The sequence below is a fragment of the Lepisosteus oculatus genome, chromosome 21 (genome assembly GCF_040954835.1).
Source record: "Lepisosteus oculatus isolate fLepOcu1 chromosome 21, fLepOcu1.hap2, whole genome shotgun sequence".
NCBI lineage: Eukaryota > Metazoa > Chordata > Actinopteri > Semionotiformes > Lepisosteidae > Lepisosteus > Lepisosteus oculatus.
The window spans coordinates 12,048,812-12,192,990 of record NC_090716.1 but is presented as its reverse complement, the minus strand read 5'-3'; the positions used below and the strand labels follow the sequence as shown (position 1 = coordinate 12,192,990).

The 144,179-nt window shown below is 37.7% G+C and overlaps 8 protein-coding genes and 1 long non-coding RNA gene across 21 annotated transcripts; 4 read left to right on the top strand and 5 right to left on the bottom strand.

Annotated features, from left to right (window-relative positions):
- Window positions 1–7,604: 7,604 nt before the first annotated feature.
- On the bottom strand, window positions 7,605–14,256 carry LOC107075806 (uncharacterized). Its single transcript, XR_001477326.2, has 3 exons — window positions 14,173–14,256; window positions 13,806–13,917; window positions 7,605–12,143 (listed from the first exon to the last, which is right to left on the bottom strand). It is a non-coding gene; the product is annotated as an uncharacterized lncRNA (long non-coding RNA).
- LOC107075805 (myogenic factor 6-like) lies at window positions 12,655–14,277 on the top strand. Its single transcript, XM_015338346.2, has 3 exons — window positions 12,655–13,166; window positions 13,840–13,934; window positions 14,191–14,277. The coding sequence occupies exons 1-2, from the start codon at window positions 12,726–12,728 to the stop codon at window positions 13,885–13,887; spliced, it is 489 nt and encodes a 162-aa protein (XP_015193832.2). The 5' UTR covers window positions 12,655–12,725; the 3' UTR covers window positions 13,888–13,934; window positions 14,191–14,277.
- Window positions 14,278–15,509: 1,232 nt separating this feature from the next.
- Window positions 15,510–20,491, top strand: LOC102690645 (ferritin, heavy subunit). The gene is made up of 3 exons (XM_006642576.3): window positions 15,510–15,979; window positions 17,860–18,006; window positions 18,897–20,491. The coding sequence occupies exons 1-3, from the start codon at window positions 15,812–15,814 to the stop codon at window positions 19,182–19,184; spliced, it is 603 nt and encodes a 200-aa protein (XP_006642639.2). The 5' UTR covers window positions 15,510–15,811; the 3' UTR covers window positions 19,185–20,491.
- Window positions 20,492–24,891: 4,400 nt separating this feature from the next.
- Window positions 24,892–27,308, top strand: myod1 (myogenic differentiation 1). The gene is made up of 3 exons (XM_015338344.2): window positions 24,892–25,839; window positions 25,976–26,054; window positions 26,352–27,308. Exons 1-3 carry the CDS (start codon window positions 25,330–25,332, stop codon window positions 26,588–26,590), a joined length of 828 nt encoding a protein of 275 aa, XP_015193830.1. The 5' UTR covers window positions 24,892–25,329; the 3' UTR covers window positions 26,591–27,308.
- A 7,733-nt stretch (window positions 27,309–35,041) lies between these two features.
- Window positions 35,042–52,092, bottom strand: LOC102685487 (troponin T, fast skeletal muscle isoforms-like). Of its 9 annotated transcripts, none has more exons than XM_069181519.1 (15): window positions 51,986–52,092; window positions 49,254–49,293; window positions 48,572–48,585; window positions 45,815–45,847; window positions 43,967–43,984; window positions 43,569–43,589; window positions 42,921–42,939; window positions 42,399–42,444; window positions 42,121–42,237; window positions 40,885–40,962; window positions 40,385–40,498; window positions 39,928–40,037; window positions 39,504–39,594; window positions 38,764–38,804; window positions 35,042–35,358 (listed from the first exon to the last, which is right to left on the bottom strand). In XM_069181519.1, exons 2-15 carry the CDS (start codon window positions 49,271–49,273, stop codon window positions 35,322–35,324), a joined length of 759 nt encoding a protein of 252 aa, XP_069037620.1. In that variant the 5' UTR covers window positions 49,274–49,293; window positions 51,986–52,092; the 3' UTR covers window positions 35,042–35,321. The 9 variants fall into 9 exon arrangements, with proteins under 9 accessions (XP_069037620.1, XP_069037619.1, XP_069037622.1 ...); XM_069181518.1 differs by lacking the exon at window positions 38,764–38,804 and adding an exon at window positions 37,611–37,651; XM_069181521.1 differs by lacking the exons at window positions 38,764–38,804; window positions 43,569–43,589 and adding an exon at window positions 37,611–37,651.
- A 976-nt stretch (window positions 52,093–53,068) lies between these two features.
- On the top strand, window positions 53,069–63,221 carry prr33 (proline rich 33). Of its 2 annotated transcripts, XM_015338230.2 has the most exons (3): window positions 53,070–53,281; window positions 53,750–53,796; window positions 59,786–63,221. In XM_015338230.2, the coding sequence occupies exon 3, from the start codon at window positions 59,795–59,797 to the stop codon at window positions 62,708–62,710; it is 2,916 nt and encodes a 971-aa protein (XP_015193716.2). In that variant the 5' UTR covers window positions 53,070–53,281; window positions 53,750–53,796; window positions 59,786–59,794; the 3' UTR covers window positions 62,711–63,221. The 2 variants fall into 2 exon arrangements, with proteins under 2 accessions (XP_015193717.2, XP_015193716.2); XM_015338231.2 differs by lacking the exon at window positions 53,750–53,796 and having other exon boundaries at window positions 53,069–53,281.
- Window positions 57,560–103,130, bottom strand: lsp1a (lymphocyte specific protein 1 a). Of its 3 annotated transcripts, XM_069181800.1 has the most exons (15): window positions 102,749–103,129; window positions 101,517–101,587; window positions 92,125–92,265; window positions 87,309–87,669; window positions 86,550–86,692; window positions 82,665–82,917; window positions 81,964–82,104; window positions 79,907–79,948; window positions 78,547–78,590; window positions 75,437–75,518; window positions 73,592–73,729; window positions 72,624–72,722; window positions 70,786–70,878; window positions 70,323–70,431; window positions 57,560–58,580 (listed from the first exon to the last, which is right to left on the bottom strand). In XM_069181800.1, the coding sequence occupies exons 3-15, from the start codon at window positions 92,169–92,171 to the stop codon at window positions 58,555–58,557; spliced, it is 1,578 nt and encodes a 525-aa protein (XP_069037901.1). In that variant the 5' UTR covers window positions 92,172–92,265; window positions 101,517–101,587; window positions 102,749–103,129; the 3' UTR covers window positions 57,560–58,554. The 3 variants fall into 3 exon arrangements, with proteins under 3 accessions (XP_069037901.1, XP_015193718.2, XP_015193719.2); XM_015338232.2 differs by lacking the exon at window positions 101,517–101,587; XM_015338233.2 differs by lacking the exons at window positions 79,907–79,948; window positions 101,517–101,587 and having other exon boundaries at window positions 102,749–103,130.
- Window positions 103,131–126,194: 23,064 nt separating this feature from the next.
- Window positions 126,195–131,527, bottom strand: LOC102685697 (troponin I, fast skeletal muscle). Of its 2 annotated transcripts, XM_015338031.2 has the most exons (7): window positions 131,452–131,527; window positions 130,410–130,442; window positions 129,628–129,664; window positions 128,210–128,338; window positions 127,701–127,790; window positions 127,113–127,286; window positions 126,195–126,608 (listed from the first exon to the last, which is right to left on the bottom strand). In XM_015338031.2, the coding sequence occupies exons 2-7, from the start codon at window positions 130,415–130,417 to the stop codon at window positions 126,516–126,518; spliced, it is 531 nt and encodes a 176-aa protein (XP_015193517.1). In that variant the 5' UTR covers window positions 130,418–130,442; window positions 131,452–131,527; the 3' UTR covers window positions 126,195–126,515. The 2 variants fall into 2 exon arrangements, with proteins under 2 accessions (XP_015193517.1, XP_015193518.1); XM_015338032.2 differs by lacking the exon at window positions 131,452–131,527 and having other exon boundaries at window positions 130,410–130,464.
- Window positions 131,528–132,732: 1,205 nt separating this feature from the next.
- Window positions 132,733–142,442, bottom strand: LOC107075764 (uncharacterized). Its single transcript, XM_015338052.2, has 5 exons — window positions 142,368–142,442; window positions 141,098–141,196; window positions 140,147–140,230; window positions 137,057–137,241; window positions 132,733–136,171 (listed from the first exon to the last, which is right to left on the bottom strand). Exons 2-5 carry the CDS (start codon window positions 141,183–141,185, stop codon window positions 135,323–135,325), a joined length of 1,206 nt encoding a protein of 401 aa, XP_015193538.1. The 5' UTR covers window positions 141,186–141,196; window positions 142,368–142,442; the 3' UTR covers window positions 132,733–135,322.
- Window positions 142,443–144,179: the final 1,737 nt, after the last annotated feature.

Here is a 144,179-nt window from a genome sequence, read left to right as displayed (position 1 = left end):
AAAAATCAAAGGTATAATGTTGGAGGCTCTGTTAGCTATTTCATATTTACATGCCAAGAACTTATTTTAAGGTCTCAGAATTTACATTTCATTTCTTGGGTTATCCTATAGTATTTTTCCACTGGTTTGGTTGTATACAGTACATAATTGTGACCTGTTACAAAAACCTAAAAGCAAAATAACTAGAAAAAGGACTAAAATGCTGATTTTCCAAAAAGGTAAATATTTCATTTTCAAGGACCTTTTTCTCATAGTGTATTAAGAAATCACGCTCAGTCTCAATCCTTTCAAATACAAACATTTGGTATGTGAATACCAAAAAGAACAAACGACTAATTCCAAAAGATTTTTCTTAACCAAATCTCTGGAAAGAAGGGTGGATGACAGACACCGAAATGAATCACTATTTTGTTTCCTTAATTCTATAGTCTGTCAATCTGAATTTAACTGGTTATAATGTATGTAGATAGGCACTATGAAACTACTGTTATATTGGATAAAAATACTGTGCTGAGCAGGGTGTCCAAGACAGACCAAAAGAAGAACAAAACTACATTGTTAGCCATACTGTATTTATTTATTCGTTCCCTGACATACTCTGTATGCTGGTTCCTAGAAGGCATTTACAGTAGGTGTCTGGAGCTACTATATGCCCTGTCTGCATGTCATAATGTAAGTTAACAGTGTTGTTTCTAGCACGTGAACCTCCAAACTCTATTGTCTGTGAACTTTAGGATATTCATGTACAGAAAGAAATGGACCAAGATAGGATTTCAAAATACTGTAGGTACAATCCACCTGTGATCTTGAAATGGCTCGTGAGGTCATCTTGAAAACATTTATGTATGTCAGGGTCCAAATGTCCTCACAGAAGCATTTCAAAAAGAACAATAAAATGCAGCAATCCAAAGACCTCTAGTGGAAGAGTGACCGATACTTTACGAATATTCCTATTTAATTTGAACGCTTTCAAGAGATGCAAATGAAACAATCTTATTTCGAAGCCTAAAGAAACCATTAAAATACAAGCTAAAACACACACCATAGAACAAACGTCTGCACAAAAGCAAGACCAAACAAACCATTTGCAGTTGTTAATTTTCAGAATAAAATCTAATTTAGTACAAATTCCAGCTTTTAGGACAAAGATACATCAAAACAGAGGTGATGCTTAGTCTGTAACAGCTTTTTTTTCTGTTATCCATAACAGCATCTGTAAAAAAAAAGTTCTTAAAGGAAGTTTTTACAAGTTGTTACGAATTTCAGACAGCCGACTCAGTCATCCTGAATCCCACATGGGAAATGTTAAAGCCAGTAAATGTTTAGTACTCAATGAAAAATTAAAAATATGCATTTTTTCCACCTTCAATTCTTTTTTTTTTCTTTTCTTGTAAATGAATCAGCTATTTGATAAGGAATGCATGTCTCTTTACTGCCTGATGCATTTTAAGTGCATACCGTTAGCGAAAGTAACCCAATCCAGCAGTGTTTTACAGGAATCCCAGGAGCTGGAATTAACAGTGTAACTGTATAGCGCTTGCTATAAACACGGGAGCAGTCACTTTACTACCAATGGCAAGTGCATTCCGCTGATTTTGTCACAGCCACGCTTGAAACGGCAATTAAGAAATTTTGGAGAATTTTACAAACTAGTAACCAGCACAATAAAAAAGGAAATTGTAAAACCAGCAACCGAAAGCCGTCTTAAGCAAGATCCTTTTGTGTTTGATTTCTCAAAGACCTTGATTACAGCACTGCAAAATGTGGTTTTCGAGAGTGACACAGCTGAAAATGCTATTTCTAACATTTAATTTAATCTATTTGTGATGAGGAAAACTTACAAAAACTAGAGGAATTTATATAAGACATTAAGGCACTTAAACACAGTCATAATGAACATTGTTTACTTTTTTTTCTGAAGTAGAGGAGTCTTTCAAGCACCTGCGTAGAAGCAACTCCACACTAAATAAAAAATATCCACCTACCCGTCCATTATCAGAAATTTGCTTATCCCCATTAAGGTATGTGATACCTTTCAATGTAGGGCAACATCCCGAAAGAGACACCAACAAATCGCAGGAAACAGACATACAAGAAAAATTTTTTTTCACTTAATACACTTTTTGTACAGGACCGTTTAGAAAGCATCCAGACATCTAATTCAAACATCATTACTTATGGTGACAGGTATGATCTGTACCATCCTGTGAAGAGGTTTCACTTTTCTTCTTAATCCCCCTCCACAACAACACATTTCCCCCCACTGTGATACTGTACATGCCTTGGCAGAGAGAGACAGGCCTGTTGTGCGCCCATTGTTTCCGTCCATTTGTGAACCCCATATGAACTTTGAAATGCTGATCCTGGAGTGAACGCATTCAGAGATGCAAAGAGCTAAAACATGCTAGACAGTCCAGTAGTAAAAGACCAGTATTCTATCTGGCAGGGAATGCAAAATAGTGCAAAACACTCAATGAAGTGTTGCTGCAAAAGGAAAGGGTGCTTGCAAGCAATAGAATGAGACATTTAAAAAACACAAGACATAAAAGGATTTTATCATTTTTGAGCTAGCTAGCATTTTGGGCTTCATATTTGGGCTGGGAAAAAGATGTCGGGACATATTGAGTTATACATATCCCCAGCAGCTCTCTGAAGATGCTCATTATTGACTACAATGCTGAGAGTATCAAATGTTTTGGTAGGAAAGATGATGAGTGATGACAATGGTTTCAGAATTCGAAATGGTGGTTCCGTGCTCAATATCAGCAACTGCTTCCATATCACTAGATTGCAGTAAATTTGTGTCGTTCAGCTAGAAAAAATAAATGTATTGCATGTGTTTACTGTTGATCTTCTGACTGGATTTTCTGTTAAATCCTGCATCACTTGTAATGTTCTCAAAACAAATTAATCTGTCCAAATGAATGGTACAGACAACTTTAGAAATGGTTACCATATGAAGGCTCAAAGACACCCAACCATACAGTATACTCTAGCTATACAACTTCACCCTTTTCAAATCTTTACAGTCTTCTTGGTCTCCTTTTGATGGCTTTATTTAACTGCTCCATCCTCAAACACAGCAGTTGTGTAAAATGGCATACTGTATTTCTTATCTTCAGGTAACAGCTACCCTGTACTACCAGGTAGTATTCATAATGCATTGAATGAATATTTAGTGCAGTTTGGATACTATTTTTTAAATACAATTCTGGATGCAAAATGTCACTCATCTCACAAATTTCAAACAATCTAAGTACAACTTAAAATCAACCGAGCTGTAGTACTCCGTTTTAAACTGGAGAACACAGAGTATTAAAAATGGTTGTTTAAGTTTAGTTTTTAAAAGACTGAATTATTTTATTAATAATTTAGGAAAAAAGTAAATGTTATGCAATACATATACTTGTAATGCACAGACTCTAAACTAAGAAAATGCTAATTAAACAATAATGTGACATATTGTTCTTCATTTGTGTTCATACCATTTGTTCGTTATGCTTTTGAGTATATAAACTGTAGTGTTGGACTCAGCAATTTGATGATTCATCCTAATAACTCCCCAAAAAATAGGAACACAATTTAAAGCTTCTACTGTACATAATGAAAGATAATGTAAAAAATAAAAATCCCTTCAAATCAAAGCAAACAGCAACGTGTTCAGCAGTTCTAAAGACTTGTACAGTACTTGCTATATAACAATGTGAATACTAAAACTAGCTTTTTGTGATAGGATATGTAATTGGTACTTTGACATTCAGCTCTGGAAAGTTCGCTTTGAGCACGAAAGAGAGAGTGAATCAGATCACTGTTACTAGACTGAATGGATGCAGTCAGGGTGGTGACGATGCATCAGTAGGACTTCACTGGTTGTTGATATTTGTCAACATGTAAAACAAGATGCTGCCGCCTTTTGCCATTTGTAGGAAGAGTAACAATTGGACCACCCACCACAAAAGTACGAAAAAGAAAGGAGCTCTTTCTACCACCCAAGAAAGATAGAGGCTGTGGCTACCTGCCACCCCTGGCTTTGGCCACCTGAGCTATATTTGGCCACTGTGTTCCCTTCACACCTGCTGATCCTGTCTGCTCCTGGGGACAGACTGCTCTTTCTCCCAGTCTGTTAATGTCCTGTTGTCATTTGTTATGTTGGTGGGTGTTCCATATGCCTTGGCCTGGGATATTTTCACTGGTGGCAGGGGAAGATCAAAGGCAAGCACCCAAAAAGTACAGACAACTACTTACCATCAGCTGTGTCATTTCAAAATGAAGGCTAATGCACCTTCTCATCCACCAGAAAAAAAACATGGTTTGTAAGACTAAACCTTAGTAGGTGTTACATCTTCTGGTAAGCCAATATAAATCTGTATACAATACATCTTAAAACATACATGCAATTCAAGTTCCTTAATGTCTCTGTGTTACACAAAACAATTTGAAAAATGGCACACAATCAAATACTAAAATGCCTGAATTAATGCTAAGCAATCCTTACAGTTTAACAAAAAAGCAGATACATTGAGGGGAAAAGGTAAGGTTTGATTGATACAGCTCACAACTGCTTTCAGTAAACCTCATGGCTGAAAGTAAAGCCTACTAAGTAATTTCCTTAAGATAATTCCCTTAACAAGCTTTATAGATTAGTGCAGACACAAAGCAACAAATGGCAATTGATGAATAGAGATCAGTGCACAATACAATGCATAGCATGAACTGGCAGCCCTAAATGATTTAAATATAAATGATATAAATATGCACACACTGTTAACTCTTTGAAAGTCCCACCAGTAGAAAAGTCTATGAATTCTGAATCTGGGAATAGGAAGGAAAGTTTTTCAGCACACAAAGACAGACCGCAGAACTGAGCTGTAACACTGGCCAGAGTTCATCTCCCAAAGAGTATACAATATATCACTAATGGCCTACAATATATAATAACTTGATTTTTCATGTAACAAATTCAGGCCATAAAGAGTTAAGAAAGTCTGATATTTTTTTTCCAGTTGGAGACGCTGCTTCCACTGAAGAGTGTGGAGAAAGGGGGCATGGCATTCAAGACCACACAGAAAGTATGATCATTCTCTGCTTAACATCATTTAATCTGTAGAGTAATGGGTAGTATAACTCTAACAACAGCAGTCCAACTAGGTAGCGTCGCCAGCATGCGTAGGCTGCAAAAGAACGAGTAAAGGTTTATTCCATGCTGAAAAGAGTAGAAAAGAAACACTATGTTTCGGCTGTGGAGCCTTCTTCGGTTGTGACAGCATGAAATAAACATTTGTAGCTCTCACAATGATTTCTTGATTTATTTCCAAAGCTGACATTGGTTCTACGTGAGAGGTGACATACCGTAGCCATACAAGGTTCAACGAACGCAATGACTTTTTCAGAAAGACCTCATCCACATCTATAAAAGAGGCATGTTTTAAGTTTAGATGTGCATGTAACCTTAGCACAGATCATGTAAGAAAGTGCATTTGAAGACAATGGGTGCCAAAGTGTAATGAAGTTATAAAGGAAAGGACTGAGATGTGGAGAGGTACAGTGTTGAAGCTATTGGTCTAGAGAAAGAAAAGTATCAGAATTAATGGCATTATTATATAGCATATTAAAATTAATATTCTGAATATTCATTACATTTAAATGTAAGAAAAGAAAATTAATTAAAATGAATTACTTCGACTTCATGAACCAAATTACTATCATGTATAAGTTTAAATAACACATTAATTAAGGGACTACATAGCTATGGTCTCTATAGGTTTTGCATAGCCATTTTTCCTCTACCTACCTTTAATCTTCAATTACTGCATTCTTATAAAGCTATTAATGCCTTAGAGTGGAAAGAAGAGACACAAGAGCAATTACGTGCACAAACCAGAACCCCACATTGAAAGCAAAATAAACTTGAGACATATTTAGTGCTAATGGCACTCTGTGTGCTGTGTCTGGGTGGCCTTTTTTCGGCTGTTCCCATGTTGTTGTAGGACTCCTCTTCAAAGTAGGTGTTTACACGGGAGGCAATGAGGGGCAGTGGTGGCCTGTGTCCTCTCGGCTGCAGGGCCTTGTCACAGAGGAATGCCCTCCTCTGATCTATGGCTCAGCGTTAGTTATTCAGGTGGAGCACATGAAGATGGGGTGGGCTGGATCACAGCAATACAGTGCACCCACATTTCTCTAAAACAACCACCACTGCTGAGAGTGCGCTGTCTAAGGAGTGTTTGGTTTCATCCATGCATCTCATAGAATTACATTGGCCTTTAAATTATTTTATGCTCCCAAGGAAGTCTCCTCTGCCTCCTTAGAGTTTTACTGGGGTCTGATATTCCAATTTGTTCAATCCTATAAAATGCAGTCTACCACGCATATATGTATAGATTGTTATTCTAGTCCACTTTCCATGTGATTTTCTTGAGGTTTGTGCTCTGTTTTTTTCTTGTCTAAGGATTTGTGCTGCCTTGTAAACCTAAAACTTTTACCAGACAATATTCTGGTATACTCACTACATTAGTTCTCTGTTTAAAAACGTCAATACCCCCTCCCACACACACACAACCGTTCTCCCCCTAAAATCATAAAAAACATTGTGTACCTCATAAAACAAAGCCTCACTTAAAAGTATTTAAGAGAACGTCACTCTCACACCTCCTAATAATTCATCATAAGAAAATCACGTCTTCTTTTTTAATAATTCTGAACATGTAATTTACTAATCAAAGCAGATAAGTATTGCAGATGAATTGCAATCAGAATCAGTTTAAAAAGGACAAAATAGCTCAATATTCATTGCTAGCATATGTCAGACTTCTTTAAGTACAGACAGAATTCTACATTTCTGTTTACGTAGAGAACATAGATCTTGCATAATGTTTAGATCTAAATAAAGTTCTACATGTACAGTATTAAACTATTTTTCACATAACACGTCTCTATTTTTCCTTCCTACTTGAAAATACAGCTTTGTTTTTCAACTTACACCAGGTACATCTTGACAAGGAGTTTGAGAACTGGATGTCTTCTGTCCTCACCTTTTAACAAGATTTTCTTTTATTCTGATACACCAAACCCACACATGTCTGCCGCTGACCCCAGCCTGATGCTGTTGAACTTGGCTGGGCCCTGAAGGTGATTGCTCGCCAGATGCTTTACCCTAAGCCATTCCAAAGCCAAGGGCAGAAAGGAATTCCCAGGAGCCTCCAGGCAATTTCAGGCACAACTAGATTCCAAACAATCCCCGTCTGCACGTACGACTTACTGTGCACTGGAGGTTTAGTGGCACTAGTGACCCCTACAACAAAAACTTCATGGTCAAAACAACACTAAACAAAATCAGTGAAAATCACTCGCTGATTTCATGCTGCTGATTTGCTCGCCATTATTGTTAGAATTTCAAACGAGTCTAAAATATTAGACATACTGTCAGCCTTAATAGTGATGCACAGCAGCATTTCAAAACCCATCTGAGGAAATGTGCTCTTCTTCAAAGGACTATATGGGTTCAAATATATTTATAACATTGTGAGATGATTACTTTTGTTGTGTTTGCAGCTAAGGAAATGATACATGAAGCAAAACAAGTTAATGCTGTAATTTTATTCCAAAAAGACAAATCTCACTTACATTGTGAGAAGGTAAATCTTTGATTCGTCTCAAAGTGCATTATGTCACTTATACATTTCTAATTATTTCTGGGACACACAGGTTTCAGTTATAAATTAAAATAATCCATTAGGAAACTCTTCTTCAATCACAGGTTAAACCAAGATACCAATGTAAGCATTTCAACACAACACAAGGCCCATTACCATGTATATGTAAAGTTGTTACTGTAGGTAAAATACTGTAAATTTAAAATGGATAAGCTCTTAAAGCTGCTGAAACGGATTAAAAAAACATTTCCTTTTTTTATTACATAAACTGAATTCCCAGATTTGAAACAGAGAGGAGCAAATTGATCTTTGAAGTTAAATTGTTCTTTAATTTTTGAAGCATTCTGTTTATTTGTCATGCTTTCACAAGGAGAGTGCGGCCTGTTTGGCTTTCAGCACAAAACCCTGACTAAAACTTCTGAGGAAACCCTCAGATTCCACATTCCAAAGAAAGCCAATCAAGCAAAGCAGAACCCAGCAGCAAAATTTTATTGATATGCATTTAACGAAACTAGAAAAAAGAATAAAATCCCATTTAGCTCTGATAATGAATTCTCTTTTCTCATTTTGAGTACAATTAGCAAGGCACTGAGCTGAGTTCAGGTCTGCTGATGACATTACAGAATATCACCATTAAACAGCTGTTGGCCTCGGTAACAGCAAAGCCCTATTGATCTCTTTCCCAGCTGCACTTTCAACCACAGGCAGCCTTCTCAACATTGTCATTAAAAAGGATCTGCTGATGAATGAGAACTTTAATAATTTGGCGAGTACCCAGAAAAGATTGTTTTTCTCCGCCTCCCTTTCAATTAAACAACCAAAAATACACTTTCTGAATGGGCGATAATGCATTTTCTCTTCAAAAACACTAGGAAGATAGGGAAGGTACTGAAAACTTTATTCCGACACGAAATGTTCCTTTTTTTACCCTATAAATCACTTCCACTAGCTTGGGTTCTAGTTTCAGTTTTCAAAGAATCTATGCTTTTAGCCTAATTTAGGTTTGTCAAACAGTACTGAGTGGAGTGGACTTCAACACTTGGGAGTTAGATGGCTTGAATGAAAGGCTGAGAGCTGCAGAGGGAAACAGATGTGCATGCTTTAATCTCTTACAATATGCTGAAATACCACACCTTTCATTGTTGCATTGCAGGGATACGATTTAAAACAGAGGTTACAGCCCTACAAACTTTTGCTTAAGTAACAGTACACAATAGTTTATGTTTCCGTGCAGTATACAATCATCCACACACGCATTGGCCTTCCTCACTAAGACTACAGACAACCCTGACCACAGAGAAACCATTTAAATTATAAACATAAAAACATAAGAAAGAGTACAAATGAGAGGTGGCCATGTAGCCACATTTGGAAGTTAGCGGCTCATCGAGTCATTTCTTGGAGGAAGCCAGGGTATTGTGGGCAGATTCCCACATCTCCCATTGCCAAGGAACTGGTGCCAAAATCCCATCAGAGTCCAACAAACTGACAGGTATGGGAGCTTTGAAAGCATGTTTTCTCCAAAAGCATTTTTTAAAGCGATCAAAAATGTTCCAAGGGTGATGTAGTTAGGCAAAAAAGATTTTTCTCATTCAAATATATTTTATTTAATTCACTTAAATACAGTTTGAAGAATTAGTTAAAAATGTAAAGCAGATTTTTTTTGCTGAAGAAAATAAGTGTCTCCTATGTTATTTCTTATCATGCACTGATGCAAAAATTTTAATCTAGTCTAGACAATCATACGTCCAATCTTGTTTTAATTTATTTCCACCAATCTGTTGCCAATTTAATCACCAGATAGGCTTTTCTATAGTAAATACTGAGTAAGGCTGTCTGTTTGCCTAATGAACCTTTCACTTTTGTCGTTTCTGTATGGAAGATGGACACTGACATATGTTACTGGACTCCCATTTTTATACAATGGTGATTATCTAAGGTAGTAAAACATAGTGTCACAATCCTTCTTATCAACATTCACATTATCAGTAATATATAAATCGCTACATGCATAAAACACAATACCTTTATTATATTTAGATACATATGGCGGCACTAGACAGGAATTAAAATTACTGTGGAGCATTCCAAGACTGGCATACCGAGCATTAACAAAGGGCTAAAAACTGAATTATCTCTGCGGGAAGAGCTTAACGGTTTCAAAAAATAGCCACATGGCTGTAATGATTTACCACAATTAGATCCTTATTTTAGCACATAAGAGACACTGGTTATTGAAATTGCTATGGCAAGTTGTTATGGGACTCACCCACCTAACACCTCATTATCAAATATTTGTTTTGCATTATAAAGAAAAATAAATCTAACAAATGCAATCTCAAAATATTTCATCCCTATTGTCTAAAAATAGAAGAGTAAACAACAAAGATAAAAATCAGCATGTGTCCTGTGCCCCTGGAGCTGCCAGTTCAAATCTAGGCCGTATCACTGCCCAACACGTGGGGAGGTCCTGTCAGAATAGTTCTCAAATGGCCAATGGCCAAGCAACGCAGGACTTGGATGAGGCGGACTTGAGTGACTGTTCATATCTAGATCCCAGCAAGTCTTAGTCAGAAGAGAAATGTCAGTAACAAGCACATGACCTGACATAGTATACCAGTGTTTCCTAGACCCAAGCATGTCAATGTATTGGAACTCCAACTAACTTTTCTAACCACTTCTTCCAATTTGGGGTTGCAGAGGAGCAACCCAGCAAGCAACAGGCACAAGATGGCCAGTCACGTGTTGCTGTAAAATTTAAAATTGAGGTACTAATGCAAATAGTCAAATACAGCATATGTGTTTTACGTCTCTCTGTACTTCTTATTTAATTATTCAGTTCAGGATGTATTAATACAATAACAATACTTCAGTATACCTCACACTAATCACTTCCATTTGTAAGATAATGGAAATCAGGAGCTCATGTCCATGCATATTTGTCAATAAATTGTGTTGCTTCTATAAACCTACAAAGACTCAGTTCAGACATTAACTTTTGAACAGACACGGTGATACAAATCTGCATAACTAAGTATGCAGAAGACTTAAAGCCAGTGTTTATCCCAATGAAGGCGACTGTCACTGCAACACTGAGCAGTTCAAACTAAAAGCTGGGATTTTCAGTCAGAACAGTTAAGTGGCTCTTGGATGGCTTGCAATTGGCTGTTTCATTAGTAATCCCTTTTGCTCCTCAGGCACAAGGCATGTTAAAACTCTCATGTCCACTGCTCTGATCCCCCATTGTCCACGCTAAGGGGCTGTAACTGAAGCTCTAATCAGTGTGTAATGTAATCTCTGCCCAGCCTGTGTCACAGCACAATGCTGGTGTTGTAGTGGCTAGGGTTAAGGCAGTTTGCTGTCGTTACGCTCTGAAGCAGGTGTGAAGAATGACATCCCATGTCCACCAAGGTTGCCACTTTGCCAGTAGGTCTCTCCTCCACACGTCATGTGCAGAGCTCTTACACATCCGTTCAAGATTTCTCTCTCAGAAAGGTACAGCTAAGAGCTGCGACTAATGAATGAGTTTTTTTTACTTCTAACTACATTTGAAATTTTCAGAACTCATCAAATAAACCCATATGAATGATCTTTGAGGAACAACACATGATGGATTGCCATTTCTGAGTTACAGGACTATGCAAAGGGGGTGTTACAAATCCAAATCCATGTCCCTGCAGATCACATGACTGAGCGGTTCAGTGAAATGTCTGAACTACATGAGGACCCCAGGCCATGAGCTGTTTGGCTGAAAAGGTGATTTTGTTTGGGTCATCGGACTCCATTGTTTTGTCTGCTCCTTTTGCATTAAAAGGCCTGCACACTGCTTTGCTCCAGGCAGGTTTTGTTTATATCCGTTTAATAAAGGAACACTTCCTGCTTCTAGCTGTGATCAAAGCCAAATAAGCAATTAAGCATTAAGCCTTAATTGAAGAAGAATTTAAGTCATTAACCTACCACATCAATTTAATAGTGCAATGTTACATGTCTGTGGTTACTTCCTACAGTGATCTCAAGAAATGAAAAAAACACATCTATTGAAAATACAAATTAGTTACTGTTCTCTGAAACGTTTTAGCACAGACATTTAAAGAGGACCAAATTATCAGGGGGTTTAACTGGCACACTCAACCACAGACTATATGGACAGAATGGAATTTTGGGAGTAAAAAATAAAATATAATAGACCGTGATGTTCACAATTACGTCTTTGCTGTGCTCATTATGTTACACGATCCCAAGCTTGCTCGTCAAACTTTACTATCTGTACTAAGTACAGAGACCTGACAAAAAGAGGTAACTTCTACCTGTTAAAATCCCTGAAGAAGACCTATGGTCCCTCCCCATGTTGTGATTGTAAACACTCTGAAACACTCTGAAAATGATCTGGGACATTTGTGTTCTGACTCCACTCCGATGGGATGGGGCTATGTTGGCGGCCTCTGCCGTGGCATCTTCCATGGACTCTCCAGGACCAACGTCACAAACAGGTTGCTAGGAAACCAGAAAGAAACATAATACAGCAACACAGAAGTTCAAAGAGCACACCATTTTTTCACAGGGTGCTTCAAAATCCATGGTAAGAACATGATAAGCAGCATCCGATGAACATATTCACGTCCCCTGAGCAACACTTGCCACAATGAAAGACGTAAGAAACCCCCAACAAAGAATTTATTAAAGGACACCACAAAGTCCATAGGAACGCAAATCCCCAACAGTTGTTCAGTAGTAGATTCCTCTGTAGCTGTGGACTTATGTTGTACAGTGAGCTGGATGCCCATCCAGTAGATGGAAATGTGCCAATAAAAACCAGTTTGAAGTAAAAGGACACTTGTATTGAGTTTCACAAGCTTCTATATATAAAGCTGTGAGTTCAATTTTGCCACTGCTTTTGTAAAGGCATTTAAGATCGAAATCTTTTCCACAACAGTAACAAAGATGGGGGGTGGGGGTGGGGGGGGGAGGCAGAGCCACACATAAAAAAAAACAGCAATGAAGTAGAAGCACCGTCTCCCAAAAGATCTCTGCACAGTGACAGCTGGTTCCAGAACCTGCATTTCACTGGAGGGGAAAATGCAGCATCCCCATTTTGTCTGCGCTAATGAGCGGCATGTAACGACCAGCAAAGACAGTGGGGATGACGAGGCAGAACCCCAGGTCTGCTCTAGAATGAACAGTCCAACAGAAGAACACATTGGCCCCTCTCCCCGGCCCGGACTCTCAGAGAGGCAGTGCGTGGTGTGGGCCTGCGGGGTCTATAAGAGAAGGCCCTCCCAGACAGACCGCAGGAGGGCTGCCACTCTGAGGGAGAGGAAGAGGCTGAAAAGGGTCAACGAGGCTTTCGAAGCTCTGAAGCAAAAGACGGTGCCAAACCCCAAACGGAGGCTGTCCAAGGTGGAGATTCTTCGCCACGCCATACAGCACATAATGAGGCTACAGTCTCTCCTGGGAGCTGCGAGGGAACAGGGAGCTGTGCCCGGCAGCAGAATAGCCACCTGCCACTGCGGCCCTCAAGTAGGGAATCTCTTTATTATTGTTTTTCTTCCAGCTATCCCAAACAGACAAGAAAATATGATGACCTTGCAGTTTTCATTTCGGACACTTTCTAAACTCCCCCCCAGATGTAATGCACTCTCTCTTTTTGACAGCTAGCCCTGTTTTCAGAAAAAAAAAACATCTAAACAAACTTAAAATCCAAAAATAAGTACATCAATTATAAAGATTGTATATCTTATACAACTTAGCATATCTTAATGCGACAAGTAAAGGAATTCACATATATACTCAGTTAAATCTGTACTATCCCTAAAATGCAATGGTAAAAAGTACTTCAATGAATGATGATGCACTACAACTGATTTACTGTAGATAACTGCTATATATTTTTTTCTTTTGGTTTTCCTGATATAAAGCTTTGCATTTGATGCTTCAGATTTTGGTATGTTCCTATGCTCTTTGTTAGCTTATGCTGCAGTTTAAACAATTCTACTATGTAGATTTGCTGTGATTTATGATTATATACCACAGCAGGACTTAAAATGATCATTTGTATTTATTTATGAGATACACTATTGCTTAGACTAAACAGTTTACTAGGCTTAATTTCCTATACTAAATATGACAATTCAGCCTGCAAAGCTAGCTGGTCCAAACCTCTCTCCTCTTTTCTGTTTTCGTTTTCTATGAGCCTGAGTGCTGTGCTGACCAGTCCCACCACCACAGTGTTCCATACTAGAGTCAAGACAAGACGCTACATCTGCTCACTCTGAGGACAAAGACAAGGTGCAGAAGGGAAAGACATATGATCTCCTATTCAGTGCTTTTCTAACTGTCCGAGTGTCTTTTTCTAGATGATGTTCATGTAAGATTCAGAATTTGTCATATGCTGAGAAAAAAAAAACGTTTGCTACAAGACTAGCCTGATGATACATTTTCATTCACTATGCAGAAACTCCAAAAGCACTAAGAGACGTATGTGCAGTTTGCTGGTAATGTTGTCGGGCAAGTGTCTGGACCTGACCTTTTTGCTCGTCCGCAGGACTGGCCGTCCTCCAGTGTGTTATCCACAGAGGAAAGCAGGAAGACGGGGGGAAGGCTCTGGACAAGTGGCACGTGGCAAAAGAGCACCGTCTTTCACACTCAGGACTTCACAATACACACCAGGCAATAATAACGTAACACGTGTCTATTGGAGCTGGAAAAACAGATGCTTATCGCTGGGAAATACTTCAGTTACCGCATGGTTCAATCAAAGTTGAGCACCGCTTTGCTCATCTCAGATGTAAAATGGTTTACTTCTATGATCCAGAGGGAAAAAATGAACGTGCGGTTTCAATATTACAAATGAGTACTGAATCATTCCCCCAAAACACTCATATGACCAAAGAACTGTTCTGTTTGGCAACTGCACTCTGATGTAACTGCAATGTCTGTTGTTGTTTTTTTTTTCTCATCAATTCTCAATCAGTTTAAACTTTGTTTTCTCAATGTATTCAATTCAAAGCACAGATCTTCACACAGATATAGTGTAATTACAACTTGGTCAATGAATATGTTGTTCTAAGTTACTGTATAATGTGTTAAATGTGTACATTAGTAAAGTCATATACTGTATACCAAATATTTGCATAATAAATGAATACTATGATCTCTTCACATTCTCTCTGAACAGATCGCCTTTACAATAGTACCAAGCTATTAAAGTTGTCATTTCCCTCGGAGATAGAAAATATTATTTCTTATCAATATACGTTTTGCTGTCAGTGACTTTTTCTACCTTATATAGTCGTCCTTACAAAAGTTGCAGAAACCTTATGTCAGTTTGTAATACTTGAGTAAATTTAACTTGTGCTGGAAACCTAAAGCCCATACTTTGCCACTTGTAGGTATGTATGGTTGTTTAAAATAAATAATTTAACGATAACGATTCATGTTATTTTTTCCAAGGTAATTGGGGGGGAAAAACAAGTTTGTATGTGTGCTAATGTATGCTTTTCACTCATTGCACGAGTTAAGATCATCTACTATCAGGACATTTACGATGCAGATTGAAAAAGTCACCAGTATTATAGTTTTATAGTACAGGATATTCGGCCCCGATAAATATTATATGTGGAAGCTCTCGTCCTAAAATGAATGACCTTACAGTGAGTGTGAAAAGTGTTTTTTTTTCTAGGTAAAAAAGCGGCGAGGTACGTGCACATACGCGGACAAAGTGCATAAACAGTGTTTAAAAAGATTACTGCACAGGGGGTGCGCTTTTGGTGACGTCTATAATTCAGGTGTGCAGTAACACGTTATGTGTCAGTACGCCACAATCAACAGTCACAACTGCATTACAAACGTCCAGTTTTATCATAACTTTTTGATCGTTGATGTGTAACCTAATTTGGAAAGTTCAAAACCTGTAGCTCAAATGCACCGGATGAACAAAGTAGCTGAACGGGAAGAGAACTGGATTATATACGCCTTCTTGTAGAGTCTAAATTTAACTGCGGAGCAGGCAGTTGCTCCACTTTTTTTCTTTCACAACCTATAAAATTACCGGGATTGCTACATGACAACATTCCGCCAAATACTCGGTCGTCATGCTCCAGTGAAATCATCTGCAGTAGATTCCGTTTTCCGCGATTTTATTTTTAAGCGACAGTTTTGATAAAATGTCGGAACCTGCAGGCAAACGGCTCAAACTAACCTTGCCTGTCTGCACGGCCCACCGGACGCTCACCGGGACCCGGGTGAAGCACAACTTTCCCTTGGTAGTTGAGGAAAGTTTGTGCGGCGTTATAACGGTGCTGATGGCGGTTGCTTATCGACTTCAAGCCCTGGTAAGGCGAAACAAGCTGGTCTTCGTGAACGATACTGTATGTATTTTATTCTGAGAGCCTCTCTCTGTTCCTTATCAAAAAGAGGTATTGAGGTTTGAGTTATTACACATTTACCAATTAGACTACAAAGCCAATGCATTTATCACTTCATCTATAACAGTACTGCGCTCTGCTTATAAACTATAAATATACCCTTATAAATGTATTGTAAGTAACCTTTTTTAAGTTGTTCGTATATTTTAATACATTTTTTTAAATGTTTCATACAGTTCAAAAACATGATGAAAAAAGCAATCCAGAAAAAAAAGTACAGGTGTTTTAATCTCACTGGGAAGAACTCTGAGATATTAGAAGTGATGTTTTATTGGGATGCCACAGTTTTAAGTATTGTATTAATTAAGTATGATTAATTTGCGGTAAATCACAATGTTTTGTGTAAACTTTCTGGGAGTCACGCTCCCAAAACTTTTACAATGAAGTATGATTTGTAATTGCACTAAAAAGGGCACGATAGCCCATCATAAATTTACAAATAACAACTAACTTTTGCACAGCCCTTCACTTCCAAGAAAGACCCACAGTCTAGAGAACGTGTGTTGCAGGATAGTAGCATATCTATGCAGCAGACGTTGTTACAGGAAATAGAGAACTGTTACAAAATTAAAACCTACCCCCCAAAAAAACACAGTAACAATACTAACAGGGTTTTGGGCTTAATATTCAAAGACAAAAGGGTAAGAGCACTGGAATGAACTTGGCCACAATCATCCACTTCACCAGAGAATATGTTATCTTTTAGAAAACTGTGGCATCCCAATACAACATCACTTCTAATATCTCAGAGTTTTTCCCAGTCTCAGATGAATCACCATTCATCATACTGCTCACAAGGGCTTCCTTCAGACTGAGATGAGAACTTTTTTCACTTCTGTTTCACACTCATACCTTATGCTGCACTTAATCTAATACTGGGTTATTAAATGAAACTTTTAGCGAATGTTCCTTCCATCTTCCAGCAGCTGGTATTTCAGTCCGTTAGTTCTAGTATCGAATCGAGGGCTTTTCATCCAACATGCAAGATTTATTCCAGTTTTCTTTGCTTTGAGTTAATTCTAGATTTTGATAAACACTTTTTAAACAAATAATTTATCTTCAAAAACACAACTGTTGGGTCAGCATATACATATGCTGGATTTTCAGATGTAAACGTTAGGAATTTTGGTAAACTTGGTGTTTAATTGCTAAAATGTTCCAGGGGCAGGTCTTCCCTGTTGCACTTAAAAAAAAAAAAGTGTGTTCACTACAAGTGTCAAATAAGCAGTGTTCTGCTGAAAATGTTCAGAGATGTACCCATCCTTATGCAATAAAAATGAAGGCATAGACTACATTACAGACGGTATTATGTTTATACTAAAATAAATGGAATATAGCATAAACCATGGAGAACAATTACAAATTATCAACAAGTTCCATTTAGATTGAAGGACCCTGGCTGTCCAGCAATAAGTATATTGAGAATATCTAAATAAATATATTATTTTTTAAAATAAATAAATATAAAGAGTTATTGCATTTTGTTTTTGATCATATTGTATAGCTTTGTAGAAATATTTGTGGGTTATGTGCATGAAATCACTACAGAAGTTACTGTCTTATTAAATGTCCAAATAAAAAGTTGAATTTAGCATATTTATAGGATGTTTATTGTTTCAGAATAGAGAAAGCTGACATTATCAATATCACACCTGTAGAACATTGCGTTTCCTTTCTTCTCTTTTCAGCAGGAATAAACCGGCTGCCTGTTCCTTTGCAGCCTACACATGCTGACACAGCCACCTACTTGAAACACGATCAATATCGCTGTTTTTTGTTTCTGACAGGCGAAACTGTTTGAACGGGATGATATTGCTTTACCAAGAATAGCAGCATTTTTCCACCAGGAAGCTGAGCAGGAGCAGAAGGAAGCAGAGTCTCTGCTTGAATACCTGCGAGAGCGAGGAGGACAGTACTGCAATAAAGACATCCAGGTACGGGCCTGGCCCTTACAGCTGCTGTACCATAGCATGGTCAGGATTCCTCATACACAGCCAGGTCAACTGGTGCAGTTTTAAATATGTACTTGCATAAAATGAACGATAAAAACGTTAATATGCAAGTGTTTTAAAAAAACAGAACATATACAGCACTTTGAACTGCAGTGTTTGAGCTCATCTTTGATTAAATAAATCACTCAAGTCAAAGGAAGAGAAAAAAGGGGGTAAATATGAACTTTTCAGGGGTTATAGCGGTAATACTTGTCAGAGTTGACATTACATCTGAGTTCTGGAGAACTGGGGAGATGAATGCATGTACAGAAGGACGGTTACTTTAATTGTACCGCCAGATGTACAGTAAGTTCTTGCTGTAGCACTGTGTATTGTCTGTTTCCCCTGCTGTTAGAATTCATGTTAAATTGATCCTGAGGTAAAGCAAGAGTCCGTCATCAGCAATTTGAGACACCTTGTTATCCTTTAAAGACTTAAGATCTGAGAATAATGTGCTCTGTCCTTGTTGTCAGAACACTTTGAAGTATTCGACTGCAAAAGAACATTCAGATGACACACTATAGCCGAATAACTTTGAGATCGCTTTCAAGGGCACTACATATAAGTTTATTACATAGGTTTTATATTCACTGCATAGAGCCAGTTTCTCTATTTTAGAATGTAATCTTGTTTATGACTATTGTGCAGAATGATTTAGAAATAGCAGGAAGGAGAGAATACATTTAAATGCCTGTTCCCTAATTAGAATATATAAAGCCAAAAACAAAATCTTGTTCACTGAACTGTGCTCAGTATAATAAAACATCCCCTCGAGAGCTCCCAGTTAATGCGACATGAATCTCTAAACTGGCGCTCTGCATTGTCTCTGGCAGAAACCGGGGTGCGAGGCAGTGGGCAGCGTTCTGCAGGCCCTGGAACTGATGCTGGCACAGTGGAAGGAGGTGGCCAGAATCCTGACGGAGCTCTGTCAGCAGAGCAAGCAAAATGGAGACCCTCACACAGCCAGCGTGGTCAAGAAGCGTTTTGTCACACCAGCCATTGGCAAGATCGAAGTGGTGGGCGCCCTCCTGACTAATGCCAGGAGGGTGGGCTGTAAGGATGAAACAGGTTTCGGGGAGTACCTGATTGACCAGCTCCAGAAAGAGCTGACAAATCTCTGAACTCTCCAAACTCTTGCTCGCCTAAAACCCCTTTCCTAACAATTCTGTTTGCCTTCAGTCTTTTGTTTCTAGTTTGTGAACATCTTAGTTTAGACTATAAACAGTTAGTTTAGAACATCTTTACTTTGTAGGGCAACAACCTTTAAGCCATGTCAGTATCCTAGGGCAGGGTTTCTCAACGATGGGCTGCCTTCAGCCATTAACAGGTGTGGAACATTGTGAGGTGCAAATTATGTTTCTCAAGTCTGATGAAGATTAAAGAAACGGAATATCTGAGAGCAGCTGAGCAGGAATTGTACCGATGTACTTCTAGACCAGCTCTGATTGAACACTGAGATGTGCTTGGGTCAGTGACACGTATGTGCATGCAGGTTAGGGGGCAGTGTGCCACAAACGCGTTATCTTTTTGCAAGTGTGCTATGGGACGGAAAAGGTTGAGAAACACTGCCCAAGGCCACTGCATGTTCACCAGCACTTCGACAGTCGACACTGTTCCCATTGGGAAAGGTAAGAAGTGTGCACGTTCAGCACAACTGGAGTTCAACAGTGTGTTTTTAATCCTGTGTTAAGCGGTTCCTGCAAATTGGTTCAACCTTCAATGTCAGCTTTTCTAAAATAACTCTTGGCTTTTCCTTTGTGAAAACCAATTGATTTTATTGAGTTGATATTTCAGTATAAGCTTTTGAAAAAAAAAAAACAAGTGTTCGTATTCTTTTCCGACATGGAAGGGAACCTGACCAAAGAAACCCTTTCAGGGGACATTCCTGGCTCCTTTTAAGAAATATTTTTGTACGTATTACTTAAGAAATCTTTTAATAAAAGTCTAGATACTCAGGTCAATGAGCTACCAATACCAATTGTAACAACTGAGTAAATGTTCTCTGACTTGTAACACTCATATAGGTTTTCTGCTCTGAAAACTACAGTTTACAGCACATGTTGTGTGTGGGTTGTGGTGCGTGAGAGGTGGAAGGGAAAACTTTTCATTTCTTTCCTGTTTCAAGCATTTTTGTCATTTTCTGCCTTTGATGCAAACATTATCACTCACATTTTTGAGCAAAAAGCAAACATTTAAATTATTTTTGTTATTGATCGGGGAAGAATTCCTCATTTTACAGGGCTGGATTAAACTATTGTAAGTTAAAACACTATAATGTTTGATCTGCAAATAAGCAGGTTTCCTACCTCTGAGCACGATACAATGGTACAGTTGTGTTTGGAACAGGAAAACAGTTGGTCATCTTTTCAAGTCTTGTTTGTCTTTCACTTTTTAAAAAAAATAAAAAGGATATGAAAGTACTTTAAAACCTGGTGTGGTTGTAGGATCTTGCTTTAACCTTTATTTATTTCCATACTATCATTCACATACTTACAGTCCTATGTGTGTATGAAGCTTCTTGTATCTTGATGCTACTAACTAGAGTAAAGGAGATGGAGATTTACTATAAGTACACGGCTGAAGAGGAGTTGGAGACATAAAGCAACGTATATTACCAGCACAAACATTTAAGTTTAGTTTTGGATAAAAGCATTTCATACCCATGAAAGAAGTGAATAGTATTTTATCTGGGATAAATCTGAAAGTACAGTAGTAGCTTCAGAATACTGAATTGTTGCACTTTAATGAGAGATTAAGAAAATGATGTTCAAGTTTTTAAACAGATTTTCAGAGATTTGAAAACATCTGTCTAAATTTCACATGGTACCCCCTATCCCAAGAACACTGATCATCCCCCTCGGCTCATCCTGGGCAGCTAGGACAATGGGCTTCTTGGTAAAAAACAAGGTTTATCACAATATGGTGATTTTAGACCAGAACCTTTGTGCCAAAACTGTGAAGTGGAAAACGTCGGACTCTTTCTTAATCATCCACCCACTTCCTTAGCCATCAGGGTCACGGGGAGCTGGAGTCTATCCCGGCAAGCAACGGGCATGTCCCGATCATATTACACACAAAATTAGCATATTGATGTTAGGGACAAACTTTACAATTCCCATAGGATGGCAAATTGAATTTAATTAGGCTGTTAGTAGGTCAATAGGCTGTGAGTGTGAAAACTGCCACTTAAGGTGAATACTTTGTTACACCTGGTAGAATAGCTACTTTTAGTGAAAAATATCTAGCCTATATCTACAGGTACAGCCTGTAAAATCATACTTTCTTTTCAGAAAGAGTTTAAGTACTTCTAAAACAGGGAGCAGGAAGCGCTCCTTTAGACAAAGGGGTGTGGGGGTATGGAACAAACTACCCAGCTATGTTGATGGAGCCGATACTCCGTCTTATTTTGAGAGAAGGGTGAATGAAATTCTTGGATCAACAACTAACTTATAGCCCAACAAATACGTCATTTTTAGTTCTAACTGAAAACTGAAAAGCAATCCTAAAACAGATTAATTTCTGTTGATTTTTTTGTATGTAGGATTATGACGGACAGATAGAAAAGGATGACCAAGACTAAAAATATTGCATAGGTTCAACCGCGTGAAAGAAAGCTTGGGTCTTTGATGAAGCAATGGTGATTAAATGCAGTAGCTAGTATTACATCTATTTAAATATGTAAAAAAAAAAACAATCAGAGACTGGATACAACTGTGAAATGTTAGTCTTTCTAAATGCTTTTATGTTACAAAGCGTATTCAGAACAGAAGACAGCTTTATGGGTTTTATTCGCTCACTGACAATGCGATATAAACATTAACAGAACATGAGCATACTGTATGGCTTCTATTGCCGTAGACGTAAAGATATTGACTAGGTACACTGTCGTGTTTTACTGAAGTCAGATGTGATTTTCCTTAAATCTTGCATTCAACACAATTATAGTGATAAAAAAGTATCAAATAATCCGAATGCTCCTTAATCCAGGCTCTGTTAATGACATCGAGCGAGTGGGTTATTGCTTTTTAGTAAAACCATATAAATGGTTGCGAGAATCTCGCAACAGCTTTTATTCATTCGCATTTTAAAAATATTCATTTTGGGGTGTAATAATATTATAATAAAACTGCTTTATTCATAGAGGTGGTACTGATAAATTTATTGTTAATGAGCTTGTTTGTATCTTTTGTTTAAAAGTCCTTATTTCCTCTGCAGAACCGATTACACTGAATTCTAACTGTTATTACTACTAATAATTACAATTTCAAAGCGCTAAACTATTAAAGAGGGGTTAATTAAAAAAATAATACTACAATAAGTGTTATCAAGTGCTTTAAGTACTACTTGATGCCAAACAATGGGACTTGAGACTGCACTACAGTATACAGCAAACTACCCCTCTTTCCTGTCCTCTGTTCACTGCGATATCCGTTTGTATACCGGTTCCGCGCGTTTAAGTCGGAAGACGTTGTTGACTGCCCCTACCTAGACAGTTCTCCTTGTTTTCTAATTAAATTTCCCACCTCTTATTAATTAATAATAATTCCTTACACTTACGTTCCCAGAAATGGGCGAACACGAACACTAATAAACAGATCTAATTGCACATTTGTAGATGACCAGGTGCCTTTTGTTTAAAATAACACCCGACACGCATTAATATGATTGTCCCAGGAAATATTAAGCAGCGACGTTTTGATTAAAATTCCTTCAAGCGGTTATTCGTTACACGACATTAAACGCTCACCGGCTTCAGATAAATTTAAACCTTTTCAAAATGTTACTGAATTGTGTTTGTATTGTGGAATCGCTGTAAAGTTTTAAAGTTGTGATAAAGAACTTTGTAGATCATGTATTTTTTTCTTCAATTGTAGATTGGATAATTATTGGGTTATTAATGCTAAACAACTACTTACTGTAACTAAGCTGTTCCGTATTTAACCCGAATATTAGGAACCCCGTCTTTCGTCCTGAAATAAAAATGCCCACAATGAAAAGAAATCCTTACTCATATATAAACTGTTAGACTTTGTCTTATTATGATTGCTCTTTTATTATTATTATTTTATGATTGCTCTATTATTTCAATAAAATCGTTTAACATTTTTTCTAGACGTAATATGTAAAGAAATGAACCCAAAAATGTATAGAATTGTACGACTTCAAGGTGTGTATTTCCTAAGGAAATTAATACAACGAAAAAATACATTGTTCTACATACATTGGTACATTCGTTAAGATGTGGCGATACACCCGAGATCTTGCATTGTTTTAGGATTCTGTAAATTGCCTGCCTGGCTTTTAAACCTGTACATAACAAAGGGAACCCTGACAGAATCAGGAAAAGAAACTTAAACCCAATTTAACTCATGGATTTGTACCCTGAATGGTGTATGAGCTAATTGGCTAACCACGATTTACATTCTAATGTTTGATGATACAGTATTCTACAATAAAGCTACCTTTAACGAAATATAAAGCACATATTCCTTTTTAGGGTGATTTTTTGTTGGTTTAATCACGGAACCTTGCACTTTCTTACAGGCCAACAAAAAAAAATCGGATCGTGGTAAAATTTAAAATGAAAATAGGACCTTTGAAATAACGTAGGTTTCTCTCGCTGTTTTTCAATGAGACAGTGTATGGTGCTAAAACAAGTAAACTTTGGGGACGAATGTACTTTTCCAGATACTTTTTTTTTAATACGTATATACAAATACTATAAGGTAGGCTTGAGATGTGCGTTAAGTGGGAACGATCTATTCGCTTTACCTCGACTCTTTACTGCCATCTAGTGGCGCATGATAAAACTCACTACCTGAGAGCAGAAGGGTGCTGTCATCGGAAACTTCAGGGCTACGGTTGTTGTATCTGGTGATGCGGCATCTTTCTTCACAATAAAACATAATACAGAAATAACTTCGTTAAAATGAATTAAAATAATTCAGCTTTTAATAAAAATATAATATAATATGGTTTAAATATCCAACTATTTATGGAATGTTATTATGAAATTTAAAACCTCAAGAACCGTTCAGGAACGACACGCTTATTAGAATTAAATCTAAAGAGTTATAAATAAGAAGGCACCGTGAAAAATGTATGATCAATCTTGTAAAAAATACGGTTTCGATTTAAAAGGAAGTAATGTAGTCGTTTAGCATATTTTATAACCCAAGGGTGCTTGTGGTAATGAGAACACTTTCTAAAAAACTTTTCGAATAAAACATTTGAGTTAAAACATTCACGATTAAACCAGTCAGCAAGTTGATACTGTATATAACCTATTTGACGATAAATGAGAGAGTGAGATCAACATTTCAAATAAGTGAAAAACTACCCCCTTCTGAGAAAACTAGCTGTTAAAGGCTGAAATTAGAATAAAAAAGAAAACCATCTAAAACGATAAAGGACAACATCGAAACGTCCATGTTTTCCAGTATCAAAATAAACCCGTTAGTGAGATAAACCCGGTCTGACAATAAGAAAGAAAAGCTGTTCAGTGATTTGCTTCAAATAATAATAAAAATTATCCCTGAGCATTTCTAAGGTTAGTTTGTGAACTTTTAAACTTGATAATGTAGAAAAATATTTTTTTGAAAGACCCTTCAATAAAAAGGCGTAATGGCCAGTTTAACAAGTATACAGAAGCTTATGCGAGTCGCAAAATAATTCGTGTATCCAAACACATCAGCGGTCTATTCTGCTTTATGTATTATTTTCTCGGGGGTGAGTTGAATAGATGGTTAACAAAAATGCGCTCCCTAAAACATGATAAAAATGATGTTTTTATTACTAAAATTCAAAAGTTGTGCGTGATCCCCTTATCACCCGCGGTGTTTTCTCTTTCCTGAACATTCTCCAGGATGACACCGGAGAGGAGAGGGGAACAGCGAACTCCTCCCAAGAGGCTCGCCCGTGCCCTGCCTCTCTCCGTGCTCATTGGTCACTGCAGAGAGGTGTCCGAAAGCCAAGATACGCCCAAGAGCTGCAAGTCCTCATAAATAGAGCAAAAAACACATGCTCAGCAACAGGTACCCAAAGGGTGCTTTAAGCAGGCAGTCCTGGAGACAAGCACTCACCATCCTTGGTTTTAACGTCACGTCAAGTTCTACATTTAAGACGCGTTCGGGGTTTTTGTTTTTGTAACATTTGAAGAACTGAAGTTAAACTTTACTCCTAGAAGAGAAAGGCAAAAGCCAAAGTAAACTTTTTCGTTGTTGTTTTTTTGTTTTGTTTTCTGGAGGCAGAAATCAGCCCTTCACCATGGAGTTATCGGATATCACTTTTCCCATCACCAGCGCTGACGACTTCTACGATGACCCGTGCTTTAACACCAGCGACATGCACTTTTTCGAAGACCTGGACCCCAGGCTGGTTCACGTGGGCTTGCTGAAGGCGGACGACCACCATCACAACGAAGACGAACACATTCGGGCTCCCAGCGGGCACCACCAGGCGGGCCGATGCCTGCTCTGGGCTTGCAAAGCCTGCAAGAGGAAGACCACCAACGCCGACCGCCGGAAAGCGGCCACGATGAGGGAGAGGAGGCGGCTGAGCAAAGTGAACGAGGCGTTCGAGACCCTGAAGAGGTGCACATCCACAAACCCCAACCAGAGGCTACCCAAGGTTGAAATTCTCAGAAACGCCATTAGCTACATTGAGTCCCTACAATCCCTACTCCGAGGTCAGGATGAAAACTACTACCCAGTACTGGAGCACTATAGCGGGGACTCCGACGCGTCCAGCCCCCGGTCCAACTGCTCGGATGGAATGGTGAGATGATTTTAATGATTTTAACATAGTGAGATTTGCCATCGTAACTTAGTGGCGCGTTGGTTTGACTGTAAACTTCATGCGATTCATGTGCGTTGTACCGCAAGCCGAACATTTCGAAATGTCTTTCTTCCAGATGGATTTCGGCGGCCCAACATGCACTTCGAGGAGAAGAAACAGTTATGACAGCGCTTACTTTTCCGAAACTCCAAATGGTAAGTGTCAGGCTAGACCCATCCGGCTGCAGCTGTTTGTTTTTCCTTTAGAAGGACGGGATAGCAGGCTTGGGAATCATACAGTATCGTCTGACATTAGTTGAGATGTTTTATTGTGGCCTTCTAGCAAGTGTAACGGGAATGCTGGTCTCAAGAATGACCATGTCAGCATATAGGTATACACATATGTAAAGCACGAACTTAGTCAGAAGGATGTTTATGCATGAGTACATTTCAGATCCCGTGAAATCAGTTCCGTTAGCAGCACAACGTCACAATTATTTCTTATATCTTCAGATTCCAGGACTAGTAAGAACTCGGTCATTTCCAGCTTGGATTGTCTGTCCAGCATCGTGGAGCGCATTTCAACAGACACCTCGACGTGCCCGGCGCTGCCCGCGCAGGACGGGGGCGAAGGCAGCCCCTCGTCACCCCGAGAGGGATCCATCTTGAGTGAAGCCGGGGCGCCCGTCCAGTCCCCCACCAACTGCACTCAGCTGGCCCACGACCCCAACCCCATCTACCAAGTGTTATAAATGCGCCGGGTTTCTCCCGAAATGACTGACGAACAAACTATACATTCTTTAACGAACGATTATTCCTCTAAAGACGGTGGACAAAGTTACCACGTTTCTGACTAAACCGGGGAATGGTTGCCATTCTCTTCCTATTAATAGAAAGGTGTTCCAATGCCTTAAAGGCGACATATCCCTTTTCATGCCATTTCAGTATTGATTGATTTACAGTATTATATCAGATGCACTGTCAAAGACTAACAAGAAAATGTGAATACTTACGTCAGAAAACTCTGGCGAAGAGAAATGTATTTGTGTCAACAAACAGTATTTATAGAACAGCATGTTTTTCCTAAAGGAGATTTGGGTCATGTGGTACAGATCCGTATCAGGGCTGATATGATAAGCGGTGTCATTTATTAATGCCATTATAAAGCGGTACCGCTCTAGATCATTTCATCTCGGAAACAAAGTCATCTCCGCAAAGTATTTCCACTTTATATAAAAAAAAACAAACAAAAAGCCAAAACGAAACTCATCTGGAGAATGTGGACCATTTTTGTAATGTATACTTGTAAATAAGAGCTGCTTTGCTTAAAATGTTTAAATATTTAATGTTGCTTGTTTATAGAGTCGCTTGGTTTGTTGTGTCAAATCTTTAACTTTATATTTATATATCTTAAAATCTGGGTGAATGTCACAGTTTAAATAAAGAAACCAACACGAATATTTATATATAAATGACGTGGTCTGTTTTATCTTTTTTACCTTGTGAATTCTTTGTTGACAAAATCACAATTTAGGCTAATAATAATAATTTAGGCAGTATAAAGATGAAGAACGAATTGAAGGTAATTGTTAGTAGGGAACAAACGACAGTATATTCGTTATTTGTTGCAAATGCTTTTACATATATTGCTTTTACATTATTCTAATTGAAATAATATCTAAACGTTTAGATTGGGGATACTCTGTCATGTACATAAAACATCAGAAGTAATATCAATTTTATTTTAAAGACACTGTACTGCTAACTGTGTGTTTATATGATTATATAAGTAAGATTTTACACGCCATTCTTTTAATAGGTCGCCTGTTATTTTGGTGAACATGCACAACAAGATTTTTCATTTTTTGCGAGAAGACAATTTTTAATCTTCACATCCGGTTTACAAGAATAAGTGATCTTTAAGCTATGTGTCCGTTGAACTCCGTAGGATTTATCAACGATTCGTTTGTACGTAGCAAAAACTTATACTGTCTGAATATCTTGAGCAAATAACTTTAAAAAACCAGGTATATAGAAAGCACAAAATATTCAAATTCTTTCGATTTTAGCTTAAATACGAATAAACTCCATTTATGATAAAAAAATAGCTTAATAGGTAACCTTCTTTGGAAAAGAGCAGTCATCAATGGCAAGAATATTCCCTCGAAATCGGTACATTTTGAGAGGGGTGATGGCAACAGTTCTGTCGAAAATCAACTGTTCAAATCTGAAGGCAGAACTATTTTGGAGAAAAAAAACTACTGAACGTTATCAAGAGAACTCGTGTAGAGTCGTATGCAGTTCATATTCTAATCATTGTAATATAATTTAAATATTAAAATTAAATATTCCACATCATTTTAATCCTGTACACTAATTATACAACAGAATTGTGACATTCGAAGCGTTCGTGAACAAACTGAGAAACAAAAACTATTTTGATCGGACACAAGGGTTAAACCGGTCTTCTCTGTAAGTTGATCTCATTTCAAGTTGCACATATTAAAAGCACTAACTGAAATACAGTTCTGTGCCGATTTCCTGTGGTGTAGAATATGTTTGCATTTATTCAATAAATAACGTTTATTTAATTCTAAAATACTGAAACGGATAAAATTATACATTTATTTAAACAATTATGTTTATGTATTAAGTTTTCCCTTACAAGGTTTATTTGCGCCTATACATTTTAATATTTTAGAAATACCTTTAGGTTTTATAGAATTGACACAAAAATAAATACATCAAATTCAATAATCTGTTCATTTATATAAATACTTTACTATATTATTAATATTTTAGCTGACGCCCTTATCCAGGGGGGAAACAGCACAATCGCAGCAAAATACTTGATCAACTACCATTACTGTAACGCACCGTAAAGTGAAAAGAAGGATTTAATGTCTATAGGGCATAAAAGGCAAGGAATCGAATATAAAACCTTCACTAAAACGCTGTATACACCCATTGGAAACACACTGTAAAACGATAAACTTTAATATCTGTTTCGCGGAATGCTCTGTTAGCAGTGAGAGGGTGCTATTTTAAACGGCGCCATTAAAAGATCTATAATTAGAACAGAATGCACTACATGCTTTCGCAACTTCATTACAGCACTATATTCATATAGTGAGATATTCATCACTATACGAAAGAAAAGCCGACCACGGAGGAAGAAAGGGAGCACAAGGTTCATCAAATAATATAGTTTTGCATACATACATTCATCAAAACGATGGTAATGCATATCAATTTATATCATTTCTATATATGCAACTAAGTAATAGGGTAGTCTAACCGAAGCGGTTCAAGTGGGTAGCAAGGTAGTTCAAGTCGGTCAGACTAGGGTCTAACCGAAGCTGTTTCACATCTTTGCAATATAATAATAATAATAATAATAATAATAATAATAATAATAATTGCTTACACTTATATAGTGCTTTTCTGGACACTCCACTCAAAGCGCTTTACAGGTAATGGGGACTCCCCTCCACCACCACCAGTGTGCAGCCCCACCTGGATGATGCGACGGCAGCCATAGTGCGCCAGAACGCTCCCCACACATCAGCCTTCAGTGGGGAGGAGAGCAGAGTAATGAAGCCAATTCATAGAGGGGGATTATTAGGAGGCCATGATTGGTAAGGGCCAACGGGAAATTTTGCCAGGACGCCGGGGTTACACCCCTACTCTTTTCGAGAAACGCCCTGGGATTGTTAATGACCACAGAGAGTCAGGACCTCGGTTTTACGTCTCATCCGAAGGACGGCGCCTGTTTACAGTATAGTGTCCCCGTCACTATACTGGGGCATTAGCCCACATGGACCGCAGGGTGAGCGCCCCCTGCTGGCCCCACTAACGCCTCTTCCAGCAGCAAACTTAGTTTTTCCCAGGAGGTCTCTCATCCAGGTACTGACCAGGCTCACACCAGTTGTGAGTTGCAGGGTGATATATAACCTCAGCGTTTCTGTGTGAATTTGTATGGGCAACTCAGACAAATTAAGTGTTCAGTGAAGAACTGCTCTTATCTGATACAAAGTAGAATATTGCATACCGTTGTAGGACTGACAGTAGATGAGGTTTTGCAGTCGTAGGGAATGTTGACACCGATATTGGTGAGGGACAGCGCCGCCTCGTGTCAGAACAAGAGATTGCCATTCCAACTGTTTTACTTGGAACCGGAGCATGAAGTGTATTAACAAGATTTCTAGAATAGTTCCTATTGCAGGGAAGGTGATCGGCAAGCCAGAGAAACACCGGGGGGACATTTCTGATAGTGCGGTGCATAGGTGCATACACCACAATCTGGGCTTGAGCCAAAATGCTGGGTTCCTACAGAAGCCTTCTAGGGACACTACGACATCGCTTTAATAAATGTTCCTTGAACATTATTAGAAGTATGTTGTTTCTAAACCTTTCGGCATACCCAGCCTGTTGATGTATCACAACAGAGAAAGTCAGTGCTGCAGTCCCATTATAAAAACATTGCTTTGCTCCTCTGTACTCATTTTAAAAATAGTGATGTTCCCCAGCAGGCTATGAGGGTTGTGTCTGGAGTTTAACATATGCCTGTTGGTGCCCATATTGGCAGTCACCAAAAGGGCTACATGGATCAAATACTGTCCTCTCATGTGAACTTTCTCATGCTCTTGTAACACATCACCTGCATGAATAATAAGTACAAAGGTGGGAAACTGAATGATAAGTGTTCACAGATGGAAAATCTGATTTATTGGTGCAGCATTAAGATACTGCAAAGAACTATAGACCCCACAGCTTGCCAACATATTTCTAAATTCCATGCTGAATAGAGAAGGAAAGAAACACAACGTTTTGGCTGTGGAGCCCTCTTTAGGTGTGTGACCTGAGAAGGCTGACACAACTGAAGAAGGCTCCACAGCCGAAACGTTGTTTCTTTTCAACTCTTTTCAGCATGGAATAAACCTTTACTTGCTCCCTTGCAGCCTACGTATGCTGACGCAGCGACCTACTCGAACTATTTCTAAATTCTTTCATTCACATTCCATTCCTGTGACTCTCAAATACTCATAAGGAGTAAATTAACTAACTGCGATTACTCATATGGCCTTGTGGGGAAAAAAGGAAACGTGTTACTCATTGGGGATTCTGAAAACGTCCTCGATTTCTTCCACATGTTTTCAGGTGGAGCAAAGAAAAAAAAACAACCTGCACCGTCAGTCTGACCACGCCCACATTTTTCCCTTTAATGTAGATTAAATTATATAATTATGTAGTCTAAGCCTCGCAGGGGGAAGGGGTAAAACGTACTTTTGTTGAGAGAAAAATAGCATTTTTTCCATGGGTTTTCTTTTCCAACGCTTTGGAAACTTAACGTGTGCTCCTTTTACATCGAAGAAGAGCTCTATTGTAGCAGTAAAGGCACTGCTGTATTGGCAGAATGTATACTTCTTTATCTTAATCTTTCTTTTTCAAACACTTCATGAACTTTAAAAAAATCAAGCGTGTGCATTTAACCAAACCGAAAATAGCCTGCCTAGAATTGTAGTTTTTAAGTTATTTTCCAGAGTATGTTGTGTGATTATGTTCTTATAATCATGGTAAAATTACTCTTGCATCTAAAATTTCTCAATTGAAATGGTGTTTAAATTCTAAATTCTGCTGTTTTGTGTTTTCAGTTTAGTGTTTGGGCAGGACATGATTCGCAGTAAATAATGGGAGTATAGACGTAAGTATAAACATTTTTTATTCATTTCTTCACATGTATCTTATTGAAATGTATTCTGCGTTTAAATAAATATTCGTCTAAATACATCTGTTCTTGCGTTTCCAGTTTGGTGTCTTCCGACAGGCCATGCTTGGCTCAAGTATAAACCTTTTATTCGTTACGTATATCATATTGAAGTACAATATATACTGAACCCCCAAAAACTGTTGGAAAATGTGATCCACATTGTCAAAAAAAAAAAGAAAAGAGTCAAACTAGGCGATACTAGATTTCTCCACGGCAGAAATGGTTTTGACTCGACAACACTGTAGGCGTGCAGTTTATAGAAATCATTTTCGGCTAAAACTGCGATCAGTTTTTTTTGAATGCGCATAATACAGATTCTTAAGAAACCGTTTTGCACCACAACAATTAATCCCACGTAGCCTAGAAAGATTTGGATTAATTATTAATTATTCATGTGTTAACTACGTTGTTTCGGAAGAATATGCTAATAGTGTTGTGTCTTCGGTAATCACACTTTAAATGTAAGCCTGAGTACTTCAATACCCTGTTGATCAGGAACATTTTCTGTTACACCAGGCTAAGCGCTTTATTCCAGCTGTAAATCTTTTAAAACTGTTTCATCTTCTGAACGTGTCCGTCAATACAGTTTGACTAACTGGAATAAATTTCGATGTCCTGTGTTCGAAACAGAAACCGCAGCTAATACTGATGATTTCTGTTGTTTTGCAGGAAGTGGAGGTGCGTTGGAGAAACAGTAACGTGCTCTGTGTTTTTCCATGTAGTTGCTTGCAAATCTTTTCGTACTGTTTACTTGTATAAAAAATAGTGATAATGTATCACTATTAAAAATAGAGTGATAATGTATCACGTACTTGAACACTTTGCAATTTAAGTGCATCTTGATTTTCACTTCCAAACCTGTGCATCTGTTGTACTGGAATGCCATGTTTCATATACAATTTTCGCTCAATAAATGAATGGAAGTTTGATTTTATTTCCTTTCTCATGCAGAGACAGTCCCACCCCCCGTACCCCCGTGGTCCAGAAAAATGTTGGTGAGTTTTTTGGCGGAGAGATTGTGCGAACAGTTTCTGAGAAACGAGGCGATGGGTGGGCTGTCTTATCCTTGCAGTCACCGACTGAAAGGGGACACCCTATCGCATTTTGACTTGGAAACTGCAGAGGCCACCCCCTTTTTAAGTGGCTCCAGATTTTCCTGCCAAAAAACTTGCATATCTCGGGTATTTTTCTGGGCGTTATCTCCATCAATCAAACCTAGCCTAGCCAAACACGCACAAATTCAATAAGAAACCAATAGGTAATTTAATAGGAAATCAGACACATTCCTGTCCCACCTCTAATATTTAGAATATACATTCAGCCACATAGAAATTCAATGCTACCTATAAATGTAAGAGCACGTACCACTTACAGCGTGTATCATATACGATTTAACTCCCTGCTTTGAACACCATCGTTACAATTGTTATTTTCCCCCATCTTTACCCAATAGATGAATAAAAGAACCAGCGCCTTAGAATTTCCTGTTTCTTTCAACAAAAGAACAACGAAAATAAGTTATATAGTTTGCATAAATCCTGGTGTTCTGGTGTTAAAATGCTGGGAAAGACGTGTTGTCTTATCGTGTTACACAAATATAAATAGAATAGCGGAAGGCAATATAACTTAACCAGGAAGAAACCCCTTTTCATAACTGTGGGACCATTCTTAAATTCCTAGTGCCATCTGGAGACATAAAAAACTTACGAATTAATCAATTTAATTTAGACAATATTTTATAATTTCGGAGCGGAAAGCGCTGATAACCTGAATCCGAAAGGGAGAAATTAAACATCTATTGACTTTATAACGCAAATGTTTGAAGGTAAACTACAGCTTTTTTTCGTTAAAGGACATTGAGATACAATATGTTAAAAAAAACATACTTAAATGAAAGATAGTATAAAAACGCTTAATGCAGATCTTTAAAACTTCAGAGAGCACGAACAAACGGACAAAACATTAATTTCGGCGTCCTAAAACACAAATTAAACCGAAAACAGATATAATTAACAAAAGTAGCAACGACAGTGCATTTTGTCTGTCTTGCTTTCCTGGAACTTAGATTTTATTTTTTTGCATTTAAAATAAGAAAAATAGAAATAAAACGCAAACGCACCTAAAGCCGCAGAAACTCGCCCCGCCGCCATCTTGCCGGGCGCACCTGTGGACCAGGTGGACGGGGCGTGTCCGCTGAGGAAGGTCACTCTGGGGGCGGGCTCGGCTCCTGAATGACAGCTGTGGATTCAGATACAGCTACACGTTTCAGTTCCGAGACTAGGCTGTTCCCCCCGTTTGCTCGCTTTTCAAGCATTAATGCTACCGAGACTCCTTTGTAAAGCGCTTTTCGAGCCTTTTTTTGTGACTGCACATGACTTGTTTATCTTTTCGAGTGACGGTGAAAAATTTAAGTATCAAATTCGCAGGAGAGTTTAGGGTGTATGACGTGAATTCTGGGGGGTTAAAATGTTAATGTTTTTTATTTATTATACAAAATACCTGGAATTATTCTAAAGACAATTTAAAACTACATGAACGATTAAATTCATGTAAATGTTGTATACCCTAGCTGGTGTCTGGGCAGAGTATCCCTTTAGTTCCTTTATAGTAGGTGTCACGACATGATATATTTCCATGGACGTTTGACAAGGTTCCAAATAGAAGTTTAATCCTTCAGATTAAAGATTTAAAAATCAAAAGCAATACATGGAAATAGAATCTGAACTGGTGTATGCATAGGAAATGTTTCAAAAAAAGAAATTACACCTTGTCCCCTTAAGCGCTCCGTAATAACGAACCATTTAATGAATAAAAAAACGTTAGTTAAAACCATTTGCTGTGCTCACAAACCGTTATTTTTTTTAGAATAATTTCTTTCCTTTTGCTTCTTCAGCATTTTTAAAACACGGTCCATCTCCAGCACAAAAAGCGCTACTCCGGGAGGATCCGGATCCAGTCTCGGCAAGTTACTATCCATCGCAGGGCACAAACAGACACGCACACACACACGGCACAGGGCACAGGGCCGGTGTGCACAGAAGCCAGCTAATCTACCAGTATGTCTTTGGACCGTGGGAGGAAACCGGAGCCCCCTGATCAAACTCACGCAAGCACGGATCCTTTGAGACGAAAAGAGCTAAGTTATTTTATCTTTAAAAATGTATATCAAAACATCTGCTTGTTTGTTTCTGGTGTTTACATGTATACATGATAGCATAGTAGCTTTATTTCCAGCTAATTTCAGTATTTCATAGAATGTGATGCCCACCTGACCATTTCATTCTTTTAACGAATAATATCTTGGGCTTCTTCCAGGTTGCCACCAGGATCTGATCTTCTCCACTTATTAATTTCCTTCTTAGCAAAACAACAGAGCTTTCGATTGACTGTTTTTTTTTTATTGAGATGCAAACAATCATAGGGCTACAGACAGTAATGTAGAACAGTTACGCTTTTATTTACAAAAATGAGAACCATGCCAGTCCAGGATGGGAAGGTACAATGGCAGCTATTCTAAGAGAAGAAATAATGGTTCTGCTGGACCTGTCACAACACCAAACAGAGAGTAAGACAAGAGTGTGAGCTGTTGCCAAGCCATTGTTCTAGTTGAAATCTGGATTGCTTCGGCAGGCAGGTGTCCTCTACTGAAGTAGTCCAAGCTCCAAGCAGTGGGGTGGGTGCAGTCTGGGATTGAATGCTGCTGGTTGGGCTGCTTACTTCCTGCGACGAACAGCAGCACCCTTCTTGCTGCTGTAATACGACAAGGAAGGCGAGAGAGAAAAGCACTTTAATTTTCCTGTCCCCACTGCTGACAGACAGGATTCGCGCCCGAGAAACAGAGGTGTGGCACACTAAGCTCTAGACTTCCTTTGATCTCTGGCTTTTGATCTCATTTATAAGGGATAGAGTAAGGTCTGATTCCTTTAAAACCTTCACAAGATTTGCTGTCATTTTATTTTTCTTCTGAATTAAACATCTGCCATTCATGTGATAAAAACATAACCCGCTCCACCGGTCTTGTACTATAAACAGAAAATATTCTGCAGTGATAAATGTATATCATGAACATCAGCAATTTGCTCAAAGCCACCACTAGTTTTCTACAATTAAAAAAGAGTTTAGATTGTTATTACGTGATTTGCTCCTCTCTTCACATCCATAAATCTAAAGGGTTACCTTTTGTACTACAAAATATAGATCTAGAAAGATTAATGGATACCTTGGAACTAAACAAAGAAATAAAGATGTGGGTGAAAAATAGACCAGTGAAAAAGACCTTTGCACAGCTGTGTGAGTCTAGAAAGGTCTGAAAATAATAGACTATGCCTGTAAAAGTAAATAATACATACAAGACAGCCTCTAGTATAACTACAGAAAATCAAAAGGTATAATTTATTATGGAAGCACAATGCAAGGTGTACTTTTTGTTTGTTAGTACACCTTTTAAGCGATGATATACTGTATGTGGCCATTACCAATTCATAAGACATATATAAATGAGATCTGCTTAGCTTGTGATCCAAACATTTTCTTATTTAGTTAAAACGATGCAAATTCATTGAATACTTTTCACATGGAAAAATGAATGCATTTTTTTTTCTGTATTTTTGCTGCTTTACTCCATTCTCCCTATGGCTTGATTGATCTATTACTTTTGTAAGGTACAGTATTGATTACAGTTTTGATTAAATGTCATGTTATTAAACTGTTATTGTTATTGTGGTACTGTCTATTGTCTTATCTTCTGTTCTATTTATATACTGCACCTGAGTGACTAATGAGAAACACTTTTCACTATACTATGCACCTGTGTAAGTATAATGACAAATAAAGTTGAATTAAATGATCAATGCTTCACATAAGAAATACGTACAGATTTGATAATGATTTACTGCTTTAAAGACATAGTGAAGTCTCATACAACATGCTTGCAACCACTGAGGTATGAAAGGAACAGAAAATCATAAAAGTAAGCATGCTTCTTTATCTCAAACCATGCAGTACTTACTTTTTGTTTTACAGAAAGGGCTATTAAATACACCAAAACAAATTGTTGCATGGATCTGCAACTGACCTGTTGAATAGACTGCTTAATGTTAAGCAGTTTATTGTGATGAGATTCATGCAATGTTTTTCTTCTATGAAGAAAGAATATTCGCAACACGCAACTTGGCTACTGATCACATACCTTCTTGAAATCCCTTGTAGAAGCAGTCAAACACTTAACACTAACAGAGGCACCGGAGATGGCAAAGAAAATGCATTTATGTCCAGTAGATAGGGGAATTCATAATGCAGGATTGTGGATAACAATTTATAACTTGATAAAAGCCAGCAGTTTTTTTAATTACACATTTTTGTTCTAGATGTCCAAGTATTGAAATTGGAATACCACATTTCCTCATTTAAGATTTTAAGAGCTTTGCATACATAGACATTTTTCTTGATGTTTCACACATAGAGACCTTACAAATAATAGACAGTGATATTACAGGCAATTTCCCAGATACATTGCTGTATGCATTTTCTTTGACTGTATCCGTGAAAACACTGCAGCAAACACAAAACCACAAGACATCATAACAAAAAACATGGGCTACTAAATTGTGTATGATTGTAATGTGATCTCTGTTGTACTGTGAGGTACAAAAGAGTACAATTCCGATTCTTCTGTACAGTCTTCCTAAATCTGCATTGGTAATTTAGTCTTTGTAGTCTTAAAAGATATTTCATTGGTCGTGATATGCAGTATGCTTATTCAAACTCTTATCTCTAATAATCCAGATGCTAATTCAGCACTGAAGGATTTTGCATTGACTTCCTTATTATGCTGAAGGCAAACAGAGTTAATGGCATGTTTCATCAAAGACCAAAAGCAGCTTTGTGAAAAAAGCTGTGTGTTTGTTTCATGTACGTTGGGATGACGAAGATCTGTTAGAAATGAACCGGAGTCCCATGATGCTGTCAGATGAAACTGAATGGAATGGGGAGGCTCTACTTACTGTTTCTCCAGCTCATCAATTCGGTTTCTGAGTGAGATGACCTGAAAACAACATACGATTGCATTTATTCAGGAGAAAGCTTGGCTCCATGTGTGGGCTGGGCCAAGGAACGTTACCTTATCACAGCAGCAACCATGTCCTTTCTGAAGACCACTTTCCACAGAGTACATCCTGCAAGTTGAGGTGGAAAACAAGTGCCCAGCCCTAAGCACAATGTATGTTCGAGATGAAACTTGTTAGTTTCTCATTATTATTGATACCTAACTTAAAATTAACCAGATACACCAGTTACATGCAAAATTTGAGTCAGTGATGATTTAGACCCAACTGCCTTGTTTCTTATGAATATTAAAAAGTATAAGAAATCCATATAAAAAAAGACTCAGAAATGTCCAAAAAGTGTCTTTGGCTGTAGTACTCCTTACAGTGAGCTTTGTATTATTACTAAAAAATAAAAAGGAAGATCACAGCTATTAGTGGTCTCTCTTTTTAGCCAGTTTCTAAATTTCTAAATGTCCAGAGGGTTTATTAGGCAGATGTTTTCCACCTCTTAAAATAAAACACCTGGAACATGAGAATCCAGTTACTTACAGCTTCCTGTGGAGCCTCCTTAATGCTAGAGGAAGGGGGGAAAAAATTTTAGTCTGACCCCGTGGCTAATCAAAGAGCACACTTACCGTAGGAGGACCTGTGCCTAAACCTTATATACATGGGGCAAGAGGTTCAGAGGTCTATTATAAGGATGGGATCGAAGGAGAGAAGAGGAGAAATGGAAGTGGTAGTACAGAATTTGCACTGTTATCCTATAAGCCGGGGTCTTGAAGTTTAAAACCTCATGTCTGAATATGCAGGAACCTGGTCTGCTACTTTGAAGAACAAAGAAAATTCAGACATTGGAATACTTTTTATATGGGAAGTGTTTATACAATCGGAAGAGCATTGTCTTTCACCCCTTTCATTTTAGATGTTGATGTCTGTGGGACAAACGGGGTGAATTTCTTATCCAGGCTTCAGTTGCATGATCCTTGAAAGACCTCTTGGTGAACACTGACCTAATGCCCCAGTTCCATGGTCACCTTGAAGTGGCCCATGCAGGCAGACCATGCGTTGCTGGCTGAGCCTGGGAGCTTTGTCACAGGCACTCTGTACTTACAATTTACTCAGCTCTTCCACCCTCTTACGTAGTGTTACCACCTGAGGGAGATTAAAGCAAAACTGGTTTTCACCACAACACTGGTTTGTGTCCCCACAACATTCTATTTTATTTTGGCTCTCGGCATAAATTAGCACCTAATTTGTGAGTTGCGTTGCAATTAATTAGGTAATTAGTTGTTCTTCAGTCAACTCTCTTTTTTTAAAGGTATGAAATTACATCTTTTTAGTTAACCATGGTCTTGCCAATGTATTACACTGCAAAATTACCCTGAACATATTCCTTGTCCTATAGCTCCACCAATCTCCAGCAAGGTGATTCCAGGAATTCAGCAGGCTGTCTTAGAAAAAACCTTTCCATGAAATGAACATAACAGACCTAAGTAAAAACCGTTGCACCACTGATGCTACTAATATAATTGTAGAGGTTTTAAAACCTCAGAGCCTCTAAGACTGGGGTGGCATAGTTTGTTGCTACTAATGGTTATCTGCCTTCGGTACCCACGGATCTTCTATCTTCATTATGGAATTTCACATTTTAATTTGCTTTAAAAGCACAGACTTCTGAAATCATCCAGGCGCTACATTAAAAAGCTGAAAGAAGCTGGGGAAAGAAAAGCAAACTTCAGGTTTGTCTTCATACAGTAAACCACGTGTAGAAAGGTCATGAAAAAAGAAAATACAGTCACATTTGCCTTTTCCTTCAGGAGTGTTAGAGCTCTGGAAATCAGAAACACTCACCTCATACTTCTGTCTCTTCAGCTTCTCCGTGAAGTCAAATTTCTCAGACTCCAGGGAGTGCATCCAGTCCCACAGCTCCTTAGCTTTCTCTCTGTAGCAGAAATACAGCCATAGGAATGAGCCAGTCTGGTTTCATACAGCTCCAAGAATGCTCTTTACAAGGAACGTGTGCCTGGAAAACCTGTTGTTTTCCATGCCATTCTCTGCTTATGCAGCTGTTGCTTGATTTTATTATGATTTCTTTTCTTAAGTAGAAGTCACTTTCACTAAAGAAATGAATAGGAAAATAAACAGAAATGCTAAAGTTTTATATTAATCACTAAAATCCAGGACATTTGACATGGGGATAAACAAACAATGTAAACCATGCCTTTGTGAATTTTCCATATTTGCAAATCTGTTTGATCAATTTAGCGATTCGTACCTCAGCTTGTCCTCACTCAGATGGTCAATGTTCAGAGGCTTGCGTCTGTCTGCCAGGATCTTCTTCTTCTTTTCTCTCTCGGTCTGCTTTTTGCCTCTCTTCTGATCAGCCTAAATTTCCAAGAACAGTAAAGGTCAATGACGCTACCACAAACGATGTAACCGCCAGCCGATGCACATGGCACAGAAACATTTGTAAAACAAGAAACCCATGTGTGCCAAACTGTAATAGAACGGTTCTAGTCAGAGATATCCTGTTTCCTTGTGAAACTGCTAATGAAACAATGAAGGCCAATGATTTTAAAGTCACTTAAGATTATAATGTCATGGGGAAAAAAATAGCTGCACATACTGTACTGCATTGTTGTTATCTAGTTCAACCCTGACACTCGTCTCCAGTAACACTGAGGCCCACTGATGGCATGCTCAGTCTCTGTGCAGTGTGCGGGAACTCTTACCTTAGCAAGGTAGCTGCTGTACTGAGAGCCCATGTTGGTGAGGGCCTTCTTCTTCTTGGCATCCTCTTCAGCCCTCTTCTTCTGATCTTCCTCCTCTTTCCTGAGCCTCTCCTCCTGTGGGACAAAGCACACACACATGCACAGTTCGGTCAAACAGGCCGCAGGAAGGTCAAGATCCCCTCGTCAGTTCATTCTCAGCTTTTGGACATGGCGCTCTATGCAAGATGACATCAGTATGTGCGTGATTGGCTGCAAACTTTCAACTTCAGCATTCACTTTGAATACGTGTGTATAGAGCATTAGGAATACAACACAAGAAGACATCACTGGAATTAATACATCATCATTGTATCATTATAAAAGACACTGCCTGATTTGTGCAAGGCACTGTATTATACAATAGATGTGCAAGTTGCTGTTAATTTGTAATGATAGGGATAATGCAGCAGCCCATATCGGTTTCCTATGTCATAAGTGATTCCTATAGGCTTGACATTCACCTCTCGTCTCGCCTGGCGCTCTTTATCCTTCTCAGCTCTTTCTCTCTGTTGTTCGGCTCTCTCTGTTCTGCGCTTCTCCTGTTTGAAAAGAAACACAGCAGGGTGATGTGATGTAGAACTGTGAGGCCTCTGATTATTACAGTGATATTTACTAGACTGAAACATACATTCAACATATGAAAGAAAAGTTCGTGTTCATTTTTAAGCATTTTGTATTGTCAAAGGTAGTTAGAAGAGAAATGTATATGCCCGTGTCTGCCTGATTAAAGGACTGCATTTGTAGTCTGACTGACAGATGTGTGAATAAGAGAAATGACCCGGTCTCCTGACCACCTGTGTCTTGTAGGCACCTATAAGCAGAGAACATGCATTTATTAGTCTGTTTAAACTTTGTACTGTACATAAGAGTAATCACTCAATTTAGTTTTGAAGTATGTAATTTTATCTTTATTAAATGACTTTTTGTCTAGCCACCAAGCTCTCATTTCAATGTTCATTTTGTCTAGGTTTCTCTGTCTAGGTTTCTTCCTACAGTTTTTTGCACTCGCTATATGTACTGTACTGTATATTGGAATCCTTGTTAATGAGTATATGTATGACTAGCTTGTTTATAACTACGGCAAACTTATTCTATGAATCTGCACAATGTTTTGATATATGAACACTGTTTCCCCATTTTGCCCCTTTTGCATGAAGCTTATTATTCGTATAATGCCAGACTTATTTCCCCCTTTCTTGTGCCAGAACTGAAATTTCACCTGAACGTCTGAATACAGTGATTGATTCAGATTGTCTGTTCACATGGCTAAGGCAACCGCTGTCTTCTAAACCAGGGGTGCAAGTCCAAGTCCTGGAGAGACCCTGTGCTTTCTGCTTTTCCTTCCAAAGGAGCTTTTAATCAGTTACTCCAATTCAACTTTTTAAAGGTGCTCCATACATAATTATACCCTTTTCACCTTTTCTATACAGAGTTTTTGGTCTCAGAAAATACACTACAGAGGTTTTTATTCCCCAAAACCCAGGAAAACTCAGTAGAATCAGAATCAGTAGAAATTAGTCAGCCTCCATAATTAAGAGCTCAGCTGGAAGGAAAACCTGAAGATGCAGGAGTCTTCCACAACCAGAATGGCAAACTAAATCAAACTAAAACATGAGGGAAGTGGGCGAAATGGAACACAAACTAGGCAGAGTCATAACAAAAACATTTATACGGCACTGGACATCTGAGTCACTCACAATTCTCTCCTTCAAGGCAATAAGCTCCTCCTCTTCCTTCTTCCTGTGCTCAAAGTGAGCATCAATCAGACCCTGCAGCTCCATAAGGTCCTTGTTCTGACGCTTCTTCTGGATGTCCTATGAGAGAGTGAGACACATGTGATTAGATACTGCATATCTCCATGGCTCATGCACACATTTGGGTAACATAAATTCAGCTAAATGCATTCATGGGCAATGTATTCTACAGATGATGAAAAAGCCACACATAAAAAATGAAAACATTTAAATTTACTCACATCAAAGTCCACCTTCTCCCCCTCAGGGATCTTAGGGGCAGTAGGTCTGAGAAGTATTGATAAGAGTTCAGTTGAGTTTGGTCAAATACAACACAATTATAATAAATATAATAACACAAATATAACACAATTGCTGACAGTTAAGGAGAATCAGGCTTTATAGATGTTACTCATATGGTAATGAATGTTGTAAAAACAGCCTTGGCAATTGGTAATTCTGCTACTTTCTACATTAAAATTTTTTTTTTAATATTTGGTAATTTATTAATTTAATTAATATTTTCTTTACAACCTTGAAATGCTAAAAGGTTTTGCACAAACTAAATTATAGGAAATACTGCAGCTTATCTATACATTATATATGAATCTATATATGTGGTGATAAAGTATCTTATGGTTAATGCAATCAGTCATGTAGTCTATTTTACTGTTTCATTTATTAATGTCAATAATGCAAATTGTACTTTCTTAAAGGAAAACATTTTTCCAGAAACCTAGATTTTAAGTCATATATTTACTTACTTGAACTTTGGTTTCTCTTCTGTTAGATAAAAAAAAACAACAGAAAAGGGACAAGAGCATTTCACAAAGTTATAAATCCACAGACTGACGACATGGATGTTCAGACTGCACATCCAAACCTTACATTTAGTGAGTAAATGCTATTTTGTGATAACTGAATGGTTTTAAAATAAAATGGCAAACTTTAAGACAAGTCATTTACAAAACTAATACACAACTAGTGTATCCTTTCATTACGATAAAGTGTTAATTTATGTGTTTGGGTAAATTAATTGAAAACAAGATATATATTTGATATACTAATATACAAATCACACATAGGGTGTCATATACTCTATTTATATATTTCTCTATATATAATTTTTACCCAAATTGTAATCAATTAAAATACTACAAAACAGGAGGAAAACACTATGTCATAATTAGATATAGTAACACATCTGTCTCATTGAGTAATTTGTGCCATGGACAAAATAAAAATGGCTCCGTTGTTCAGACAAGTATTACAGAACAGATACAGATGAGTATGGATGGATCTACCAGCATTTTACAGCATAAGCTTTTGGCTTGACCCTCCCACCCACTTCCACTTGTCAGAAACGCAAGCACAGAGCAGCAAAGGATAACAATTATCGTGCCGCAAAATACCATCGTGTTCTTCGTCTTCGGCTGGTGTGCCGCATGTCATGCGAAGCCAGAAAAGAAAAGAAGCAAAGCAAGGAATAAGCAAAGTGATAAAGCACTGTGAAGCAATGACAGCATTTCATATTCCTTCACCCTTTTCACTGCATGACAACTGACCAAACCCTTCTTCTGATTTGAAGCTGTCGGTCTTTATTTTCTCAGCATCAGTTTTACTGGGCCACTGATTCGAACTTTTTTTAACTCCCAATTATCCTAAAACATGTTGGCTTTCTAGCATAAAATACCTATTCGGCAACGAGCCGGTCCAATAGCTACATAAACCAGTGGGTTTGTAAGGATCTCTATTTTGTGTTAAGTCCTCTTTTATTATTGCTAGAAGATTCAGAAATAGGTCAACATACCTTCCTCTTCATAGGTCTCTGGATAATGCATGCAGCAAGCAATCAAAGCAGAAAGCAAAAAAAAACATAATTGGCAATAGGAAGTCATTTGCACATTGTTTTTAAAACACACATGTGCTTTTAAAACACACGTGTTCACAAGCTAAACAACTGCAAAGGACAGCAAACCTGGGGCTGAGAGATGTTTCAGCAAAATACATTTTGGTAAGAAATCTTTATCAGTCAAGCATATACAAATCATCAAACTGAATTTTTAATATCCCAAAAAGGATTGAATAACGAACCATCTAGTTTAGAATTTACTACTGTAAATATAAAGTTACTGGATTTGTTTTGAAAAGTGAATTTTAGTAGATAACTTTTTAAAAAGTAGTGTATTACAGTTGCAAGTTCCTTACTCTTTTTGAATTCCTAAGAATATGTGGTAAAACATTTTTAACGAACGTGTATTACATTACATAGTCACTATACACACAACATAATGTAGATCACTGTGGTTGATTAATTCTCAAAAATATATAGAATTAATATAATTATAAATATATACAATTCATATTAATTGATTAATATTATTAATTATACGAAATAATAAAGCTGTTCATTTGAAAAATTAATCGTTTACTCAAATAACTTGGAACTGTAATGTCATGCTTTTCAATAATAACATTCCCCACTACTTGGTAGATTTGGTTGTCCCAGTTCAGTCACAAATTTCTTTCTAATTTTATTTTTTAATTTAAACTGTTTGTGTTATATGTCTTTGAAAAGGGAAAAGCAATGGAGACACCACAGTGACTGAAGGGGACAGAAATGCTTCCTGTCCCTGTTACGTTTCCCAGACGTGCAGGAAGAAATCAGGCTTAAGGGTTTTGACAGACCTCCTGCAGCACAAAATCAGGGACCATAGAATTATGCCCTCAGCCAGCTATGAGCCACAGTACAGACCCGCATTTTGAAAAGGAGTTTAAAGACAGAAATATGCTTTCCAAAAAGAAACTGAACAATTATATTGGAAAAGCCCGAATTAGCCATGGAAGATGCTAATGTTTGATCTTTGCCCTGTAACTCAAGTTTTTAAAATGGGGTCAGAAGCAGAGTGAATGAAAAATTTCAATTCACTGAAACTAAAAAAGGCTCAGGTGTGTGTTAATATACAGTATATACATACAGTAAGGAATCTTGGAACATTTGGAAGCCAAATTAAATAATGTTTATGTGGTTTAAAGAATGCATTTTTTGTCCCTCAAGCTGATTATATTAAATCAGTGCAAAACATGCACATAATCAGAAGGTAAACATCACCAGGGATCACAAATAATCCACTGATGTAAATCTCTGCCCATATTTCTAATGATCCTTTAGTCAAGAAAAAAATAGCAGAAGAACATCGATAGATCTCCCTTTTTCTGGAGTTGAAAATGAACATTTCGTGTGGTAAAAGAAAGTGATGCCAGCAGCTGCTTCTTAGAACTGTGGGTGACAGGTTGCTTTTGTGGCTTAGAATCTATTAGAATGAATATGACCATAGGGGCAAGCCACTTAATCATAAGGAAAAGCGCTGAAAGCAAGATTAATTTGCTTTAAAACTAAGCAAGTCTTTCAAAGTAAGCAGAAAGCATTATGGCATGCTGCTCTGGCAAACTGACTCATACTGTATGTAATACATATATATATTATTGATTTTTTTCTTCATAATCAGTTATGAAGAGGAGGTACTTCCGATGGAACTTAAATTATTCAAAGAATGGAGTCGAGACATTAAGCTGACAGGATGGTACAGCTAATGGGTTCTAACAATATGGATTCATTGTGGATCTCAGGAAGGATGAATGAATACAGATCACATACCTTCATCAGCATGCACCTCCTCGTGGTGTGCTTCTTCAGCAGGTATAGAACATGCAGCAAGCAGTCAGGAGCAAAAATTAAAGAAAGGTTGTTTTTTTTAGTGTGAGGGCGAACTAGATTTAAAACACGATCACCTATCAAAAAGCTCGTTCACCAAAAAGTACAACCCGGGGAAGAAAATGCATCAGGCAACAAGGAGAAGGGAGTGAATACCCACTAGACACAAGGAACAAGAAACTAGAAACAAGGTCAGTAGAGACAGAGGGAAGATATTTAAAAAAACTGAATTACAGTTTCTTATGCACTGGGGATACTTGAGTCAAAAAGTTGCATCTTGCATCACATGCAAAAATGTGCTTTGGAGAGAAAAGAAAACATTGTAAAGTTTGTGGTTGTTGCTTCATGAAGGCATGAAGGTCATCCAGTCAGTGGTCACCCTTAACTAGCTTGTGTTTGACAGACACAAAAAGTCGCGAGTCAGGTGATCTCAAAGCAAGCAACTGTTCATCCGACACATTTTAGAACACACGTCGACAAATACACAAATAAACACACACAGGAACGAAAACTTGGGAAGAAACATGTCATGGGGAAGGTTCCTGTGGAAGACAGAACACTGCAGCTATGATCCAAAAACACAACAATTGTTTTAGCGCTGTTATTTTCCTAACGTTATTTCTCTCTTGAGCTGAGCAGAGCTGGGGTGTGTGCGGAGCGCGGATGAATTTTAAGTGGTGTGGGCTGTTCGGTCATCTTGGATACTCAGTAATTTTGCAGCACACGTCAATATGCTGCAGAATTACAAAGGAAGATCTGAGATTACCTGAACATAGTATAACACAAAGAGCGTGTAAACGGGCAATTTAACTTACTGTATAGCTATTAACAGTGCTTAATGAGCCAGCGATGGTGTAAAACAAAACAAAATGTTGCAAAATTACTGTGGAGCTAATACTTAAACAACTTTCGATTATTACAAATATTTGTTTTAAATATGTATAATGCATTGCATTTGTTTTCTTATTGTACCGGATAAAGCAGCCTTGAATAATGCTGTAAGGCACATAACCTAAATCCAGATTTGCAAGACGTATTTCTTGTGTGACAATATCTTTTGGGAAAGAGAAACTCCCTTTACTTCAGAGTTTAATTAAATCTCTTTTAAATTACGTCAGCGTAATTTTGTATCAAGTGTGTCTCCAAAAGCAGCATTACACATGAAAGGCCATTTACTTTTGTACACCTTTGGCACACCGCTGCAGCACATGATGATACATCAGCACCGGACGAAAGACGTTTTTTCCCCGACATGCCAACGTGACAGCGACAGAACACGATGCGTCACAAACAAGCAGGCTTTGTCAAACACGTCGAAAATTAAGGGTGAAGAAAAAAAAGGGCAACAAATTAGTGTCAGTAGGAAAAGTAGAAATCACGGGTGTGTGTTCTTTTACCTTCCTCTTCATATTCTTCATTTTCCGCAAAAAAGCAGCAAAATAGGAAAATTAAAAAGACGGCACCTCTGTACACAATGTACCAAATAATGTCATACAACTTTTTACAAAAGCATGTTAAGCGTACTGTATATAAGCCTTGACATTCTGTTAAAAAACACACTTGGAAGAATACAAAAATACTTTAATTTCTATTTTTTTTAATCATACCCTGGGGACTACAAGGCCTTAACGATAAAACTAACAGACACCCACAAAGGAAAACGGCGCCTGCAAGCTTTAACGTTAAATCAGAAATGAATTGCTAGCGTGCAGTGAGGACTGTATACCAGCAAAGCCTTGGGAAGTCGTAATGTAGAGGTGCAGGACAGAAAGAGAACAAGACAGACAGGGAATGTATGTAAATATATTCTAATTTCACTGCTGTCAAAACGGTTCCGTTTTTAGACTGTGCCCCCTTGTTTCTGAAAGTCAAGGTAAACTACAAAATACAAAACATTTTGATTTTTATCAAATTAAAATGCGCTGCTCTGTGTAACTTTTGCTCTTTTGGTGTTTCAAAAACATAGGCGTCACTTCCTTTACACAGAACAATACTGGAAAATATACTGTACATCAAAAATGAACAACTTTCTTCAAGCTATCAATAATATTCAGAGTAATTGCTATCTCTAATTTTGTATTAATACATAAGTATTTATGTGGTTTCTTAAAAAAAACTTTTAGCAATAAAAAATAACAACAGATAAATGTACTTTTTTTAATAGTTCCACATGAGGCACAGTATATATTTATGTCTGGTTACTTCAGTACCTGCAACTGTACATTGGCAAAAGTAAGGGCATATCTGATGATTTGCTGCAGAACCATTTAAAAAAAAAGCTGAAATGAGCTCAAAAGCTTTTCTTTCAGAAACAGCAGCAATGTATGAAACGATTTCAAGCCCATTCAAGTCAAGCCAAACCCGAAAGGATTTTTGTCCATCACCTTAAACCTTTATTTGTTCAGGAAACAGATGAATAAAACAATAATTAGATCCAATTATTTTGGGAAATATGCATTTGATAGAACACAGTACATTAACTAAAGGTTATTGTTGCACTACATTTATTGTGCCACTAGGTGGAAACAGCGAACCTACAGTTCGTCAAAGGCTGTTCACAATTACAAAGTACTGTAGATGACCCTTGGCTTTAAAAATAACTTGGGAATAGTTAGTATCACATTTCACTTCGGATATATAAGATTAAATTAAATGTATAAAAATCTCATTTTTATTCAAGACCTTGTGATGGTTACTTACCCTCCACGTGTTCACTGAAAAATAAAAAAAAACGTCGTAAAGCGTCATACTAAAATTATTCAGTTTTAAAATTACAGCGTCTAAGTGAAATAAGATCAATAATGTTGCATACAATATTAATATTTCAATTCATATTTCAACAGTTTTTCAAGGAGGCTTAGTGTTTGAAGTTTGCACACATGACTTGCAAACTAGTTTGAAAATAACCCAAAATATAAAATCGATTGGTATAATACGTTTTTTCACCCAGTAATTAGTTTTGAGGCATAATCATTCCATTATAAAAACACTGCTTTCAAAAACAACCCTAGTGCATAAATAACAAATATGATAATTTTTATCAATTGGCTTCCAAGGTAAATTAAAAATAAGGCAGAACCTGATTGATTTAGGAAGCTTTGTCCACATGAGATTTAATATTGTCATTAAAATATTAAACATGCAAGATTTAGAGTTTATATTTGCATTTACTACTGCACAAATCTAGTTATTTAGTTGATTCATAACTGTCTTGTTTGCTATGTCGCTGGGCCGCGAGACTGCAAATGTATTCTCTTACATTAGGATACTACAAAGTTATAGAATCTTACGTGGAGACCCATCCTGGTAGGACTATTGGAAAGACACATTTTTGTTGTTTTATATAATTTTTCCTTCTTTAAAAGAATAAGACCATACTCACACTTCCTCTGTGTCAGACATGTTGACAGTGGACCTTACACCTGATAAGAGCAAGAGAGAGAGAAAGTTCAACTACAGAGAGCAGAGCTGTACTCGCCAGTCCTTCATTTATAGCCACAGGGATGCTGTCACCCCCAAAATTATCTCCTCCCTTTTTCAAGAGGAACGTGATAGGCTAATAACTGTAGCATCACGGAGTGAGTCCCAGGGGAGAAAATAAAAGGAGGATCAATATAATCATATTCTCGGAAATTAAGATTAACATTTAATTTAATTGGGTTTGAAAGATTAAAAGAGTGGTATTCATTGTGTGTTTTTTCATTGTTTCGGGGAAAACGATGTTATTCAACAAAACTTCAAAGCACAGATATGGTATCCCCATGCCAACAAGTTAACATCAATACTCTAAAATACCCAAGTAAAGTAGATTCCTGTTTGGAAAATGCCACACAGATTGCACTAATGAAAATGCAACTATTAGGACATTGTTTCTACTCAAGGCAAGAGTCTTTTAATGTGCATTGTAAAACCATTTTTGCTGGTAAAATGGTTCTAGGTCAATTTGACCAACATTGGGTTTCAGCCTTGTAGTTATATTATTTCGCATAGAAATTTAACACCCTCCCTTATATGCCTATTTGATGACACCTGAGAAGGGGCAGCTCCTTACATTTACAGTATCTTAAATGTGTGTATGATTCTTTGAGATGCAACTCCCACCAAGAACCCAGAGATCAAGGTCTGTGTTGTCAGATCTGAACATGTTTTTTGGCTAAATCTCATCCAGCAGATTTATGATATGAGTTAAAATATTCATATGAATTCATATCACCTGCCAAGCTCATATAAATGAAGTATGGAAAAGTTAAATGAGCCTTTTGTATGGAAATTTGTAGGAGACCTGAAATAATTTGTATTGGGAAATAATCAAAATACGAGTTTTACCTTAGACCCAAAGTTCATAAATTAATATAATGACTGCACCTAAGAGACTGACTTCACAAGCATTCAAATCCACAGACAGCTGTGGATGTATTTCAGAATTAGTCCTTGGATCATATTTCTCACCCTCAGCTTGGGTTCTTTCTGCTGGAATAGCTCTCATAATTCCCATTCCGTTTCCTTATCGGGAAACTGCTGCTCACAGCAAGAAGAGACGTGAAAGCCAGCAGAGACGATGCTTTCACTCGGCACGTTTGAAAACAAATATCTGCCCTACACGAGGCTAGACATCTCTGTTGAGAACGTGATGTGAGCAAAATGTGTGTAACAACAGGGCACAACTGTCACAAAAAGAGCTCATCAAAGCCAGTGATAGTGGAGAAGGTATTGTAGCATGGAAAAAAAATCAATGTGCAATTGAACCAATAAGTCATTTATGTCAAAGAAATCAAGATACCGATTAAGTGATTAAAGTTACCCTTTGATTGCTTTGGAATTTTGAAATCTATGAGAAATAATGCTTTCATGCATTATTATATCAATTTGTTATTTACTACTAATAAACAAAAATACAGTTTTTGTGGATCTGAATGTCTTAAAATGATACTTATTTTACTAAGTGTTACTCTTACCTGCTGTTTGAACACTTTAATAGGCATTTCTCATTTGAACATTGTACTGCATAACCCAAAAGAATACTTGTACAGATGTTCACCCCATGCATTCCTTGGATTTATTACAAAACACATAGCAAGAAAGGTATTAATACGTTATTTAGTAGCTGAATCACATGAGAATTCTATACACCCCATTGTTATTAGCCCTTATTGTACAGTCATTATAATTGTATTATCAGGTGCTCTCTGCTAAGCCTTCATTGTCATTGCAAACATAGATACAAAGTCTGAAAAATAGCGACAAGTTCAAGGAAGTGATTTGTAAATCCTAGGCTTAAATACACCACTGATATACTGACAGGAGTTTTGGAACCAGTACAGATAAACTGATCTACAGAATGTGTTCTGTGACCTTGTAACATCATACCCAAGGGTTGGAAATAAATGTGTCCAACAAACGACATGAAGAATTTGATCCAGCAGTGACCATATACCATCTGTTTACTGTTTTCAGTTACCCCTTAACTTACACACACATCCATAAAACAAAACATGTACTCACCAAACCTTGTCTCAAGATAAAATGATATCCTACAATACGGACTGAATATATTGTTCCAAATGTACTGTATATACTGACCGCATGCAAAAAACAACATTGTCATTTCCTCTTTCTAGCATTTCTAATTCTTATGTATTTAATGCAAAAACAATATTTCTCCATTTTCAGGCAAAACACATTTAAATGGTCAGATTTGGATTGTCGTTAAATTGAGCAAATTCCAAAGAATTCCTTGTCATAACGTTGAACATGCAGACATGTTAAAACAGGATCCTCTCCAATGTGCTTGTTTCACAAAACAAAAACATAACTTTGCATCTAAATAGGTTCCTGTGGTGAACCAGAACAAGCAATCTTTTCATTTACACAAATCCAACTTGTCTTTGTGTTCCAGATGACACATTTGGATGCTAACAAGCCACTTAGAGAATTGGTTTGCTCTGGGCCTGTTAATTGGAAAGTAGGTGCATCGTGAACCAGCCCCATTTTGAAACGAGTGGTCACAGATACAAGTGCATATTACAGGTTATTGGGAAAACGTGTATTTTATTATCTCCTGCCTACTAAATGTGTTGCACAGAACCCCCAGACTATACAGGCTCTTTCTCTTACCTCCAACAAGCTGAAAGAAGTGAGCTCCCTGTTGGCGGAGACTGGCTGTAGGTCTGCAAACTTCCCAAGGTGATTAAGTCCTCCTGTTATAGTGATATTTGATCTCTTGAGGGTCCTTATTGGCTGTAACTCCTTGAGACCCTATGAGCATGGGAGGGTGATAGTGTCTTTGCAGGGCCACTGAATAAGGGAAGGAATAGATTATGCAAAAGAGGGAAGGAACATGTTTGGAGAAAAGCACCCGAGACTCCTGTTGCTATATTTGAATCAAACTAGGCAAGCAGAAAATTATGAAGGGTTTTGTTTTAGGGACCTGATGAATGCACTATGAGGGAGGTAGAGAATAGCTTGGCACAATTCTTGCCATCTGAACTTCATCAGAACTGGAAAATAATAACAACACACTTGATATAAATTCAGATTAAAATGACACCAGACTCTGAAAATAACAAGGACAGTATTGTGTTTAAGAACAAAAAGAACAAAAAGAAAATCCTATGTTATGTCTTCTATACCTTTTTTTTACACTTTGTTGTTGCATAAAACTGGAAGGTACTTGCAGAAAACCCTCAGGACCTTTGGGACAAATCCTTACAGATTTCCAGTGGTTGGCAAAAATCCTTTGTTTTTGTGGTGTACTCATTGTGAGACTCTCAAAAGAGCCCTCTGGCATTCTTAAAGCAGTTTATATACATTTTGGAATTCAAGATCTGTGCAGGCATTGCTTGTGGGGAAATCTAGAGAATTGAGGCTCCTATAAAGGTAACTGATATGACTTGAAAAATGGAACATAAATAACTAAAATGTGTGACAAACAGGAAAATGAAAAGGCTCCATTCATACAGGTGAAGCTTCACTAAAGTTCAGACTTTAGTGAAGTCTAAAGTTCAGACAAAGGGATTTGTTTCCCTTGTGATCCTAGTTAAATGGTTACAGGGCTGGTCCACCCTGAGGAAGCAGAACGTTCGGGGAAGAAAAGTCTCGGGAAAAGTCTCAGAGCCACCTGTAGGGGCTGCTGCACTTAGAAATGAAAGTGGATGCAGGGGCTAGAATACCAGGTTAGCTAATGTGCTTAAACCTCCCCCTGTTGTAGCTGACAGTTCCTGTAACTCTGTCATAGTGGAACTTGTATTGAGCATGGGCTCTGGGCAGTTTTTATTTTTGGAGTGACTCGGAGATTGTCCCTTCCATTTGTAGGAAGGGTGTAGTAAAGATCATGATGAGATTCCCCTTCTGACACTCAAGGCTGGGACTTGCAGACAGCGGCTAGTAACCCCCCAACCAACACTCACTCAGGTAAACGGAATGCAACTCATGCTTTCTGATTTCATTGCTTACTGCAGGTATTGATGATATGGAGAAAGTGCAACCCCTACCTACCTGACTTAACCATACCAGCTGTTAGAATCTGACCCCCATCTGGGCTTTACTTGTGTGGGAGGTGCACTTGTTATACCTTTTGTTAAAAACATGAATCTGTTGGTGAAATGTTAGAAATTCAGTAAAATAGAACATGAAGGTGCTGGCTTTGTGTTACTGAGTGAATGCATGTTAAATGTTATTGGATAATTTGAATTGCATTGACCATGTTCTGTATCGGAACACTATATGCATACAATATGTTTATGCATTTATCAAACTCACTTTTAAAAAATATGTAGTATAAGAAATATGGCTATTTCTTTAAAAATAAGTTTAGTACAGTATGTTTGGATCATGGCTTTATTTTTATTTGCAAATTGTTTCTTTGCTTTCTGTTTGAAGGGTTTTAAGTCCAAAGTGAGTTTATCATCAGTAATAAGCACTTCTTGGTAAGTCATTTATCTTATCTAAATATAATCTTGTTAAGTAATTGGCCTAATAAGTTGCATTTTAAATAACTCAAAATGTTCTTTTTTATCTGCATTTCACAAAAATCCAACAGCCTAGTCGCTATTGTACTGAGTTTTATTGTTAGACTATTATTAATCTTTCCTCTTTTGAATTTGTTTCCTGGACGTGAACCAGAATGTCGAACCTAGCAGTACCTTAAATGGATCGCCTCTTCTCAGATATCAAGGAGTCATATTCTTCGCGGTTCTAGCTCTGTTGCTGTGGGGACTGACTCTTTAAAGCATTTGCAAAGGTGGCCTATCCTACAAACTTGAACAGAAACATAAAGGGATGAAACGGAAAGAAAAGCACGTTAATATAAAATGGTTGTGTCAGTTTATCATCTTCCATTCACAATTGGTCAGAAAGGACAAGGTGGATATTTAAGGTGGATTTTATGGGCAATTGCACTACTGTGCAGATATCAGCAAAACGTGCAAAGTAATATAACTTGCATTTGAATTTAGTAGTAGTAGTATTTCTGTACTTTTATGGTTAAAAACAGCTTTTCCAGAGTCCACTTTTTACTGCATTTTATCTGCAAGACCTTTCTGGAACAATCAATGCATGCAGATAACTACATCGAAAGGCAGACTGCTAAATCGAATGATGTCATACTTCAGCTTAGGGATGTGGTCATGTTGTAGCTTGGTGAACTTTATTAAAAAATAATAAACATAATAATAACAATAATAATAATAATAATTATTATTATGATTAGTATTCTTATTATTATAATCATCTTACAATAATGTTTCTCATTAAATTAATCTTCATAACAGTTATGGAGATGCAGGCCTGCATCAAAGCCACTACCTTTAAAATAAGAAAAACTCTCACAAATGTAGATGGCAGAAATATATATCATGACATTTGTTTTAAATCTGAATTAGATGGTTTATAAATGTTCAAAACGTGGTTTTTAGCTGTTGCAAGGCACAGAATGATGATCAGTTAAGAATAATAATTGTATGCAATTACTGACAGAGTTCCTGAGTGGCCCAGCCAGTCAAATTCTCCTTTCGGAGTGAGCTCTAAAGTCTACATATCTTTGGTTCAAATCCAGGCTATGCAATTACCTGATCAGGCAGCGCCCAGGTTTCATGTAGCTTCAGTGATGTGACACCATCAGGGGACTGCACATATCCCCTTTCACTGGTTGGGTTCCTGTGAGTGTCCAGTCTTGTAGAGGAATAATTGCTTGAATATTTTTGAATTTTGGACAAAGGCTGTTTTCTGCTTTCCTTCTTGATGGTACAGTAGGAATTTAAGAACCATAAAACCACAAATGTCATCAGTCAGCTACATATACAACAGGCTGACTTTTTTTCCATGTCCTTTAACAAAATGAGACATTTCTCACTTTACTGCAACAGCATAATACATTTACAACATATACTTTCATGTATTTGTATGAGACATAAGGGGACACATTTGGACACTATGTGGAAATGCATTTAAAATAGAGAACAGGAGGCACGTTTTTACACAATGGCTTGTGGGAGAATGAACAAAACCTACTCAGCCATGATCATGTTGTTGAAGCCAGTACCCTGGCTTCTTTCAAGAAACGGTGTGGAGATGTGAAGATCTTTGAGTCAATTAGCCACTAGCAAACAAATGAGCTAGGTGACCCAGATGGAAACCTTAAGTTGTGTTGCAGAAAGTTCTGTACCCTACAGAACCTGCAGTCTTTCTTGTCCAATGATTCAAATTAATCAATTCAAAAGTATCCAATTTCATTTCGAATTGTAAAATCGGACTCATTTGCAACTGACATTTGAGAGCAAACTGTTTAGATTACTGAAAAGAAAAAAAATATAATTAGAAAAATCTGTACGAAGGTTCTGTAACCTGCTTTTCTCACCCAGTGGGTTCAACTGCAAGAAAAACTACTGCCACTGGCTCACTGCTCTGTTGATTACTTACTGTATAATGGCTAATTCTGAAGACAGATCAGTAATAGCTGAAATCGTAAAAAATAAAATACAATGTGGAAATATTCCAGGTGCGTAGAACACTTCACAATAGATTGGTAAGTTAAAAGTGATTTGTCTACAAAATCTTTTGATCATTTAGATTATGATCTGAGAGTTTCCTGTGTGATTTACAAGAGACAGAAAACGATGCACCAAGTATAGGGCAGTTCATAGCAGTGAGGAACAGGTGATAGAGTCACATGATAACCCAAGGCTTTTTTCCATCTAAATTTAGGCTAAGGAACTTTCCAGCTACCCAGGAGACATTCATTTCTGCAAGTGATAAACATAACTGCTGCCTTGATTTTCCAATCTAGCAAACTATACAAGCTCTTCACTTTGTTAAAGGAAGGATAAACTGGGCACAGCTCAGTACAACTTATTGGTAAAATACAGTACATATAATTTGAATAACTGCAACTTTTATACAGTATATCAATATATTTAAGTGTATGGTTGATACGTGGTAGAAATCATATTGTAAATACACATATACTGGGCTGTTTTAGGTTATTTCATTGTGAAATCCAGTTTATGTTGATAAAGTTTGAAAAAGAAGGTTCTTAATCTTGGCTAAAACAGAAATCCCATCTGAGGGGATTTCTAGAGCTGCACCACACTTGTACACTTGAAGTGTAACGGGAGGAGCATGCACCAGCTCAGCTCAGTCCTACTCACCGAGACCTGAAGATAATGTCATAAGGTGGATATAGGACCCCTGGGACTCTTCAGTCTCATTTCCCTTGGTGGAGATGAGTATTGAGGATTTTCTATCCCTTACAATATTAATCAGTAAGGAAGAAAAATCTTTGCCATCAACAAATACAGTAATTCAAAATAGGAGACACCAGTAAGGCAAGTATTACTGCTCCATTATTGAAACTCAGTTTATCGAGTACTTGTAAATTCCTAACACAAGCCTTATTAATCAAACATGAACGGCAAGGAATTCGTCATTTATTACTGATGAAAACACACTTAATCAGCCTTGTGTTTGTCCAGCATGTGCTGAGGACTAGTATATCTCATTGTATACACCAATACACCTCATTAACAAGGTTTTTCCACTGTGTAAATACTTGAATGCATTTTAGAAAGTTGTTTTCATAAAGCTCTATTAATGCAAAACGATGGAGGCTCCAATGAAAACCCAATACAGTCTGTTTTTCTGTTATTTAAAATACCAGAAAAAAAACTAACGTTTTCTATTAAAATGTTAGTTTTCATAGAAAACTAATGGTCCTGTGTTAAATATTTTGTATGAAAAGGTTTATAGTTTTTAAATATTTATTTCAATGTAAAGCAAGTCCAGCAAAGAACTGTCTTAATATTTATAACTCCAGTGTAAGTCTTGTAAAGCAAGATTATGTAAATAACAGAATGAAAGAAGTGTTATCACATTTTCCATTTAAATTTATCCCAATGTTCTAATTATTTTTTTCATTTTCTTTGCGCATCAGTACCAACAGTGACACACAGAAATATATTGTACAATTATCAGGTGCTTTTAAGAGCTGGAAGAAGTGAGCCAACTCAATGATTTGCTACATTCCCTCTCCAGCTCACAGATCGTATAATGGTTTCATTAATAGCTCATACATTTGTGTTACAATCAACCATACACAGATCCAGAGCTGTGATTTCCTGAGAATCTACAGCTAAGGTCTGGCAAATGAATCTTTTCAACTACATCAGGTCAGAGAAAGAAATAAAAATGCTAAAATTGTGACAAACATTATTTTATTTCAAACAAGCTCCCAACTGTCTTATTGCAAAAGGAAAAAAAAAACATGAGATAATGTGCGCTTTAGTAAGAATGAAACAGCAGCCAGAACTCTGTTTCAGCTTATAATAAACAACATGCAAAGCAAGTCATAAATTTAAATGAAGAGTAGAACCAGAGAACATGAGTGGAAAACAAGAGCATTTAAAACCGAGAAACCAATAAGGGTTTGGGGGCTCTGGAACAAGTCATCCAGCCATACGATTGAAGTTGGAACACAAACGTCTTTCAGGGAATGGCTTGATGATATCTTTGGATCATTCTGCTAGAAACCAGACAAGCTAGGTGGAATAAATGAATGGTCTCCTCTTGTCTATGCCTTCATGTTCTTGTGATTTACTTGATTTTTTAAAAAGATGTATGTTTAGTTTAACACTGCTTCAGTCACTTGTTTAATAGGCTGTAGATTTATTACATGGATAAACTATTGGTCTTACAGGGGCTTAGGGAATGAAATCCAGGGTTATTAATCAAACTGTAGTTGCTTGGGGAACAATTCACTAAAGCAAAAAACAAATTCTGTTACATGGTAGAAATACCATATATATACAAACATTTCCAACTATCCAGTTAACATGACATTCTCAATAAAAATACAAAACAAGACAATTTTACTAAGTGTTTTTTTTTCATTTTAGTAAATTATTTTAAAAACAACATATTCTCAGTCATAGCTTGTAAAATACAGAATTAACAAACTCGTTTTTTTGACTATGGTGGAAAGGTACAGAGTACTTTTGTAAATTGTATCTTGTAGACATTAGTTTAATTCCTTAAAATCACTACTGTTTAATGTTAATATGACCTGACAGCAGAAAAGACAGTAGTAAAATGTACGGAGAGTATCTACTACAAATTTCTTGTGAATCAATACAATTCATAAATTAAGAAAGACTTCCAATGCTTTTTAGGGTTCTGCACTAGTCTTCAAATTTTCACAAGTCTTCTTGGCTTAATCCAGCTGAAACAAATCATGGAAAAAAAGAGAACTGTTAGATAATCAATTCAGTACTAAAACAATCAACAAGACACTTCAAATCTACCTTTATTGCCTTCATCCTTGTAACCACATTTTGCTTTATTTTCCCTCCTATAGAATATGTTGTTCTAAAAGCATGTTTGTAACAGGCCTGACTTGGTAATTAACCTATTACGGTGACATCCCTTCATGGGGGTTTCAAGTGTATACCCATCTTGTGGCTTTTGGTGGAATAGCACTGGTGGCTTGGATTGAGCAGACCTGCTGTATTCAGTGGTAAACAGAAACATCTTTTAAACAATTTCCATCCTCAAAAACTACACAAACTCTATCTACATTCCGCTTAGCACAGTTATGGCTATGTTGGACCAGAGCACAAATTAGAGCTCCTTGAAAATTCACTTTGGCAAGGAGCAAACACTGTTTTTAGAGCTCATGTTGGTTTGCATGTCACGCCCTCCTTTAGTGGAATGAACTAAGAGTACTGAACCTTGGAGGCACCTGTAGGGCGTAATTAAGGAAAACCTCTTTATTACTGTGGCTTGTGCAAATTTCACAAAATATTTCAGTCTGTTCAAAGATGCCTGATTTGTTTAACAGACCATATAAACTCAAAATGAAGTGCCATCTTAAATTGCTTAAATTGAATTTGTCTGACTCATACAGACAGTGCATAAGAGTTAGTTCCAAACCTGTTTGTATATTATTACATTTAATGAACAACATACAGCAATCTTACATTTGGAACCTTTTTAACAGAAGTATCTTTTACAAACCAAATTTAAGAAACAGAATTTTCAATTTTAAGTTCATTTAATCTCAGCAACCACAGGCTAAATATTCATTCAGGACAGACTTGGCGTGATGCACTGCTATACAGTTTCTGAAAGCTGATGTAGACTACTAACCATAGAGCCCTATATTTAGTTCCACTTGAGAGCATAAGAGTGCACCTAGTAAACCTTCAAACTGCATGGCCTTAATAAATATCAAGAAATCATTAACTAAGCCTTTGTTAATTATAGCAGAGCTCTATGAATTTTAAAACAGACTGAATGACTCCTTTCTTTCATTGCCTATACTAATTCTGGAAATTCCTTGGTCATTGCAGCCTTACTTTGTGACACATTTATTAGGAAATGAGGGCGCAACCAGCAGGTGCCAATGAACTATCTTTTCTGTTTCAGGGGGGTAAAATGCTGATGGCTGTCACTTTAACAAATGTTAACCAACCAGGACTCCCTCAGCACTATCCTCCCCCTCTGCTGCCAAAGCCCAGCAAGGACAATGCCAGGCTCCAGAAACTGCTGAAGAAAGCTGCCAAAAAGAAGGTGGCCCCTCCAACATCGCAGACCCCTATCCCTTTCCGTTCCAGTCTTTCCCCTGTGAGTGAAGCTAGTCCTGACCTTGAGCACAGCGATCACTCAACACCACCTAAGACGCCAGAAACACCAGCCTATACTGGAGCCCTGCAACCCCCCAGATTTTTTGTCAAACCAGTGATTCAGCATGCACCTTCTCCTTACCCAAATCAAAGACCTTTCAGCTACAGCAAGCTGGGAAGATTTTCCCCACAACCTTTTACAACTCCAGGTCGTGCCTTAGACCCTCAAATCTCACTTCACAAACATATAACAGCGCCTGTCATTCAGTCACAGAGCACTATAACTCCAGGCCAGCAGCAGCACACAGAAGCCATTGACACCAGAGCAGGAGAGGTAGCTCCAGCTCTGAGTTCAGCAATACCGCCATATCCAAAGCCCCCAAACAGTCAGCCAGATGCAGAAGACAGCACTCCAAGTCTTGTGGATCCAAATGTTCAACCATCTGTTGAAGCAATACCAACTATCAATGAAAATATTAATCGACTAACATCTGTCAGTACAGCCACCAAAACTAAAACCCACTTATTTGAGGTTCCCCAGATAAAAGTATATACTGCTAAAAGTTCAACTTATGAGACAACTAAACCACCACTATATGAAATTTCTGGATTTAAAACAACTTCCTACGTAACAACCAGAAGCAAAACACCCACTTTTGAAATTAAGAGAACTACAACACCTACATATGAAGCTTCCATAGCTAATATCCCATCAAATGAAGGACCCAGACCAAAGACACCTGTATATCAAGTCCCCAGGCCAAAAACACCTGTATATGCACCTTCATATGGAACCTCTCCAGCTGCTCACGAGGTCACCACAGTTAAAACAAGTGCTTATCAGGTTTCCACTGCAAGTGTACCACCTTATGAAACATCAAGACCTAAAACACCTTCTTATAGTGTCTCATCAACTGCAACACCTTCCACTGAAGCATTAAACTTGAAGCCACCTAAATCTGAAGTCCCCCAAAATAATACTGCCTCATATGAAACTTCTAAAATTTTGTCACATGATGCTTCGAGTCTTAAAACTCAAAATGGATTACCAGCGCCAAATCTACCCCCATTTGATATGGCAAGACCTAAATCACCTTCAAACGCTGTGTCAACACCCAAGACTCCGGTAAATGACTCACCCAAGACTCCTTCACATGAAGTTCCAGGATCCAAGACAACTTCTCATGAAGTTCAGAGACCCAAGACTCCTTTATATGAACTGCAGAGACCCAAGACCCCTTCATATGAGCTGCAGAGACCCAAGACCCCTTCATATGATGCTCCTAGACCTAAACCCCCATATTATGGCATGGCTCCAGCTTCAGTTCCTCCTTACAATGGCACCAGAGCTACCACACCCTATGGCATTTCAAGACCTAAAACCCCAACATATGACGCATCCAGATCCAAACCACATTTAAATGAACCACCCAGAACTAAAACACCTTCTTATGTATTCTCTCAAACAACAACCTCTTTGCATGATGTCCCGCAATCTGAAATGCCCTCTCAATCAGAACTAGAGAGGCCTAGAACACCTTCCAGTGGAATGGCCAGATCTACAACTACTACAATTGATTCATCTACTTCCCAGACATCGACATACGGCTTATCTGCAACTACAACACCTTGTCACGAAGGCCCAAGACCAAAAACACCTTCTAATGATACATCCAGACCTAAAACACCTTCTTACGAAGCGACAACAGCTAAAACACCAATGTATGAAGGACACAGAGCTAAAACACCAACACATGAAGTAATTGGCCCAAAGCTGCCAATATATTCGGTGTCCAGAGCTAAAACTCCCCCTTACGAATTCAGTAGAGCAAAAACACCATCAAATGAAGTAATTGAACAAGAAAAAACATCAATACATGAATCTTCAAGACTGAAAACACCTACTTTTCAAACTACTGGGGAAAAAACCCCCATACCTGAAGTTTCAAGTGCAGGTACCTTCTCAGAGGTGAATGGTCTAAATAAAGTACTCCAGTTGCAGTCCACATTTCAAGAAGGTGATGTGCTTAAAGATGAGGAGCAAAAACCAAAAGCTGAAAGCACAGATAAAAAGGGCACTGCTTCTGAAGAAAAAACGACATCATCAGAGACTGAACTCTCAAGTTTAAACAAGAATGGTCAAGAAAGCAACTCATTTCCAAAAGCAGAATCTCTGCTGAAGGTACCACAAAAGCCAAAAGGCCTAAAGTCCAAGATCAGTGGCTGGTCTCGGCTTAAGAAGCACATGGTGGTGGAACCAGAAGAGCCAAAATTTCCTGAGCCTGAATCTGAACCCAAAAAGGAAAATGCAGATGATAAAGAAGGAAAGAAAGAGGACAAACCCCCAACATCAGAAAACAGCAACCAGGCAGGAAGTCAGGAAGTGGAAAAACACAAAGACTCCCGGGCAACTAAAATGTGGGATGCTGTCCTCTTTCAAATGTTTTCTGCCAAAGAATGCATTATGCAGCACATAAACAACACCAAGAGTGAACCTGAGAAAAGAGTTTCAGAAAAGGAGGAGAAAAAGAACCTGCCATCGTTTATCTATCATCTGCCTCTGCTCCTGTACAAACCACGCTTTGATGCCAGAAAGTTAAAAGAAGCTGCTTCAAGACCACTGACAAAAATCACTTCTGTGTTTGAGATGGGCTTGATAAATCGCAAACAAACAGATGAAGAACCTAAAGACTTCAACAGAAAGGCAAAAGGGTGGGATCATAAATAAAAAAGCTGTGAGCAGCTCTGACTTAAACCGCTGAATTAGACACTAATCAATGGAGGTCCTTCATATACAATGAGGCAAACACAGACTTTGGCATATTACTGATTAATTCTTGCTTGGAAAATCATAGCTGTTAAAATATTTAAAAGACAACCTTTTTTAAAATATCCTGTTCAAAAAAACCAAAATGAATAATTGTACAATTATCCCTCAGAGAGGCATAAAATAAACACTTGCAGCACTGAATATTTCAAATAAATGCCAAAAAGTATGTGAAATCAGATTTTTGTCATATCATTTACAACTGATGAGACCACCCATGCATTGGCAAGTGTCTCATATACTTACAGATACAGATATCTGCTGTTACAGACAGCGATAACAACAATTATTGTTGATAATTGTCTACCAAGCCAACTGGTTTTTGGAAAAATGCCAGAAAAGTTGTTGAAATGAGAAAGATGAGTAAAAGGTTGAACTAATTCAATAAATAGCTCCTGGTTTCCATTCTAAACTTTTTCTTGTATTTACATCATGAAGAATTATTCTACTACAAGCATTAAAATTATGAAAGACAACAGGAACCACCCAAAAGAAACTTCACTGTTTTTGGCATTGCAAAATAAACTTATTTGTAGAAGAAATGTTTTATTGGGGATTTCAGATTTACCTTTCATATTGAGTGTGTAATTATTTGGTGATGGATGACATTTATTCCATTAATAGGTTCCTGTACCCCATGAGCTCATAACATAGCTCATAAAATATGGATACCCCAATGCCTTCTGGATCAAGATGCTAATTATACTTCAAATTCTGTTTCTGCTGATGAATAACTCTAAAAAACCCTTGATTTAAAATGACATCTTGCATTTTGTCTAAATCAAACTTCTCTACTGTCAGAAAAATACTAACGAAAATCTAATTTATTACTGCAATACATCCTAAACGTTTTATTTAATCGGGGAAATATCTTTTTTTTTTCCTGTAGCAGGAAATTAATTATAATGATGAACGTTAATCATCAACTGTGTTGATCAACAAGGGGTTTACTGTGCAAGTCAGGGACTCATAGCAGGTGTGGTTGAAACAATACAAACTGTACATCTGCATGCATTGCACTGCATTGGTGATAATGTCTTGAGGGACTCTCTCCCATTCCTCTTACAGAACCTGTACAAACATTTATAATTCACTGGTCTCTGAGCTCAAGATGCAAAAAATGATGTCCCAAATCATTCCGCAGATGTTCAGTGGGGCTCAGGTCTGGCAAGTAGGACCTACTTGATTTAACCGGTACATTTTCATCTTCCCAGAAACCTTTTGTTTGAAGATGTGTATTCTCATACTGAAATACTGTCACATCAGGAAAATCCTGAAGCAAATGAGGTTTGAGGACTAAGTCAATGTAGTGCCATGCAGACAGGTATCTATCTCTACAAGTGGTGTGCTATACCAAATGGAGACTCCCGCCTTGACTATAACTCTTGATTCACCTCATTGATCTGTTGATTCTTTGCTGAAGTGGACTTCACTCCATTACTGGCAAGTCCACCGAGGTGGTGCTCAAAACACCTCATTCTGATGCACAAATGAATTTTGGTGACTACAGGGCCCTGTGTGGCTACGTGGACTGCAAATGTTAACATTTTAACTGCCCCCTTACAGATTATTCACAAGTCACTGTAACCTAGTGTTCCTGATGCAGGGGAATGGAAGTGTGAAATATGAAGGTAGAACCTGAGAATTGTTCACCTTGGTGAGATTTGTGACTCACAGTCTCCCAGATGTCACTGACAAACTATTTGGCTGTAACATGTTTTCAGGTTAGAAATTTCTAGCTCGTGACACATGGCACAGTAACAGTGCGCTGATTTAGTCCAGCCTCCAAAATACCAATGGCATTAAGAGTTGTCTCTTGATAACTGGAGCATACTGCTTCTTTTCTGTGTTTACCATTCTTGATTTTCAGCAGGATTGACATTCTACAGTTTAAATCACCTCATCAATGAGCTCTTTCATTATTGAGATGATTATTAAATACTAAATGCTACAAAGTTAATCAACTGTATCACAGTCAGTGAGGAAAAATCAATCAAAAGTATGCCAAAACATTTAAGTAATACCATAAATCTTAAATCTATACACTTTATCTGTCCTAAAAAGATACATACAGGAATAGAGTGATAAGTTTCTTTTGATGCTCAGTATGCATGTCATTATGTTAAAAAATATTTTCTACTCTTTATAAGTGTATTATATAAAATTGTGGTGTTGATTTCAAATTCAGCACCACAAAGGAAAATAAAAGACCTTTATCATTTCATGGATTGCATTTTAAGGGAAGATGAAGTCCCAGGTCCAGCAGTAGTTAGCATTGCTGGCTAGCACTGCCCCCTGGGTTCAGTTCCTGGGGTGCTATATGCTTGGAGTTTGTATGTTCTCCCCATGTGTGCATGGGTTTCCTCTGTGTGCTCCTGTTTCCACCCACAGTCCGAAGACATGCTGTTAGATGAACTGGCGTCTGGTGAAATTGACCCTGGTGTGAGTGTGTACTTGTTTTGTGCCTGTCTGCCCTGTGAAGGATTGGCATCCTTTGGATTGGCATTAGACATTGGATGGATAGATGGAGTATCAGAAGATAAAATTCAAGTTAGTGAAAAGTGGATAAGGTTAGGGTTTGACCACCTCCTGGACATTTGTTTTAAAACCCCATTTCACTGTGCACTTACACTCACTTGTTTTTTTTTAATAACAGAAATTAAAGAAACTTGGCCAATTAATTATTTTTAGCATTATTTTATCTGTGAAATTGCATGAGGAACTAAAACAAATCAACCTCTCCTACTGAATGAAGCCTTCAGGGCCCACTAGTTAATACAGGTTCAAGGTTAGTCTAGATTGGATTCAACCCAAGGCAACAGAAAACAAATGAGTTTTCATGCAATATATCCTCTAAACTGGTGAGAAACATTACATATTCTTATTTTTAAACACTTATTTTTAAAACTTGTTGAGAAACTCTTCATTAACCTTGCTAAATGTAATACATTTCTTGCTTTACTCAGAGAGGTGTGTCATATAGCAATGTCTAATCCACAATGGAGATCACAGAACACTTTGGTAAGGTGCATATTGGTGTTGTGGATGTCTTTTAAATAAGAAGGAGTTAATGTTGGCATTCCTGGAATGACTGGTTTTTAATTGCAGGTATAGGGAAGTGCAGTGTTGCAGGACAAGGTCTGAGATCAGAAAAACTAAAGCATATCTGGTGAAAAATGTATTGAGCCTCTGCATACTCAATAAGGTGTGGATCTGCACAGAGCAATTGACAAATAATGTTTTGCTTCTGGAAATTTAGATTGAAGAGAGACACACAATATATGTGTACATAAGATGGAAAGGCTCCTGTGAGTTATGGATTAAAGTAATTGTATGGATAGTTTACTCTAGATTGCTTTTCACAAGAAAGGCCTGATGGAACAGGACAGCAAAGTTATAAATGAACGCTGCCTGAACACTCCTGTCTGTTGTTGAAAAGAAATGCTTTTTAACAGTTGGGGTTGAGTAATGTTAGAAGGTAGAATGAGATCCAGAACTGTAGAGACCAAAAAAACACACCAATTCACTGATAAAGACCGTGCACCAAAATGAAAAGCACTTTAAATCACATCTACATAGTGTAATGCTAAGTTGGCTTAGGGAAAAAGGCGAATTGTTTCCTCTTCTGGTTGTAATGTGTACAATTTCCTGGAACTTGGAATTAGGGTTGCACTATTTTACATATGTCTATGTTTCACATCACAAAATAACCAACATTCTTAGAGGATCTTTAAGGAACAGACACCGCTGTTTTACCTTGAGTGAGGTACTTTACCCCAGTTGCTCTAGTCCACCCAGCCTATAAAAATAGAAACCAGCACTGGTGGGCATGATTCCTGTGATAGAATTGCAGGAGTCATGTGCTCTCTGATGGCTTCACAGCTCGAAAACTGGGTAAACTCTGGCCTAATGCACCAGGGTCTCCTGTATGCGGCTCAAATGGATTTACCTTCCTACCTTAAGGAATATCATTTTTTTAATTAGGCAAGTTTAAAATCTATTATCATTGTAACATTTGAAAACAGGTCAAATTGCGTACATAAGGGATAAGGCCCACAGATCAAATTTGTGATCTACAGTTAGTATTGCAAATGCAATATGTCCTTCTATCAGATTAGATCTGATTCACAGTTACAGATTTTCATTGATTTAAAATTAATCCAATCCTCAGAAATGTGATAATTATCAGAAGACTGTCTGACAATGAATATACATCCTTTAGTTCAACAGGACAACAAAATTCCTTAAAGAGGAAACCAAGTACCATAGAATAATTAGTAGGGAGGTACAGTAGGTCCCTTTTCAGGCCATAAAAGCCCAGTGGGAATGGGGGACAAGGGCCACCGTTTTTCTTAGACTATCCAACACTGGAGGTGGAGGTGATGTGGTCAGCATCACGCTCTGGCCAGTCTATCTCCCCTGGAAGAATTAGCACCCAGAGCTCATTTGGAAAGCAGGCTGAGCAGACCTGGGAGCCATCTGGAAGGAATTAGAGCAAGCTACATCACTTGCCCCTAGCTGGGATTGAACCCAGGACCTTCCAGTCAGGAGCTGGACATCCTTGCCATCTGAGCTACCACAGCTTCGTAATAATTAGTCCATTGATAATAATACAAAATCCCAACATTTGGAATTTGAGTTGAAACTTAGTTGTCCGATGAAGGTTTGTTACTCTTAAGTGTTAGATTGAAGACTATTTATATTAAGTGTGGTTGGTAATAGCAAGATAAAAGACCTCTATTGCAGGAATAGACCTGGGCTTGTTGAAGGCAACAAATATATAACACTGTACCATTAAAGGTATAATGAATAAGGACTTAAATATAGCATAGTATATTATAATTTAGCAATACAGTACTTTAAATACTTTTTCCAATTTTACTTCAAAGCTATCTAAAATAAACTGAAATCCTTCACATCATAAGACAAAGTCTACTTCTATTTACAGGTCAGGTTAATCAGCAGTTGTCAAAGTTGTGAAGGAAATTGATTTGGTTACCCATTTATTTATAATCATTTGCATTTATTTATTTTATTTTAGAAGCTCATCATTTCACTTACACTAATAAGTGAGTTTTTTTCACCTGTCACCGTATATATTGTTTTCTTTAAGAAAAGGAATCTGAAAACATTAGGGAAGATCTCATTTGTATCTTCAGGCCTGTCCCCATACATGTGTAAATCTGTAAGTTGTATTACCTTCAAGAACAGATTTTGTTGTCAGCTGTATATAAATCTGTATAGAAATATATGTATGGATATACTGTATGTTGTCTGCTGTATGTATGTAGTCTGCATAAATTTCTGCAAAGCTACAAAAAGTGCACATTTTATGTGACTTGTATTTTTGCACAAAACTTAAATTGCTGCTCTCTGACAAACTGTATTGTGGTGTCTTTTGTATCCTTTGAGACAGCTGATCACAGCTGGACAAGAAGGAGCAAGGTGTTTAGATCATATCCTCATTCTGCCTGAGATCATTCAAATCTGTCAGGTTTCAAACTGCAGACCTCTGGAATTATAAAATGTCACCTCAGTCCACTAACGCCAACACAAAGAAGGTCAAACAAAACTGCAAAACATTTACAATACATCAGTCTTAACCTCAGAAAAGATGCTGGCAGATATAGCTAAAAATAATAGATTCAGATGAGGAGCAACTGAAACAATGCAGTAATTTATCATTACAGAACTGCTCTTCTGTTTCTAGCGCTTTGGTATTCTAACAGTTTCCTGAAACATGTGACTTCAATTATATCTGTGAAATAGTTCACAAAGAATACCCAAAGCACCAAAGTTCAGTATAATATATTGGGGATATTTCATTTAGTGCAAAATACATTCTGCTCATTTATCAGTTAGGTAAGACTTTATTGATCCCGAAGGGAAATTGAGATGTTATTGAGATCCATCCTTTAAAACAACAGGACAACTATATGTTGTCCTGCGATAGATTTTTTTCAAATTTTCCAATGCAAATTTCACAACAAGTTGCAAAACATTAAGATAAATTCTTAAGAGAGGCCTTGTAAGGACAGCAAAGAAGATATTGGACAGGTAGCAAAGTCAGTTTAATCTGCCACAGATTTAGATAAGCATTTTGAGATGAAACCAAGGGCAAATATATTAATGAAGCACATCTACTCCATCGTGATTCTACATCAGTAATGTATCCTCCTTTCTGTAACACACACAATTACTGACCTTGTCAAGATGCATGTTTTGTCTTTAAAGATATTATGACATTGTGGGAATACCTCTTCCTAAAAATAACTTTTCTATAAACAAAAAAACAATTTCCGCGAAAGGAGGTTAAGAAAACGACCACGGTGTTTCTGGAACTGTGATATTACTGCTCATTATTACGTAACTGAGCAGTTGGAGCAATAATGGCTGAAGTGCAAGAGGAGGATTCCAGTCATGGCAGCTGTGTGAGTTATCACCAACTCAACTCCCTCACGGCCCTAGCTGAGTGTTACTCCCATTAGCAACTGTGGACAGATTGCTTATGCACAATTTAAGGTGTCATCACAGCAGCAACTTATTTGAGACCAAGAGGTTCCATGCAGGGCACAACAGTTCAACAGCTGCAGGCACATGTAAATGAGATTGCCAGCACCAGGATAAGGTCAATAGTGGTGACCTGTGAATTCAATCTTGCAGCACATAAAGCAGGAAATGTGAATTGTGGAAAGTATGGCTTCTAAATGGGGGGTTTGTTTGCAATGGTTGAGGACTAGATTATTAATTTATTCAGCTGTTTACATATTAACTTCATACTATACATGCTACAACAGAAACAGTTACTAGTGTAGTCATTTTCTTATTCTACTATGCTTTTTTGAGAGTTGAATGATGTAACATGACAGAGTTTCACCTTCAAAGAGGAGGTATGGTTCTTTTTTTTCCCACATTTTAAAAAATAAAAGTATTGGGTTTGGTAAAATCTGATCTTGTAAAATTGGGAATCAATACACTGAAGTGGTACCAACAACTAAAGTATTAATCTTTTGGCAAAAAATAATTTATACTATATTTTTCGGATTATGGGAATTGTACCAGTGTATCATTTCTTTGTCAGAAATAATCATTAGTAGATGCACCTCTATTGTAAGTTTTTGCAACTTGAACTGCAGATCATCAGACTCTGGGAGATACTCATCTGCACCTTTATCTTGGCAAATCGGTTTACAAGATTGCTTTCCACGGTTTTCCACAACTTTCCGCTTCAGGTGTTTTTTTGAATTCTAACAAAGAAACGAGCCAATGAATATAAAGGGAATATGCTTTGGTATCAACTCTCCTGGCTGAAGAAATGACAGACCTGGCCCGAGCTCAGTGCATCCACAGCCCATCCTCACTTACGAGGGATGAGCCAGGGAGCGGCACGGGTACAAAATTAGAATCCGATCTCTTCCCACTCTTCTGTTAAATAACACAACTTAGTGAAATATTAACAATTCCGCACATTAATATACATTTAAGCAATGCTAGAATTGTCAAAACGTCTTACTTGATTTTCCATTTGTACATTCATTGTGGTCATTATCAGAGATTGGGACCTTCTCATATTTTCCATGTCCAGTAACAACAAATTTGTACCTTTTACCAGAAGGAGTACCCTAAAAGACAAAATATTAACATTTAGAACATTAAAAAGGTCTTTGCAGACCTTCTGAGTCTTAAATGTAAAAACAAATGGTCTTAACTGAATTTTGTGCTTTTTCATGAAAAAAATAAAAGATAATAAGAATTTTTAAACAAAATCACAGTGTGTTTTTCAAAAGCACAGTGTACTGTACTATTCTACAGTACATCAAATCACACTGTTCATAGTTTGTATTTTATTCACAGTTGAGCTCAATCACAAACAGATTAACTACATCTGTGGACAGTTTTCATTAGCCTGTCTAAACCAATATGAAACTTAATTTTATATAAAGTTATATATAAGAAAACAAAAGTGTGGAACTTACCTTCATGACTGAAGCGGTCTTTACTGATGAAGCAGAATCTCCTTTTATCTCCCACAAGCTTTTCTTGTGCAAAACATCACCGACTTTAAAGTCCTGAAATAACAAAAGCAATGGACAATCAGCTATTATAGCAATTTAGACTTTGAAATGCACAATCACGTCACATTAAATCATTTAGCAACTGTCAGCATCATAACATATAACAGTATATGTTGATTAGTCAGTGATGTAATCCTCCTCTTTCACAAGACAGGAAATGTGATTTTCTGATACTACTAAATATGTTAAGACCTAGGGTGAGATAGTGAATGAGACAGAGAGAGAGGGTTATATAGTACGAGGAACAATGACAAAATACAAGAAAACAAAATAATACAAAATTTCACCTTAATAGTTTCATAATAGTTAAGCATTAAATAACAACTTTATTTTGGTTCATAAAACAACACAAGACATCTTTCAGGAGCTTAAAAAGTGAAGCTACATAGTAATCTCAAAACTTTCTTTAAGCAAAAGGCATTTTCACTAAACTGCATTCTTTATAATAACTGGTACAAAACATAAAAATTCAGAACCAGGTGAGCTTCAGATGTCTCAAACCTACAACTGAAATGCAAATTCAATGAAAGAATGCCAGTAACTGGAGTCCATTTAGCAGCTTTTAATTTAATAATACAGGGTCTCAGACAAATCACACCATTCACTGGTGATATTTATGGACTATTTTAGAAAATTATTATATTTAATGCAAAAGAGTGTCATACAATCTACAGTGCCCTTCAAAAATATTTTAAATCTGATTAAAGCATATTTTATCAATTATACTTGGCTGCTCATAAGAAATAACCAAACTAAGTGACTTGTCTTCTTTAACTGTCACACCTTTGCTACATTACAGTAACATCAGAAAATGACATTCCTCTTAGGCTTCCAATATCTGCAATATCCCTGTCCAGGGACGCTCTAATAAAGGCATCAGCTAAAACATCTGCCTCATGAACTGCAGTGTCATTAAACCTACTTGATATCTTCAACCAGTGTAAGAAAGGATAACAGTAGCTCTGAATAAAAAAAAAAAACTATTTTAAATTGAAAAAGAAATTTACCTTAAAGGAGATTAAGGAAAATCCAATACATGAGGAAAGTTGGAATAAGAAAACTGAGGAAGGAGAAAAGGAGTAAGAAAAGGAGGAAATCCATCAGATACACACTGTATGTGTAGTTTGTTTAAGGAGTTTGATAGCTCTAAGTGGTGAATTTTAAATTATACTTGAAAAACATTACTTCAGTAGTAGTACATATTTTCAAGCACACCAGTTATTTTTTAATCATAATAAACCACTGTTTTAGCTTGAACAACTCAAGAACATAACCTCAGTAATTTCTCTTACAGTATGAGTCAAAACCTTCAGAATCAGTAGGATACTGCTCTCATAATCATGAATCAATCAGGAAGCAAATGATGTCACCATTGTAAAATTTACCACTGCTAGGCTAATACTACTTGGAAAAAGTATAGCTTTTGAGGTAAATTACTAATTTCTTACAAATCAAAATGCAACTATATTCAGTGGTCCTCACAAAGTCACACAAAAGCTCAAAGTAGTTTTTAAACACCAATTTAGGCACATGTGATCTTTCTGTGCTACTCCATTCAGAACAATTTAGCTTAATATGAATATGTGCACATTTCCAAACTTTCTTGTGCATAAAAACGTATCTATGATTAGACACCCTTAGATCTTTTAACAAGAGTTCAGACCTTAGTCAGTTTTCATTCAATGAACAAAGAAATGGCTGTACTTAAATTTTCTGGCCTTAACTGCACTCTGACTTACAGCTGGTTTGGAAGGGGAGTTCTTGGTGCTGCAGTCATCGGTTCCTTTCACCCACTGTGTGATCAGGTCAGCCACTCCAACCTTTAGTCCTTCTGTGTCCTGAGAGAGACAGAACCCATATCACTGAAGAGTGCAGCAGCACCCCCTGTTCCTTCCATGATGGCTGAAGAACGAGGAATCAACTTATAATTCTACTGTATCTGAGCAGAGCAAGGAAAGCCCACAGTCATTTAGAGCTGTTAGATTTGTAACCCTAATCGCAGGAGATCCCAGAAAATGTAATTAGTCTACTAGTAACTCGAGTAGCGTTTCTTATGAAATTTGAGTTTACAAGTACTGCAACGATTTTTGTCGTTGAATGTGGTTCACCGGAGTGTTGCTAATTGATGCTCTGTGATGCTTTTAATAACAAGATAAAAAAGATAGCTAGTGAAATGAAACGCCCAAGGCATGATGTCTTCACATGTTTATGCTGTTACTCACTAATTGATTAAAAACCTAATAAAAACTTTGGCACATTTACACTGTGATTTCTTACCTCCACCACGCTGCTAAACTAGGTAAAACAAACATGTTTTGGAACACCCACGTGCATCAGATGAAATTAAATATTTGTGGAAGTCTTAACCATATAGTCTCAGGGTAGTTATCCAATACAGCACTATTTGTCCTTTGCATAGCTTGCAAGCATGGGAGTTTGTCTTACTTATGAAACCTAAATAATTCAAAGCAAATTAGAAACATCACTTACAACCCAAGACCAAATCCAAGTTGATTTGCGAATAGCGAGTGGAAGCAAGTACATTTTCGATGTAGGAAAATGAAGAAATTTCTGTTAATTAATACAGTGCATACAGTATATTAAGCAGAGCTGTTAGGTGTATATATACTGTACCTGTATAACAATTAGGATGAGTAATACAAAACTAGACAGGGGTCCAAGAGAAATATAATTGACCACCACTTGCCTTGGATGGTGTTCCTTTGGCTGATGACTGACTCCAAGCTTCTGCCTCAAACAGACTCTTCTTGGAGGAGATAGGCTCAGAAGGGCTAGGAATGTCCACCACAGCCTGTTTTGCTGCTCTTGTCTCTTTGGTGGAGCTCTTCAATCATCAGGCAAGTGACATACATAAAGGATGAGCAAATTAATGCAGAGATAACATCTGGCTATGTGTAGCGATATTAATTGCAATTAAATACCAGTAACTCCTTGCTTTTTGTTCTAAAAGCTATGTTGTCCATATCTATGTAACACATAACTAACAGAGCAAATGTGGCAAGAGTCTTCAGATTTTCATTCCAAATGATTTATTTTACTGTTGATAAGTACACAATTAAACTATTTGCTTTATTAGGCCTTTTTTCTGCACTCGATTTTTGTTTCAAAAATACCTCGATATAAGTGCACATTGTCAAGAAATGGACAACAGAACTTTCCTCCTGTCAGAATGCCCACGTCTTTTATGAGGAATAATTCAGGCGTCAGACAAACGCTGATGTTTAAGAGTGGATAACAAGTCTTGATAAAGAGATGTCTAAGTAATTAATAGTAATAGCTAAGATGAAGTGTAAATTAGAGACAGGGTACTCTGTGGAACCAGGCTGCAAAATAGCATAGCAATAAATGGACTCTTGCAAACAAATGGGTTGAGACTGAAAATGCAGTAGATATTCAATAGAACTCAATCTATTAAATAAAATAGAATATTTTTATACAGTAAACATGTTTTTGCATGCAATTTTATAATCATATAAATGTTGCTGAAAGGTTGCTAGGGGTGACTTCATCTCAAAATACCAGCATCTGCTAAACACAGATGCACTGCAATTAAAAAAGGCAGATGGTGATTTCACAACCGTGTAGGTCAGTCCCCAAAAAATATAATTGTTCCACATATTGTTCCACATATACACAGATAAAGCTGTTCTCCAAACCAGGTGAAAACCTAGCCAGGGGGGCATACGAATACATTCTTGAAAACAGCACAAGGATTGAAGGGGAAATCCCTTTGATCTGCCACTGCTGAAGTTACTGAAGGTCCTAAGACTGCAGAAACACTATATAATTAACATGAACTTTCACCCCTTTTAAGAACAAAGTCTTACATAAATAACTCTATTGAAAAGACAGGAAAGGTAAAGGGTCACAGGAGAAGGAAGGTTAAGTAAGTCAAATGTTCATTGGAGGATGACAACCTCCTACTTTCAGGCTAAATCTAAAATGGTTAATCATCTCAGTTCACCTCTTTGACCCCTGCACCAGTACAGACAGAACTAAGTCCTTCAAACTTGCCTACTGGATGCTTCTTATCACTGGATTTGCTGCAAACTCCGTGATGCCTTACAGAAAAGTTAACCCTGACTGGAGCAACAAAGTGTCTCACAGACAACACAATCTCGGGGGCGTCTGCTACTGTAAGTCTCAAAGTCATTATTGCATGGCAAGCTAAGGATTACTAAATCGAACCCTCATGAGAGTTACTCTAACCCTAGTTATCTCATCCTCATTTACTTTAATACAAAGCACAGGCTCAAACCAGCAAAGTCTGGACTAAAGATCACAACCTGAAAACATCTTTGACTGGTCAAACCACTCAGAAGCCCTGGTGGATAACATGTTTCAAATCCAATCACTGTTGCAAGAGTGTGTCTAGAATGCACTGTCACCATCACAGTTACTGAGTATTTTTATAGAGCATGTAGACAGGAAACATGTCTTTGCAAGATGCATCAAAAAGATTAATCACTGCAGCGTTCCAAGAAACATGGTGAGTTAAGTGTCTAAGTGAAAGAAACACAGAAATGATTACCTCAATGGCATGAGTGTACAGCTCCAGCCTGTCATCAATCTTGGAGATGGGCACAGGGGGTTGTGTCTTCTTAACACTATTACTGTTTCAAAAGAAACTGATGCATTAGCAGATGTGCAATCTGACCTACTGTATGTAAAGGGTTAAGTCTGTGTCTTAAGTCATAAGGCATAAGTCCACCTAATGATTGTTCAATCCCATGCATTATGGAATGTAGTAGTAATAAAAGTTTCTTTATTATCTACAGTGTTAAAATAAGAACTTGCCTATACAATTAAAGAGACCAGAAGGACTTCTTAGACCTTAAAGGACTTCTTTTTGTTCACTGTGGGTAGAGAAATGTCTGCAGTGTATAAAACTATATAACCATGTTTTATCATTAAGATTTTTTAGAAATGAGTATAAGCTTGAATGATAAAGTTAGATGATTAATCAGGCACTTGAAAACTCCATTCTCCTTCCCTAAGGAATGTACTTTGATTCCAGTGTTAAGTGCTAAAGACTATGAGAATTTTTCCATGAAAGCAATGATAAATGTGTTTTCTCATGAAAGCGCATGATGTAATGTCCTGCAGAGAATTATTCATACCCTTAAATTATGCAACTCACATAAAATATGAACTGTTCCTAGTGTTTTATCTGTTTTTCAGAGATATCTACACATCAAGAACAGGGGTGTAACGAAGTTTGGTTTTTGATCTTGATCTCAACCCTATTAGAAAGGGTTCTTTTTTTTAAAGAGTGGTTGTTTTGTTATTCCCAGAAAGAGACGATGACTGAATTACAAACGTTATGCTGTAAAAATGCTTATCAGGCTCCAAAAAAGTCAAACCATTTATTTAGAAAGATGAGTTTTTCAGTTCATGGAAGGTTTTGTTAGCTTTTGTAAGCCTAACCTGTTACAACCATCTGTTTAAATCCTTTAGCTTATTAGAGCACTCAGGCAATGCTTTAACACAAGTTATAACTATGGAATGGCCCAAATAAAATAAATCATTAAACATTTCAAGAAGAAGAAGGAGCAATTTCAACACTTGTTTTTATTCGGGTAAACTCATCTGATTGAGAAGAATGACAGCCCACCCATGAGAAAGGGCCTGTCACAATGCCCACACCTTTTATGAGGAATAATTCAGGCAGCAGCTGCAAAGGCGAAGATGAGGCAGAGTGAGGAGTGTGGAAGTTAAATCCAGAAAATGAATCGGCAAGATGTGTGATAGCTATACTGTCTGCGGATAAGAGGAAGTGGGCGAGATTAGGGTTTGACCTCCTCCTGAGCTTGTTTAAAACTCCACATGACACATGTAGAAAAATAACAAGGAAACCTTGCTGTTTGCTCAAGGCTAAGAAAGTCGTACATGCCAAGATAAAAATAAGATCAAAAACATCTTAAGAAAGGAGAACATAAAAATCATGATCACGGGGCATCTTGAGTAATTCATTTTCTCATTCCTGATTATTGTTCAAGTAAGAATATTCTCAGTGACCAAAATATCTTTTCCTGGATACTATTCAGTTCTTTGAAATAATGTTTTCATTTTCTGCTGTCTGCATCTTCCCATGTTCCTCTATAAGCTATGCATGAGTACCGCTCAGATTAAATCTGACAATGAAAAGGAAAACAATCCTTTATTGCTGAAAACAGTGAAATACTCTCACATGATGATGTCACTACCAAGGTATTTGTGTCTTATCCAGATTTGCTAGTTCAGTGCTGGAGGCCTTTATTGTTATAGCACTCCCCTTAACCCATGAAATGTTTCTTATCACTGGGAAATACATTTTTCCACAGAAACAATGCAATCAAAATTACAATGTTGTAACTAACAACAAAAAGCAGCAAAGCAGGGCTCTCAGAAGGAATTTTCCATGGGTTAAGGGGATCTTATTACAGGAATAGTTTACCCTCCACCTTATAGCAAAGAAAAAGTACAAAGTATTTTAAATCAACTGATATTTTAATCATGCCCTAAAACAAACCAATTTTCCATTTTTCTCACATTCTGCATATACAGTACAGATGAAAATTGGCAAACACTGGTGTTTTCTCAGGGAGATATGGATTTCATAAGATCTACTATATATTAGTTATACATATTAGTGAGAGAGAAGAAATATTTGGGGTTTATAGTTACTAATGAGAAACACAGAGGAACACCACTATTTGTGCAGACTTGGAGACGGAGAGATCATCAGAATTCAATGAGACTGTGCCTGCCCGGAGGCAAAAGCATATATACTGTAGGATCCAAATTATCCGTTAAGTCTAGCTGATTAATGGAAGTTCTTAACTGAAGTTCAGGATGGATGATGACAAACAAGCCAATTTTGTCCAGCTGTTCTAAATCATAATCATTCCCAGCATTAACTGTAAACTGTATATCACATGCAAACGCCTCTTTTCGAACTGTATTTCACTTCACATGTCTCCCTTCCACCTCAGCTCCAGATTTACAGCTGCCTCATTCTGTGAGGGGGTCCCAGCCTCCTTGTACTGTGGCCAGGAGCCTGCCCCTAAACCAACTGGGTTAACCCAAAAGTTTATTATTAAAGGAACATATTATATTATTGAATATATTATATTTAAAATACTCAACAAACATTGGCAAAAACCACCTGATACTCTGGTGTTGTTATTCCTTTTGAAATACTTTGGATAAGAGAGTGAGAATGCAACTGAAACTTTATATCTCGAAATCAAACCTGTTAAGGTCACAGATTGCACAGATCAGATAGTAAAGGTTGTTATTATATCTGAGAACCAATCAGGAATTATCTTGATCGATAATGACTAAGTAGTACAGACAAACTGGAGCCATGCCATAGTTAAGAGTAATATCTTTAAAGGCATCGTAACAAGATAATGACTTAACATCTGGTTACAATGAACTGGTATAAATCACAGCTGTCAAAATGTGCAACAGAAAGCATGGAACAGACCAGTGATGACTTGGCCTTCCCTGTCAAGAGTTAGTCAATGTTGACTCAGTCTATCAGTCTTAGTAGTGTCAGGGCTTCTTCAGCAGACAGTGGGAATCTGGGATGCTTTTAAATCCCCAATATTACTAGAAGATAGTGTCATTTTCTTGGGTGTGTTCAGATAAACTCACCTTTTCTTCAAGGACCGATTCAAAGATTCTGTTCTCTCCGTTATCTACAAATAAAGAAGAAAAACTCTCTCAGGTCACTTTTTTGTTTTCTTTTAAAATGTTTCTATTATCCAATTATTAATCAACACCCTGTTAAAGGCTTCTATTATTAGCACCAATGTTCTACCCTGTTCTATCCTGTTAGAGTTTTTAGAGTCCAAGTTATACAGCTTTTCAAAATCATGTGTATCCCTACATCATCATGAAAACAATTCTGTTTTTCACTTGCAAAATGCAACTGGTACACTAATATTGCAATACAGCTTTACTGTGCATTTTCAAGGAATATCTCATATTGTGTGAATTTTAAGATACCAGTAGACTATATTGAAGTTGTGGAGTCACTATCGTAGCTAACAAAGTAATTTTAAAGCACCTTTACAAAAAAATGTGACAAATCCTAAGTTTTAGACTTGTTGTTGAACCATTCTTTACAATGCTGCCACAAATAAAATATAGCAGTAACACAATGCCACTCTGATGTTCATTTATCAGCTTGCGATTTAATGGTACTCTGACACCTTAATAATGTGTTATCTCCAACACTTGTTAAATATTTATATAACAAATATCTAGAGTGTTTGTAAAGTGGTAACAGTATTATGACTGAATGCCTGAGAAAACCAAACTGCACTCTTCTAATAACATTGGAAAAATCCTTCTTAAAAATGTGGTCCAACATAAACAAGATTAACTGTTTATTTTCCTTCTAGCAAAAATCTAAACATTTTAAACAAGGTTTTATATTACCTACATAATGTTCTAAACATTAATTATTAATTAAAAATAAATATAACTGTTCTTTAATCCAAATGCAGAAAACTGTTGATAAAAATCACATTTTAAGCTTGAAATATGTGCATATTTTGCATCGTTATAGGATATTTATAAAAATGTCGAAGGAAGGCATTTTAGGAATAACCTCACAATGTTATTGTCATGTACTATGGTTATTACTCTTGCCAGCAGTCACATTATTAACCAAAAGAAACAGCGCCCTTTCATGAAGATAGGTTGGAAAATATAGGACTTTGCAAGACAACACATGAATTAAGAATGGCTATCAACCCAGAGCTCCTTGGTTCTGTAGAAGAACAACCTGACAAAAGTAACAATCCTGAACACAAAGTGTACAGTATGTATAAAATAAACATCGGGGGGGGGGATTTGGAAAAGAAAAGGACATGCAACCCCGTTACCTTTTTGAGCTCCCAAAGCCAAGCAAACGCCAAAAAGATTATGCGCAAGGAACATCTTAAAATAATGTTCACTCAAGCTATAACATTGACTTGAATTCCTTAGCCTCTGAATCCAGACTCACCGAGTAAGTATTTTCTGCTGTCACCCTCTCCTCACTCTCATTCTGAAATTACACAGATAAGCACACGACAGAGCAGATTGAGGGCAACAGGAAAGTAGCCATAGCCATAGGCTCACCGCCTTAGCAACCCAGCAGTAAATGTATATTTTAGAGAAATTATTAAGAAAAGAAACTGGGAGACATTTAGTTCATTTGTGTTTCTTTCCACAGTGTTAATAGTAAATGTTAAAAACTGCTACACTACTGATACAGATATTTTTAGCATCACTTTGCTTAATCTAATGCAAAAACATAACAATTAACTTTTCTGCAATTTTTGCAATTTGCTTGTCCTATTATGCAAAAATTGTTTAATGCAGATGTAATAACATGAGGCAAAAAAGGCATGGAAATCCATAGTAACTGTGTAAAAATCATTTTATTAAAATTGAATGTTACTCTTATAACCAAAAAACAAAAAAATACAGTATGTCATGTTATTTCCCAGTTTTTAATAAAATATCTGAAAAAATATTTTTATAACTCAGAAGTATAATCCTACCATATATTCATGTAAGAATAGAATTTTAGACCAGAGTGTGCTAGACAATCAGCCCCTGGAAAAAAATTATGCTTGCTTTTCAGTTCCATTTTTTGTATTTATGGACCTCATTTTTTTGTATTTTTAATTATTCTTCCAGAATGTCTTTATTATATTTTCTCTACACCTAGATAGATAAAAGGGTGCAAAATAGTTCCCTGTTAGTGGTATAGCAAAAATGGCTCAAAAATGCAAAAAAAATATGGTCAATATCCCATTAATGTATCAATGGTACAAGTAAGAATTATGTATTAGCCTGTTACAGTGTTAGAAGCACAGAAACTTAATGTTGTTGCTTCTAAAGAGCTTGCACATGCAACACACAACAAACAGTACAAGTCATTTCCTAAGAGTTTATCATGTGTTACTAGAACAGGAAAGATGAAGTCAGCTGGTCAGTTCTTCCCCAACATTCTTTCAGTGCATGAAGAAATGCAGGAAATGTCACAACATGAGCAGATCAAACCCCACAACCACATCAGCAAAGCACAAGACACCACGCCATCCCACTCAGCACAACATGAGAGCTCATCAGTCTCTGCCTGCTGCTGGTACAAGCACTGACCCATATGAATTAGGGAATGTCTTCATAAAAAGAAGCATTTTTAGGAAACAATTTTCCAGAACATTATAAGCAGTAAGCTTTGTTCTGGTGTTGAATTGCAGTGAACTCAGAGTGCAGAAATTAGCACTTGAGGAAAATATATGATGAGTACCATCATTTAGTTACAAATATAATAAGAGCCAGACAGAGACAATAATAAATGGTTAAATTAAGAATATGCATATATTTATTACATACCTCTTATTTATATATTATGTTTGTTGCTCAAGAAAGAACAAGACAGATATGCTTTATACAGTATGTTTTGATTTTCATTAAAAAACTTATCAAACTGATGTCCAGTAAGTCCATGATTCTGTGTTCATTAACACATTGTGGGATTAACTATTTCCATATAAGATTAGGCTAAATGAGGCATGTGATGAATATATTATACCTCAGTCACACTGCCGCACTAAAACTTTTTCTCCATCCCAACATATAACTTACAGGATAAAAAACAATGAGTAGTTTCTGTTAAGACATAGAAAAAACAAAAACATAGACATTCATCCTCAGTATGTTAGACGTCTAAAAGGAAGTTGGTTTTAAACATACACGCTCCTTGCAGCAACACGCTAAGAGCAATCACCACTATTCATCGCATTCATAAGAATAAAAATGATAAAAGTACCAATTAAAATGTTTATCGTTTTTTAAATCCAGCGTTTAACACAATATGAGCCAAACAAAAATCAACGGGCACCAAACCTTTCAGCTTGAACTGTAATGAAACACCCCAATGCTGTTGACCACTGTTGGTACCGTTTTATCACCACTGACGACACTTCTTATGGTAAACCTTGTCCTGCTGTTTCTAACTCTGAGTGCTGAACGTGATGCCGACTTCCACCGGTCAGAGAGCTGGCCTACCTTAAAAGTCGGGCTTTTGGGGGTGAGGGGGCTGAAAGGCTCCTCTCCTTCAGCACTTGAAGTGCTGAGGTGTTTCAGTCGCTTCTCTGCTGCTTCCATCCGCCTCTTCTCGATCTCCTCCTTCATCCTCCGCCTCTCCTCCTGCGAGAGAACTCACTCTGCTTAATCACGGGAGACGCCCCCCAGGGCCAGGCCACTCACTGCTCCCACCCAGCAAACTACTTGCCAAGACACTGCGGACAAAAACAGCAAAACGCTTCGGCGGGAGCCAACATTTGCGAAGAACGGAAAACGAAACTCAGCCCCCATACACACCCTGTGCTCGATGATCAGTTCTTTTAAGAGGTCACGTAACCCTACATGACTAAAACAAAAGCGCAAAAGTCACAAAATATCTATAATTGATTAACCATTTATTATTCACTGCAATAATTAGCTCAGGAGCATTAGCAGAACTCAAGAATCAAATGCAAAGTGCAAGACGGATAATAAATTCATCCAGGAACTTGTGTTTCTCTACAAGTGAGGTCTCCAGTCCTCCGTCCTCAAGGCTCCACGACTGGACAAGTGCATCTAGGGCGATTTTACAAACGCTGGAGGTTCGTACAGCATAATCTGCGAGAAGCGAAACGAGCCGTCTGTCACACGTGGAGAGCGGAGACCGGAGCGGCCGCCGGGGCGCGGAGCTGCTCGGCCCTCACCTCCCCCCTGAGCTGCCGCTGGTGCTCCTCCTGCCCCCGCCGCTGCTCTTCCTCCTCTCGGAGCCGCCGGCGCTGCTCCCTCCTCCGGTTCAGCTCCTCCAGCTCCGCCTCGGCCTCCAGCTGCTTCTGCCTGAGCTGCTCGAACTCCTGGCTCTCCTTCTCCTGGTGGCTGCGCCGGATCTTCTCCAGCTTCTGCTCGGTCTCCAGGAAGACCTCCTGCTCCTCCTCGGCCTCCTGGGACTGGCTGAGGCTCCTGGAGAGGAAGAGCACAGCGCGGTGAAACTCGAGGGCTCCTGGGGCGGCTGCGCCCTGACACGCGTGCACGAGGCTATATGGGTTCCTCTTCGTTTCCTTCTCATGCCCTTTCTTTTACTTAACTGGTTCCATTCTTTACCCCTCTGCTCCTACTATACTTAGTACCACCATCCACAGTCTCCTCTGTGTATTGTAATGGTGTTTTATCTTGTGTATTCTTTTTATTTAATGTTGTTGTCATTCTGTAAAGAGCTTTGAGAAGCCACCTTTAAAGGCGCTATGTAAAATAAAGTTTATTATTATTATTATTCTCAGACTTTTTCACTCATAGCCGTTGTCAAAGAAGTCTTAAGACTTTGGGGGCCTATCGCTTGGTGGTTTATCCATCCATTTCCACCTCTTTTCTAACTGCTTTATCCAATTCAGGGTCACAGGGGAGATGGAGTCTATCCAGTAAGCCCGTCTTTCTCAGAGCGGTCAGACAGACAGAAATACAGACACACGCACACACTCAGCGCCGGGGCCGATCTTCCCAGAAGCGGATTAACCTGCCAGGATGTCTTTGGACTGTGGGAGGAAACCGGAGTGCTCAAAGTAAACCCACACAGACGCGGGGAGAACATTGAACTCATTGAACAGGTTGTACCCCAGGTCCGGAACTGAACCCCCCCGGTGCCGCGAGGCAGTAATGCTGATCCCTGCACTTGCTATGCTAATTCAGTTATACATCAAGTTTGTTCTTTGATGCAATCCATTCCATTTACTTTCATTTATTTGGCAGATGCTGTTATGCAGAGCAATTAAGAATTGCATCTATTAAAATTCAAAATTCAAATGGTACTGTACACATACTGTAACAGTAGCATAAATTGAAAATAAAACCACAAAAAAGCAGCCAGTTCAAGTGCAAGGATGTTGCAAAGTTCCTATGGAGACTAAGTGCCACTCAACAGAGATGAAGTAACATAAGATTAGTATATATCACATTACAAACACTAGTAAGTCTTCCATATTTCAGAAGACGCTTGAGTAATCACTTTTACTTTTTAATTATTGACCACAGCATTTCAGAAATCACTTCACAGTATTTACTTCCTTGTTTATTTTATTTGAACATGGATTACAGTTTCACAGAAAGCCTAATTTCCAAATAGTGAAGTTTAGACTTCTGGCTGATTTCCACAGAACCCAGACAGTATAAGTTCATAATAACTACATAAGAGTTTCCTCGTGATCGGTAATATAATATCTCCACGTACAATGCCACAGATTCAGCTACAAAGCTGCAAAAAAAGAAATTGGTGAGAAATGTTAAATGACATGGATTTCCACTTGTCCCTTCTAAGAGGGAACACAATATTTTGTCCCAAATAATATCTGGGTCCTTGAAATGTAGCTAATGTTGTCTGTTACATTTGCTCTTTCTAAACTATGTATTTTTTTTAAATCTTACATTTATTTCCAGCTTTGTACTCTGCAGTTCTCTATGAAAAACAAACACACCTTAAAATCATTGAACCAGACAAAAATTACGGTTCCAGTTTCAGTTACCCCTGTCAATACGTGGGAACTACTGAAGCAGTCAGTCACATACTGTATTTGAGCCATACCATACTCTTTTGAAGAAACTGTCAACATTGGTAGAAAACAAAAAAAAACTACTCCTCTTGACTTTCTGCACTTTCACCAGTTTAATAGGCCAATTCTTAAGATAAAACATTGCTATTTACTTCTGTGCGTTTATTCTGACCTTTCACGTGATATCAATACAAACTAGGTGCCACATGTTCACAAGGAGGAAAAGAGGAAATTGTTTAATAACTAGAACCAAAAACCACACCCAGCAGGAACTGAAAACACTTTGCCCTTGGCTGACATTTCATGAGCCCTGGCTCTTTTTTCCTGACTAACGAAAATTAAATAAAATGTATTAACCTACTGAATAGCATTTGCTAATAATGAACCAATATGCAATTTATTATTAATGACATGGATACATGGATACTGTACATGGATATTGTTCCTGATGTATTTAGGATTCAGTTACAACAAAAAAGAATACCTGTAGTAAATATTTAAATTTAAACTTAAACAGCTACAGTATATTGTTTTAAAAAGAAAGAAGTCAATGTTTTGAAATACATATTTTGAAATATGGCACTTGCCACATTTGTACATATACATGTACACAAACATGTACATGTACATATGCTTTGTACATGTTTTTCAAATTGTATTTCTTTGTTTAAACTTCTGTAAAACTGTGTATTACTGTAGCCTTATAACTATAACACAGAAGACAGTTTACTTCCAGAATCGCGATTTAAATATAGAGTTTCATTTTGTATCATGGGAAACAATTCATGCTTTAAAAGATACTTGCTGTTTGCTTCTAAGTAGATGTAAAGTATAATAAAATAAAAAATAAATGAAATTAACAAATTTCATATATACTGTATAAACACATACACAAACATACATATAAATAAAAAATGCACTGTAATGCATTTTATTCCCAAATTTTCTGTGCATGTCAGAACAACAGCTTTGTATCGCAACTGGACAGTGATCTTCAACAGAAGAACAGTAACGTTGAATAGCGAGTTAGCAGATCTCTTCTAGAAGAACAGAAAGTAAGCACCCTGCACCTTTGGCAAAGTCAGTGCTGTCCAGGATATTGTATTACAAGTTGCAGTGAATTTCCACTTAGTTCAGAGAGATGACAACGTTGTTTTATGAACTGCACATTAATCATTTCCTGAATAAAATCAGTCCTACACTCAGTGGCTTAAAACATCATCTTAAATCTTTAGGAAATGATGGCGAACACTGCAACATGCTTGTGCAGTTCTTGAATTCGGTGCCCACAGAATAAGAATTTAATAGAAATTCCACTACCTGTGTCCGATGTGAGAGGAAGATGATTTCCTTTGTCCTGCCATTGCTAACTGGATCAAGAGTTGCAGCTGTGTCTGAGCACACAGGGCAACACTCAGGAAGGATGTTGGGCAAAAGGAAATGATGAAAGAAGCTATCATTGCCCTAAAGGCTGTTATATTATACTGTAGCCATATGATATGGTTTCTTTGAAAAAAAAATTAAGATACATTTCAGAAATGGCCTTTTGCAATATTAAATAGTCAGAGTGATACAGAAAGTAGGGGATGAACATGAATTGTCATACACACGTGTACTAATGCTGTTCGGGAGGACCCAGGTTCTGCAATCTTTTGGTGTTTCCCGATGAACAATAATAAAAGCAAATACATAACTAATTTGATTTTTACAAATATAACTTGGAAAAACTTGGTAAATGAAATATACTGTATTTAAAATTGATTCAGTAACAGTGAATTAAATACTGTACTGTAAATTTCACCGTTCTGTTCTCTATACTCAAAGTGCATCTTATTAGTCAAGTCCCTGGAATAACAAATGGGAATAAAACAATGGTATCCAATCAATCAAATATCCAATCAAGCTGCCTGTCATTTCTAACTAATCCCTTGAACGTAATGCAAAAAAATATTTTTTGCATGCATCCTTCTTTTACCATGCACCATTCACTTAAAAACTGAAGCAAACCAGGGTTTGTCATTAAATACACAGTTGCCTGTTGTGGTATATTACCTCTGCATCCTTTTAGTTTGAACTAAATGTGATGTCACTTCCTCTTCAGCTGCAGCTCCATTGCTGTTGATGTGCCTCACTTCCTGTTGCAGGAAGACTTTGGATTTGTATGTGACCTTCAGCTCCTTCTTATTTTCCTTAACCTGGAAATCCAGATTCCGACAACTGTTATCTCCTGTGTTCCTGTGCATCTTTTTATATACATATCATTTTTTTTACAGACTATTTATTCACAGAACTCAAATTTAGTAATGTCCTATGACACGATGGCCTCGGAAAGAAAGGAGACCTTAACAAAAGAAATGCTCAAAGTTCTTCTAACTGCAGCTTTGCAGCTTGACCTGTCATTTAAATGAGAGGAAAAACAATTACAATTAAAGGCAGAAGTTTTTAGAAAATGAGAATTTTTAAAACATGTTACATCATTTCAGATAAATAACTACTATGAAGCTCCATATACTTATTTTTCCTACTGTATGTTGTGAAACAAATCTATCATTTAAAATGTCATGTGCCATTTCTTCTACAGTCTCTTCATCCAACTACAGTTTTGAATCAAGCTGGCATTTAATTAAAGTTATGCTCTTCTTGCTTATTGTATTCCATTAGAACAGTAGCTATACTGTACATTATCTATCATATATAAATATGTTTATCAGTATAGTTTATTAATTTATTATATACACTCATTATATTAGATAGATAATTATATAGAAGCTTTTTTGTTCATTTGGAAAATCCACAAGTGAAAGAAATTACCTTGTCATCCTTTTCTTTCCCTTTGTCTGCTGCCTGCCTTTCTTCATCTTTCCACGGTCTCTCATGGTCTTCCCTCTCTCTCCGTCTACCGGCCCCTTCTCTGGACCCGTGAGCATCCCCCAGGACCCTCCCATCGCTGGCCTTCCTCTCCCAGTCACCACACTGCAGTTCACCCTCTCGCTCCCCGGTTTCTCTCCAGCTTTCCGGAGTGGGCGCGGTGCTGTGCGCCCTCTCCCCAGCCCCCTGGCACTGCTCCTCCAGTCGCTTCTGTCTGCGCCTCTCCAGCTTCTGAGTCCAGTCGCTGAAGCCCTCGTCCTCCTCCAGCCCCTCCTGGCCGCTGGACTTCAGCTCACTGTCATACCTACAGCGGCAAATAACGAGCAGCTCCGTTTTAGCATCACGCTTTGGCTAAAGACTAATGCGGAATGTTTTCAGAGTGCGGACATGAAACACAGCCACAGCCATCATACACATTTGAAAAATGCACAGATCTGTTATGCAGACAATTTACAACACAACTCACGCCAGCTAGGTCAAACAAGCACTGCATGATCTGACAACCATATCCTACAGGGCCTGATGCAGATGCTGGGTCTGAACACTTACTGTACATGTATATTCACACCATGGGTAGGAATATGTTGTGGGACTAAGCTACTGTAAAGCTCTTTACTTCTTTGCTCAGACAGAAAGAAAAGATTTATTTAAACCAAAAGCTATTGCAGACTGTCAGAATGGTGTCTGCTATATATAACGCCTGATTATGATTTACTTGCAATTGAAATCTCCTGCCCTAAGTGTGACAAATTTAATGTGATCTTCCATTCACACACAAGTGCTAAATAACCTTTTTCACTCTATTTGAAATACATGGGCGAGTTTGTGAACTCCTGGATCTCAGATCCCACTTGATTTACTGTATATGGTAAACAAGAGAGACTGCCTACATTAGCCTACACTCAGTGCCAATTCCAGCAGCACTGAAAATCATTCTATACACTGTTAATAAGCCAAATAGAACCCCTACCAATGGTATTTCAGTTGTCTACAATATTTTTCAAAAGCAAAAAAAATATCAGTAGAATAATGAAATAAAAAAACAGAAAAAAGGGCATAATGTGCACACTTCATTCTGTCAAAATGTTTTCTGAAGAACAAATGCTGGCAATAAAAATAAAAAAAACAAAATAGCTGACACTGAAATGGTAGGCCTTCAAAGGAGCAAATAGCTATTAAATATTTAAAAGAATTACAGAAAATGCAAAACATTTTAAAATCAGAATAAGCAGAAAACACATTGGGAGGTTAGAAGAAAGATTAAATTATGATTTACTTAATAATGATACCTGGAACACATACCAAACCTTCATTTCATTTATCAAAAAGATAACACTCTTCCTTACCATCTGTATTTAAACAAATTACACCCTAGGGTGCAATGTAATGGTAAATATTCAAAGGACTAAAGAATTGCAGCACTTAATCATCTTTAGAAATTAAAAATATTACAGTATATTAAAACTGGAGAAGCCCACAGTCTGCTAATAGCACTACAGATTACCACTTCAGATAACACAATGATGCACTTCAAATGTTGTTTTTTAAATAAAGAGCACGAAAACCCTAACCCTAACCCTACCCTTTACCCCATGAAAGACAATTTTATTACAACTTCAGGGTACAGTATGTTGGAGAAGCAAACAGAATGGAGGGGGCTTTTGAACTCAAAGGTTTTATGTAGATTTTAAAAGAACAAAACGGAACCAAATTACCACTATTGGTTATGGAATAAAAATCGCAAACAAATATACTGTACTAAGGGAGGCAATGTGAATTCAGTAACTGAGATACTTAACAGCCTCTCCTTGAATACACAGCAGAACGAGCCTGTACAGGCTCTATCACCGAATCACTTGATTGGCAGCAGGACTAGTCTGTCTGTCTGTTTCTCCCACATACAGGTACCTATAATTCAGCAACTGCTGTAAATCCACACTAGTGGAAATGAGAAACAGGATGAGGTGCAGTTTTTTAAAGACCTGCTTAGCTGTTATATACTGTAGCATGAGTTCATCAATTAACACTACCACCCAGACATCAAAAGCAATGAGGGAAACAGATGTTTCTGTTTTTGGAGTCTTTTTTCTACACCACATGGCCTAGTGTGAGGTAACTATACCGATGGAACAAATGAAGCAACTTTCAGTTACACCTGATTACCTCATACCGAAGGTAAAAAAGTGGTTAGAGGCATTGGTAAACAGTGGTGACTGTTTAGACTTGTCACAGCACTTTTTTCATGAGGGTGCTGACATTGTCATAGCAGGCTTTGAGAAATAATTGGGCTGAAAGGAAAACCTCACCTGCGAAACAGACCATTTTAAAAGAACGCTGAATTGGTATAATAAGCATGGAAGAGGTTTAATATAAAACAAGATGGAAAGTTAGAATCATTGTCGTCATGGGCACACGTGGCTCAGTCTTTTAACATTTCAGAACACCCCCAAAGAGCACCCCCAAAATTCTTTATCACTCAAAAACAGTTGCTGGCTCAGAAAGGGCTAGAGGCAAATTGCTATATCCTCAGGAACATCAACATGATATTTTTAATGATGTGCAGTGTACATTTCACTGTACCATATTCCATAAACCTTGAAAGGTGGTAATGTGTACCCTTGCCCCTGACAGTTCATTTTATCTTTCCAGGAGCTGCCCAATGGAATGCAAATAACATACCAAAGTGTGAAGAGTCATGTTTTCTATTTTCTGCTAATGTTACCGGATGGTAAATTATATTAAATCTGGCAGCTTCTTATAGACAGCTTGTAATGCATACATGAATTCCCTATCATTTTAATTCCTGCAGGTATATGTTCCGATTACTATGAAACATTTCAGACAAAGAATTTCTGCAGCTACAAGAAATCATGTATATCCCTCTGAAACATAAATTATATTACAGAACATCTTGCATGCTTTCAAACACTCCAGGTCTTTGTGTACAATACAATTAATTTTACTGAATGGTCTTTCTGATTCCACAAAAATATACAAGGTTTTCTACAGCCATCTTAGTTGCAGATGAACTGATACAGCTATCACCGACTGAATTTGCAACTGAAAATACTAAGCACAAAACATACTAGTTACAGCTGTCCCATACTGTCATTAATTAATCTAATTGAAAAAAGAAATGAGCGTTGCACAAAGATGCAAGACCAATCCTCTTTAACATGGGCTATACAGAGCCAGCGTTAAAAAACATGACGTACTGCCATTTCCGCAGTGGTGGTGCAGTAAACATTCTTAGGCGCTTGGGTAATGAAAAGGCAGCTGTGACTCCTCCACAGAAAGAGAGTCTGCTCATGTTCCGTGGGCCACCCCATTTAACCTTGCAGTAAACATCCTCACCCTGTGCAAGCATTCTCAACATTGTGCTTGTTTCTCTACAACACATGCTGCGCAAGTGCAGACTGGACCACCAGCTCAGAAGACGTACTCCATTTAGCAAAAGTAAAATAAAAATCCCAAGACAATTAAGTACTGAACTGCCTAATGAGTCAAAAATGGCATGATGTACAGTAGACCATATAGCACAATGTAAAACATGTTAAACATCAATATAACTAAAAGTTGTACAGTGTTTCGGGCATATGTGCTATCTAAAATATCAGCATTGGAATTACTGTAGGTGGTTTTTCATTTTTTCGTTTTCATCTTTTCATTTTCCCAAAAGAATCCACATTATTTTAGCCATTTTTGAAGCATCTATTCTTTTGGTTTTGTTGCTAATTGTAGTAGCTTGTGTTGCAATATTTGTATTTTTTTTCATAAGCACAATAACACACTTCAGACAGGGTAGTGGCTACATCACAGCACTGTTCAGGTGGTTGGGAGATGTATCCTTGATGTATCCTTGAGCCTCATAATTCACAAACCACCCTGGTTGCATGGCAATTTACTAACTACTGCAGTCCATGCCATTAGTTGTGTTTATGAACACTTCAGTGCACATGCTGTTTAAGTGAAAACACTAGCTTTGGGATTTCACACTCTGTGGAAATATGGACCCTAAAGACTTTAATCAGACAGCATCAGCTGTTTTACATCAAGACTTAATAAGTTAGGCAAACTGCAATCTGTGAATACTAGTTGCTCTGGATGACTAGGTTTAAGTATATTTCTCAAGATAAACAGTCTTCTTCCAATTCTTAAAGGGAAAAGAATACCAATGAAGTAAAAGAAACTGAACATACAGTTAGCAACAAAGAAACATTAGCATTTATTTCAGCTACTGTATATTTAGATTTGTATTCGGTAGGTTTTGTAAAACATCTGATGTCATAGTTAGCCCCTTCACCATTCCCTTAGTACCCTTACTCTCCAACAGGTAAACAAACGCATGGCTCAAGGCCATTTTGAAGTTATTTCAATATTGCATATACTATTTTAAAATGGAATGTCAAATCTTTCTGAAAACAAACGTTTCAAAAAGGAACCAATTTCAGTTGCACTTGTCAGCCATGATGTGAAATCAGTGGTACAGAGTCACAAATAAAAGGAGTGTGGACATATAGAACAAGCTATCCAGCCATATTGTTGAAACCCATAACCTAGCTTCCTTCAGGAAATGGCTGGATGAGTTCCTTGGATCAAGTAGTTATCCTTCATCAATTAATTGATCCATAATCAAGTAATTTGATCCTGGGATCAAGTACTATTAATAGGTTAGGAGGACTGAATGACCTCCTCTCATTTGTAACATTTCTTGTGTAGGATGCCTCATGCTGCCACCTCTTTTTAACCCATTACTTACTGACTGTGCTCAGCTGGCTGGCCGTCTTCTGAAACAAGTCCTCCCATGCTGGAGGTCTGGCTTCGAAATGCCTCTCGAGCCCTTCGTCGACGCTCTCTGGCAATCTCTTCCTCATCCTCTATGCTCCTCTGTGCTGTCAGTCTGAGAGGAAGCAGAGGAACAGAACTAATGCATTGAAAAAAATGAAAATTAAAATAATTTATTTTTGTTCGGGTCTGATACCAAGAAGAAGCATTCCATTTTTTTCTTTAAAAAAAAAACACATAAAACATTAAAGGAAGCCATGTAAATCAGTTTTTCCAGACATTCATATAGAGATACGACAGGGAAGTATTAAGATGATGGCATCAGCCAACAATATAAAATCCCATTCAGTCACATTAAAACAAGAAACTTGGCATGAAATGAAAAAGTGCGGAAATTTACAATGACCTCTGAGCACATCTTTCAAAACAATTGCTTTGAGATTTATTAGTCTCCATGTTGCCAGAGGTGCAGCTGCTTCACGATTTAGAGGTCGTTGTGAGTGAATACTTCCAAACAAAAGTAGGATTTGAATCACCAAAACATCTTTTCTGTTTACGTGGCTAATAAACACACTTTATGAAGGCCATTCTTCAAAACCAATCAGAATGATTCTGCCAGAAACAGCATAATTCCCTAAACTAAAATCACGTCAATGACTCAGCAAACAAAAATGTTGTAACAAAACTGTTAAATTGAATTTTTTTTTCTGTTGGAAAGCATATTTTATATATTTATCCTCAAAGTAAACCATGTCATCAAATCTGAGCACAACCAAACAATAAAGTTAAAACAGTTGCATTGTTACAATTAACTGTATTGTTGTACAACAGATAAAATATTAGATTCTTATAGAGCTAGAAAGCTAAAAAATATACCTAGATTTTTGTTAAAGCAAAAGAATCAGAAATAACTCAAATGTATCAGATCATGCATAACAATGCAACATGAAATTCATGATTCCCATAAAACTAAATGGTTGATTTTTTGTTAGAAATAGAGTAAAACTGGAGACTATTTTCAAACAGCACCTTTTCTAAGGTATCCACAGAGGTAAAGAAAACTAGAAAAGGACTGGTTGGTCGAAATGGAAAAATATTCTTAAAAACACAAGGGACAAATGTGCAGCAACTTGTCTTGTGAGGCATTAGTCCAAAAGCTAACAGATGTAAATTGACTTAATCCCACTAATACAGTCAGGGTTGACTGTCTGGGAGATCCCCGTGAGAATGTGATTGTTTTTTTCCTCCTAAAGTTGGATTTTGGTTAACGGAAATGACATTTTTAGTTAGGAGCGTAGGAGAAACTGACGCGTTTAACTGTGAGAAGCTTGCAAGTTCATACCCATGAATCCCCTGGAGAAACGTTGCCTGAAGCTGAAATGTGAACATCTCATACTGTGCTTCATAAACGTCTGCAATACTGAGTTTTAAGAGCCAGTGCATCAAGAACTTATGAAATAACCAATGGCAATCATGTTTCAAAAGTATGCTGCAATTCAGATAACTAAAAGAAGCACAAAATACCACATGATCCTACTTTACTCTACCCTTTACAGTTATGCATTATTTCGTGTTTTTATAAATAAAAGTTTTTTTTTTCTACCATTAAAAGGTTGATTGCCATTTGTGACACTGTGGCATTTGTTTTCTGGAGTACAGGGCCCACACTGAGCCACTTCACATTAAATAAGAACACGGGGCTTCTTGACACATTAACTCGACAGAAATAAAATGTGCACTTCAATACACATTTAAGCCACTTCACAATGAAGTGCCATCCCAAGCAGGCTACATTTCAAGTGCGGTTGTTTATGCTGGAGACTCTAGAAACATGAATCCTATCACAAACATTAATCCATTGTGTGCAAGTCAGCCTTAGCCTCCGTCTCATGCTGGGGTTCAACAGGATTACACTGCTGGCAGACGACTGCACCTCTGAAGTGAGATATATTAGAGAGGGCAGCTGAGTCTGGTCTCCATGGTGATTACTGCTTCCTTCCTATTAGATTTAGAGTAGTCTGCAGTCTTTCTCGCCAGCTTTATCCAAGAGCTAAGCACAATATTGCAGCTTTTATTTCAAAACTTTCAGGAGATCTTCAGCAATACTAAAGCCGGCTTAGGAAAGATATTTCACACAATACTGGATACAGCACAATACAGTGTATACTGGATATGATTACATAAGTGGTGTGCAATTGTGGTTTCTCAGTTCCTTTGTTTTTTAATGATTTGTGTATTAAAACTGTCATTTGTTCTATGAATAAACAGGCAACCAACACAAGATAAAATCAAGGACTGTAGCTGCTTTCAACAGCTCTAAAATCTATACGTATTTATGAATACATGAATATATAGTCTATATGATTTAGAAATATTGGAATTTGAAATCTGAGCTTCTGGGGAGACACAAAGTAATGTATAAGGATGCTTTATACTATTTGGAGTCTAATACAGAAGGAAAACCAGAACTTCTGCTAGAGCTACTCCCAGTCAGTGCTGAGAGCATTGAAATAGCCAAGACACTTCATTTTAGATTGTTACCTTCTGGGTTTAGTAATAAATATTCACAGTTTTGAAATAGATCAAAGTGGAGGTGAAAAAACAAAGGCAATTCATGATGGGGTTTTTTATGATCACAAATACTTTTAACATGCATTCATGAGTCTCCTGGGGTTTCAGTGTTACTTAAATCTGAATGTTATTTGACTTTGGCAGCCATTGCAAAAGATAAAGGAAGAAACCGTGGCAGAATATTGTAAGAGCTGTCTGTGTATCCTCTGCACAGATGTTAGTAGCTCTAGCAACAGTAGTTTTGGGTTTCTTATTCACATCTAGAGTCTCAGACCATCTTCATATTGAAATGTTTTATCACTTCCCATGCCTGGAATAGGAAAGCAATAGGAATCAGGTAACTTTTATGTGTACTGTTGACAAAACGCATTTTGGTCACTAATGCAGTTGTTATGAGTCTTGGAAACTCAGATTTCAGACCCCCTAATCATTAGAGGATGCTGCCTTGGTGCTGGCTTTTTGTAATGGGCTTAGAGGCCAGCATCTAGTTTTGGTCAAAAACAGTTGGAAGTTCAGAAACAATATTCACCTTGCATGGGAAAGGATTGAGGCAAGGTATTACTGTTAAACCTTTACTTTTGAGCTACAAGTGCTCTGCCCTGTTCCTCTTCTGTCCTAACCACTGAATTAGATCATTGCACTGGCACAGCGAAGAGTAAAAAAAAAAGGGAGAGGTTAAAAGGTTGCATCGCAGCTGTAATTAGGTTGAGGTTTGGAGAGGCAGATTTCACAAACCGCACATTCAGGACCTGTGGGACAGTTCTGGAAGGGAAGGACCTTCCCCAAAGGCAGCTGAATTCACACAGCTTTGCCATCCTCCATGAAATGACTGAAAGTATTCAGCAAGGCCTTTGTAAAGAGCTGTACTGACTGTTCAAGGAGACAGACCATAGTCAAAACAGACATGCCACAAGAAACCTGGAAAAATACTCGCGCAGCGTAAGAGCACAACTCACAATGAGCATATACAATTTTCAAATGGGCATGTTGATAATTTTTTTCTGCTTCTAGAATTAAAAAGCAAATTAACCAATTTCTTAGTCAACTACACGACCAGAGCGTCTGATTTTAAATACAGTACGTGTGTGTGAATCTCTCTACAAAACTAAAATTATACGCGACTAATTACAAAAGTGGTTTCAAAACATTAGGTGCAGGTTAGCGCCCCATCTTCCTGGCTTGGAAATGTTTGCAATCATTTTTCTATCTCCACATCCATAACAGCACATGTCCCATCATGCCTGCTTGGTGAAAAAAGTTGAAACAAAACAGCACATTGTTAGAAATCCAGATGGTGTCACATTACGTGTCGCAGGAGATGATGATTAATAGGTTCAAAGTGGGAACTGCAAGAGCTTAGCAACTGCTCAGATGAAATGAAATGGGTCACCTCAGGATTGAGTCTTGGCAAGTGCACGCTGGAAAAGATCAGCAAGGTTACTGTTTGAAGACCCTGTTTTACTGTTGTTTATGCATTCACTCATTTTAGGTGCTGGGTAAGCATTTATACTACTTTATTCACTACAAAAGGTTCCATTAAGTTGCAAAAATAACACTTGAAAATAATATGCATACAGTGTATCTGTCTCTTTCTTATTGTTCAGACTTGTTTTCACTAAGAAGAACAGTGATAAATCAGGAGAGGCCATTCAGCTAGCTTAGTTAGTAGACAGGATTTCGTCTGGCCATGTTTTTAAGGAAGACAAGATCTCTTCGCCATACTGTTTGCCTTTTTTATAGCTTCCCCACATTGTATAGAAGATGCAAATGATGCATCAACAGAAGTACCTGAATCTTTCTTTTAATATGCAGCCTCCTCCTATGATTATTTTCAATCCGCTCAGTTGGCAAAGAAACATTTACTTTTTGATTTTTAAGAGGTATGTAATAACAGTCTTCCAATTGTGGGCCTGGAGTAAATGATGAAGGCACAAAGGAAAGAAAATCAGCTGCTAGATAAAAAATGTGTTGCTACACAATGTGCAGGCACCAACAGTCCAGTTTAAAGATATAGTAGTCTGCATTTTGTGGGGAGTGCGGCCTTGGAGAGCCTTGAACACTGCATTATTTAGCATGAAGATTGGCTTCAGTACAACGTGCAAGATCTGGCACTATATGCTATTTTTCCAGTGCAAAATTTCAAGTTTGGCCGTTAAAGACTGCCAGATATTCAAAAGGTGGCTGTCACAGAAATCTCCACCAAGAAAGCAAGACAGGAGCAGAGGGGTGACTGTAACTCTTTAGCTGAAGAAATCAGAATAGTCCACACAGCTCCCGATCCCATTACGTAGTTTAAATGAACTTTTTAATAATAACATACTTAAACTTGTTTTTCCACATGCCCACATGGAATTAGGAGCTGCACTTGGATATGATATCACTTTTACAGTTCTACTGCTGCTAAGAAAAATGAACTATAGGCAAAATACTGTTATTTTTTATTTCTTTTCTTATATACCCAGTCAGAGAATGCATTATCTACAGAAGGGGTAAATCTACAGTACCTCTCTTATCCTCAATCACTAGATTCTGTTTCCCTATTTTGAATCTAATGAGCAAAAGATGAAGAGCTAGTTATTAGACCAGCCATCTGATAAGTAGAGATAACTGACCTCTAGTATTCAGATGATGCTCAAGGTAATCCAGCTTTCCTGTCAACACTGGGGACACTATCTTCAGTGCTGAGTGTAGTCTGCTTATCTTGACAAAACTGGGAAACTGACTTGCAGTGTGACACCAAACTTCTTGATGAAGCACAAAGAAATTCAGATTTTAATTTAATAATTCCAGCAGTCTGCTGTACATTAGAAATGTATTACATCAGTTATATTCTAAGGGGATGAGCAAGATGAAAACGACTTCAGAATTCTAAATGCAGTATTTTTAATAAAGTGGCAGGATTGTCAAGGTCGACAATGGTATCCTTGTTACAAGTTTCTGTTTAGATAAATGCAGTCCTTTCTGCATGAGGGCTAATGCCAGAATGTGCTTTTTTCCATTTGTATGAAAAGCCAAGTGAACTTTGTAACACAGATATCAGAAAAGACAAAAAAACAAGGTTTCATTTACAAAAGAGATCATTGAACTAGAGAAAATGTCATGTTGATGAAGCCACAAACAGCTCACCAAGAAGTATTGAGATGAGTCACTGAATGTGCTAGAAGGGACTTTTGACAAATTCATGCAAAGAACATGATTTTACATGCATAACAGCTCAAAGTTACAAAAGACTTACTTTAACCAGTACTTTGACGTACTGATGTACTTTGTCTCATTGTAATGCAGGACCTGTTTCATTTAAGTTATACCATCTGTATGCATTAGTTAACCCTGCATGTAGGCACTCTGTTTCTTGATGCTGTCATGGAGCAATTCTGCTCCTGAGAATCACTAAGATCTACTTTATCCATTAGCCACCTCATGGATTAAATAATTACACCTAATTCTAAAGCGAGGTTGCACTTTAAAAATAGGGATGATCCTTCATTATGAAGATTATTATGCCGAAGGATGGCAGATTACCATATCAAGCGCATATATGCATTGTTAAACTTTTGCAAGAGGTTAATTCCAGGATGAAACAGACATGAACCTTTACACATTGAGATGCGCTTTATACTCATGGACGGGCATGATTAAGTAGACATTGGTTTTGGCAAAGCACTCCAGTATAGTTAAAATAACGATGTGCAGCAAGATGACCTTAAAAAAACAACTGTTGTGTCATCTCCAAAACAATCTTCCTTCAAAGAAATAAGAAAACTCTGTTGTCTCTGTTACATTATGTGTATGTGCTCTATTTTTACCAATCAGACGAGAAATATTTTGTGCCAATATCCAACATTGCACAACAAATACACATGGCTCTTAAAGATGCCAGCAAAATTGCTAGAGCACTTTCCCTCTCTTTCATTGAGCTTTGACATTGCTAGTGTGATAAAAGCTGGCTAACCCATGTGTGTTTTATAAGTGAACATTTTCTTACTTATTTCCTTAGCTATGAAAACTATCGTAACTTGTACCTTAAATGTCAGACTCTGTCATTTCACACTCAGAAGGTAATGAAAATGTTAAAATGGAGGTGGGAGATAGTTTCCAAATCACAAAGTAATCGCAGTCTCAATAGTACCATACTCAAATAGGTTGATTATTAATTGCTGCATAAAGATTAATTAATTATTCATTAATAACTGTCACCAAGAAATACAAAGAGGTTAAATGCCATATATTATGCCTTTGCATTTCTGTTAAAACATCCTTTCAAAGCTGTAAATGTTTAATGTTGCATTGAAATTGCGATTTTTTGTTGTAAGTGCATCCAGTGTGTACAAGAGTTTTTTTTTAAACCCGGGAGTTAATCATTGCACTATGACTGAGAATGCGCCAGTGTACAACTGGATCAGACCTCATTTCCTTCTGCCCCAGGGTTTGTAGGGTTCTCAAAATTCCATTGGTTTTTGTATTTGTGTTTTATATATGATGAGATCCCAGTGCTAATTTTTCAGTTATCTTGTGTACAATTTTAACTTTATGCAGACTTAATATTGGGGAAACAGCAACTTGGATGACTACAGAGTCAATAGAGAAGACCTTTTTAGAACATTATCTGGATTACAAGCATTTGGCTTACATACTAAGCAATAATGTTTCACAAAGGTCATATGTACAGTAATAGTCTGACCATACTTTTTACACCCCCCAATAATATTTCTATAACCACTTGTCTGGTTTGGAAACCATTGTAAGTTTCCCTTAATACTCATATTAAAATAATATTACTGTTCCCCAGTCTATCTGTACAAAAACCTACCCTTAGGATGCAAGCAGGTACGTTTAAGAATTATCACCACTTTTCACTGCTGTTGGTTTTTATGTGGAACTTGTACAATCGTTCTGCAGTAACTGCCTGTGGTTAAATTTGTTTATTATATATTCCAAACAGCTCACCCTGTTTTGCTTTTATTTAATAAACAGGATGATACCAAATGTACACATTAGTTCCATATACAAATCAAAGCTTCTACATTTTTTTATGGGGTCTGGGGGAGTGGGGGGAAGGTTCCATGGATTTTCTGAATACATGACTCTGGAATCCTTAAATCATTTCATAAATAAATAATCCCTATGTATCCACAAATACTATAGTGTAACAAACCTCAAATATTGTACTTCGTTATTAAAAACTGCTGCTACTATATTTTGAAAAGTATAATGCAGGTAAACGGAAAACACAAAATTTAAGATGAGCCTCTATTTTTACAAAATTAATCTCCATGTGGCCTAGTGTGTGCTTTAACACAGATGTTCCACAAACACAAAGCAAACAACCCTTTTCTATAATGTTCTGTTGAAAGGTAAGCAAGGAATGTCCCAGACTATTTGTGTTGCCTGATTCCAAAACTGACAGACCTTGGTAGAAAATTCTGCTGAAGGATGGAAGTATTCTGAAAGTTTATTGTCCCTTCCTGTCAGCCACTAAAACCCACCACATTCCTTTGTGTCTTATCTAACTGTTATCATAAACAGTAGGGACACTGCAAGTGAAGGGAGTTAGATTAAATGACCAGGATTGAGCAATGCCTAATGTAGAACAGCACTGATACTGGGTCAAAGAGGAAAACAAATATCAGAGAGGGCTTTATGTCCTTATCTTTAATGTTTTACCTCTGACATCAGTGATCACTTGCAGGGTTAAGATAAAGAGATGCAAGGCAGACCCAACATTGCACTGATTCAAACCAGAATCTAACTAGACCCAGACCTTTGGCTATTCCCCTAATTACACAAGAGATCTAACACTAGATAAGGCATATTTGGCACGGTAGTCTAATAGAAAATATATAGAACCACAATTACATATTTTATGATGGAAAAATGCTACATAATATAGAATAGTACTTTCATGAATCATTTCAGATACTGTACAACATGTAGAACTGTCTGTTTTACTTGAAATTCAGCTGTATAAAAGTCTCAATATGTGGTATTATTGGAATCGGCTAAAATGCTGTAGTTCCTGTTCAAGCAATGTGGTAAAGCGACGATAAAATTATTTTTACCAAAGCCTAATCGCTTAAACTGATTATCCATTTTCAATATGATAAGTCCTATGTGTACATCAAGTGCTGGATTCAAAATCTGCAATAGCCAGTAAAAAAAATGGCAAAACATCAGGAGTAGCTACTATGTTAATGTCACCCTCTCCTCTCTTCCCTAAAAGCAAATGGTACCACACCTGCTGCCTACAGTTACTTGAAAGGGAGATACTGTATGTATTGTCCGCAGGGCATATTCATCCCTTCTAGGGATGGACGTAAACGTAATAAGAACTGGAGTGATAATTTAGTACGAGTTGATATAACATTACTTCAAATCAGTTGGTATGACCACGAAATGATCAAATTCATTATCGTCTTGTTCTACCAATGTGTTTTAACCCAGATAAAGTGAATCCCAGACTGTTGATATGGAGGTTGCATATACTGTACAGTATAAATATAGTTTATTCACTTGTTCACAGTGCATATCAGTGAATATAATTGTCTTATCTGTAATCTACACAGAAAGGATAACCAGATTAGAGGTCTTGGCTAGAGAATGCTTTGAAACTGGAAATTTCTAAGCTAAATAGCTTGATATTACAATGGCCAAGCCCAATTCCTGTGATCATTCTAAGTGCCAAAACAACATGAATCAAATAAGAAAATACAACAAATTAATATATTTATAAACCATAAGGATACTTTATGTAATAAAAAAAATAGCGTATAGCCCTTATGTCTCTGCTTCAAATACCATAATTTCAAAATGTTGATACGTATGAAGACACTTGTCTGTTGAGTAGAAATTAGGTCTTGGAAAGGCGTCTTCCAGGGAATCATAGAAAAAAAGATCAGAAAAAGATTGCTGTAAATGCACAAGCTGATAACAGAAATATTGTAAGGATTTGTCTGAAGATTTGGAGAATGACTGTTAAGGTGCTACTGATATGGTACAGATTCAGTTCACTGGCAGGAGGATTTTAAAACAGGAATTGGTTCTATATAGTTTCCAAAAAGTATTAAAACTAACACGTCTTTACAGTCTATCCAACTAGAAGGCAAAGCATGCCAACAATTTTATCAGCTTCAGAAAAAAAAAATCAACCTCCTGAGTGAGGTGAATATTAATGCCACTGATGGTAAAAAGAAAATAGCTTTCGCTTTTAATGTATGAAGAAAGCTGAGGAATTACTGAATCTTTCAGAGCAAGCCGTCAGCATTACCCTACTTTAAGGTCAAGAGGTTAATCTATAGGTTTTCAGATAAGGGGCTCCGTTTACCTTTCTTTCCTTTCCTGGAATTTTAAAAAGAATCAGAAAGACAGATTGACTTAGCACTTTGTATGCTTTAATATTGTTCTGCTAAATGTGCTGCGGCTGAGAAAAGCATTTTAAAAAAGATTTGAAACTAATTGGAAAGTTTTGCAGAAAAATCTGCATTGTGTGTATTTTTTCAGTAATCCTTAATCATCTTAATTAGGTTTACTAATGAACATTCAGCAAGGGGTAGGGATATCCTCAGACACTGGAACAAATGTAGTTATTTCAATCCTTTATGAACTGTACTTTACTCACCACAACCCAATCAAATTGTTTTAAATAAAGAAAGTTTTACTATATCAGAGATCATTTTTGAGGCTTGGTCCAGAGAAAACTTTTGATTTCTAAAAAATGTAGGAGGTAAAAGATGTAGGAGAAATTCATCTAATTGAAAATAATTTCAGTGCTATGATCAGATTATTGCTTTTGCACTTGTATTGAAATTTTTACCTAAACCATTTATCATATATCATTTGATATAATTTATCATCGTGCTTACCACCTACACCGGTAATTTACCTGTGTTTTCAGAGCTTTTCTTAGAAAAGAGAGCTGAGGAAATGACAGCATTATGTTTCTTATTCAACTTTGCAAATATTTCAAGGAAATTAAACAAAAAATGTAAATTTAACTTGCATTCACAATGGATACGCTTTGTTCAACTCACCTTAAGAGGTTCTGCAGACCTTTCTTGCTCGAATTTCTTCGGAGGATAACACTTGACATCTTTTGCTGAAGCCCTTTACTTTTTTTAAACAGAACAAAAAGCCCAGAGTGAAACAACTCTCGTTTCACAGTTTATAAAGGAGCCTTTCTTCTTGTACAATCCCGAAGAGTGGTGTGAAGTTTCCAGGAAGGATCTTTAGTTTTTTTTTCTCCTTTCTCTCCCTCTCTTTCAAAGACACGCTTCCTCTGAGGTCCTCTCTCCTGCGCTGCCTGGTGAAAATGTCAGGAGGGAATCTTTCAGCTCTTGTTCTTCTAAGCCAGGCAGGCTTAGTCACTGCCCTGCCTCCCCTATCCTGCATGTGGTTCTCATTGAAAGCTTCAGAAACCTGGCCCAGCATCATTTCCCTTGCCTGGGTCTGCACAGACTGCTGGTCATGTGACTTTCCCTGGGGGAAAAGTAAGATGATACCAGCAGCCTCCCACCCCCCACTCCCCCCACTAGCATGCATACAAAAGCATTGGCAGAAACAATTGGAAGCAGTGTATATACTACAACAAACAGAAAGGCTGCCGTACGTGAAGGACAAAACCACAATTAAAACATACATCAGCAGAATTTCCCCCCTCAGAGCCCTGGCATACCAAACGACCTGCTGAAATGCCAAAGAGATCAGATTTTTAATGATCTCTTTAGGCAAACTTTCACACTTTTTTCATGTAGGGAACTCGCATCAAAAAATGATCACATAACACTATCAATAGATCTGCTTTTGATCCTTTTTTAAACATGTCACTTTTACTCCTTATCAGAAAAAGGTCCGTTTTACATGCAGGGCTGTGGCAACATTCATATTCTTTATATTTAATTTCAATAAAGAATGTTTTAATTAAAGACCTCAAATTCCCTATTGTGGTTGTGATTGGTGTTAATGATCAACTAAAGTAACAGGAGGTTGGATTCATACGGTACTCTTTCATGTGTATAACCAAGTTGTTTTTTTTGGTCTAATGAGTAAATGCAAAATCCTAGATTTTTCTCTTTTAATTCAGCTTTCAGATCACCTCAATACCCCATATTTAAAACTTTAAATGTGCAGTTTTGTTTTCTGCATGTAAACACTTAAAGGGCTACTGAAACATCATCTTCAGCTATTTTAGATCTGCAAGTTATTGACTTTACCACAGTATTGATTTACTCACAAAAATATATTGTTCATGTGCATACATTACCCTCAATTACTAAATCTCTCTATTTTAATCTATCCTGCAGCACTTTATCAAAATCATTGTAGATTGCATGAGTCTATAATAGTCTGCCAGGCTCCATATGTTTTACAATAGGTGAAAAGTGGACTTATAAGATATGATACACAAACAAAAGCAAGCATTGTGTGGAAAAACTTGTGATTTGAATAATTTGGTTATACAAGAAAAAAAAACAACTCCTGTGTCATAGCAAATATGGTAAAGGCAGATCTCCGATTTCTTGGCAATATGAAAGGGTTGGCAGGAAAGATTAGATTCACACCCCCCTAAAATGAAAACACTTACTAAATGATGTATAATACTCAGCGGTTTAACTACAGCTGACATAGGAAACTTGATCAACTGTTATATGGTTTTGATTTATGTGAACGTTTGAAGTAGAAAAAGTAATAAGAACTGCTGCATCCAGTCTTTAATTAGTTTGTACATTTATTCACAAGTGGATATTAAAAATCCGTAAAATCTGTCTTTTTTATCATGATGACAGGATGTTTATTAGCAACGCAGCATAAGCCAATACTTGTTCTGTTTTTCCCCCTGCTGTACATTTGTGAGGACTTGGACACCAAATGTGGTGGGGGACATCAACTGCTGTTCCAAAAACACAAAACTTGAACGTTTTTTTTTCTAAATGGCCAGCTCCATAAACACATACAGTATGTGGCAAATGTAGAGTGCCACTTAATCTGTTTATATCCCCAAATAAAACTGTCCTCTGATATAAATTAATGCAGTAAGGTCTCAATCTACTGCAGCGACCTCAACACTGAGAGGAAAGGAAACGGCCCTTCTACAGCAGTCAAAGGTCTTCAGACAGCTTGCCTTACACTGGAAACCATGCACGTCCTTTTCCTGTGTCTGTGCTAAAATCTCTCCCTCAAGGCCAATAACACTCCACAAACTAGTTACCATGGTGAAATGACAACTATTCACTGTTGTAGATGCAGCTAATTCTTTAATGATTACATGTAGGACTATTGTTGGACAAAGAAAGCACTCAGCTTTCAATGTACTCCCTAGATTAACGGTTTCCTCCCTCTCTTCCATGCAAGCTGTCTAAACTGCCAATTCCCCAAGTAATCATGCTAAAGAAAACAGAAGTGGCCATGCAGGGCAACACCAGGCGGCTCTAAGAGGTCTTAAGTCATTAACTGATTTGAAACCGAAACGGCAAAGTGGGAGAATCAATTGATCTCTTCAGCTATGGATGACTCTAAAACCTCTAAAAACGTAGAAAAAAAAAACGGTCACTTATTACTTGCCCCATACACAAGTGGCACGTTACAAGTTACTGTAAAAGATTTCCCTTTTTGCACATAGAGCCACATAAGAACAAAGAGTGACATAACATGTTAAGAATAGTGCAATTATAAAGTCTCAGTAGTCAACAGACTCCAAAGGCCCTCTTAATGTCACTGGGCATTTTGCCATACTGTAAATAGGAGGTATTTTAAGAATTTTGGGGTTGGCATCATCAACGACAGTGTTCTCCAGAGCAGCTTTCAGGATTCAATCCGGTATCATAGACTGAAATATCTGCTAATTGTCGCAGCATGGCAAAGTTTATAGACCTAAGCAATTAAATTGATGAAAATGAAATGCACAGGTGGGCATTCCTTTTGTGGTTCTCTTCGTGAGAAAACGTGAGGGTCACGTCTCCCATGCCTTTAATTTTTCACATTGTTTTTAAGTTCTTCATGTAAGACTTCCTATCATCATTTCTAGTAGAGATATCAATTAAATGAATGTTGAAACACACCTCACACGGAAAAGGCTTTATTTTCATTGTTCTTTCTGCGATATCTAATCCAGGCCATGGCAGGCTGCCCGGTCATGGCCACTGTTAAGAAAAAAGGGGGAGTGATCATTACACATGACTTTTTGTGACCTGCTCTGAATTAGTAAAAGGAACCTCAGCTCATTTTAGGAAAACTTAAATATTAAAATTTTCCTGAACTACAATAAACAAAACTAACTAACAATAACAAACTAATGTTTTTAGAAAAAGTGATTTCCTTACATTGGCCTGCGATGGACTGGTGTTGCCTCTAGAGTGTTCCCCGCCTTGTCCCTGTTATTTGCTGGGATAGACTCCAGCTCCCCCACAACCCTGAATTGGATGAAGCAGACAGAAAAAGGACGGATGGTTTCCCCAAAATCTAATGTTCCACCATGACCCTTTTTAATCAAAATACATTTTAGAATTTAAATTGTTTTAATCAAATGAAGGAGATTAGTGACATTTGTCTAAATATCAATTTGATGGCACTTTATCTGAGCGAAACTCATGCATCTTAATCAGTTTCATTTATTGCACAAAGGTTTTAAAAATGGCAAACTAAAAAGGCCCAGGAATCTACCAAAGGGTATAATTCAGTGGAGACGAATTGCGTGTGGTACTCGCAGTATTGCATAAGAAGAACTAGCCTATACAAGGACGAATATCGTGAACAGAATTCTAATATTGTAAACAATTGATCTCAGTTATACATCTCGGAATATGATACAAAGTTGTAAAAATAGGAACTATAAAATTGTGCAGCAGTCATATGGAGGAAAACAGCTTTTTAGCCTTCAATGACAACAGTTTTACATTTGCTATACTGTACATTGCATAGGATTACAGTTGTGCAACAGTTAAAGAAATCCAGTGGAGTTGGTTGTAAACTGGTTAAACTTACTGAAACAAGATCAGACAATGACCCTATAAACAGCCTTTAAAATCTATTCCAACCATTTGTTTTTCAGGCAAGCATGTGCTTCATGCAAAGACAAAAATAAATTTTAGGCACTTCCTGACTTTAATATGAAATACCAAGAGGCAAAGAAGTACCACAAATATGCTTTTACTATCTTATCTAACAATGATAGGCATATTTAAAATATATACAGTATACAGTTTATTCCTGACATTTGTTTTTTCCATTAGGGGCATTGTTCGGAAAATATTTTATATTAATTTCAGTTTAAATACTATGGTTTTTAGATAAGAGATGATAATTCAGGTGTCCTTGGTGTTAATTGTTCTGTGAATCTGGGCCATGGTCTGTTCCACACTTCAATGCAGGGTTGTAAAAGTAACATTGGAAATTGCCTTATGGTATAATGCCCTGAAGTCATTAATAGTGTATGCTACTGTGGCACTGAAAAAAAATCAACCACGACTACACCGTAGAAACAAACTGGGTGTACAGTAATCTTGAAATACAATTAACCTTTGAGGCAGTAAATATTTCCAGTGCAATATTTTATGTGGTTAAAGCTTACAATTTACAAATACCTTACTATTAATAGTCAGAAAAGACCTAGCAAAGAACAAAATAGTATCCAACATGTAATATTCATTGTCTCCTGCATTATTTACTTCCTGAAACAGCCAGAGTTGCTTTATGAATAAGTCGTTGTATTTCAATAAGGTGTCATTCAAATGTTATGTATGTTACACAAACCTATGAACTGAATTTAGAAACTAATTTTCTGGAGGCCACTAGTTAGTTTATAAAGCTAATCTACACTGCTGTGCAAAAGTTTTAGACATCTTAGACAAAATTAGGAATTAAAATACTGTATATAGCCTACAGCTTAGTTGAGTTGAGAAGGAACTAAGCCTGTTATTTATGAATCTTAAAATCTCATTGATCAGAACCTTCAAAAACGTAACATTGAGAACAGCTCAAGGCAAACTATGAGTAGACAATGTTGTAGTAACTAAACCATCACACTTATTAACTAAAACTTAATAGGACCATAAAACCAAAAGGCTGTTGTGGGCTGTAAAATAGTGATCTTTTAGGTTTAACAATAGGCTTAAAAAGTCAAAACTTTTGATAGGAAGAACACCTCTGACTGAAAATGCACACCGTCTTTGACAATCCCCCATGCGACATCATGGAATATGACATTAATAGGTGTTGTCAGCTGTGGCATCATGGCAACACCTTAGATTAGGAAAGAGAGCATGTGGTCTGATATCTTCTTTAGGTCAGAATTAATCAGAATCAACAATATCCACAGTCCTCAATCCTGAAACATATCAAGTATAAAAAGACAAAACAAAATCACCTATTGTGCTCCATGCATAAGGGTGTGATATTGATTTTAGGAAAAAAAAATAAAATCTTTATCATCCCCCGACCCTAGATTTCAACACTGGCGACAAAGACCTCGAGTGGTGGCAAATGGAACATGCTAGCTGCCTTCTTATAAAAACCGAGGTGAACCGAGATCTGCCATTACATGTGAGATATACTGTATTGTACAGCACATACCAAAGGGGAGGACAACAGCACAGAATATTATAGAAAAGACCTTGTGCAAATTTTCATTAGAATATAGATACAAGATTTCTGACCTTGGATGTAATGTTTCTGGAGATAGACTGTAGACCTTCGTCCCATGTTTGGAGGATTGCTCTACGGCAGGACTGAATCTCAGTGTCAAGGTAGCTTAACATTTCTGTGCTACTTGAGTTGTACAGTACATGAGCACTTGAGAAATAGAGGACTTCAGTGTCCACTTTTACCTCTTTAAGATATCTGACTACTACTATGAGAAATCAATCCATGCACTGTATTTATCCATTCTCTAACCACTTTATTCAATACAGGGTTACAGGGGAGCTGGAGCCTATCCTGGCAGGAGAGGGCTCCAGGGAGGATACATCCTGGATGGGACGCCGGTCCAACACATAGCACACACAAACAGACACAATAACAGAAGGTTTGCCTACCAGTATGTTGTTAGCTAGGGAGCAACTAAAAAAAAACATCCATAAATAAAATGTGGCAATTTTAATTTGCCTCAGCCAGGTGGGAGAGGCTGTAGGTTTTATGCAAGAAACATGTTTATGCAGTACTGTGTCTGGATATACCCCTCTATGGCAAGTTCCCCTGGGACATTTTCATTTTCACTTCAGGTTAGATGAACTGTTTGCAGGCTGAAAGATTTAGGAGTTGACTCCTGAACCCATTACATTCTCTGTCATGGTACAACACTAAAACCACTCGCCGTGAGTAATAAATAACGCGCTACCATCAACAGCAGGAGACAGTTCACATTTTGTTTCAGCAAGAACAGCCTTAAAGGAGCAGTTTTCAGACCAAAACTGTAGCTATTGATGCACATTTAAGATACAAACAAATCTACAAAATAAAAGGTTCCTGAACTATCCAAAATGTTAACTACTGTATGACAAACTCTACAGAACTAAATTAAATGAGTTAGGCAAGATTTTTTTTAACAATGCAGTTTCTTTGCAGATTAATAAACAGAATCACAACTGAATCCAGCACATTTACTAAGAGCCTTGGAGATATATACACATGACTTAAGAAGAATCGCCAAATGTTATCAGTGGCAAGCATGAAAAAATTAATAGGTAGGCTATTAGCTTTACTGCTTGAAGTGGGACCAAAAATGCATGCATGAGCTAACAAGAACTGAGCGCATGGGGCTTTGTCTTTTATAGCTTAAATGTTCTCAGATTTATTAAACTCAAAGACTTTAAAGTCTATTATTTAACTTTACTATTTTCTGGTAAGCCGACCTTTGTTCAAAAGAAATTGTACGGGGATGAACCCCGATGAATTTCGAAGTGACAAACATTCTTAGCAAAAGGTCCCCCCCCAATTGTACAGTGCAGGAAAAATACCTCTTTATCTGCAGTGATTAACGATTATTTCCCTCCATGATGTATTGTAGTGCTTACCAATAGCACATTCCACTTGCATTAACTAAACACTATCAATTCTGTGCCAAGGTAATTAATAGGCTTACACACTATAGTGGCAGTCCAGACACAGGGCTTCACTGATATTTCGCCTTGTTCTGTTTTTTTTTTACTCCTGATATTCTGTAGTTATCCTGGCAAATACCCATCAAAGCATGACTATAACACATCATAATTCAACATGCTACTAGGAGCCATTGCCAGTAAAACAGAAAAGGAATATGTCTTCAGGGTGTTTCAATAAATAGGGTAACAAAACCTCTCGTGGTTGAAAATTAGTCACTTCAGCATAATTGAATCGGTAGAAAACAGTAATGCCATCAAAAGCTCCTCAAACATGGCTATCCGTCGTAAAATGTGGTCACAACGGTGCTATTGTTACACTTTAGAATAGTTGCAAGTGGTCAGTTCTTAAAAATGTCCAGTGTTGCTCTGCAAGGGTGTTAACTTTCTCCATAAATGCAACAGATCAAACACCTGTGAGTGTTCTACAACTTTACAGGTGGAAGGTGCTGAATCACCCACCTCATATCTCTGACTCATCTCTTTGGTTCCTCAAAGTTGTATTCGTCTAGCAGACCTTTTGCAACTGATGACAAAGTGCAGCAGACAGATACATCTCGGCTCCAAAATTTAGACAGGTTTCTACAATGCCATACAGTATGTAATGTGTTGGTGTTATGGTGAAATAAATGCCTAGACAGGTGTGAAGACTACAAGGAAAAGTGATGTCATCATGGCCTAATAATTGGGCATACCTTTATTTATATACAGACTAAAGCTTTACCATGGAAATCTTTATTTATAGAAACTCACTGTATACTGTAGATTCTTCTCCGCAGACAGATTGGTAGATAATTTAGGAAACACTGTTCAGGCTTGTGCTGTTTGAAAGAGGAAGCACAGATGGAATATATGGACATCAATTAGCTCTGACCATTACACCTCTGACAATCTTTTTATCAAGCACTCTAGTACTCAATTTGATTCAATTTGAGCTGTTAGTTTTCTTTCTGTCACTCTCTTCGATCACCCATCTGCAGTTCTTAAGGCACAGGGTGTACTCTGGAGTCTAGACTCCTCTCCTGCAGCTGTGAGGAAGAAGATGCACTGCTACCAGCTCCCAGCACCTCCCATTAGTCCTGGTTCAGCGGGTTCATCTCCACTGGGCCTGGGAATCTACAAAGAGCCCACCTGTCCAGAGCCCATAGCACCCCTGAGTGAAGACTAAGCTATTTCATTGTCAGGCCTTCCTAGACAAAGTCCTACAGGCCTGAGTCTTAATACCCATTGCAATTAACACTACAGCTCTAATTCCTTCTACAGTAGACTCTAGACACAGACTGAAACTTTTTCTCCCCCCCACTGGTCTTATAAGCCTCTTAATCAGCACAGAGGCGTGCCTAATTTCATGCAGAGCCTATCTTGTCAGCTCCTTTCCCACATGTGGAATCTCACTCCCAGCAAGTGCTGAAGACTCCCTCAGACCAGCTGTACTTCATTCTGCAGCTTTTCTCACTTAACAGGCAGCCATCTTAGCTCAAGGCAACAGCGTTGGGCCTGGGTTTTGAGCCAAGATGGAAGCTTTCTCACAGATCCATCTATTTTTGCATCACATACTTTAAATGATTTTTTTAAATAAAGGGTTTTTATAATACATGCACTGAAATAAAACAATATAACTTATTACTGACTCTTGCAAAATTTCAGAGTAATACTGTTAAACTGCATATACTGTTTTTCTCCCTCTCAAAACCCATGAGGTCATTTCCTCTCTCCATGTGAGCAGATTAAGTCATGTTCTGTAAACCTGCAGGTGACTGGAGTGACATCTACAAAATGAAACTGTACAGTAAAACAGGATTTTAAAATCATTTTACAAAAAAAGGCCCACATACTTAGAATCTGAAACAATATATGAAGTCCACCTAAAATGCCTGACTCAGTGTGAGGTGTGTGAAATGAATGTCTGTACAGACATTGGGGGCAGTGCTTTTGTGTGCAGGAATCAATCAAATCTCTCACACCTCCCCAATGTGCTAAGAATACTATTGACCACATCCCTCCTGTGCACTGGAAGGTCATGTTTTCTCTTGGTCCAACAGGTTAAAAACAGTTTGCATTTCATTGCATTTGAGTCTTAAAGATGTGTGTGAAAAATCAATAAATTGAAGCATGTGAATTTCTGTGTTGTACATCTGTTCAAGTTCTGACCTCCTCTGATTTTACAAGTTAGCAGGGATGTTCGCAGCTGTGGTGAGTTTTATAGCACTCTCCCAAGGGTTCACAGTGTGTACACAACTATGTATACAGTCTAACTAATACCACGTTCATTTCACTTTGGCACAAGCTGTTCAGGCGTGCAAAGTGCCTTTAACCATTTCAGGTAAGAAGTGGACTCAGTAAAGTTTGAAATCTAAGACCTAATGCCTTAAGAACTGTAGGTACAACTGATGCTGACAAAAAGCTGACACTTGATAACGGGCAGTTTTCTCATCCTTTACAGTGCATTTCACCACCTGACCACAACCCTTCCCAAGTAGAATGTTTTTATACATGACAGGAAGTTCCTCAGATATTCAGTTTTCATTCATTTGACATTCAAACACAGCTCATTTTGAATTTGCAGCTATTATTTTAAACTACTGTACATATATGGGGATTATCAGATACTTTACGTAGCATGTCCAGTAATTGAATTCATTCCAAAAAAAAAGTTAATTGAATTTAAAAGGTTTAAAGTAAATGGAATTTTAAAATCAGTTTAAACTAAAATTCATATTTACATAATGCAATTATGCATGGAAACAAAGAAAGTCATTCTTGAAGAATTTTTAGAATATTTAGTTTTGATGAAATTATACATTATACATGTTTGTAAGAACTTTCCAGTTAATTGACAAATTTCAGGAAAAGCTTTCCTTCACAGACTCTTTACAAGGATCGCGCCTGGGGCCTGTCTCAGAGGTTGGAGCAGGCCATCGGTGGGATGTGGTTGGTTTATCTTCAGATCACTAGATGAAACCAGAGAAAACCCATATGATCACAAGGAGAACCTGCAAACTCTACACAGAAGGTGCAGCAATCCAGGACCTAACAACTGTGAGGCAGCAAAACTAACTCCAATGCCAATGTATCCACATAAAGAAATCTATTTTAAAAATCCAGTATAGGCAATAAACTGATTAAACAAAACTGAACTTGAAACAAGCCCAAATAAATTACATGCTTGAACAGATTTATTGTGTTTCTAATCAGTTTTTTTAATGGATAAAAGCATATTTGGTTTTAATGTGTGACTTGGGATCCATGGTCTTCCTGGTCTTCGTTTTCTTCACTGAATTCCGGAGGCTCCAGACATAGGGGCACTTCCTTGTGGTCTGATCACATCAGGTCTTAGAAAGTAAGGATGGATGGGTCAAGGCAGTACTGAAATGGGAGACTTCTACCCTGGACATCCTGGACAAACCAGGATTCTGCTGTAAATGGTGTCTGTCAGTAAGTGGCACTCTTCCCCCGAACCATGGACTGATGCCCCACTATGGCGACAGGGTGCACTGGGCGGAAAGAGGTGCAGCTGAGATTTTAAGCCGGAAATCTGAACACTTGGTCATTAAAGATTCCATGGCGCATATTGAAAGAGCATAAGTAGCAATGGTAACGTTCTGGCTAAGTTCCATTCTCAGCCTGTACAGCCTTGGCTAGCTAAATTTCATCATTAATACAAATGGGGAACTAATTTCTTACTTCACCACCTGACTTTGCTATGTAATGAGGTTGCTGGAGGTTAATGGCTGCCACGTGTGACCCAGGTGGATGCTGCACTTCAGTAAAGTGGTTAACCTTCTATATGTGAAACACTTTGGGATTCTATGTGATAAAAGATGCTACACAAACATAAGTACATATTTAGTATTACGAGTAAAAATTAACATGAACAGAGAGAATACTCTTTTTTTAGCACCACCGGCATTTAGAAAAAAATATTTTGCAGTGATGAGATTTATCATTTGAATGTCAATGTTTCAGTGCTAGAATATGCTTTGATATTGAACACTGAGAGAACACTAGATATTAGACAGCAGTAGCAGTATCCGTGACATAGTGATTTGAGCTAATTCAAGTAATTCAAGGAAGACGTTTCCTTTACTTATGTGGAATTAAATGGAGAGTGAACTCTGACTTTTCTGTGACTCTGAGCTTTTTCACATTTTACAGGCCATTATCCCACAAAAGCAAAAATAAGCTTTGTTAAAGACCTACACCAGATGGTTAAAGTACCTGCATCAATTGTGTATTTACTGTAATTCCTCTAGGTATTACATCCAGTTTTGTTGTCTCTCCCCAATTAAAGTAGAACAGTGTTGATACAGATAACTACATTTATAAATCAAGGAAAACGCTGTAAACAGTCACCCAGAACTCACTGTGCATCTGATGACAATATTGTACTGACATTTACTGTACTGACTTAATGGTGGATCTTCAGGATGCCCAGTGTTCCATTGTTTCATTCTGTAGGGTTCCATGTAAATAAACAATGTTCAATGTAAGGATAAGACAAAATGTCGCTTTTAAATAACGTTTAAATAAAAGTTGAATTGACAAAGTTAAATAGCCTCACTAGATTAAACGTTTGTTACGTGGCTATTTTACATTTTCTACAAAATGGATATTTATGAATAGCCTGACCAAAGTACAAGCATTTCCCCTAAAAACATTGTTCACAGAGGGGATGCTGGATTTCAGGAGGTATCGAAGGAAATGTATCAAAAATGATAATTCACAAAACCTTTTCAATTTTTTTTTTCCAAAGACACATGCAGACATTTCATAACATTTCTAACAAGCTCAGAAAGGATGAGGTATCAGAGGCCTGGCTATGAGTCACCAATTAGAGCTCATGTTATTCATCTATAGCACAGACAAATGTCATTAACACATGGTTCCAGGTAACAGTAGAAAGTAATGGATATACAGTAGATCTATGATCACACAAAGGTGTTGATGTGGCTTCTGTTTTTTGTACTATGATTGTCTGTATGCCTTTGGCTATATTATGATGCATAACTTTACAAGAGATGAAAAATGCATCCGTAAATGGCTTTATGTCACTTGGTGAGGGCAGGATTCTGCTTATTAATTAAGAGAAAGATTGCTGGTGAGTCTGAAATGAAGCACCCTGCCCTTAAGGCTTTATAGTGTCACTCAGGCTTCCTTTCTCAGAGCAGACAGCCTTGCATTTACATCATATGTAACAAATTAGAAAGGATGAGAAGTCAAAGATCATGTAATAGATCCCACAATCTGCAAGTGCTCAGGAATGCAGCTCTATGTTTCCAACACTAGTGTTGTGAAAAGTTCCCGGGCAGAAGCTTGAAAACCCACTTTAGCTCTTACACCCTATACCTTTTGAAAGAAGAGCTCCCATCATCGGATAAAAATACTTTAGTAAAATGTGTTTATTACATCAGTAAAGCCGATACTAAAATTTGCAGCTGTATCAATATAAGGATGACTAGGTGGTTCACCTACAATAACATTCTGGTACTAATATAAACACAGAGGGTTCCAGTCCAGCTCAGTATCCCTACTGGCCAGTATGGTGATTCCTGGCTTCTCCAGCTGGTGTTTTTCCAGGAAAGGTTATTGACAGTCTGGGGCCAGAAATGTCTGAAATCTACAACACCCACTCCCTTTATCATAATGGGAAGCTACAGGACATCTTCACTGAAGCTGTAACAGGAACATTTATCTATCTTATCTATTTGTTTATAAACAGGACCACTTCCTGATTCCTGATTTTTTTTCAGAAGGGGTCTATTCCACAACACCCTCTTCAGCTCAAACTTTGAGCATGAGTAATTGAGTATGGTTATATATTTCTTTAAAATACATATCTGTAATTCTTTATGGTCATAGTTTCACTTTTATTTCACTTTTGGAAGATATTTTAAAAAATCACATGGAAAGAAAATTTACATTTAGGGTGTAAGAGGCTTCTACAACACAGGACTATTGAAGGACTGTCGCTACTCATTCGGGCAATTTTCTCTTACATTTCGGTAAGGTAGCACAGAATACAATGCATGTGTTTTATTGAGACCAGGAATCAGGAATCACTCACTCATATCAATGTGAAATATAATGATTTGTACCAGACGCACAACCCTTTTGGACATCAGAGATTAAAACTGGAGGCTGGGCAATAATAATGTAAGTCTCTTGTGGAAAAATATCAAGTTTCTATTTCCCCCTTAAAGTCACCCACATCTGAAATTAATCTTCCCATCAGTCAATTCCTGTTCTCTTAGACGCCTTGTCCATTACTGTTCCTTAGGACTGAGCTTGCTTATGTTTGGTTTGGCCACCAAAACTCTTTTAGATTCTGGAAAATGCCTTTAGAGTGTAATTGCAGTACACATTAAACTATGACTAATTATTGTTTTTCTTCAGTCTGTGATAAAGGTTTTGCTAAAATCATTTATTTGGCCTGAGAAGGAGCAGAATTGTCCTGGTGCCTTGTGAATTCCAGAGAGCTGTTTTTTAGAGTGCAAGAAACTGAATTGATTATTTGTTCCTGTATATTTTAAATTAAACTCGTTCTGACTTCTAATAAAGCTCCCGTTCAGTGCCATGACTTAAATGTTTTGCTGACAGTACAGTGTTTAACGTGCCTACAAGGTCAAACAAGGATCATCAATATTTCTACCCTTCAGTTACCCGTGCATGTTCTGTCAAATTGCATCTTTTCTGCTGTTTATTGCCCTTCCCAAATGTGTTCGCTGGCATACATTGCAGCTTATTAAAATACAATTGCTACTCGCAATAACATTGGGAGCCAGAGGGTTTTTGTGCGCATACTGTACATACAGAGTACTACACCAAACCCTCTATAAAAATTCATGAGGCATGCTGAAAGTGAGTGCAAAAAGACACAGGAAAAATTGTAAACACATAAGGGAACAAGCTCAAGTACAGTAGCTGGTGTTTCATAGCTACCAGCACCATGATGTAATTTTTCAGTGCTGTTTCATACATTTCACTGGGCAAAGTTGTTTGAAGTGGCCTGAAAGGTGATACAGAAGAACTCGGCATATCATGACATACCACCATATGAACAAGATGAGAGTAAAGTTAAAAATCTGAATGAATTTTCTGTAACTGTAAATTGTAACAAAACACTTTCAACATCTGGCATTGGGGATGCAAATAATATTTGCAGGAGTTGTTACATTGATTTAATGGAGACTGTCAGTATGTTTATAACAACCTATTTATTAACTGATGTGGTCAATTAATTCCCCTTAATGCCCTTAATGCTACCTTTACTTCTGTCCACTTTATTTCCACACAGCTGTGCAAGAGCAAGAAATAGTCAATTTGGGTCAGTTTAGGAGCCTATTTCTTTCAAAGTCTAAACCAAGACAAAAAAAGAATTTCTTAAACACAAGACAGTTCACCACTATACTACACTATCACTCCATAAATAGAACAAAATAAAATCAAAACGCAAAAACATAGTACCTCACAAGTAACTCCCCAATAGGGTCTTCAAAGGGTCCTGACCGCTTTTGTTTCAAAGAATATGAGTCATTTACACACAGGGCAACAAATGCAGACAAATTCCATGGTAATGCTTATGGCTTTTCTTTGATGCTTAAAATATTTGACCATTCAATATGGAGTTTTAAACAGAATTTTAGGAGGAATGTTAGATCCCAATCTAGCACACTTCCACTTGCATATGTACGCGTGCATACAGTACTGTACGTATACAGTTAGCATATGTATAAGTCTCACACCCAGGACTCCCTTTCATGTTTGTCTCTAACTCTCTCCTGCAGCAGGTGCCCTAGCTCACTCCTTGCAATACTGATATGGGGTCAATACTAAAGATAAGGTCCCTAGCCTTATCCTCACAGCTGGGCTGCCATTCCCTCAGCTAGGTGAGTCACACCAATACCAATACTCTCTGAATACTTTATCCCTCTAGCACATTGACTAGGATCTAACGGAGGTAAACTCAAATCAATTTAAGATTTGTGAACAATATAAAATGTCACTAAAATACATTTCACACATCAGGATTTCCATCGATTCCTAGAAGATACATTTTTTGTTTTGTCTGTCAATGAGGCATGTACACATCCAAAACCTACATTTGTTATGTTCTTAGACTACAGAGAAGATGTTGTCGAAATGCCTTGAGACAATTGCCTACTATTCATATTGGAGTTACATGGAAGAAGCTACAGTCTGTACTCAATGTGAATTCTGTTATACAACAGTCAGGTTCCTCACTATTCCAAAACTTGAAAATTTTTGACATTGAACACTGGGGTTTTGTGGTATACTTGGGGGGGAAAAGAAAATGAAAGCCATATTTTGTAACATCTGTGTACTGTACATTACAGATGTGTGTCAAACTCCCTTTTGCCAAATCAGTGATTGAACTGATTAAAGAAGGAAGACCACCATGGAGCTAACATGACAACAAAGGAAACAAGCAATTGTTTTTCTTTGAGTGTACTTCAGATATTCAGTAGTTCTCAGCATATGTAATTGTAGCACAAAGAGACATGATCACATGATTCTTGGTGTATATTCTGCAGTACATGTAACGAATCCCCAATGAAGAGATATGGGGATCCTGTGCAGACGCAGGAGTAAGTAGGTGTCGAGGCAGGCGAACAATCCGGTATGTAAGGCGAGTCCGTGGTCAAAAGGAGAAAGGTGGTTCGAAATCCAGGAAGTACAAATAGCGGCAAACAACCCGAAACGAGAGGCGAGGTCCAAAGTCGAAAGGCTAAACGGAAGTCCAGAACCCAGAAGAATGCGAGGTACAGAATAAACACCAGGTAGAGCTCTAAAAGAGCAGACTCACTACCGAGCAGCAAGAGGCGCCTTTGAATGGCTTAAATATTGCAGCCTGCCGCACGGTAGGGTGTCAGGTGCTGAGTTAACACGTGCGGCGGCCCTTGTTATCATCGCCCCGCTGCAGGCACTGGTCAGCTCTCTTGGGGGCCAGTCTGGGCAGGTTGGCGGTCGTGACAGTACAGAACTGCATAGACTAAAAGCTCTAGTTTTACTAGTTTTCATTTAAAACAGTACAACAGGTGGAAGCAAGCGATGGCCTTTTTTTTGTTGTTTTCACAATCAATCAATTCTAAATAACTATAACTGAGCAGTTGTTAAGCACTTAAGCAGTTTGGTGGTATAGGTACAAAACCTAAAGAGAGTATTCTTTCAACACTGAAGCCCACTGTCCCCTGGGGCGAAACACAGCAGACAGACATGAAGCAGATGATCTGACAGCCAGGTTGAAAAGCATAGCAATCCTGGTGGATGGAAATTTAACCCGAGCAGCACCTAACACAAGCATGTGGGCTGCAGTACTAGCAGGCAGTTTACTGTGCGATGTCAGAAAGAAGAGAACACCACAGGAGGCGTGTAAAATTGGATTTGCTAAATCGGAAAAAAAAGAACTCGCGTCTGAAGAATGAATCCAACGTGCTGAATCTCCAGCTTCAATCATTTGCAAGTTCTATAATTCTTAGATACAGTACATGAAATAAAGGTCAGCCTGCTCTGATAAATGGTTTGTGCCGTGGTATTGAAAGCCCTAACCACACCGAGTAGTGTGGTAGTTGTTTTCAGCATGTTTCATCTGCATCTGAGGACCACATTTGTTCTATGACTATGATTAAATTCAATTCTTACTCATTCAGGGGTACAGGGTTGTCGTCACTGTGGCTTCCCCCCACTATTTGAAAGAAGATAAGAAATTATAATTACAAATACAGTGTGTACAAGTGAACTATTAGACATTATGGTTTTCTTGTAAAGGTCACTTTAGTATAGGTCCAATCTGAAAATATTAATAAATACTACTACTGTATCTGTACAGTATAATTTGATTATATTGTTTTTTTTTTGCTCATACCAACAATCTGGTTGGTTTTTAGGTTATATAACTCTAAACGGTTGGTGTTCTGTGTCAAATGAAACCATTTTGACTTGGGTTTTGTTCAATTAATATATTGGTAAACAATAATTGGATGGTATTATTTTGTATAATACCTACAGACTTTTTTGTATTTGATAAGCTGGGACATTCTGTGAGAAGGGAACTAAGCAAAGGTGCCCCCTAATGGTTCCATGAGGAAGTTTAGGAAGAATATTCTACATTCCGTGTTCCTATAGGGTTGCTATGGTATCTTTCCATTACTAACACAACGTATCAAACTTTTCACTTCTCATAAACAATATATTTTTAAAATGTATGCTGATTACTAAAGCCACAGCTAGAAAACCGACTTCAACATAGCAAGCAATGTAGGCCACAGCTCTCTCACCATTATTTAAAAAGTACTTTTTTGCAAGTTAGGCTTTAATCAACTAGGAATTTTGCACACAGCGGATTTAACAAGATCTCTTTAAGAAGTTCGACCAGTTTTAAATGTCATTTTCACCAATCTGCATATCTGTTTTGTCTGTATGATCTATGGGACAGCAACATCCATAAAATTCAAAATGTGTCATTTTAGTTCATATGAACACAGAAAAATGACAGTGCCATAAATCGGTGAAGTAGTTTTCAAATTCTAGGGCCAGCTATGTCCCTGAGGTCTGAAAAGGACTTTACTCTTATTGCATACTTACACGCACATAGGATGCCAAAACAGAGTGGATAAAGATAATAAAGGCAGTACTTCCTGAGATTTCTGTACCATTAGGAAAAGGAGCTTATCATTGAAAGCTACCATCTGTGGAGTTATGACAGAATACCTCTAAGTTTACTATTTAAAGTTTTCCAAATAAAGTAAAAAAATTGGAAGTTCTTGATGATGCATCTGTATGTTTTCACAGATGTAATGAAAAGCACAATATACCGTAATGTTTCATTCTTCAGAACATCACGTTATCATCGTTAAGAAATCAAATTATCACTGTTATGTAGGTGTTTTCCATCTTAGAAACACATTTGCACATTTCCTATACTACATATAAGAAATAACTATTCATTTTGAAGCAATGTGTGGTATGATACTTACTGGAATTAATACTACCACATCCAAGGCTTTGAGGGAAAATGAACTGGAATATTTTCAAAAATGGTGAAAGAACTTTCCAAAAGAACTATAGAACACAAAGAGTTAAGACACAACTTTTCTGTGAGAACTCAGACTCCCTTGGGTATTTTGAAATTCCAGTTCAATATGTGTCTTTCAAACAGTCTGACATTCTCAGGCCCTAAACAATTATTAGGCATTGCTATCGGTGAAAGTGAACACGTTTTCAGGAAGCACATTAGCTATTTAAAAGCCACTAAAATATACAGTGTAGACCTTGTAAGGTAATGTAATGTCCAAGGCAGGGAATTTGAAAAAGAGTACTTTTAGGAATTTAACATATGGCCTAAACTGAAATATTTAGCAAACAAAACATGAATAAAAGTACAATTTCACCCATGGAATTGTAAGGGTTGAAATAACAAAGTTGCAATGTTTTCCTGGTATCATCATAATGAGAATAATGAGAAGTCATAGTTTATAGAAACACTCTTCACAGTCATAACAAAGGCTGAATATCAGGTTAATAACCCTACACATTTATACACTGATTTAGGTTGATCCCGGGATTTAAATTATGATGGCATCAAATCAATTTCCTTGTAACCTCCTCCGTTAAACACTTAAGACATTCAGTCCCTCCTACACCTCTCTTAGCATATTCCAAGACGGCCATAACTTTCTAACTTGAACACAGTATCTGGAAATGCTTTATTTTGGCATGAAATAATAATAATACTTCCATTGAATCATCCATTATCAGAAAGCTGCTTATTCCTGGCAAGGGTTATGGTATTCCAGAGAACAGGGTAAGAGGTGAGGCTATACAGAGGTTATTAACTGAATTTCAGGAGGGATAACAATGACAATGAAGTCAGTCTCACACAGATGTACCTACTGTAATCACCATCCTCACAATCACCAAGCCTCCTCTTTCTGTGACCTGGAGGCTGCCCATTAACCAATTAAGTTAAGCCTAATTATCTCACCAAGTATTCCAAACATTCCCAAAGCATTCAATTCTTAGATGTTGTTGTCTCAAGTGAAAGTATGTTACTTAACAGACATTCTGAAGGAACTCAAATGTTGCACTTCAACTCCCTTACGTATAATTACTGCCTTGCTGTACACAACTCTGTGCACATATTTTCTATCTCCTTCCCTCTACCCCTGTTAGAGCTCCATGTGAATGCAGGAGAGCATGCAAACTCAATGAATTCCACTTAATCACTGATAAAGGCTAAAGTGCAGCAATACCCCATCCAAATTAAGAATTCATGAGTTGCACAAATACTTCAGGCCATGTATACTTGTCGCTACCCATTTTGAAATAATAATGCAAAGCCTTGGTTCATGGTCCAACAAAGACGGGTTGAATTCTTAGTAAGGCTGTAGTTTTAGACTGTAAGAGTGCACATGTGACTCTAGTCAGAATGGAGAGATGTGGTTTAGGTATGGAAATGTGTGGAATCTTATTTAGTCAGGATTATGTCAGGCTGACATATTGTCACCCATGGTTCTTCACACAGTGTTACAGATTCAGCAACAGTGAAGTACTGGCGCTCCCACTAGACAAATTCTATCTCTTGGAATAGGAGGTATGAGGCTCCTATTCTGGCAGCTCTGGCAGCTCTGGTTTGTGTCTTTTCTAGCCTGGGAGTGTTATGTATTATAATGCAAAGCAGAGCTCACTTAAACCCTGTACAAATGTAAATTACTTTGAAGATCCATGGGTTTGCTTTCATGATTTGAATTTCAAAGACTGTTCATTCATTCAGGGCTGAAATTCGCATGAGGTAAGATAACCACATTAGGTAACAAATGTACAATAAATTCTTATAAAAATAATCCTTTGAATGCTTTTTTCAACAGATGAAGCCTCCTGTGATTAGATTAACTAAATAGGAATGTTCTCTGTACGTATGACCCTATATCACACTAAAAACAAGCTTTCCAAAAATGTGGCTTTCAGAATCCCATGTGGAGATAAATTACAAATCTAGATCTAACAGTCTTATTAACTTTAAAACAAAGATCCTGTTTTTGTCATTTTGTCTTTTTCTCATACATTGTCTTAATAACCTTCACTGCACCGGATAAATGCTAACAAATGTATTCATTTCAGCTTTCCTTTCCATTAGGTAGCAGGCAGTTACATTTTTTATTATTTTAATTTCCCCTAAGAAGTCAGAAACTTCCAACTAATCATGACTTTAATGAAAAACATTCATTTTGGGCTTTTTTGTTGAAACAGATTCTTTCAGTCTCCAGATGTGGACAAGCTGTAGAATATATCAGCTCCTCGTGTAAAACCAGCTCCTGACAGTCTTCAGCTATATTTAAGTTATATAGTGAAAACGCTTTCATCACAGAGGTGCTAAACAGATAGGCTCAAGGATTATAACCTAAAACAATAAATATTCCAAAATCTTCCTTTAGACACCTTTAAAACCTTCCTAAAAAGTTCAATATTTCTGATACACAGAATGTTTTCTCATTTGTATTTCCATTCCAGGAAACTTCAGTGCTACCCTTCAGAAGTATTTGGTAACTTCTTTGTAAATACAATTAGTAGCGCTGAATAGCATTATTCACCCAACATTGTCACCTCCATTGTTTCTTGAACTCTACAGCAATTCAGTTGTACCAAAATAAACTTTCCCCATACGTGACAGGATGCATATGATAATTCTAATTTTTGTTTTTATTGTTCATCGTTCATAGTAAATCCAAAAGACATGCGCCACAATTCAGATTAATTATCTTCTTTCCCACAAATGATTACAGAATATCTAATAGCAGTCTGTCCTTCCTAATTTAACACTGATCTGCCTTGAATGGTATCCAGTTTAGCCAGTCACTCCAAAGATAGCACTAAGGCATCCTTCTTACATACTGGGATCCCTGCTCTTCAGATATACTTAGCAAGTCATCTCTTTACTGGCTTATATTTGAACTCCTTGGAGTAACTTAAGACCAAAAGACATTACTGACTCACTGAAGGCTGAGAAAGGATGTTCGAAACAGAGACTATCCTAACCATAGAAGGACAGCCAAGAGTTCCCACAGCCAGCTGGTGCTTCATTGGAAAAACACTTCATTCAGCTATAACCATGAAGAGTAAAAGTCTAACAACAGAATACTTCAATTCCAGTTTCTTAAAGCACATAAAAACCTGTGGAGTAAATTATTTTAGGATTATTTTGACATACTGTAGACTTAATTGAAACCAAAAAAGTATCTATTATCTATTAAGTATTACGTTTGCTCAGATGGTTACTGTATGATTGAATCCTATGTATCAAATATATAGATCAGCCTTCGGTATCATTTTGAAATAACCGGAATGTATAATCAGTTAGCACTTGTCTTCTTAGTATCACAGTAATATCTGTATTAACACCATAAAGCTTAACATCAAAGATAAGAAGATTTAAATAATGGCAAACTCAGGCTGTGTTTAAGCAGTAGTTTATGGCTTGTGCTGTATGGTGTTTGTTGTGTAATGTACTCGTCATTAAAAATGTAAACTTTATGTTAAAAAAATCAACAAATTACTAAGATGCATTTAGTTTGGACAAACCCCACCTAAAGAATGTAAAATAACCAGTTATTTAACTGGACACATACTGTATCCATCCATTTTCTAACTGCTTTATCCAATATAGGGTCGCAGGGGAGTCGGAGCCTGTCCTTGCAGGCAAAGTAGGACACAGCCTGGAGAGGACAGGACAGGACACACACACACACACCAGGCCCAGTCCATCGCAGGGTACACCCAGACACACACACACACCAGGCCCAGTCCATCGCAGGGCGCACACACACACACCAGGCCCAGTCCATCGCAGGGCACACACACACACACACACACACACACCAGGCCCAGTCCATCGCAGGGCACACCCAGACACACACCAGGCCCAGTCCATCGCAGGGCACACCGAGACACACACACACCAGGCCCAGTCCATCGCAGGGCACACCCAGACACACACACACCAGGCCCAGTCCATCCCAGAGCACACCCAGACACACACAACAGGCCCAGTCCATCGCAGGGCACACCCAGACACACCCACACACACACACACCAGGCCCAGTCCATCGGAGGGCACACCCAGACACAAACACCTTTTTTTTTTTTTCAGAAGCCAATTAACCTGCCAGTATGTCACAAGAACAACACACAAACTCCACTCAGATCTTGTAGCACCACGGGTCTGGAAATTGAAGCCAGTGCCCCAGCACTGCAAGGTAACAATATTAACCAGTGCACCACTCTACCTCCCACAACACTTTATTTTAGGTGATACATTTAAATAAATGAAATTGATTTTAAATGACTTTTTTGTATTCCTCATAACAGATTGTTCAAAACTGGCAATTATTATGAGATAACCACATACTGTACTTCTCTGTTTGATGTGCATTACCAGACATAAGTGAATCTACAACTACTATTGCACATTTTGCATGAGTTTTCTGTGTGTTCCCTGGTTTTTCCCAAGGTCTCATATTGCTACTAGCTTTTCATGTATAAAACCTTGTGTTTAGAACCGAGAACATATTTTAGAACATTTAACCCAGTTATGGGTTACCCAGGTGTTAACATTCAGAAATTAAAATTATGTTGATATTTCTGTGATTCTGAAAAGTACAAAACTGCAATTCAAGGTTATGGGTCCTCAGTTAACATACTCAAGGATTGTCCATTAATGAGAGGAAAATGGCTGTTAAAAGCTCCAATCTTGCAGTGAAATACTATCCAGGTATTTTTGGCGATTTAAGATTTGACAGTTACAGTTGTAATTTTTTGGCATTTTATATAGAAACTTAACATTATCCAGAAAGCTGTATTGTGCTTCTTGGTTTCCTATAGGATTTTAGTGTTAGTGTTACCTCACACATAAGAAGAAATATGACCATAGTTGTTTAATGCCAATACCATCGATTGATTTAGTTTTAACATGACCTTTGGATCTTATTTTTTTTAATTTAATCAAAGACAAAAACAGTGAATTTTTACAATGTAGGGCAGGTTCCAAGGTGTAAACGTGTTCTTTAATGACAAGACTCCTAAATGTGTATATTAATGACAAGACTCCTAAATGGTGAATACCATTTTACAATGGATTCGTACTATAATTCTCCTTCTTTTCTGGATTTTTGGACAGTATAGATTTAAAAGGAAAGCTTAAACGCTAATACTGATTGAACACCAATAATTAATTTTGACAACACAAGTAAAGTTAAACTAAAATAAAATAGCAGCATATGATGAATACTTATTTGAAGATGCTGAGCAGGTATGTGAAGTGTCAGAGGTAGCCAGGGCAATAACAGATCTCTGGTCACAAAGGCTTAAAAATGAAAGCTTTCTTTAAATTATTTATTTACATAAGACATTTTTTTGGCATTCAAATATATTTCTGAACAAAATATATTTTTGCGCAACAGCTGGTTTCCAGGGTGATGAGTTTTGGTAGTGCTATGGCAACACTTGGGACCCCCAAAGTTAGACAACGGCTACAGGCAGCAAATTCCAAATCAGCCTCTTGCTTGTCCCCTTAACAAAGTCCAGCAGAAAAGCATCACCATATGCAGACTGGGAGAATATGTTTAAGACAAAAATAATGGAGAGCACTGTTGACCTACGACATGTCTTAAAAACAAACAACAAGCCACTGAGGATCTGTTTAGGCCTCAGCCTCAAACATCTTCTTCCTGCCTTCCATGCCAGCCTTCTCCTCGATGTTCTTGCGCCAGTCACCGACGTCACGCAGGTCTTGCTGCAAGAGCGCGGCAGAAACAACAGAGAGGTCAGAAAGAAGGCCGAGAGAACGAGCCTCATTTTCCTGGCTAAAGCTTGCTCAACACTGCTACCGAAAAAGTTCTATTAGGTACAATCGACCAAAACGCAGCAGTCGTGTTCAGAATTACTTGTAAAACTGCATAAAAGTATTTTTCTGTATGAATTGGAAGAAATAACACGACATCGAGTGGTTTTTGCGATGTGTTATAAATGTTACATGTTGTTATGTGTTACACTGTACATGTGCAATGTTTTTCTTATTTTTTGTAATAGTATAATGTGCAATGTTTTTCTTTTCTTCTCTTCAGAGTGCTGTGTGTCCATAAAAAAATTCCCTCAGGGGACAATAAAAATCTTATCTTTTAAAGCCACATTCATGTTGGGCAGTGAGATGTTTTGGCTACTGATGTCCCTGACTCTTGTGCTGTTCCATGTTGCACTACCTTAATTTTCACCGCTCAGCAAACCAGAATGCACTTACTTCCTTCTCCTCTTTCTTCACTTGTTTCAGGTTAGCTCTCAAATCCATGGAGACCTTGTGCTTGGAGCCTAGCAGTGCCTGCAGCATAGCGTCAGCTGACATACGCACTTTACGCAGAGCTGGTTTCTTGAATTTACCCTTCAGGTCAAACACTTTCATATTCAGGTCTTCAATCTGTCAGAGAAGACAGGATGTCTGAGTTCATCCTCGCCAACAACAAACCATGCTATCACATGCTCTAAAATGTAGGTGGTTGTTTTTACATATGCATCTTAATACAGTTTGTTGCTCATGCAGAGTTTGAATAGTTAAATAAACTATTTTTGTATAATTCAGAATGCAGTGTAAGGAAAGTAATTAGTGATCAACTTAAGCACTACGGATCTTTATGGAAATGTCTTGATTATTTAAGATATTCAATAAAAAAGTTCAAAATCATTAAATTAAACTATGCAGCTGCAAAAACACCTAAGGCTTATTAAATGTCTTATTTAATCTTACAAGTCAAAGAACACTTCAAAAATATTTTTTGTTAGAGGAGTAACAAGTATTATTATTAATTATTATTATTATTATTATTATTATTACCTCCTTGGCAGACTTGTTAACTTTGGATTGCAAGTCATACCTCTCCTCATCAACGACATCAATCTTGGTGTGGAGCTGTTTGCACAGTTCCTGGTGAGAAAAGACAACCATTTCAGCAGATATTCAAGAGTTAGATCCTGTAACTGCCAGTATTCTGATCTCAGAAAAATCTGAACCCATTTCATCACATGAAAGTGGCCTCGAGCTACTTGGAAGAGAGAACTATTTCGGCTCTACCTCTCTGAAAATTGCCATCCATAGGGCTCCACATAATTCAGGTACAGAACAGATCTTAATATTACATATATTCTACTGTTTTTTCAGTGATGCTGAGGAGGTGATTTCTGTTCAATACAGATAATTCATCAAATCACCCAGAACTTTAAAAAATTACATGCACAAAAGGTACACCGAAACAAACGATTCGGCTCTTAGAATCATTTGTAAAATGTTCTTGTGGTTCTTTATGCCTCAACTGATACAGACAGCATTTAGAGTTTTCAGTTCACCTGCAATTCTTGAAGGGATCCACCCATGGAGAGTGGAGGGCAGTGCTCTTCCAGATACCTCTTCTTCTCTGCTTCTCTCTCAGTTTGTTCCTTCTCGATTTCTGTTTTAGCAATCTGAAGCATCAAACTCTGGAAGCCAGAATGATGTGCATTTCGTTAGAGCCATATCAGACAGGGGCAGTTAGATAACTATATGCTTTTATGAGATATGTGATACTCTCAGCTAGTCTGGATTTGACCATAAACCACAATGGTCTTGCTAGCTTCTATGGGGGCGGAGCGGTGGCTCTGTGGCTCAGGATCTGCGCCTGTGGCTGGAAGTTTGCCGGTTCAAATCCCGCAGCCGGTAGAAGAATCCTACTCTGTTGGGCCCCTGAGCAAGGCCATTTGCAGAAATTTCCCCTTTCTTATTAATTATTCTGTCCAATGTTCTCTCCTTCAAACACTGTTGTAACTCTTTGTTGGACTCATTCCTGCCAATGTTATCACCAGCATTTACTCTCTCCGAATTATTTGGCTTGCCTTCACTTTTCTTTACTTTTCTCTGGGTACACCATTACTCGGGCAGAGCGGTGGCTCTGTGGCTAAGGATCTGCGCCTGTGGCTGGAAGGTTGCTGGTTCAAATCCCACAGTCAGCAGAGGAATCCTACTCCGTTGGGCCCCTGAGCAAGGCCCTTAACCCCAACTCCTCCAGGGGTGCTGTACAATAGCTGACCCTGCGCTCTGACCCCAAGCTTCTCTCCCTGTCTGTGTGTCTGTGTCTCATGGAGAGCAAGCTGGGATATGCGAAAAGATGAATTCCTAAAGCAAGAAATTGTATGGGGCTAATAAAGTGATGTTATGTTATGAAATACTGTACACCACACAGGAGGTGGCAGTCTGCTTCAGGCCTTTATTAGCCATATACAATTTCTTGCATTAGGAATTCATCAACCACTCCAGGGTAAGGGATGTTATATCAAGGAAGCCACTTGAACACAGAGTAGTTTATTAATTTTTAAATATAAACATCTCTGACTTGGTGAAGAAAAATCATTGAAAGCAAATAACACACTTTTTAAATTACAACAATACCAAAGATATTTGGCAGATGTAGTGTTATATAGTCCCCTTACCATAATTCATAATACTTTTAACCAATCAGAGTGTACTGTTTTGCAAGGCTATGATATATATATACACACACAAGGGGAAACATATGGTGAATAAACAGTATATATTATTGCATTTTTTAAAATGTGTTTGCCTGACAACCATTTTTAAATTCTGTTTGAGCATTCACCAGACTATATCTTTCAGAGACTTTATACAACTGTACTGATTTTCTAAATATGGCAGGAATACAGCTCTGTACAATTTAGAGAAAGAGTTACCATCAGGTTTGTTTCTTGAAATTTAGTTTTGAAAAGTACCCTACCTTCAGATGCTGTTTTCGGCTGGTTGACATCTTTTTCCTTTTAAGTTAAAAAGATTGAAAAAACAGCATAAGTTCATCACATTTCACTGTTCAGATAAGTTTAACAAAAACAAAGTGTCGAGGAATCAGCAAGACATTTTAAACCCAATTTGCTTTGAGAAATCAAGGAATGGACAGATTTTATTTCTTGAAACTAGGAATAAATGGCTTCAGAAGCACATGAACTGCCAACTTCTGACCTTTGACCTGCAACTGGAGACAGAAAAAGGCCTGCTTCTTTTCTTTTTTACAATGCATAGCACCACTGCAATCTAGAGAAAAGTGTCTTCACCTTTTAAAATATTCTTTAAAAAAACATGATCCATGTCACCACCAAAACCAAAAAAGTAAATGGATATTGTTGTCTGAAACCAAAGTTTATTAGATAGGTGGCCTTAATCTGAATAAAATATTTGATGGATTAGACATTTAAAATAAAGATTACAAGTATAGCTATAAACAATATATTTCTCTTGTTTAAGCATTATATAGCAAACTTCATATGTCCTCTTGGAAATTAACAAATTTCATATCTCACCCTTTCTTCTATCAGATTTTATTCTGAGTTAAACAGAAACTGGGAGAATTGTATGGAGGGGAAGTCGGACTATTTTGTGAGATAAAATGCCTTACATTGTCCAGAAGAAAGTAATTATCCAAAAGACAGCTAAAGAAGAATGGTTATAATAACTGATACTGTGGAGAATACAGAGACTTGAAAATGTATACAGAGAAATACTTACTCCGACATTTTGACTTGATCTTGTTTTCACAACCTGTGATAAAAAAATGGAAGAAAACAAACTATACTTGTATTACAATTCAATTAAATGCATGCTTTAAATGTCCCTCATAAATATAAAGTCATTATTATATATTACAGTGGCACATTATGACATTATAGACCTTTGGCTACTGATTACTTGAGTCATTTGCCTTTATGAACAAAATCAAAATGAGGAAGCACAAACCAATAAATTATAAAGCAATAATGTTAACCGCTACAGTACATCCTAGCATTCCAAGGGGGGCTATTTCAGATCCACAGCTTGGGCACCTAAGAGCAAGAAAGTGCTTCTAAATTTGGGCAGATGAAAGGGGTCAGCTGTCTTGGACTGTCTTTGCTATGGCAGGCCTGCCTCTTGGAGGCATTAAAACCTGACACCATGACAGGTGGCACCACGTCTGGCTTCTAGAAGGACATCTTTGGCATTTTTAAGACCATTAAGGCACAAGACCACCGCAGGCCATAATCGACACTTCTGGAATAGGGTGTGTATAATCATCCAAAGGACCTGGATAATTTAAAAATGCCTTTTATTTTGACATTCAAATTCTACACACTGTAACGAAAGCAAAGGAATACATTCCAAAAACAGACTTATTAATAGACATTATTAGCCTTCACATTGAAATGCTGAGCAAGTGAGACTGGCGAAATTTCGTTTTGTGAGAAGATTCCCCATTTTCAAACCATCAGCACCAAAACAAAACACACTGCTCACTGTAACTAATACACAATTAATTGAAAACAAATTTTAAATAGGCAAAAACAAGTTAATCTTTGCTTCATTCCATTCATTAAACCAAACGATGACTGCATAACGGCAGTACTCCAGGGCATCACTCTCTCACTGTAGCTGGCCCTTCCTCCTGTATAACACCACAAAAATGAAAATCCAGCTTGCACAACACATACATCATAAATATTCTCCACCGGTTGACTGTAAAACCAGGGCAGGGCAGTAAAAGCCCCAGCACAGTAACTGAAGGTTAAAAACTCACCTACGAGCGAAGAGCAGGAGCAGGACAGACCTGGTGGAGGGATGGAAACGACTGGCAAGCCACAGGCAGCTGAAATGCTAAGAAGGTATAAATGGCTTCCTATGATGGCTCAGCAAAACCCCACCTTTCTGTTTATGGAAGTGGATTCTTCCACTAACCAATTGCATGGCAGACCCCTGAAATACTAGCAACCCCCTCTGTCCCCTTCATTATAAATAACCCTTCCTTCAAGATGTCTTCTAAGACTTCACGGTGTGCCAAAATAAAATACTTCAACAAACACAGCCATGCATCAATATGGACTGGTTTTCAAATGCACAGCATTTTAGTTTGTTAACCATGACCGGGCAAAAAGTAGTAGGCTTCAGTATAAGGAAAAAAGGAAAACTAATGGCATAGCCTGCGAAACAGGAAAAAAATATGTTATATAACATGTATGTATAAATATATACAGTATATATATATAATATTTACATGTTATTGTAAACTGTCTTCAATCAGTGGTTTGGTTTTAATTCACATACAATCCCTTAAATATCCCTAATAATCCCTGAAATGAAGAATTTCAGCACCACCTTATGGTAAAACATAGAACAGATCACAGTGAACCACTTTGCCTAAACTATTAAAAGAGCACTCTTTTCAATACAGATCTACACTTGTAGACCACTATAAATCTGTAAAGATAAAAAGGACCACCTTTCCCATTACAAAATGTGGGTACACCGTAGGTCCAGTTCTATAATGTTAGTTGTTAGTCTTGAGTGGCACCGTATAATATTTAAATCAGACAGAAATTAAAAACTAATGCATATCCAGAAATTTAGTAAACTAATGATCCAGAGCATGAAACTGACCCCAGGCTGATCTCTGATGGCCAGTTTTGTGCTTTTCACCTGGCATCTCGGGAAAGGAACATACAGGCAGCAAAATCCCCTGACCTTTGCACTCATGTTGTGATCTAAACTTGTCCAGTGTTTATTCAATTGTTCTTTGCTAACCATGTGCCTCTCTGAGCCAGGTGGAGAGTGGCTAAGGCAAATCTTCTCCTCAGCACATTTGTCACAGGGTCATGATGTGTGAAAGACAGGAGATGCCTGTATTAGCAGTCACCCACTAGTATCCAAGCCTGTGAGCATACAGTATATAAAGCATAGGAGTGATATCTGCACATGCGACTGCAAAATAAGATGAAAAAACTGAAGGTCTAAGCCTCTCTCATTGTTTTCCTTTTTTTTCCCAAAAATAACACTAGAGAATTAACTTACTATGAAAGGGGAACCAATTCAGCACTTCACTTTTAATGTTTAAAATTCCATATATAAATACATGGGCCTCGTATGTATGATACAGACAGTACATTGCTTCACAGATTCCATAAAGAAACATCTTTCCAGTCCGAACGAGGACACCAACACATTCCGTCTACAAAAATCACCTGAGCGTGGAAGTCCTTACACCTAGCTACCGTAAATGACATGAAGAAACCTGCAGCAGTTCATTTTAAGGAACATTATAAACAAGAAAGCCTACTTGAAAATAAAACTAAGGAATTTTTAGGAAAACTTAAAATGTGTAAAACACCTATTCAGCATCAAAAACAGAAATATGATGTCTTTCATTGGTCACCACATTTTGCATTGTTAAAAAATTACTGGCACTATACAGACCACTTTATTACACAGAGTTTACAATATTACAATACCTTTGAATTGGATTGAATCTGCACCCAGGCATTACATCACAAGGCATTTGACAGAGGAAACTATACCATCAGTGTCTGCAGCATACAGCATCAAGCTCCAAATCTGAAACTGCAGCTCCATACAGCACGTGTCTGTGTCTGAGCACAAACACAGGACAGATATAAAAAAGGCACCAACCAGAGCAGACATTCTACACACTGTGAAGGGAAAAATGACTAACAGTTTCACTGTCGATGTGCTCAAGGTACCGGTAAGTCAGCTACAAAATCTAGGGATGACAATAAAATAAAACTAATCATAAGGTAAAATAGCTAACCATAACATTCTATTGTTTGCTCATTAGGATTCCATTGTACAGCCAAACCTGCAGAACCCTTAAACTGCAACAAAACTTTTGTCATGTGAAGAATGTGTGTGTGAAAATAAACTAGTATTGTACCAGTTTTTGGGGCAAAATACTCTTGCTTTGTTTCCCTGTTTTACAGTGAGAAGAATGCCAAGATATCGTCTTTATTGAACAGTACTTTTAGCAGATTATTGACAAACGTGATCCCTTTTGTCCTATGTATTACTCTGATGTCTAAATTTCTGATTTGCAGCCTTTCAAATGTAAATACAGAAACAGATCGGCACTGAAGGATTTACACCTCTGCCGAGTGCCAGGCTGAAAGCAAGCAGACAAGTAGCAAGGGCCAGTAAGGTTTCATTTCAAATAAAATCTATAGGTAATATCTAAATCAGTGTTATTTTACTACTACATGCCCCATGTCTATGATAATTTGCTTATAATCAACTAAACATCCTCCTTTTTTCAACAACATAGCTCACAACCTTCCTTTATTTACAGAAGTGTTCCACTCGTTACTTCATCTATTCAGGTTCTTATAAATGAAGGGGCCATTAAAACACACAGGTGACACATCTATACAGCTGGTTTGAAAAGGTTTTCTGCCACAGCAGCACTTCTCCTTTGAATCATAAAGTGTCAATGCATCCCAATCATTTAAAAACTTCTAAAATAAAGAAAACTTTACTACCAAGATTACATTTTAACGTTGACATGTAAAGAGTTGAATTTTTGTAATGCAGGTCAGGTGTTTTTCTTTATATAAATATTCCAAGGCTCTTTCATTAGAAAGTGATAACAGGGGGTTCTGCAGTTCAGAAATCAATTTCCAAAAATACCAATTTAGCAAAAATAACAAGAACTGCTCAGTTAAAAGTCCCTCATGCACCAATGCAGTGAATACACAATAGCAAACATGGACAGAGGGTTCAACCAGAAGCTCGTCCTTCTCCTGGAGTACAATAAAGGAGCACTTGAGATTAGCCATCAATAGGACTGAAACTATGACAGTCTGTCTAACATAATTTCCAATTCTTATGTCTCCATTTTTAAATGAATTTGGTATTGTTCCATGACAGACATAAAAATCCAGAGCTCAGAATCCAATATCCAGATATGCTGGTATAATTAATAATTTACACCAACTGAGAAAAAAACTGCCAGGCGATTAAAAGTGTCACAGAGACATTCTTGGTTCATTTTACCACACATCATTTATGCAACACTGACTACTAGATCAGGACACAGTGGTATGCAATTATAATAAGAATTTAAATTGACGCCTGCATTTTCTGTCTTCAAAAATAAGCTTTCATACAGTCTCAGGATCTTACAATGCCCTCTGAACCATGTCCTGCAGCTCAACAACCTGGTCAGCATTTAAGTCTTCTACCTCCTCTTCCAGCAGCCATGTCTGACTGACATCACCTGGTCCCCTGAGATCACATATATGAAAATTCCCCTGATAGGTGTTGTTAAGACGGTTCATCTTCCTGTCCTCAAAAATGTAACAGCAGGTCTTTCAAGTCTACTTACTTTACGTGTGTCCTGTAATAAACTAAAAGATAGAGTCATCATTTCCAAATTGATCTGGACTACCAACAAATGTTCAATCTCTTGGTTTTTAATCCCATTAAAAAGGTTGTCACAGAGCACACGGGCTCAAGTCAGTGATGCACTCAAGGATATCCATTTTAAAAGCGAACATTTTTAGTGCAGGTCTTTTTTTACCAGAGCAACTCGACACTAGAACATCTTATTCACTATAGCTGAAAAGAGGGAAGCCTTCAGTTTTTTCACTGGAAAAAAAAAAGCTACGTTAAGTCCAGGCCATTTTCCTGGAAATGGCTTGCTTGAAACACTCTGGGTCCACATTGCACCCTGGCCTCAGCAACCTCTCCAAGTTAACCAGTATGTTCTGATGACACTCTTGAATATTGACAGGGTATTTGGCTCTGAGGAACTCGTAAGCCGCAATCAGTCTCATGTTCTGCTTAACCATGAGGTACTGGATTATACAAGTGGGAGCCAACGAGTACCCATCCCTGCAGTGGATCAGAACCCTCTTTCGCTTCTCGGTCGAGGCGTTGATGCACTCGTTGATGTCCTCAAAGCAGCGCTGCTTCAGGGCCTCCGTCTCCCCATTGCACAGGCCACTGATGTCCACCTTGAGGCGTGACCAGCTGTGCTTGGTGCCTCGAGAGCAGGTACAGGGGATGAGGCACATTTTCTGCTCCCCCGGTAAGCTGCTCATGTCAATAATGCTGTCTATGTTGTTCCGGCAGAGGATACGCCCGCTATAGGCCGCATTGAGGTTGCCAACGTAGATGTAGTCTGTCACTTTGGAGATGACCGGCTCGGAGTAGTGGAAATGCTCGGGGATGCTCTGCTTGGCCTCCAAGGTGTCCTCCCCTTTGCTCCCCCCTCTCCTGCTGCTGTTGCGGAGCTTTTTCGAACCCGACCTGGAAGGGAGATTGGAGTCCGACTCGGAGCTGCTGTTCCAGGGGGGAGAGAACAAGGAGAAGCGGCTGGAGGACTTGCTCTTCGTCAGGGTCTCGACGGGGCTGGGCAGACTGGAGCTGCTGTTCGAGCCCGAGGCACAGAAGAGAGAGGCTCTCTCCAGGGAACCGGTGCTGCTGGCTGCTCCTGCACTGTGTGCCTGCTCCATCTACAGGGAAAGAGGCTCGACAGATCAGCTCATACTCCTGTCACACAAGAAGCCACAGTTTTATAAATCAGGCAGATTACAAATATCACGGCATAAATACAGCACTGAATACTTAACACAATGGATGAAGCTTTCCTTGCTGTTTCCAACAATAAATTAGAATTAAAAATAAAAAACAACGTTGAACAGAAGGCATCTCATATTTGTCCCTATAATCAAGAACAGTAAAGTGAGATTTAAATGTGCATTCTGGACTTTAACTGTAAACAATGTGGCTTGTTGATGTGAGATCAGGAAGTAACAGTAAACAATGCTTACAACAACGCTAGAACACAAGAAGATTACGCAAGAAGCTTATTGGCTTATCTAGCCAATAGCAGCATTATGTTCCCATGGCTTAACTTCAGCCAAATGTCCTGGAAGTTGGTTCTAGACTCCCAGAATCCTGTGTACAAAGAACTGTCTTGGACTTACTGGATCTTTAAGAAATTTCTGACCTATTCAAACAAATATTGTATAAACTGTGTACCACCGATTGAGAATTTGATACATACTGTATTATGGGGAACACAGTCTTACGGGCAGTGATGGGACAAACCACGAAGATACATTCCTAACGTAAATGATGCTGGCATCCACTGGTCAGTACTATTGTAGTGCAACGGAATGTGTTCCCCATGGCTCCAATGCTATGTGTACCACATCTCACCTCTCCACAGCGGACAACTAGCACCACAGAACTCGATAGAAATTGCAGTCAGCTAGGCTTACAAGTTCCCTGCCACAGCCCTCCCAAGAGAATTACACCTCCATTTGTTTCACTCTGAAACAAGAAACGAGCCCCACTGCGGCCGGGACCTCCCACCCCCGAACCGGTGGGAGTACCTGAGCTTTGAGGTTGTTCTTCCAGTCCTGCGTCTCCAGGGCCCGGAACCTGCCGCTGCTGTCGGACGACACCGACAGGCAGAGGGGGCGGTGGGCTCGCACCCGCAGCTGGGGAGTCAAGGCCATGCCTGCTGGCTTCTGCTCAGGCTGCTCGCTGCTACTCATGATGAGGTTCGGACAGGAACCTGGAACGAAACCACAAAGCGATCGCAATCGATGAGAGACTCCCAGGCTTACCGGACATAGCCTGACGGCAATCCCTGACAAAGTTTTCGTTTATAACCTACTCTGTTGGATATTTAAATTATTAAATCACTCCATATAAGGGTATTGCATAGATATTGCTTAGTAAAAGACCTATCACACTTCATACAAAAGCATATTTTAGGTTTCAAGCCATTGCTGACTTAATTAAGTATAATTGTAACTTGGTGGGACACTTATTAAATGTTGTCTTTTACCCATAAGGCTTTAATTAAAAACTACTGCTAACAAACAGCCTCTCCAGAAGGAGTAAGACGGATTCACTCAAGAACAGTTCCCTCAAAACTCACTTACTGGGATGAAAACTGACAGGAATGGACACATACTGCATCGGAAATCTGAATTACATCAGCTGAAGGGTTAGATGAGAATATTCATAACCTCCCACCAATACACATTTAGAATATCAAGTCTATGGTTGTTACATAAGATTTGTTTAACTGCTGTAAAATATTCTAATCAACAGCAGAATGAAAAGCATTACAATAACATATTGCACGCAAATGTGCACAATGTGACAGGGGAGGCCTTATAAGAACACTGTAAGAGGATACTGGTCAAATAGCACAACTGTCATAAAATATCAAGTGGGAACATGCCAATGAATCACAGCTGTAAAACCTAGACCTGGAATATTTGTGATGCTAATTTTAAGTGTGGGTAGCAAGAACTGGTGATTGAACACAGAAGCCCTTGATGATAAGCAAACTGATATTTAACTACATTAACTATAGAGACCTTCATAATCTCCAGTTCTGATTCTTGTGATAATGATTGTGAGTGAGTGTCTCTTGGCTTTTTTCACAATCTTGAGGGCACATCTCATGCACAGTTCCCTTCAAATCTATTTTTTTTTAAATCAGGAATCAGGAGAAGAAAACAGCCTTAGAGTTCTGAATAACTTTTGAGCTGCTAAATCTGTAAACCTGTGCATGTCCTGTTTGTACTGTATAATTATTTCCAAGCTTATCTGGAAAATGCATGCTTATTAAATACCCGGAGGACAACAGTGACATTCCCTGTCTTGGATCCATTTTACAATGAATTTCCGTTATAAGAAGGTGGTTAAACAAAATAACTAATTCTTCTACCACAGCATATGGATCTTGACATTGACTTTATACTGAGTTCAAAGGAAAAGAAAACAAAGAATAATACAGAAATTACTCAGGCCTCATTGAAGGTACCATTATTTTTTACATAGCCTCCCAAACCCAGGTTCATATTCAAGATTTTAATGCAAAAACATCTGGTAGCAGAAATCACATTTGCAGCTACAGCTGTCTGCACAGGCACGTTACCCAACTTGTACATTTTCACAAATCATGGGATAAATCCTGTTTCCATACTTACAATATTCTAATATCAATACACCAAGTTCTGAAGTGCCTACTCCCTTGATAGTAAAACTATGTGCTGTGATAATGAAAACTGGCATCAAATAGCTTTTTTACAAAGTGCTTTTCATTACCAAAATCACACTATTTCATTTTTTTTCTCCAATCTAACCCAAGATCTTTGAAAAGACCCATAGGCTAAATCATTTATTGAATTAAGGGTGTTAGTCTCTATTTAGTTACCATCACAAATTATACAACTCAATATTGGAGAATGCACTGTATTCTCCTTTGCAAGCTTTATATTAGCAATGTGTTTGAAGGATAAAACATTGAGCATTGGGATGGTTTATTAATTCTATTGTATTCTTAACCCAAATCAAAAATGAAGAATATTAACGCTGAATACAAAAGTTAAAACATAAGTAATTATTGTGATTGAAATCATGGAACCAATCTCTGAAATACAGTTTTCATGTTGCAGCATGGCAGTAGTTAAAGGTATTGCAACCAGGACTTAAAATTTTTCATTAAAAAAGTATTTGATTTTCTAAATATGGAAGTATATTTGTAGTGCCTTAAGTACCTGTGTGGTGCTGTTTTAAAGACTCCCAGTCATACTGCATTTTTAAAATATAGAATAAAATCTGATGTCATACCAACAAACGACTAAGACCTTAATAAATTAAGACTTAAAAACTGTAAATAATGCCCATCACAAACCTAAATTCATTATAAATATAGTCTTACCATCAACATGATTTGCATTGTTTCCTGATACAATATAGGATCAGAGTTAATGCCTCTGGTAAAGTCTGGTATAATCAACCACATTCAAATGAGATTAAAGACAGAATCAAATGTAACTGTGGGCCCAGGCTCAGAAAGGACAAAAGCTTCTTTCACAGTGCCTTGCTAATAATTAACACGGAATGTCTGTTGTGACTCACAACAGGTCACAAGTTAGTTAAAAAGTGGGCTAGGAGAACATCAATATTTGCCAATGTCACTGAAACTAATTAGAAAAGATAAGATGCTATCCTTATGAACAGCCCATCTGTAAAACAAGGTTGTGTTTAGTGGTGCTCCTCTTAATTTGACTGATAAAAGCTGTGACCACAACTAGCTTCACTGCCACATGTCAGTGTAACAAAATAGGTTGTGTTCTGACCACCATGGCCTTTAGCTTCTGAAGCCCGTGACTTAAGCTTCATTGTATTTTTTTTCACAATGATTCCTGGAAACTGTTTCCATACAAAAGTTGCAAACCCCAGCAACAAGGCCCTTAAAAGAGAAAGGAGTTGCATCAAACAGTGCAAACAAAATGAAAGATGTGAATTTATTTTTGTTCAATTTACCTGTGCTTTTCTAGGTTTTTGAAAAGGTTTGCAGGCCCGCCCTATAGCAGTATTGTATGGGAATGAACCCATTCACAGCGCACAGTTGTTTCAGATGAGCAGCCACAGGCCCAGCAGGTGCCCTGACTTACCAGTAGCGCATTCCGAACGAGCAATGGATGGCAGTGAACACGCGTGAATCGTTAAGGTATTATGGAGATGCTTAACAATCATGCCTGCAAAACAAGAGAAAAGTTCTGAGAGCCTTCAAATTGCAGGTAGCTTTACCACGTGTGTACCTCAGCCAATTCCACAAGAGTTATGACAATGCCTGACAAAATCTGAAAAACAAATGCACTGGTGTTGTGAAGGCTTTTGAGGAAAGCCGATAAGACTGCATAATGAACACATTTGTTTTCAGATTTTGCAAACCGCAAGTTGTTGTACATATGAGACAAAGTGAAACATTTTAATATTATGTTAGAAATTTCACACATACTCCAAGTCAACACAGAATGTTTGAAAATACTGCAAAAATACAAACAATTTTACTGGATTCCAGGTATACACTTGAAAGTGATCAGGTTTGTGCATCAAGAAATTACATTTGCCATTTCAGCAATCACCATATTTTAACTACTAGTCAACAAGAAACGCAAATTGAAACAAAGGTAAGCTTTTGTCATTTATGCCAGTTTCTATATTGCCTTTTTGCAAACAAAAAAACTCACTAAATATGCACATAAATAGGAAATAAATCATTTTATATCTGTCTGTCGGCAACATGATGTTTTACCTAATTACCACCCACTGGTTTCACCTGTAAGCATTCATATAATATGTTTTAACAGAGAACTCATAATTCAATTATATTATTTTTTACAGGTAGTGAGATTGTCATTTACCAATGACAAGCTATGAAACCAGTTGTTTAACCACCTGGAAAGGAAGTTAAAGATTTCTGTGACAACACACTGTTCATACAGTCTATTTTTCCATGTAGGAGAGGTCAGATATAAAATGCTTTCCAGAAAACTGCATGATTCTTATAGTCAGGGCTTTGTCTTCCAGAAGGTTTTTCATCTAAGTGCTTCTTTAATCACCTGTAGTGCCATTCTTCTTAGAATGTAACTTTTTATCCAACAGCTTAAGTGCTATAAAGTCTTTGTTCCATTTTTCTATGGATTCCATCTTCCGTCCTCCTGTAAACATAAAGAAGAGTTCGGGTTTTAATGTTTTGGTATAAACTCGCTTTTAAAAGAAATTGAGATTGTATTTTTACAACCGGAACACAATCTTTAAAGAATAAAAACACACTTATATAGGAGTTTGGAAAAACTTCACAAAAGATACACGAATCAATTAAGGAATACACCTTATCAGGACGACAACCTTGAATCTTAGAAAAAACTACAAAGATCTATTATTTATCACCTTTGGGCATTCTAGATTGTGTCTTATTTGTTAAAAAAACGTAACGTTTTAAGGAAAGGGAAAAAAGTTAGGAAAAAACAGCACTGGAGTAGATCAGTAAATAAACAGGAAAGTCTTCTTGTTGATCATAGGCTCATCCTAATGGGGGTCCAATTTTCTTGCTACTGTGCTTTAACCCCGTTAAAGAGTACTCTAAGCGTCAAATAGAACTCAACAGTTAATCAGCAAAATGCACATTCAAGAGTAAATACTGAGTTATTGATCTACATCTGAAAAACAACGCCTTTTTAAAAAATATGCAAAGGAACAAAAGAATGAATGAACACAAGAATGCTCGTTACCACGACAGCTACCGAGAAAAAACCGTGACAATACCGACAATACAGAAAATTTAATCAGTCTCATTTTATCAAACAAGATCCTACAAATGCAGTACCGGCAAACACTGGCTGTGCGCACAGTTTATTTATTCTACAAATGCAGCTCTTGGAAAATTACATTTTGGATTTATTCTAAAAAATGATGCATAATGTTACAAATGTATAATACCGACGGTACAAATAACTTGACTCCCACGCAACGTTCAAAAATAAACGGGCACAAAAATGCCATTACAGAAATTACATTGCTGATATTTCTATACTCTTTCAGTCCATATATCACACTATTCGCTCGATTTTCCTGTCGAAGTTAGTAAAGTATTAATTAACTGTTTTATTAGTGATGCACAAAGGAATTAATATACCAGTCCAAACTTAGCTACTGCAGTACCATTATCAGCTGTAGTGATAACGCAGTGAATATGGCCATATTTTTACAAATTGCATGCACAGCATTTGTACGTAGCCCTATACAAAGCGACTGGAAAACACATTTCTCAAATGAATACGGCACCTAAATAAATGTTTTGACCTTTCACAAAATAAATTAAGCACAAACCCTCTCGCCATTCACTCTTTCTATCTGGACACAGCTGGAAGAGGCTCACGTGGGCAACCAATTCGCTCAAAAAAACGCGACAGGAGTGGAATGCTGGTAAGTGTAGTTTGAATCGGCAGTAGTTGTAGGCTAAAAAGATGGTGTTACAGATTTGTACAACACCCATACTGTTTTAAACGATACAGTTCAAAATACACCGGGGACAAAAAGATTTAAACATTTTTTACAACATAGGCCACATGCCTCAGCCTCCGTTCCTACCAAAAACCCATCAGTAAAATAACTCGGTGACAATGTGCAGTACATTATCAAATCTACAAAGTGTGCTGAGCATTAGTAGAAATACATCACTCTGCTGTATTTATGTTGTTAGGGTTTTAAGAAAATAAGGTATACATTGGATATAGATTAAATAGAGTCAACGGTATTTAAATTTTTTGATCATTAATAAGTACAATGTTAACATATAAGGGATTCAGAGGTGAACCTTAGCATTAAAAAAATATAGTAAAAGTAGTAGAATCTCTCCTATTATTTTCATTATATCCACTTGATGTGTTGTTTTTTTTAATGTTTGGTCTCACTGCTAAAAACCCCAGTCACACACTGGGGCAACTGGGGAGTAATTAGGAAGTGTACTATAGGAAGACTCCTCTGAACTGCCCACCTCACACCTGGGCCACTTATCCTTTAACTTCATAGGCAACACAGTCCACCGCCCACAGCCCGACTGGAGAAGAGCCGCTCGCCTGTGAGCACCCAGAGGCCAGAGTGAGCGCTGTGCCGCTGTGAGAGAGGGGAGCCCTTACTGGCCACAGTAACTTTACACACTCTACACTATTCTCTACACCTTACTACGTTTTATAATAATAATAATAATAATAAACTTTATTTTATATAGCGCCTTTAAAGGTGGCTTCTCAAAGCTCTTTACATGGATGACAATAACAATAAATAAGAAGACTACAACAATAAATAAGAAAATTTCACAAGACAGGACACAATTATAATTACAACAATACAACAATAACAATAGAGGAGACCGTGGAACGTGGTACTAAGAAGAGCAGAGGGGTGAAGAATGGAACCAGTTAAGTAAAGGCTTTTCTGAAAAGGAGGGTTTTGAGTCTGGATTTGAAGGAGTTTAGAGAAGGTGACTCTCTAATATCCTTGGGCAAGGAGTTCCAGAGCTTGGGGGCATAGCAGGAGAAGGCCCTGTCGCCCATACAATGTAGACGGGCTTGGGGGACAGTAAGGAGGGCAGAATTTGAAGAGCGGAGGTTGCGAGGTGGGGAGTAGGGCGATAAAAGTTCAGACAGGTATTGAGGTGCCAAGCCATGTAAAGCCATGTAAAGTTTTAAAATGATTTTCCCTCAGCTTCATGTTAAAATGTATTTTCGTGTATCCTGTACTTCTTAAGAGTAACTTTCCCCAATGCTGGATTTGATCTGTTGAATGTCAAGCCTGGTGAAAATCAAGAAAGTAGAATGCCCTACTTATTAAGAGAGCAATTCATTTGTGCCACTTCTGTGTTGGAGGCTGGACTAAGTCAACACACTGACACTCAACATTAGAGGTTGAGAGCTAATTACCTCTAGCTTAGCAAGATATTGCAGGCAAACAGAGCTTATTAATCATAGACTACGATCTGGGCGACCACAAGTCGCCACTCTCTGGCACTAACACCAAGATTGGTGTGATGATACAAGTGTGATGGTCAGGATAGGAGAATCTCACCCACCATTCACCCAACCATCCATCGTCTAACTGCTCCTTCCAGACGTTCACCTGTTGTTGTGTCTGATTGCCAAC

Bases quoted from the DNA above. Each gene is read 5' to 3' on its own strand.
- LOC107075805 (XM_015338346.2), top strand. From the start codon at position 12,726: ATGCAGCATCCCCATTTTGTCTGCGCTAATGAGCGGCATGTAACGACC. The intron at 13,167-13,839 runs GTAGGGAATCTC...GTTTTCTATGAG, and splicing joins CCTGCCACTGCGGCCCTCAA to CCTGAGTGCTGTGCTGACCA.
- LOC102685697 (XM_015338031.2), bottom strand. The intron at 128,339-129,627 runs GTAGGGTACTTT...TCTGGCTTCCAG, and splicing joins GCCGAAAACAGCATCTGAAG to AGTTTGATGCTTCAGATTGC. The intron at 127,287-127,700 runs GTAATAATAATA...CTTCTCTGACAG, and splicing joins TTAACAAGTCTGCCAAGGAG to ATTGAAGACCTGAATATGAA.
- LOC102685487 (XM_069181519.1), bottom strand. From the start codon at position 49,273: ATGTCTGACACAGAGGAAGT. The intron at 40,963-42,120 runs GTGAGTGACTCA...CTTTTCAAACAG, and splicing joins TTGCCTTGAAGGAGAGAATT to GAGAAGCGCAGAACAGAGAG. The intron at 38,805-39,503 runs GTGAGTGTTTCT...AATCTCCCTCAG, and splicing joins TGAAGAGACAGAAGTATGAG to GTGGTAACACTACGTAAGAG.
- LOC107075764 (XM_015338052.2), bottom strand. From the start codon at position 141,185: ATGGAATCCATAGAAAAATGGAACAAAGACTTTATAGCACTTAAGCTG. The intron at 140,231-141,097 runs GTGATTAAAGAA...CTTGTTTTGCAG, and splicing joins TAAGAAGAATGGCACTACAG to GCATGATTGTTAAGCATCTC. The intron at 137,242-140,146 runs GTAAGTCAGGGC...GTTTCGTTCCAG, and splicing joins TCGTTCGGAATGCGCTACTG to GTTCCTGTCCGAACCTCATC.
- myod1 (XM_015338344.2), top strand. From the start codon at position 25,330: ATGGAGTTATCGGATATCACTTTTCCCATCACCAGCGCTGACGACTTC. The intron at 25,840-25,975 runs GTGAGATGATTT...TCTTTCTTCCAG, and splicing joins CCAACTGCTCGGATGGAATG to ATGGATTTCGGCGGCCCAAC. The intron at 26,055-26,351 runs GTAAGTGTCAGG...TTATATCTTCAG, and splicing joins CTTTTCCGAAACTCCAAATG to ATTCCAGGACTAGTAAGAAC.
- lsp1a (XM_015338232.2), bottom strand. From the start codon at position 102,807: ATGTCAAGTGTTATCCTCCGAAGAAATTCGAGCAAGAAAGGTCTGCAG. The intron at 78,591-79,906 runs GTGAGTCTGGAT...CTTTATTTGTAG, and splicing joins CAGCAGAAAATACTTACTCG to ATAACGGAGAGAACAGAATC. The intron at 70,879-72,623 runs GTAAGTCAGAGT...TTGTTATTTCAG, and splicing joins ACTCCCCTTCCAAACCAGCT to GACTTTAAAGTCGGTGATGT.
- LOC102690645 (XM_006642576.3), top strand. From the start codon at position 15,812: ATGTCGGAACCTGCAGGCAAACGGCTCAAACTAACCTTGCCTGTCTGC. The intron at 15,980-17,859 runs GTAAGGCGAAAC...TGTTTCTGACAG, and splicing joins CTTATCGACTTCAAGCCCTG to GCGAAACTGTTTGAACGGGA. The intron at 18,007-18,896 runs GTACGGGCCTGG...TGTCTCTGGCAG, and splicing joins ACTGCAATAAAGACATCCAG to AAACCGGGGTGCGAGGCAGT.
- prr33 (XM_015338231.2), top strand. From the start codon at position 59,795: ATGCTGATGGCTGTCACTTTAACAAATGTTAACCAACCAGGACTCCCT.